Source organism: Vitis vinifera, chromosome 1 (genome assembly GCF_030704535.1).
Source record: "Vitis vinifera cultivar Pinot Noir 40024 chromosome 1, ASM3070453v1".
In the NCBI taxonomy this organism is placed as follows: Eukaryota; Viridiplantae; Streptophyta; class Magnoliopsida; order Vitales; family Vitaceae; genus Vitis; species Vitis vinifera.
The window spans coordinates 3091878-3210216 of NC_081805.1; the positions used below are offsets into that span (position 1 = coordinate 3091878).

The 118339-nt window shown below is 34.2% G+C and overlaps 13 protein-coding genes and 1 non-coding gene across 22 annotated transcripts; 6 read left to right on the plus strand and 8 right to left on the minus strand.

The window, feature by feature from the left end:
* The first annotated feature begins 8218 nt into the window (after window positions 1-8218).
* On the plus strand, window positions 8219-10502 carry LOC100256010 (ethylene-responsive transcription factor ERF118). 6 transcript variants are annotated; one of them, XM_010649396.3, is made up of 4 exons: window positions 8219-8365; window positions 8436-8533; window positions 8684-8903; window positions 9000-10502. In XM_010649396.3, exon 4 carries the CDS (start codon window positions 9201-9203, stop codon window positions 10161-10163), a length of 963 nt encoding a protein of 320 aa, XP_010647698.1. In that variant the 5' UTR covers window positions 8219-8365; window positions 8436-8533; window positions 8684-8903; window positions 9000-9200; the 3' UTR covers window positions 10164-10502. The 6 variants fall into 6 exon arrangements, with proteins under 6 accessions (XP_010647698.1, XP_010647706.1, XP_059594064.1 ...); XM_059738081.1 differs by having other exon boundaries at window positions 8239-8365; window positions 8634-8903; XM_010649399.3 differs by having other exon boundaries at window positions 8239-8365; window positions 8688-8903.
* Window positions 10503-13507: 3005 nt separating this feature from the next.
* On the minus strand, window positions 13508-15639 carry LOC100257863 (tetraketide alpha-pyrone reductase 2). Of its 2 annotated transcripts, none has more exons than XM_002282461.4 (6): window positions 15254-15639; window positions 14945-15117; window positions 14692-14880; window positions 14428-14590; window positions 13959-14148; window positions 13508-13840 (listed from the first exon to the last, which is right to left on the minus strand). In XM_002282461.4, exons 1-6 carry the CDS (start codon window positions 15357-15359, stop codon window positions 13699-13701), a joined length of 963 nt encoding a protein of 320 aa, XP_002282497.1. In that variant the 5' UTR covers window positions 15360-15639; the 3' UTR covers window positions 13508-13698. The 2 variants fall into 2 exon arrangements, with proteins under 2 accessions (XP_002282497.1, XP_059594039.1); XM_059738056.1 differs by having other exon boundaries at window positions 13963-14148; window positions 15254-15564.
* An 18040-nt stretch (window positions 15640-33679) lies between these two features.
* On the plus strand, window positions 33680-35543 carry LOC100252441 (3-ketoacyl-CoA synthase 6). The gene has a single exon (XM_002282490.5). It carries the CDS (start codon window positions 33744-33746, stop codon window positions 35232-35234), a length of 1491 nt encoding a protein of 496 aa, XP_002282526.1. The 5' UTR covers window positions 33680-33743; the 3' UTR covers window positions 35235-35543.
* A 6020-nt stretch (window positions 35544-41563) lies between these two features.
* On the plus strand, window positions 41564-45213 carry LOC100247323 (homocysteine S-methyltransferase 1). The gene is made up of 7 exons (XM_002282513.4): window positions 41564-41861; window positions 41980-42036; window positions 42860-43065; window positions 43228-43357; window positions 44414-44617; window positions 44761-44832; window positions 44925-45213. Exons 1-7 carry the CDS (start codon window positions 41697-41699, stop codon window positions 45066-45068), a joined length of 978 nt encoding a protein of 325 aa, XP_002282549.1. The 5' UTR covers window positions 41564-41696; the 3' UTR covers window positions 45069-45213.
* Window positions 45214-46241: 1028 nt separating this feature from the next.
* On the minus strand, window positions 46242-52179 carry LOC100242187 (uncharacterized). Of its 2 annotated transcripts, XM_019218816.2 has the most exons (5): window positions 51895-52047; window positions 47682-47737; window positions 47162-47642; window positions 46841-46986; window positions 46242-46602 (listed from the first exon to the last, which is right to left on the minus strand). In XM_019218816.2, exons 2-5 carry the CDS (start codon window positions 47725-47727, stop codon window positions 46478-46480), a joined length of 798 nt encoding a protein of 265 aa, XP_019074361.1. In that variant the 5' UTR covers window positions 47728-47737; window positions 51895-52047; the 3' UTR covers window positions 46242-46477. The 2 variants fall into 2 exon arrangements, with proteins under 2 accessions (XP_019074361.1, XP_010647673.1); XM_010649371.3 differs by having other exon boundaries at window positions 47162-47737; window positions 51895-52179.
* Window positions 52180-56647: 4468 nt separating this feature from the next.
* Window positions 56648-59051, plus strand: LOC100264474 (zinc finger protein CONSTANS-LIKE 16). The gene is made up of 2 exons (XM_002282542.5): window positions 56648-58108; window positions 58608-59051. The coding sequence occupies exons 1-2, from the start codon at window positions 57068-57070 to the stop codon at window positions 58863-58865; spliced, it is 1299 nt and encodes a 432-aa protein (XP_002282578.1). The 5' UTR covers window positions 56648-57067; the 3' UTR covers window positions 58866-59051.
* Window positions 59052-61080: 2029 nt separating this feature from the next.
* Window positions 61081-61171, plus strand: TRNAY-GUA (transfer RNA tyrosine (anticodon GUA)). The gene is given in 2 exon segments: window positions 61081-61117; window positions 61136-61171. It is a non-coding gene; the product is annotated as a tRNA-Tyr (tRNA).
* Window positions 61172-70779: 9608 nt separating this feature from the next.
* Window positions 70780-71931, plus strand: LOC100259299 (LOB domain-containing protein 42). Its single transcript, XM_002282550.5, has 2 exons — window positions 70780-71104; window positions 71183-71931. The coding sequence occupies exons 1-2, from the start codon at window positions 70915-70917 to the stop codon at window positions 71716-71718; spliced, it is 726 nt and encodes a 241-aa protein (XP_002282586.1). The 5' UTR covers window positions 70780-70914; the 3' UTR covers window positions 71719-71931.
* Window positions 71932-76523: 4592 nt separating this feature from the next.
* Window positions 76524-77770, minus strand: LOC100254184 (LOB domain-containing protein 40). The gene is made up of 2 exons (XM_002282566.4): window positions 77450-77770; window positions 76524-77342 (listed from the first exon to the last, which is right to left on the minus strand). The coding sequence occupies exons 1-2, from the start codon at window positions 77637-77639 to the stop codon at window positions 76771-76773; spliced, it is 762 nt and encodes a 253-aa protein (XP_002282602.1). The 5' UTR covers window positions 77640-77770; the 3' UTR covers window positions 76524-76770.
* Window positions 77771-83428: 5658 nt separating this feature from the next.
* LOC100249076 (CLAVATA3/ESR (CLE)-related protein 27) lies at window positions 83429-84549 on the minus strand. The gene is made up of 2 exons (XM_002282595.4): window positions 84051-84549; window positions 83429-83924 (listed from the first exon to the last, which is right to left on the minus strand). Exons 1-2 carry the CDS (start codon window positions 84341-84343, stop codon window positions 83894-83896), a joined length of 324 nt encoding a protein of 107 aa, XP_002282631.1. The 5' UTR covers window positions 84344-84549; the 3' UTR covers window positions 83429-83893.
* A 4939-nt stretch (window positions 84550-89488) lies between these two features.
* Window positions 89489-94063, minus strand: LOC100243921 (uncharacterized). Its single transcript, XM_002282606.5, has 3 exons — window positions 93825-94063; window positions 90442-90644; window positions 89489-89912 (listed from the first exon to the last, which is right to left on the minus strand). The coding sequence occupies exons 1-3, from the start codon at window positions 93924-93926 to the stop codon at window positions 89645-89647; spliced, it is 573 nt and encodes a 190-aa protein (XP_002282642.1). The 5' UTR covers window positions 93927-94063; the 3' UTR covers window positions 89489-89644.
* A 4492-nt stretch (window positions 94064-98555) lies between these two features.
* On the minus strand, window positions 98556-99143 carry LOC104878581 (uncharacterized). Its single transcript, XM_010649164.3, has one exon. It carries the CDS (start codon window positions 99032-99034, stop codon window positions 98669-98671), a length of 366 nt encoding a protein of 121 aa, XP_010647466.1. The 5' UTR covers window positions 99035-99143; the 3' UTR covers window positions 98556-98668.
* Window positions 99144-101629: 2486 nt separating this feature from the next.
* LOC100266248 (uncharacterized) lies at window positions 101630-104174 on the minus strand. 2 transcript variants are annotated; one of them, XM_002282626.5, is made up of 4 exons: window positions 103802-104174; window positions 102880-103066; window positions 102711-102774; window positions 101630-102391 (listed from the first exon to the last, which is right to left on the minus strand). In XM_002282626.5, the coding sequence occupies exons 2-4, from the start codon at window positions 103035-103037 to the stop codon at window positions 102089-102091; spliced, it is 525 nt and encodes a 174-aa protein (XP_002282662.1). In that variant the 5' UTR covers window positions 103038-103066; window positions 103802-104174; the 3' UTR covers window positions 101630-102088. The 2 variants fall into 2 exon arrangements, with proteins under 2 accessions (XP_002282662.1, XP_019074380.1); XM_019218835.2 differs by having other exon boundaries at window positions 102880-103084; window positions 103802-104078.
* Window positions 104175-113161: 8987 nt separating this feature from the next.
* LOC100268043 (large ribosomal subunit protein uL15c) lies at window positions 113162-116039 on the minus strand. Its single transcript, XM_002279275.5, has 4 exons — window positions 115821-116039; window positions 115401-115743; window positions 114422-114573; window positions 113162-113549 (listed from the first exon to the last, which is right to left on the minus strand). Exons 1-4 carry the CDS (start codon window positions 115899-115901, stop codon window positions 113337-113339), a joined length of 789 nt encoding a protein of 262 aa, XP_002279311.2. The 5' UTR covers window positions 115902-116039; the 3' UTR covers window positions 113162-113336.
* Between the last annotated feature and the right edge of the window lie 2300 nt (window positions 116040-118339).

Consider the following 118339-nt stretch of genomic DNA (forward strand, 5'->3'; position numbering starts at 1 on the left):
AGTGCTACTTTGCTGAGCTGGCGAATTGCCAACCGTTGGTTCTACATGTCTTCGAGTCAAGCAAACATGATCACGTGCAGGGTCTGCTCTTCATAAAACTTCTCCCACTTTAGAACTTTAAGCAATTAATTTAAGCCGATGCCCTCCAAACTTCCTTTCCTCTCGTGCGACCAAATTATTACTTATTACTGCCATATGATATAAAGATTGATTCAGCATCTTTTTCAAAACATATGAAAATTGCTCTACTTTTTTTTATCCCCAAATTGTTCACAGTTTTAAAATATTCTATGTGAGATACCCAAAACGAAAACTCATAGATATGTCCATCGATGATTACGGATATACCAAACATATTAGAGATATATATGAGACATATCGAATATATGGGATCCCGAATCTGGGATATATAGGTGAATATTTTGAAAAAATATATCGAATAATCTAAAATTGATCAAAATTTATAAAAATATAAGAAAATTTTTATAAAAATGTAATTAAAAGTATAATAGATATTTTAAACTTATTTTATTGAAGAATTTGATATGTATATGATATGATTTATCATATTTGATAATAATATTATATACATCGATAAAAATGGTCTTTTATAAGTGTATATTTATTATTAAATATATCAAATATTATTTCATAATAATATTGTGATACTTTATTATAATATATTTAATATTAAAATTATAATATATTTAATTTAATTATATTAAGTGACATAAAGTAAATGATGATATATGTATAATTTTATAATATTTAATTAATCTATTAATAATATTAAAAACACTATCAAGAAAATTATGATAATAATTTTTATATTTTTTTGTAATTAATTAAATAAAATAATTTCCATTTAATCATATATTGGTGAAATATAATTACAAAGGAGTAAACTTTCTCAGGTTATAAAAATCGAAGGTAGACATTTTTGAGCTTGATTGGAGTAGATGTTGTTTTTGGGGAGCTTTGATTGGATTAGGGGGGTGCCCATTTTTTTTTGTTGGAGAGCTTTGATTGGAGTGGTTGGAACGGGTGCTGTTTTTGAGAGGTTTGACTGGAGCAGGGAGCGTCAATTTTTTTTTTTTGGAAAAATTGACAAAAAAAACTTCGAAAAATCGACAATAAATTGCTATCTCAATTGATTTTCCAAATAAATGGTTGTCACTGAAATTTTGACGATTTTTGGTCGGAATTTAGCGATTTTTTTTCGTCTCTTTGACATATCAACCTCCATTTTGCTTCATCGATTGTTGAAACCCAAAATTTCATAAAAAAGATGAAATTTCATCCCTACTCCTTTTGTACACATCTTTTTACTCTTTTCGAGTATATAGTAAAGTATTTACTAATATCAAGAACTTAAGATGTGTTGAGGCCAATAGATAATGGATTTACCTTACTTTAGCTTGTTACTCATCTATTCATCTTGTTTTAAGGTGAGCCGTTGAGTTTAGATAAATGTAACATGGTCGGTCTTGGAAAATTATGCTTCTCTTATTATTGTATATAATTTTGGACCGTGATGTGCCGTGTGTGGGCTTATCATATTACTAATTAAAAATCTAAATGACTCATTAACTAATACATGTGAATACGAATCCACAACCCAAAGGCATTTACCAATCAGGGTTAATCCAACATGGTTGAGTGATTAGTTATAAAAACACTATTAATCCCACCACATGAGCTTTATAGGAACTACTTAAAGATAGAAGGTGAATAGTATTAAGAGAAAGTCTTTGATAGCATAACATGGTATAATGAACTAAAGTTTCATTAATAAATTTATTTATTATGATTATGATTCCATTTTCCATCCTTATGAGCATTAATTATTATTTGAGCATTCAAGTCATTATTACTCGTATTATATGTGATTTTGGTACATTATGAGTTGTATAGAAAATCCAAGTTGTGGGTTATTTGCAAAATAATAAGTAGTTTACAATTGATTAAAAATTTTGAGTAATTTATCGAAAATTGCAGTGTGTATAGTATATTAGTGTGTATAGTTACATATTAGATAGGACTTACAGTGAATCATGACACTAATTATCAAGGAATTGAGATTCACTAAGCTACTATGGTTGCATAGGTTTGAGATAATGTGTCATCTTTAATAATCCTAAGGACACATGATTAGGAAAATTATAGTTGTAATTTTTTAACTGAAATTTGACATATACTCTTGAAGAGATAGATTATGTTAGTTGATTATATAATAGAAAATTTGAAACTTAAATATTGGAAAAGTACTCTTAAGAAGTTTATAGTATATATCTTGATAGATTACAAACATCGATTCATGGGAAGTTTATATGAAATGGATAACAAGTCACAAACTTTAATTTATATCTCGTTCTAGTATCATAGGATACTAAAGCGTAGTTGATTCTGTATTGCGATGTTGAGTCATATTCATAATTGGATTATGAGAGAACTAGTATTTTCTCTTAGGTCTCAATAATCCTTGCTCGAACTCATATTACTTAGTGACACTTTTATTAAAGGACTTTTGGGTTTTTTTTATTCATGTGGGTATAAGAGTGTGTTGGTAAAAGTGCAATATTATACAATCACTTATGAATAGTTTTTTTAGATTAGGTTAATTAATTAAAAACTAATAAGACTAATTAATTAATTATGACCTAAATGAATTATGTTAAATGACTTAAACCTAATATAGACTCAAGTCACTTACACTTACAGGGAAGTCAATATAAACCCCCTTAGAGGTTAGGACTTCCAAGACACTTTGATATTCAGTCTTCTGCTTGGTGGCACTATTTGATTTTCGAGATTTATGATACCTATGATATATGTTCTTTGGATTAGATTTGATATTGGATATCCAGATCACACGTACGACCTTCTCTTCTTTAGATCAAAGTTTTTAAATGGTAATGCTTCCATTGTGCATAGATGTAGAGAAGTCTACGATTCCATAACAATCCAAGGATGGGAATGAATATATTTAGGTATTCCCAACAAATAGATAGTTTAAGCAAATCATTTTGAGTTTTAACTTTATTTAGATTTTACTGATATCAATCATCCTTAATGAATGCAATGAGTAAAATCTAACTATTCCACACAAGAACACCAAATATAACATGGAAAAACTACCTAAATAGTTTATCCGTAACTCTATAGATCTAAAAAATCACAAGTTGAATGATCGCAAATAAATCCATTACATATGAAAATAATATATATCGAATCCCATAGTCTTAGACCGTGTGATAATCAATACAATCTTTCACATCCTTGATTTAGCTCTTCATGCTTCTTAGCTTATTCCTTAATTATATGTTGACACTAGTGGATCAATACCTTATATTTGCCAAAAAAAATAAAAATAAATAAAGATTGTGCTTGAAAGTTTGAGCAATGAAGAACGAAGGTTATAAGGGTGGCTATGTTCTCATGTTTCAAATAAAACTAAATAAAATATTCTATTTATATAAAAAAATATAGGAATTTGGAAAGTAATTTTAAATTTAATTTTACAAAATCACCCTTAAACATATGAAAAATGAGTTTAACATGTGTAAAACAAGCTTAAAAACATAAATAGGAGGGTCAAACATTTGAATGCCCTTCAGGGTAGGTTTGGACACTTCTTTGGTTCATTCAAATGTCTTGGTTCCCTTTTGTGCTCTCAACTTTCTTTCTTTTTTTTTTTTTTTTTCTTTTTCTTGTTTGTGGTTTCTTCACAATGTACACCTGGTAATCATGCCTTTTAGAAAAATGAGTCATGGAATACCTTGAAGTTGAATGATACTGATAAGACCTTTATAGGTAAGACGCATTGGATGTAGTGTGTATTGTCAACCTAGACAAACACATCAACAATTACCTTTTTGATAATTTTGTGAAAAAAATAAAATAATACAATAAGGTTTCCCAATTTCTTATAAAAATTTCATTGATCCTAAATATAAAATTATCTTAATTATCATCTATCATCAATATTTTCTACCTGTAATTTCATTGATATTTGGAAACAAAAAAAAGTAAGAGTGAAGAAATAGATAAAAAATAGTAAAATATATCTATGGACAAAATCACTCCCTTTTTTACCTAATAGGTCAAAATACCTGTGCGGAGAGTTAAGAAAGCAAATAAAGTGAGAATAAAGCAATAAGTATTAGAAATACGTCACTTTCTCCCCTATTTAGTACATCAAAGTATAGAAATCATTAATCTATATTCAATTAAAAATATGTGTGATAATTATTTTAGAAGCTATTTCTATCATCTTTAATATTTAAAAGATAAATTTTTTTAAATATTATAAATATTAGAATCACTTCCTAAAATTATTATAAAACAAATGGACCTAGGTAAGTCTTAATTGAAATACCACTCACAACTTGAATACAATATGTCACACATTCTTAATCTAGATTCTTGTCACTATTGATCCTTAATTAACTTGGGTGAATGGATGCAGTGCTCATAACAATTGTGTCAATTGATCGAATAACATATTATAAGAGATCGTGGATTGAATGATCAACAAAAGAAGGTTGATGTAGAGCTTATAATACAAGTACCGTGAAATTACGATGCAATATCGTAACTTAATTTTCTTTTTTTAGTAATCATTAACATTGCATTTCTTTTATTGTTATAATATTTTTTTGATAGTTATATTGTGAATTAAACTGATTAAAAATTATGAAGTTAATATAATAACAAATATAACATTTTTCTATTTCATTATAAGACTTAGAAAATAATATGTAATATCATTATATTCTATTAATATTTCATAAATGTAACTATTAAAAAGTAAAAAAAAAAAAAAGAGAGATATATTTGATTATTTACCTCTTAGACAAAAAAAAAAAAAAATTGACCCCGAAGCCAGTCATAAGTTTCCTTTTGACCTTTGGATGAAAAATAAGAGGGAAAGGGTAATGATGAATGGAGTTTGACCTACTAACTTGCATTGAGTGTCCCATTTTTCACGCGGGGTCTCTTTCATCCTATTTATTTGAATAATACCTCAAAGTCATTATCATATAATATCAATTAAATATTGTCACGCGGGCTATGCCATTCAGAGATGAAAGAAATACGCTGAAATAAGATGATCAATGAGGAAGTAATATTGTCAAAAAAAGAAAAAGACACTGGTCAACTCCTATGGAACAGAGTTTGAGCTGAAGATTCTACAACCACCCACTTGACAAAAAATATGGATTTATTTTTATTTTTTCATGTTTTTGTTAAAGAGGAGAATAAACTATACGTGGTTGGTGCGGAGGGAAGTCAGCCATTGGAACCTTCAACAAAAGTCGTAGTTCTCTGTTTTATATAATTGCGCTTAGGCACCCACCACCTTGAAATGGAGAGCCCAGATTTGATGTGTGGTTGGATGATATCAGTGCATCACCCCACAGCGCTTATTTATTTAAGCACCGGACCATTCGGTTGGTGAAAGTTGGCACCGGCTCACCTTCTCTTTTTCTTTTCATTAAAGGAAAAATATTGGCACAAAGTATCATACGTTAATTTGTATGCATAGGTGATATGATGTTGTATTAAATGACAATTTAGACATTAGTTCAATTGAGGTGCACGAATTTCGTACATCATAAATTCATGAAATTCAATACTCAGATCACAATGTCTCAAATATTTAAGTCACACCCAAGTAAATACCTTGGAATGGGCTGCCCTCAAAAATGGTTGATGGGTTGTTCGTATTCTGGTGGCGTAATAAAGTTTTTGACTAATGTTCTACTCCAGTGTTATTTCAATTTATGTCCACTCTAGATATTTAGGTAAGATGCGTACCGATTTTAAGTAGCTTTTTTTTTTTTCAAGGAATCTTCACATCACATCAAGTCTAATTGTATTTGTACCACGTGTCTTTTAATTTTTTATTGGATTGAATTATCTTCATAATAAAGATATAATATCTCTCCAATAATTGAAAATCGGATTAGTTAGATTTTTTAATTAATAAAATATTTGAATTAAATTTTAATGGTCAATGGGTAAAGAATAGAAGTATATTAAGAGATGGCTTGTTTAAATATTTACCCAAATAAAATCATAAATTATTTAATTAAAAAAATATTTATAACATATAGTCTATTATTTGGAGGTTAGATTTTTTTAAAGATATTATAAAGTTTAATTTTAAAGATTATTGAAAACATCTTTTATTTGAAAATGTAAAATATGTAGATATTTTATTTTGTAGTTTTTTTTTTAAAAACCCCTTTTAATTAACTTTTGAATTTCAAGTTACCCAAGTCACACGGCAATGCCTTCTATATCTATGAATAAATTGGGAAAAAAAAAATCAAATCAATGAGGTTGATCACATAGCAAGCCACCCTCATAAAGGGAGACATGTCATGCTGTTTTAAATCCTCCAACACCACTTCAACATTTGATGCATTTACATCGATGGTTGGCCATGAACATCGCCAATAATTAAGTTTGGTGGCACCCATGCATCAAAGTTGAGCAAGGGGGAGCGAGATTGGACCTCGACCCGATGTGTATCAGTGTATGGCCCCACCAACCCATACCTTACCCATTTTAATAGTCTTTTGAAGTTAAGTCGAAATTAATACCAATAAAGCTTTGTGAGCCTGTGACACATATTTGGATATTTTTGAACTCGTGTACCACACTCAAACCTCACGTGCAGCACTTAGGCACGATTAAGATAATTTTTTTAATTAAAATTTAAAATTTTAAAAATAATTTTAACTAGACAGCAAAATAAAACCTAATAAGAAATTGTATTTTCTTGATTTTCTATCAAGTTTTTTTATATTATATTTAATATTTTTTAAAATAAATTGGTTAGAAATAAAAACTTTTATTGACGTTAAAAACGAAAAAGTCTTTAACCTTTTTAAAATTCAAATCAACCAGGATAAGGACTCAAATCACTAAGTTTCTATCATTTTAAGCATGTAACGAATCATTTATAAGCGTGCTGGGACACTTGGGTGGGTCTGATTCCGTTACGTCTAAAGTGGAAGTCATTTCAGTGATCCAAATTGGTGGTGAGTGGTGGTGACAGCTGGGCTCGGGTGAGCGAGAGAAAAGGCCATTGGTTAGTACCAGACTACCAGTGGCTGTCCATTTCACGGACTGGTCAATTATTAGAATGAGAACAAATTAATCTTCATAAGTCAGATGTTCTCTTTGACATTAACTTATATACATCTAAACTACTTTTTTACCCATATTTTACAATTAATCCACAATTTGATGTGGTCAAGTCGTTTTGTAGATGGCTCATTACTTTTAAATTGGAACCAATTTTCACTTTATCTTTTGATTTTTCCTCAACCGAAGTTTTATTTATCTACTTATTTTGAAATAATTCCCGATAATATCAAATTAAAGTCATTATCTCATTATTTGAATTATTTTAAGTTTTTAATTACTATGACTAGACCCATTGAATTTTGTATTCAAAATTTTGAAAATAATAATAATAGTGTAATTTATTTTAATTTGGGTATTTTGAAAATAATTGGAAAAAATGGAGCGAATAACGACGGTACCTTTAGAAAATAACAACAAATCATATAGAAAAATCATTCACAAAAGGTAAAAAAATGAATTGTGATGTCCTTTAAAGGAATTAAGAATTGTTTGAGGATGAGCGCGGATTTCCTCCGCACAAACAAAGGGCAAAAAAGATATTCCAGTAAAAAGAAAATCTTTTAAGGATGGTATCTCTCAAAATTTACATTTATGCTGGGAAACTTGGCGAGCAAGAATCATGATGGCACTATCGTAAATACCGACAACTACAGCTCTAATACTGACAAAAATCGCAGCAAACGGTAAAAGAAACTGCTAGACCATACGTTGCCGACTCGCGCCACAACGTTTCCTGCAACGCTGGTAAGCTATCGCACCCTTCTTATAGGGGCGTGGAACTCACGTTTAGGAGAAAAGAAAAGGCCTTGCGCTTCAACTTTTGATTCTCGGACTCCTACGGTTGAAAAGGAGCGTGGACAGCAAGCAAGTTGGTAGGTGATGGGGGGCGAGTTAGCCAATCCTAGTGGCAGGTCATGGCAAGATATGCATGACATGGGATGGGATGGTCATGCACCATAAATGTGAATGTGCCTTAGGCCATGCCAGCTCATCCGCATTTCAGCATATTTATTATTTTATGTTTATGTATTTTGTATTTTCCTTTACAAGATGAGAAAATCAGTATTTATTTTTATTTGCTCTGCTTTTTAATTCATTTTTTTGACCGCTTGGGAAAAGGTGAACGGCGAGGGGGCAGAGATAGAGACGTGAAGGAGAGAGTGCAGCAAATCTCAGTAGAGAGAGAAATTAAAACCAAAACAAGGTATAATATTTTTGTTTTCGATCTTCGATAGATGTTTTGTTTTTTAATTTTCTGCTGTTTTATTGTATAGAGATTTGCGTCGCTCTCTGGTAGCAAGCATTTCTCGCCCACCCTCATTTTTTTTTTCTCTCTCTGTAAACGAGTCTATATCACTGTTCTGCACAACTGGTAATAACTCTTAACAGATCCTTGTCATATTATAGAGAGAGAAAATCGTGGCCATAGATTCGTAATCCTCACTTGTGTTTTGTTGGGCTTTATATCTTAGGCAATCTCATTCGATTTTGCTCTTCTTTTCTTCCTTTCCTCTTGTGGTAGCAAGAACAGTGAGAGGCTGCGTTTGTGGAGGAACAGAGCAAGAGAGGCTGAAGAGGGGATTTATGTCGGCTGAGTTTGTTTTGGTGGTGATTGGGGCTCTATTGCAGCTCTGGCGTATTTGTTTCTCAGTGTTGTACGTTCACTGCATGCTTCTCCTCTGTTTGCAGCAGAGGACCAATCTAGTGTTTCCATCTATTTCGATGCGTTTGAGACCAAGAAGGTAATAAATCGCTTGTAAACCTTCTTTTTTCTGTTCCCTATTTTTATTGGCGAAGGATCTGAAATGGGTTTGTGGGGTTTTGTGTGGGTTTTGCAGGACTTGTTCTGGAGTAAAGTGTTTTGGGGGTTTTCATATAAAGCGGTTCTTCTATCGTTTCCTGTTTTTGAGAGAGGCTCTCACTTGATACTTAGATCTTGAGGCTTTTCCCAGTTTTCTCCTAATTTTTGCTATTTAAAAAAATTTTCCTAAAATTTTCTGGTATCTTTCTGTGATTTTTGGGTGGAAATATTCCATCGGATGCCTGAGCCTCGGAGACAGCCAATGATTCAGGATATGCCTTTCAAGAGAGCTAAAGAAATTTGCTCTGACTTCAAGATGAGAAAAATCCGGGTTATATGCTATGATCCGGAAGCGACTGATTCTTCATCAAGCGAAGATGAAGGAGGAATTTCTAAAAGAGAGAAGCGTGGAAAGCGTATTGTCAGGGAAATCAATCTACCCGTTGCTGGGTCGCCGCAATCCAATGCCATCGAAACGGAGTCTTCCTGTCAAGATAGTAACAATGGTGGCAAAAACCCTAAAAAGAGGTTTTTACGAAAGCCCCCATCTTCGAAATACAGGGGCGTTCGCCAAAGGAAATGGGGCAAATGGGCTGCGGAGATTCGAGACCCCTTTAGAGGTGTTCGCGTCTGGCTGGGCACCTACAATACTCCAGAGGAGGCTGCCAAGGCTTACGAGTCAAAAAGGCTCGAGTTCGAAGCCATGGCAGCATCGGCCAACAAGAGCCAAAATGTTTCTTCCTCGGTAGCTGTCTCCCAGTCTCAATCCCATAACCCTGCTGTTTCCGACGACTCTGATAGCTTGTTATCGCACACTTCGCCTTCTTCCGTACTCGAATTAGAGACCTCGACTTCACACTATAACGGAGGCGGCCACGGCACTGATACAACCAAAGAAGGTGTCGGAACCAATCTTATCCATGCTAATGGGGCTGAGCAGCAAAAACCCATATCTGATTTTGCGGAGGAGCCATTAATGGCGCCTCCAATCGGGCAAGAGCTGAACATGGAAGCAGAGTTCGAATCATTCTTTGACGACAACAATTGGGGCAGGATTCTAGATGACTTTAACTGCTTGGATGATCTTAGAATTTTCGGTTTTGACAATGAAGAGCCCAGCGACCTTCCCGACTTCGATTTCGACCTGGGCAATGACGAGTTTGCCTGGATGGATGAACCCCTCAATATTTCATGCCCATAAGTTTTGCAGCTAGGAATAATCAGTGGTAGTATTATAGTGGTCCTTTTTATCTATAAATGCAACAAAAATACATCTCATGAACGGTAAGCTGAGTTCTTGAGATGGTGAGTGCCTGTGTGAGTGATTTTTATTTATTTGTTTGTCGAGAGACATGGAGAGGAATGAGCTCATTGTACAAGGAGAGGGAGTCCTCTGGGTTTTCCTGTGCTGTTAGAGCAGTCCAAGGGCTTTCCATCCTCAATCCTCCCTGGAGGGTTGCAACAGGGTCACCACAGTTTTGCTCATTTGCTCCTCCTTTTTCCTTCTATAAGTTTTATATCTATATCTATAAGTTTTATATGTTTGGTGTTCAGTTCTTATGAATGATTTGTTAGAGCTAGCTTGTGCTTTATTCTTGAGGTCTTTTCACTGAGATTTTGTAGTTAAAAGGGATTGAAAGATACAAGTTCCTAATGCTTTAATTCCAGGGCAACGTTGTTATCACTGGACTTTGGTTGCCACATGTTATCTACCCAGAGTGGGAGAGAGAGAGAGCGCAGTAAGATTGGACTCGGCGGATATGAGAGGAGGTGAGAGCCATGGGATGTGGGAGCGTGTGAGGTGATATTGGAAGTGGGCCAAAGTTGGTTTTATTTTTGAATTTTTTTCCCCATTTTATCTTTTGACAAACAAGCAGAGCATATCTGCAGCCTGAGGGGCAGGAAAAGGAAAAAGGTTATCCATCTAAGCTAGCTGTATTCCAATTGCACTGCAACACAACTTGGTCCTTTGGCACAACTCTTTCAATGAAACCTTTGAGGGGCCTTTCTTGCCAAGGGGCTGCATGCATGTAGTTTGTCTGATGAATCAGGTTCGCATTCTTGGTGTACGTCTATCATAATTAAACTCAGATTTAGAATTAATTTGTTGGTTACTTTTGATTAAAGAAATGGTGTGGGAAATTTTCTGGAATCTTTTAAATATTTGTAACACGTGCCATTAAGTACAAGGAAAAAGTATTTTTCCTTAATTTTTGGGGAAGGAAGATCGCAACAATAGTGGTTGTTATACTACTCATCATTTTGTCATTCTATTTTTCATGTGTTGTAGCAGATCTACAGAAGGGGGTATAGCATGAAGAATCCTTCAAGCATTGATGTTTTATGGACTGAGACTGCATTGGAATCCCAAATTAAATTGGGACAACAGTTTCGGAAAAGTCAGTCTCATATTTTTATTACTTAATTAATTTATTATTGAATATATGGAGGACTAATTCGGGAAAGTAGGTTAAATTAATTAATTCAGCTTACCAAATTAAAAATGTACGAAATAATTTGCGCAAATACAGCTAAAAAATTGACTACTTGGAGGCGTTCAAATGTTTAACGCCCGAAACTAAAAAAGTGTCTCAAAAAAAAAAAAAAAAAAAAACAGCAGTCCATGCAAGTTTATATCACATTTGCCTTAAATTGAGGGGCAGCGGACTTCCCATCAGGCGCAGTTCCAAGCAGGCGGGTACAAATGAAGTAGCCGTACACCCAATCGATGTTGCAGCCTGCAGGAATGAATGCTCTCACCTCGCCTTTGCAGGTCTTTTAAGACTTCCCAACTTGAACAAGCCATGCCTGTGTAAATATGGCAATCTTTTCCAAGTATCACACCCTACAGGTCAATTGACTTCGTCAGTGTGACAGTGATTTTCACTTTGAAACACACCAAAACATAAATGGGTGACAGAATTAAAGCAGGCACTAGGAACCTTTAGATTTAGCAATATTGCCCTAAAAAATTATTAAGGTAACAGTCAAGGAATGAAGGTCTGATGAACCAAGGGTATTTTATTTGGTGCTAATGCCTGAAAAATGCATCAACTTCTGACTTTTGAATCCGTGCCCAGAACGAATTTAACTCACTTGTTCATAGATCAGAAGCATTAACAAGGGGTAAACAATAACTCAATAAAATGTACAGGCGAAGATCTGAGGCTTCCAACTCCTAAAGGCAGTATCAATCACAAAGTTACAATCAGTCTTTGGTATGAGGAGGGTCTAGGGTTTTGTGATCTTTCTTTATTAGAAGTAGGGTTGCATGTGGCCCGATGGACCTCAAGTTGTCCTAAATCCTAATAGCTAGCTTCAAGTTCTACTGGGTCAAAGTCTCATATACTTAATGATATCTAGGGGTTTTGGGAACTGGTAAGCGGAGTCCTCATTAGCTCGACTTAGCGTAAGCTCAAGTGTGTGTATTTCCAAGGTTGTACCTATTTTTTTTGATATACAACAAGAACGTGTAATAATAAGCAAGGTTGTACCTATTATTTGGTTGGTCATCCTTGATGATTATCTATAAAATACCACTGATTATCAAAAGCGAGCCGTATGGTTTAAGACTTAAGAGGGATTTAATGGTGAGTACCATTCAACTGTTAGCGTCTACTTCCTACATTTCTCTCTAGCCTTTTTTTTTCTTCTTATTAATTTCTTATACACTGCAATTGACTACCTATGACTTATTTATTGCTGAAGTGCTTGGTAGTTGAGATCTGGTCAGTCATGAGAGTTTTCCTTGAAACATGAATGTGAAGGAAGAGCAGTGTAGCACGCTTTATATTAAGTTCCAATTCAAACATGTATAGCTGTAATCCAAATACGACAATGTGATAAGAGACGAAGTTTCCTTTATAATAACTGTATTTCAGACTTTTGGAAGCTATACTGACTTTTTGAGTCTTAATATAATCAATGTAGAGATATTTCTACTGAATGTTGGCTCCATATTTGTACATGGCCATTACTAAATACTCCTCAAAGATTCGGTTCAGTAGACCTTTTTAACAATCATGGAATTCTTAATACCTTTTTGAAATCTTATTTAAAGGTGCTTAACGAAGAAAAAAAACAAGGGGGGGAAATTCGAGCCACAGTAGTTTCATGAAATTGATGTAGTTGTACTTAGAAGTGAAGTGAGACTTTTTATTGTCCTATGGCTAATGGAATACCTTTTACTGTGCTTCTGGCTACATGGACTCCCAAGTACCCTCATGTGATTCAGTGTTCAGAGCATTAGGCCTGGTCCGTAGTGAATGACAGCCCAGCCCAGCCCACTTAAACCTCAACCTTGGGCTCCATTAGGTTGTTGATGAATCTTTCCTTTTCTTTAAGATTTATGTTTATTAATACCTTATTTTCAGTTTTGAATTAGTGATACATGACAGAGTTCCAAGTTCAGGGTGTTGGGATTTCTTATAATTATGCAGAATGATTATAAGCCTAATTCTTGCATAACAACCATAATCCTGGTCTTAGAACTTTATGATTTTCACAAAGTAAATAAATAATCAAGCATGAAATTGATCTTGAAGGTTGGTTTTGAAAAAGAAATTCCTTGCAGAGAAAATAAATTTGAGCATAAAAACTAACAAAGGTGCAAAAACATATGTTAGGGACATCACATGCATGGATCTTTGTTTTCCATTTCAGGAAAGAGTTTCGTTATTCTCAATATCTTCGGATAACACTAGTCCAGAAGAAGTTCGCGGAAGACCGTATGAACCTTACAGAAAACCTTTGTCTTGGAAACTTTTGATGCAGTCATCGAACATTTGAGCAAGCGTTTTGAAGGGAGGGAGCCCCAACTGAATAATTTTGCTGGTGTCCATGCTATGTGGGTGGTTATCTCCTTCGCTGCTGCTACACCTATAATCCCATCACAACTCATTTCAGGCAAGGCAGAAGTAAAAATATATGGGATTGGTCCTGCACGTTGTTTCATCAAAGATTGCAAGAAAAGAGTTTGAGTTGGGGGTTTGCTCACTTGCTTTCAAATGGATAGGCTGGATATTTGGCCCTGAGCATGTCAATGATCTGGGACCAGTGAGCTACTGAGCTTGAGCATACAAGCCTGCCTGATGCTTTGCTTTCTTCCATAGCTAATATGTGTGCAGCAATCACGTCATCTATGTGGACAAACCCCACTGTCGTGTTTGGGTATTCCCCACATAAACCTAATTAAGAAGTTGAGGAAGTTATGACAAATTTGTGTACTTCTAGCACAGGAGCTCAAAGCATAAACACTCCAAAAAGGATTGCATTTCTTCACTACTCACTTAGCTTGAATCATCATACTGAATATCGTATCTCCTCTATAGTCACTATCTGGGGTTAGGCCATTCACATCTGGTGTCCCATTCTTATTGTCTTTTTCATGTTCCCATTATGCAGAATATACCACACTTCGTTTAACAGGGGAAAAACAGAGAAGGGAACTTAGTAATATGTCTGACCTTTAACTACGGACAGTATCATGTGCAGTGTGCTGGTTGGCTGCCAAGCAAGCAAGGGACCAACCACAAAAGATGGGTTCACCGCCACTAGGTCTATTCCATTTTCCTTTGCTAATTTCCATGCCTCTTTCTCTGCTTCTGTTTTTGCATATGCATACCACAGCTGCATCCAAGCAAGTGTTTGACAAAGAATTAATTAGCAACTAACAAAACTAAGATAATTGTACTTGAGCATAGCATCTGTGTTGGGAGGAGTGTAGTTACATTGTAGCGTTTGCAGTATTCAGGATCACTCCAGTGAGACTCATTAAGAGGAGAAACTTGTTGGACATCATCTCGGTATCTTATGGAAGAGCAGGAAGAGGTCAACACAACCCTTTTCAGACTGCTAGATTTTGAGCATGATCTCAGCACATTCAACGTTCCATTTATACAAGGATCAATCAAAGTTGCCTGCGTTACATTATCAACATATAAATACAATTGATGCACATATGGGTTTCGATGTTATCCTTACCTTAATGTTCTCATCATATGGCACAAGAACTGGAGAGGCAGTGTGGAAGACCCCATCAACGCCTTGAACAGCCTCATCGAAACTTTCTTCCACCATCAGATCAGCTTTCATAATCTTCAGTCTCTCCTTGGCTCCACTCAACTCCCAAAGAAAACCAACTTTCTCAACATCCCCTGGTGAAATAAAGAATCCACAGAAATTGTGACCTAATTTTACTGATGGGTCTTGTGGGTGGGTATCCAGTGAGGTTTAGGATTGAAGACTGGAAGAGTTGAAGTAGCAGAAAAGCTTCTTTCAATTGAAACATACCTGGGTCTCGGACTGTGGTTCGTACGAAGTGACCATCTTCCAGCAAACGCTTAACCAGGTAAGCCGCTATGAACCCAGTTCCTCCTGTTACACAAAAATTAGCCATCTCTCTCCCTCCTTTTCTCTAGTGCTCGATGCAGCTGATTAAATAGCGTTGATTTTGATGGTATCGTAGTGTCACACGCAACGCATTTCACCTTCTTTCAAATTTTATACATTCCTGGGTAGAGAAGCATGTGGGCAGATCATTCATTCATCATTCGTGGCTTTCTTTCGTGGGCTTGTTTAGCCGTATATGGTTGAATTCTTTGCTCAGAAGCTCCCGTTCTTGAATCTATTTTATGTACCCTTTTGGCTTATCTTATCGCAGTCTTTCTCCACGGCCTCCATCGGGCGAATGCTTGTCATGATCCTCTTATATAAACCAAAAACCAATGATTTTTCTCTTTTCTTGTATTTGTTTGTTACTGTGGACCTGCGTTCTTCAACAAGTACGTTTCCACTTGACTACATGACTGATTTTTTATTCATTTAGAGAAAATTTGATTTTTTAAAAAAGATTTGAAAATTTTAAAAGAAAAACAAAATAAGAAAGAAAATGTGATTCCTGAAGGAAAAATAGGTCTGTGAAAAATCGAGTTTGAGTTCGGGGGTTAGGTTACCTATTGGGAAGGTATGGTGGTGAACTGTAACACTCCTCTAAGTTTGTATACGTACGAACTCTACTAAACGAATTAAAAGAATTGTGACAATTAATTAATTAATTAATTATGGGTATCAAGAAAAATAATTATGCAAATTAATATGTACAAGTCATAGTGAAAATCAATATACACAAAAATAATGATGAAATCTAATTACAAGAATATATAAAATAAATGACAAGATAATTATGCAAAATGATTTATTGAACTAAAAAAAAATTTCAAAAGAATGGTTTTCAAGAAATTTCAAATAATTTTGTTAAAAACAATTTTCAATTAATGATTTCAATTTATTTATTTACAAAAAAGAGTCAATTTATTTTATCAATTTCATTTGTATTTAATTTTTAAAAAAGTTATTTACATTTATTGTATCAAAAGAATTTATTACAAAATTTCAATTTGGCAATAAAAATTATTTTACTTGTTTTTACAAAAAATGAATGAATTTTTACAATTTTATTTACAAAAATATTTCAATTTGTTTTCATTAAAAAAAAATAATTTATACAAATTATTAAAAAAAATATAACTTTATTTGCAAAAGAATTTTTAATTAAAAAATAATTTTTGGGACAATTTTATTTACAAAACAATTTTTGGACAACTTTTATTAAACAAAGAAATTTTTGGACAATTATTATTAAAAACAAATTTTCAAATTCTATTAAAAACATTTTTTTGGATTTTTCTAAAAGCATTTTTTTTTGAATTTTTATTAATAAAAAAACTTTCTTTTATTAAGAAGAATATTTTGAAATCATTATTTTTATTAAAATATATTTACTGAATTCTTCCTTTTATTTAAACAAAATATCTAGTTTGTTTGATGTTCAATTCTGTACACACTCAATAAATACATACAAACGAATATTTATAAGAACTAATAAAAATAAAAACCAAAATAAAAGTGAGAAATAAAATATGTACCCAAATAAACTTACAAGAAGCTCAATATCTTCCTATGACTTTTTAAGTCTCATTTTCTTTCATGAAATTTCGTGTTCCACGTGTTATAAATTCGTACTCAACCGACAGAATTGCAAAATGGGCTTATGAAAAAACAAAAATAGTCCAAATGTAAATATAAAAAAATGTAAAAAATCCAAAACAAATATTCGAACCCAAATCCTAACTTCAAATTAGTCCGATAAATTTCACCAATTAAAAATGGGACCAAATTAACAAATATAACCCAACAAAAATATTTCACATGTCATAGGCTCTAATCCAAAGTTTTCAAATTAATAGGTAAAATATAAGCTCAATTAACCAAACTCAAAACATGATAAATTAAAAAAAATCTCATTAAGCCTAAATTTAATATTTCATAATCCAAGTCCAATTTAATATGTAAACCTAAGTTTACAACCAAAATCAAACCAATTTAATATGCAAACCCACATCCAAAATATACTACAATATTACATCATATCCAAATTAAATAATTCAAATGAGTACAACCATATAAATTATCAACTGATTTAGCCCAAATTAACAAATTCCAAATTAATTCACCAACAACAAATTAGCCCAAATTTCACAAACAACAATTACTATTAAAATAAAGGAAATTAATAACAATAACAACAACAACAACAATAATAATAATAATAGAAAATGAGTAGGATGAGAAAGTGAGGGAATGAGAGAAAATGGGAAGGGGTTGTCGCCCGGCAGGGGGTCGCCAACGGTGACTGGCCGGTGATCTACCAACAGTGAGGGTTGATGAGTTTTTGGGAAACAAAAATGAAATAAAAATAATAAATAAATAAAAAAGATGATAAATAAATAAAAAAATGGAATGAAGAAAAATGGAGAAAATGAGGATGGAAGGGCGTCGGAAATGGCGCCGGTGTCACGCCACTGACAGTGATGATGGAGTCGGGTGGGGATGTGGGTGTTGGGACGAGCTGTAGGAGAAAATAAAATGGAAAAGAAATGGGGGTCGGTCGTCCATATGTGTTGTGGAGGAGGAAAAAAAAAATGAAAAAATGAAGTGGGGAAATGGGGGAGCACGGTTGGGAATCAGAGTTGGGGGTGGTCAGGGAGAAGAAATCTATAAATGGGGAGAATGGAGGTCCGGGTGAGGTCGTTCAGTTGCCAACCCTAAAAGAGGGAGAAAAAAATGGAGGGGCAAAATGGGAAGCCTGGAAAGTGGGTAAGAAGAAGAGAAATAAAATAAAAAAATGAAAATGATGGAAGAAAGGTGAGATGGGCATGTCTCCATGACGTGGAAAGGATGGGGGGTAGGTGCGAGTAGGTAGATGAGAGAAAAAGGAAGAGAGAGAAAAGAGGAGAGAGGAGAAAGAAAAGAAAATAAATAAAAAAATAAAAAATATAAATATAAAAATATAATATAATATAATATAATAATAATAAAAAATAAAAATAAAAGTAAAACAATTTACAAAATAATAAAAATTAAGAATTACAGGGTGAGCAGGTAAAAAATATCACATATAATCGGGATTTAAAATCTAATGATAAAATTGGACTCAAAATCAACATAAAAATAAAAAATGGAACAAATTTTGGGGTCTACAAATATGCCCCTCTTCGATAGAGTTTACGAGTAAAGTGAGTGTATACACAAACGAAACGAAGTGGACTCTGCCGAAGAAAAAGAAAGACTACAAAATTTGTCCCAGTATGACCCGGGGTCTCTTAAACCAAAATAAGAACAAAGAGGCTCTAAAACCCTATAAAAATGAAATGACAAGAATGGAAACTCCTAAGGTGCCCTTAAAGTTACACTATGAATCCAGACTCCCTCTAAAAAGACCTTTTAAAAAGTGGCTCAAAAATCGATGTTGAAGTTGAGTAGCAAACGAACCACCAAATAATATAAGAATGAGTACAAAGGAAAAAACCATACGTGTACCATACGAGGACACAAGACATAAAGGGTACCAACAATACAATCAAGACACATACTACGAGCTCATAGAGCTACATCATGTACAAATGATGAGAAGAAACTCTAAAATATCATAATGAAGTAAGAAACACATATGCAACAATGAGAAGTAAGATGGAATGTGAAACTGTGAGAACAAAACATGTAATGCTAGTGATCATGAATATCAGGAACTATGACTCTGAATGACAAGACTAACTCTAAACGCTAAACTGAGAAAAAAATGACCTGGAAACCAAACCAAAAAAGCTAACTCTAAACACTAAAGTAGAAAGCCCATAGGTGAAGACCTATAGTGGTGATACAATAGAAATGCCCATAGATGCCAATCTATGGTGGTTAAACTTCTAAAGGCCCACAGATAAAAATCTATGGTGGTGATACAAGTAAAATACCCATAGATGTCCAATATATGGTGGTGAGATAACTGAAACAAATGCTCATAGATGAAAATTTATGATGGTGAATCTGAAATGGCCAGAGATGTCTGATCTATGGTGGTGATAACTGATCAAAGCCCATATATGAAAATCTATGGTGGTGAAATAACTAATATGCCCATAGATGAAAATCTATGGTGGTGAAACTGAAATGCACATGAATGTTTGATCTATGGTGGCAAAATAACTGAAATGCCCATAGATGTTTGATCTATGGTGGTGAAAACTTATTGAAGCCTATAGATGAAAATCTATGGTGGTGAAAACTGATTAAGGCCCATAGATGATAATATATGGTGGTGAAACTGAAATGCTCATAGATGTCTGATCTATGGTGGTGAAAACTGATCAAGGCCCATAGATGAAAATCTATGGTGGCGAAATAATTGAAATGCCCATAGATGAAAATCTATGGTAGTGAAACTGAAATGCCTATAGATGTCTGATCTATGGTAGTAAAAACTGATCAAGGCCCATAGATGAAAATCTATTGTAGTGAAACTGAAATGCCCATAGATGTCTGATCTATGGTGGTGAAAATTGATCAAGGCCCATAGATGAAAATCTATGGTGGTGAATCTGAAATGTCCATTGATGTCTGATCTATGGTGGTGAAAACTGATCAAGACCCATAGATGATAATCTATGGTGGTGAAACTGAAATGCCCATAGATGTTTGATCTATGGTGGTGAAAACTTATCAAAACCCATAGATGAAAATCTATGGTGGTGAAATTGAAATGCCCATAGATATCTGATTTACGGTGGTGAGAATCACTAAAAGAAGAGGGATGCCCTAAACAAACTAACGGTAGGAGGATGCCCTAAACAAACTGATGAAAAAGAGGAGTACCCTAAACAAACTGGAGGAAGAAGGATGCCCTAAACAAACCAATAGTAGGGAGATGCCCCTAAACAAGCTAAAGGAAAGAGGGATACCCTAAACAAACTAACAATAAGGGAAAATGACTTAAACAATTTAGAAGAAAGGGGGATGCCCCAAACAAATTGACGGTAGATGGATGCCTTAAACAAGCTGACGGTAGGGGAATGCCCTAAACAAACTGACAGCAGGGAGATCTCCTAAACAAATTGAAGAAAATGAGGAGTGCTTTAAACAAACCGACGGTAGGGGAATGCCCTAGACAAACTAATAGTAGGGAGATGCCTTAAACAAACTAATAAAAGAGGGATGCCTTAAACAAAGTGACAGTAGGGGGATGCCCCTAAACAAACTAAAGGAAAGGGGGTTGCCCTAAACAAACTAAAAAAATGTGTGCCCTAAACAAGCTAAAGGAAGAGGGATGCCCTAAACAAGCTAACAATAGGGAGATGTCTTAGGTGATAACTCGTAAAGATCGACAAATGGGTTTAACAATCATGAAATCAACACGAGATGTGGTAAACCCAAAGAGGAGGTATGTCCCAATAGAAGAGTGCTAAAGGGGGTATAGCCCAACATGACGACTCGCAAAGATTAAGAAATAGATCGAGTAATGAGAAAAACTGCAAAAGATTTGATGAACTCAAGGATGGGGGTATGCCCCAATAGAAGAGCGTTAAAGAGGGCATGCCCCAATATGACAACTTGTAAAGACCAAGAAATAGATTGAGTAATGAGAAATCTGCAAAAGATCTAATGAACTCAAGGATAGGGGTATGCCCTAGTATGACGACTTGTAAAGATCAAGAAATAGATCAAGTAATTAGAAAATTTGCAAAAGATTTGATGAACTCAAGGATGAGGGTATGCCCCAGTAGAAGAGTGCTAGAGAGGGTATGCCCCAGTATGACGACTTGCAAAGATCAAGAAAAAGATCGAGTGGTGAGAAAATCTACAAAAGATCTGATGAACTCAAGGATGGGGGTATGCCCCAATCTAAGATAGTAACCAACATAAGACACAAAATGTCACCATACAAGGCACTCTAAGATATGCTCAATGACAATGTAATGAAAAAGTCTAACATCAAAGAATAAATGCTTAAATGAAACCAATACAACACTGAAACTATGTTGACAAAGCAAAACTAAAACAAAGGACCAAACAAAAGTTGACCAAGACTCTAAATCTAAAAGTTAAGCGGGTCAAGACACAACATGTCAACTATCAACATGAAAACATCATCACAAATATATCAACAATCTAACAGACCCTACCATCATGGAAGATGTTGAACCTAATGTCCAAAGGCATGTGAAAACTCAACTAGAAAGCTTAAGACTAGTTTGTATCCTCCTCTGATCAAGAGAAGATGATAAGGTCATGTAAGATGATGAAATATGTGGGCTCAAAAATATGTAAGGCTCTGATAAGATGGATACAGGTATAATGGTGTCAAATATAGGATGTATGACTGTGTAACAAAGAAAAGTGGGTATCCAAGTCGAACTAAGTATGTTGAGAAGACTGAACCCAAGGTGTCAATAACTCTATGATTCATCAAAACCAACACTCACAAACAGGAGGTTGAGTCTCAATGTCAAATCAGCAAGATGGCTATGCTCTAGTATGAATGCATCCTCTCAAAATGGGTAAACCCTCAGTACAAGATAATCTTTAGAAAGTATGTGTTTGGCATAAACTGTCATCTCACAAAATCTATCACCAATGAGTGGGTTATACCCTAGTGTAAGCATCTCCAAAGCAAACATCGATCAGAGGAGTATAACTAATCATACATCATCTGATCAAAATGAATCTCCGCTCCTCAAAGTCATCGCGGTAATGTGAATAGCGTATCTAACCTCATCTAAAGAAATATCATGTCCCAATGTGAAAAAGATCAAGCAAAGTGGTATGCCTCAACAAAAATGCACTCTGATATGATCATGCCCAAATGTAAGCTAGTATCTCTAAGATCAATCGCCAATGAAAGAGTTATGCCTCGGTATAGGGCAATCTCTGAAATGACTAAACTCTGCTGCATACCCTCACAAGTGTCTATGTCTTGATCCAATCATCTCAAAAATCTGTCAACAATGAGGAAAAGGCTATGTCCTATAAACACATCCAATAAAATCACCCAGTCATATCTCATACTCCAATGTGAAAGGAATCTAATCACATCCAAGGAACAATTATGCCTCAAAAACCATCATCGACTGAGAAATATGCCCCTATGTAAAGTACACCAGATGAAATATATCAATCATGTCTCATGCTCCAATATGAAAAATGACGTCTGATATCCTCCGAATGATGGCCATGACTCAAAAATCCATCATCGGCTAAGAGGAGTATGCCCCAGCATAATGGTCATCTAAAAAATCATACCCCGACCAAGAAAGGTGTGCCCCAATGCGATGTATCAAGCAGAATGGCTGCATACCCGATAAAAAAAACTCTCTAAGGTGGTTATGCCCTAGTATAGGATCATACCATGACTCTTGGTCCATCACAATCAGAATGTTCTTGAACCAATCCTAAGTATCGCTCACATAAGAACTATCAAACACAATGTGTGATGTCATGACCTTAGGGTGGTCTTAAGACTCAAGACGTAATGTAGGCTAAGGTAATAAGGTGAAAAAAATGAATGGAAACTAAGCTCAATAATCCTAATGTGAAACCTCATACCCTAGTGTATAAAATGCAGTGTGTGTAGAAAGTCTCAGAAACCATGGATCTGAGGACGTCTAATATGAATATATCAGGAAGAAAGAATCCAAGATGAATGTATCAATGATGAAATAGAAGAAATGAAGAATATCAAATTATTGATAGGATGTATAAGAATGATGTGTGGAAAATATCGAACACGGAATGTAAATGGATATGAACAAAGAACAACGTAGGCAAGGCGAATGAAATATTATGAGAGGAACAAATAGATCAAAGGAAAATGAATTAGCACTAATCTACTCAAATCAAGCCATGGAGAATAGTCAATTCACCAATGTATGTAAAGATAGAAAGGACAATGATCTGGAATCCCTAGGAAAATGTCACTTGTCTCTTACACATAAAATACATAACAAGATAGACACAAGAAGATGATAGTTTCCTGAAAGTTCACATACGAACATCAACAAATGAACTCCATTGAAAATCCATAATGAAATGGATATACTTTTAAACAAGGATGTACATGAACTCTCTCTGACAAAATGACCTTCTCAACTAAGGATCTCTAAACCAATGTCCATGAGATAGGAGTGGAAAAGGACATGACTGTCTTCCATGCACTGAAATGTGAAAGATCATCACTCATGGCATGAAAAAAAATGTGATGACAAAGACAAATGATAGAACAAAGGATATAAACAATGATGTATGATCATAAATGATGGTAAGACAACAAAAAAATAATGAAGAAGATGAGTCAATAAGTCCATGGCTCATGAGACTCCCGAATAAAGCATATATACACCAGAGGACCCCTATCTCGATGTAAAAAGTGAGCAAGGCTATAAAAAAGAAAAGACTATGATGCTCATGCGAGGCTCAAAGGGCTAGCAATGGTCTAGATGTCAATAAAGGTAATAGGGTGTGAGCTAACCGAAATGAAGGCCACCCATCATGCGACCATAGTCTCAAATATCGTGCTCTCAAACCCTCAAATGATCAATACTAAAGATCGATGTCCATCTGATATAACCACATCAACCCTCTGGAATTGTGCGCCAAACTGCACTCCAAATGCTCCATAATAATATCAAAGATGATCCTGTCAAAATGAAATAAACGATGATCTCATCAAACACAAGTGCTCATCACAAGCCAACTCTCATCATACAAGATCAATCTCTATACTCATGGTAGAATAAGCAATAGTCTCATCAAGCAATCGACCAATTCTCACATCGTAAGCCGCCCAAAGATCATAAGCCATCCCTCGCCATGTAAGATCAACCCTAGGCTTAAACTCCTCACACTCTACCTGGTCGGATCAAAGAAAATATATGCAAAGCTAGAACAATTGATGACGAAAAGATCATGTAATGGTGTCAAGGGTGGTGCTATGTAAAACTCATAATGGATGGATATAGGTCAAAACAAAGTCAAGGTGTGAGAGTGGGTAAGACACTGCTCTAATCATAAGAAGATGGGTCACAATCTCAAACTCCCTAGGTCAAATCTCCGATCCTAGGCTAATAGGCTCAATATTCTCAATGATAGGTCAGGCCTCAAGACTACCATGTGCAAGTGAAGAGATGCCTCAAATCAAAAGTACAACACAACACATGATATATGGTCCTATGATAGCAATCTAAAATTGGATAAATGACAGAAACTCTAAGGCCATAAAGGTTTCCATGTGAGATGACTACAAATGTGACTAAAGAATTTTTATCAATAATCCAGAAAATGAATGAGGTGTGAAAAAACAATACTATCATGAGATCGATACTCTATCTATAACAAAATATCCTTGATTCACTTTCAAACCAAGCTCAATAAAGAAAAATGATAAGGTGATAAAGACGAACCTCTAAAAAAGGGTGCAAATGTGAAAACATTTCTTTCACCTTCCTATAATAAAAATATCGGGTTGAAAACAATATTAGGCAAATCGACCAAAAAACTGAAGTATCAAGCCCAGGACAGGTGGAGAATGTAAAAAAGTGAGCATGATTAATGAGCATATCCCAAAACGTCAAGAAAAGTGACAACAAACCAAAAGAATGTGTCAAATCAAGAAAAGAAGATTATCTAAAGCCCGATGGAAAGTATGCTAGACTCAACGAGCTACAAGAAGAAACCAAAACCATATAGGAAAGGGTGGTCCGAATGATACTCAAACTCGCACGAATCTCTAAGCACTCATAATTGAAGACCAAAAAATAAATGGAGGATTGGATCCGAACTGTAACTAAGGAGGCTCTAAAGGCCCTCAGATGCACCCACGTGTAGGGAATGAGGTCCTAATTGAAGGATTCAAGGCTCAACCTACAAGGTCAAAGTGGCTCTAAAAAGAAAAATGGTGGACTTTAAAGGATCCCTAGTAGAAGTGATTGTACCCTCATAGTGTACACAACCCTCTGCACGCCTTCGAAGAGACGGGACACTTCCATGCAAGGTGGTCATCATCTCCATACATGCACTACCTTGACATCCTAGGGGGTTTCCTATGGTGAAAGCTCTTACAACTCTTAGCACTCAATAGTCGACTAAAATGCACAGTGAGTGGTGTAGGTGCATTCAAAAATCCTATGAAGCTAAAGCAGAAAAAAGAAACACATTGATCACACAAATATCCATAAAATCTAGATCTAGGCTATACAAATCTTCAAAGATCGGACTCCAATCAGCATCAATGTGTCGGCCACCTTCAAAATGCTTCCAAACATATATATGACCCATCGTTAGACCTTAATTCTAATCACTAGCTCGGTCGAAGAGTAAACAAAACAACAAGTCTCATATCAAATACGAGATCAAGGAAAACAAGCTCGACCGAGATTAGAGACTTGGAGATAAGGAGATAGGTGTGTGTCCCACATAGACAAACAACTCATGTAATCACACAGAATGAGAGAAGTCATGCAACAAACAGTCATGCAAAACATATGTATATCACTCATATCTACACACAAGCTAGGCAAGAATATGATAATTGAGATGAACATCTAGCAAGGATGGCATGCTCCATGATAATCAAGATAATATACAACCAAGAGAATCAATCATGTCAAGATGAATGTGATAAGCAACAAGAAGAATGTACATGTCAAGGTGAGCAGAATAATCATGGCAAGAGCAGAATCGATCAATATCATCAGCATGCCAATGTCACAAATGGATATAACAATCAAGCATAGAAAATCACCACGTGCTATGATCACTCAAGCATAGAGAAACACATAGGGAAGGTATCCATCAACCGACTAATTAAATGTCACATTTGCCTCAACTCGAGTTCAAGTTTGACCATTTACTTATCTCTAGTGGAGTCGCCATTTTGTGGACTCGCGTTCTTCACATGTGTTCCCACTTGACGGCGTGACTCGCTTTTCATTCATTTAGTGACAATTTGATTTTTAGAAAAAGACTTGAAGTTGCCACTTATTTTTGTCTTATTTTTTAAGGGAAAAACAAAATAAGAAAGAAAAACCCTAAGTGTGACTCTTGAAAGAAAAACAGGTTTGTGAAAAACCGAGTTTGGGTTCGGGGGTCAGGTTACCTATTGGAAAGGTACTGTGGTGAGCCGTAGCACCCCTCTAAGTTCGTATACGTACGACCTCTACTAAACGAATTAAAGGAATTGTGACAATTAATTAATTAATTATGAATACCAAGAAAAATAATCATGCAAATGAGTATGTACAAGTCATGGTGAAAATCAATATACACAAAAATAATTATGAAATCTAATTACAAGAATACACAAAATAAATGACAAGATAATTATGCAAAATGATTTATTGAATTAAAAAAAATATTTCAAATAAATCAGTTTTCAAGAAATTTCAAAGAATTTTGTTATAAACAATTTTCAATTTATTTAGTTTAAAAAAAGTGTCAATTTATTTTATCAATTTCATTTGTATTCAATTTTTAAAAAAAATTATTTACATTTATTGTATCAAAAGAATTTATTACAAAATTTCAAATTGGCAATAAAAATTATTTTACTTGCTTTTACAAAAATATTTCAATTTGTTTTCATTTTAGAAAAGTGATTTATACAAATTATTAAAAAAAAAATATAACTTTATTTGAAAAATATTTTTTAATTAAAAAAATAATTTTTGGGACAATTTTATTTACAAAACAATTTTTGGGCAATTTTTATTAAACAAAGAAATTTTTGGACAATTATTATTAAAAACAATTTTTCAAATTCTATTAAAAACAATTTTTTTTTATTTATTTTTCAAATAGCATTTTTTTTTAATTTTTATTAATAAAACTTTCTTTTATTAAGAAGAATATTTTGAAATTATTATTTTATTAAAATATATTTACTGAATTCTTCCTCTTATTTAAACAAAATTTCTAGTTTGTTCGATTTTCAATTCCGTACACACTCAATAAATACATACAAACGAATATTTACAAGAACTAATAAAAATAAAAACCAAAATAAAAGTGAGAAATAAAATATGTATTCAAATAAACTTACAACAAGCTCAATGTCTTCCTACGACTTTTCAAGTTTCACTTTCTTCCATGAAATTTCGTGTTCTACGTGTTATAAATTCGTAATCAGCCAACAGAATTGCAGAATGGGCCCATGCAAAAACAAAAATAGTCCAAATGTAAATATCCAAAAAATGTACAAAGTCCAAAACAAATATTTGAACCCAAATCCTAACTTCAAATTAGTCCGATAAATTTCACCAATTAAAAATGAACTCAAATTAACAAATATAACCCAACAAAAATATTTCACATGTCATAGGCCCTAATCCAAAGTTTCCAAATTAATAGCTAAAATATAAGCTTAATTAACCAAACTCAAAACATGATAAATTAAAATAAATCTCATTAGACCTAAATTTAATGTTTCATAATCCAAACCCAATTTAATATGTAAACCTAAATCCACAACCAAAATCAAACCAATTTAATATGTAAACCCACATCCAAAATATACTACAATATTACATCACATCCAAATTAAATAATTCAAATAAGTACAACCATGTAAATTATCAACTAATTTAGCTAAAATGAATAAATTTCAAATTAATTCACCAACAATAAATTAGCCCAAATTTCATATTTAATAATAATAATAATAATAATAGAAAATGAGTGGGATGGGAAAGTAAGGGAATGAGAGAAAATAGGAGGGGGTCGTCGACAGCGATTGGTCGGTGATCTACCGACAGTGAGGGTTGATGGGTTTTTAGGAAACAAAAATGAAATAAAAATAATAAATAAATAAAAAAGAAGGTAAATAAATAAAAAAAAATGGGAAGAAGAAAAATGGAGAAAATGAGGATGGAGGGGCGCCGAAAATGGCGCCGATGTCATGCCACCGACAATGATGATGGAATCGGGTGGGGATGTGGGTGTTGGGACGAGCTGTAGAAGAAAATAAAATGGAAAAGAAATGAGGGCCGGTTGTCCATGTGTGCTGTGAGGAAGAAAAAAAATGAAGTGGGGAAATGGAGGAGCACGGCTGGGAATCTGAGTTGGGGGGTGGTCAGGGAGAAGAAATCTAGAAATTGGGAGAATGGAGGTCTGGGTGAGGTCGTCCAGTTGTCAGCCCTAAAAGAGAGAAGAAATGGAGGGGCCAAAATGGGAAGCTTGTAAAGTGGGTAGGAAGAAGAGAAATAAAATAAAAAAAGGAAAATAATGGAAGAAATATGAGGGGGGCATGTCTCTATGATGTGGGAAGGATGAAGGGTAGATGAGAGAGTAGGTAGAAGAGAAAAAGAGAAAGATAGAGAAAAGAGAAGAGAGAAGAAAGAAAATAAAATAAATAAATAAATAAAATATAAATAAAAATATAAAAATATAATATAATGTAATATAATAATAACAAATAAAAATAAAAGTAAAATAATTTACAAAATAATAAAAATTAAGAATTAAATGGTGAGTGGGTAAAAAATATAACATATAATAAGGATTTAAAATCTAATGACAAAATTGGACTCAAAATCAATGTAAAAATAAAAAATGAGACAAATTTTGGGGTCTACAGTTATATGTGAGATTTGAAAAAATAAAAGACGAAGAAAGAGTCTCGTATTGAAATTGATGATTGTTAAGATAAAACCTTTAAAAACATAATATGATAAAACATTTACGAATTTATTATTTATTTATCCATTTTATGCATTATATTTGATGAGTATTTTGGTGTGATATCTTTTTCATTGTACATTGACTTAAAGTGCATTAAGAGTTGAAGAAAAACATCCTAGTTATGAGTTTCTTATAAGTAGATGATTTGTTTATAGTTGTAAACTTAAACAATTTATTTGAGACTATAGTATATTATCTTCTAATTGAAGAGATGATTAGTTTTGGTCATTGAAATGAATTTCTCATGGTGAGTATACTAGTGTATTCGGTTACACATTGGACAAAACCTATGATAAGGCATGATATCTGGTTATCGAATAGTCATGACCTCACTAAGTTGCTATACTGCATGAACTAAACTTATGTTAAAGACTGCAGTGACTTTGAGTTATGGGTGAAACCTGTAGGTGGTCGTATCTTTCCTAAGGATTAGATCACCATTGATAGAAGTTGATATGTTTAGGAAATCTATAACCATAATAGTTCTTTAATTGAAACTCAACATATGTTCTTTGTTACTTATTAAAGCATACCCTTTTGTCTTTATATCCAATAATTTATTAAGATGTAATTCATTGAAATATTGAATATCAATGATGATTGAAGCAAAAAATCTCCACTAAAAGCTGAATTGTAGGAAAAATAGAAGAAAATTTTTTTTTCAACATTTTCATGAGTTTTGATTCATTTTTGTCTCATCAATTATTTTTTTTTTGTCAAAATATATATCCATTGATATTTCTTGATATATTTATGATTACCGATATTTTTATCTTTATTCATATGCCATAATTTACTTGTAGAATAAGAAAAAGAAAAGTTAGGGAATATCTCTTTAAATATCCTAAGCTATAAAGGAAAAGGTTGTTAGATAGATATGGGCTTGTGAATGACTATGCATGAGATATACAAATGAAAAAAAGAATGAGAGACACACACTAGAACTAAAGGACTTGTAGTTTAGCTAGGGTGTTGGTACAAGGAATGAGGAAACATGAATTTATTTAGGGTTAAATAATTGCATTTGGTTTAGTTTTCACATGCATAACAAGTGGTATAAAAGTTTCTATTCTCATAACAACAAAATGATATAGAGTCCAAATCAAGAATTTTAGAAAAATTAAGGAAAACATAACACACATCTGATTAAAGATGGAATCAATTGTTCTCTCATAAGAATATGATACAAAAAATGTGCATCATAAAGAAATGAAAGATTGGATTGATTAATTTTATCAAATGTGGAGATAGTTGGAAATTGTCTCAAATTTTTAATTGTTATATATATATATATATATATATATAAATAATATTGTATCTTCTATTGATATGTTAGTCCCATACTAGATTTCCTCGTAAAATAAGTAATAATATTTGTATAAATATTCTAGATTAAGAGGAAAAAGTTATGAGATGAAGATAAACTTATAAAGACTAGGTGATAGACAAAGACTTGAGAAAGAATGAGAGATAGGTACTTAGTAAAGCGATAGAACTTATGGTTCATGGTTAGGGTGTAGATATAAATTAAGAGTGGAGAAATATGAAATATTTTGAAATATAATAACTGTAACAAATTTTTATCCTTTATAATATTATTTATGGTATGGTGAAATGATTTTCTCTCATTCATAGATGTAAGTACGATTGGTTAAACTATATTAAAATATTATATATGTACCTTTATGCGTGGATTGTTCTATATTTGTACTTTACACTAATATGTTAGCATTAAAGCTTTTGCAAGCATAACATATGCAACATTTGAATTTGGGTGTCATTTATTTAGGTTTGGATGATTTTAGTAAAGATATCGTCTAATATGACTCCTTATTGGTTTGATGCTTTAAAGGGAACGTTGGTTTTAGCATTCATAAGTAACTTTATTATATATGGGCATTGTTCATGATTTTGGTATTTATAATCATATATAATTTTTTGGTATTGAAGTTCGATGAAGACTAGTCACATAGAAGAGAAATAATTTTTTTTTTTTTTTAAGTTTGTGAGAACTATATAGGGCACATTCAGATGACTATTATTTTGAAATTAAGCATAGTTATGAATGTTGTTTTAATTTCTCCTTAGATAAATTTTGGTTAGGCTCTTAGCACAAATTGTAAGGACTTTTTTTTTCCTTAGCAGTTACTTCCTTTCCTTTAAGGTTCTGGAAAAGGTGTTTTTGAAAAAGTTGTGAAATTTTGTAATGTATATATTGATGAGTTCATCTCTTGGCTAAGCACTTTTTTTTTTTTTTTTTTTTTAATAGGTCATATGACTCATATCTAAAGTGCCTTGATTTAACATATTCATTTCATTTTTGCATGGCTCCAAAGATTGTTCACCCATTTTCTTTTTTGGTTTTTTAGGGTCCCAAAAAGCTCCAATTTTTTTGTCATAAGTAAAGTGATCATCTTATTTAGAGTATAAGTTAGGATAATATAAAGATTTGATATATATTTTTTTCTTTTATTTATTTATTTATGACTATGATGTTTTTTTGTTAGTATTTATTATGAATATGGATGACAATCAAGATTGGGTTTGATTTTGGAACCTGAGTGCTTGAAACATGTCATGGTTGGAGGGATAGTAATTTTTGGAATTCTAACAAAATTTTCTTTAATTATTTTAAATTTCACCTATTAAATTAATTTGACAATTTATAATTTTAAAATTGCAGAGAATTTAAACACTAATCTTTATACCAAAGAGTTCAAAGAAGATTAACTCTTAAACAGAAAGTGATAATCAAACTTCAAATAGTCAATACATGTAAAATTATATTCAAGTGTACCCGAGAAAAATTTAATGTCTAAGTCATGAGTTAAACTTGGCCATATTATGAACTATTTTATAATTCTCTTCTTTTATTTTATGTTCTTAATGATTGTAGTGGAATTTCATACTAGCGGTGTTCTAGTTTAAATTATCAAATTAATTGTTGAATTAAGTTATAATAAAAAAGCAAATTTAATGGATTGACTTAGACGATAAATTATTATTAGGAAAAAAAGAAAAGCATTTGTATTATATCTTTAATATACATGATAATAGGTCACATATGTGTCATTTTCACGGGTTATTCGTATTAAACAAGTTTATAAATTCAACTTTAAGCAAAAGTTGAAGAGAGTGACAAGACAGTATACATGTACATAAATGGTCCATGTAAATCAAAGAGTGGCAAGAAATTTGCCTCTTCAGCGCCATATTTAATCTCCATTAAATTAGTTATAGCTATTTCATGCATTGACTTTACCAACGGGTCTTGAACTAATATAGTTTGTTACTCACAAGAGCTAACTATTTTGAGGCTGATGTTTTGAATTGAAAACATGAGCTTGAGTTTGGCTTTGTGAGGACTTTAGTCACTTGATCCAAGGACAATACGTAGTGCACTCGATCAATTTTCTCTTGTGAATCATAGTTGGGAAGCCAATCGTTAACAACCCCGTACAAGGAGGGCCAATTTGCCACCGCACTACCACTTGGAGCGTGGCCAATTTGCCACGATTTAATGTTTAATTGTGACCTCCGCCACCGCTTCACTCCAATTCGCTCAATAGATCGTAGCCCACTCTCACCTTGAAAAAAAAGGAGCCGTGGCCCATTTTGTAACATCAGACATCAATTTGACCTAGTACCATCACAAGCTAGAACAGCTGTCCATATAAACCCTACCTCAAGTTTATTTGGGTTGCTTTAATCAAATACAGCCAATCTTTAAAGTAACTTTCAAAACATCATCTTTTTTAAATAATTTCAAATGTACGATAATTTATGCTATTTGAAGAAAAATATACAATAATTTTTTATTAATCATTAAAATATACATTTGTGTCCTTGTCCTCCTTTATATATGGTCAAAATAAATAGTACTGTCTTTATTAATCTAGCTCACTGCTCACCCATCTCCCAACAGTCAGAATGTTGACAGCCAACATACTGAAGACAAATACACTTGTTCGGAGTCCGGACAAAGCTTGAGTTGTCGACCACGTCAGTTGGATATGCCGGGTTAGATATTGGGTACATAATATATATTTCATGTAAAAGAAGGCCAAGGAAAAATGGGGAAATGGACAGGAAACTTAAGAGGAAAAAAAGAGAGCGTTTGACTGGCTCGATTCGAGCCATCACGACTTACATTGTTAGGAAAAAAAGATGGTCATTGCTCAGGCCATCAGTCGAACTTTTTCAGGTCAGGATCTGCACAGTGTCAATAGTTATACTTAGCCTTTTGTATCCTCCGTGAAGAAACAGCAGTATATAGTATATAGAGACTAATTTGATATGAGTCCGTTTTCTTTTTATAAAAAAAAATATTATAGCAAGGGTTTGTGCCCTCTTAAGTCAACAATTTGAGAAGCTAAATCTCAGTTGATCAGTAGGAGAAGCACCCATTTTGGTGGGGAACAAATAATAAATGGTACATATAAACGAAATGGGTGTAGGCTGTAGAGGAGGCCAAGTAGCAAAAAGGGAATGGTGTTGGATTTAGCTAAAAGCTTTATGAAATTAAATACCCAACTAAGCGACCGTTGAGTGACGTCAGAGTTTCATTAAATCTGCTCATCTGCACCATTCATTGCTATGGTCCCGTGAGCCTTTATATCCACACCACCCTTTCCAACTAAGCCCTTCACTCATTCCATCGAGGTGAAGGCAGTGCTCCTCTCTTGGGTCTCACTGGCTCACTCACTCACTCACTGCCAAGATGCCTCAAGCCTCGCCTGAGCTTTCCAGCTCCGTCAAGCTCAAGTATGTCAAGCTTGGCTACCAGTATCTTGTCAACCACATTCTCACCCTATTGCTCATACCTATCATGGTTGGTGTTCTCATTGAAGTTCTCCGTTTGGGTCCAGACGAGATTCTCAACCTTTGGAACTCTCTTCATTTTGATCTTGTCCAAATCCTTTGCTCTTCTTTTCTCATCATCTTCGCTACCACTGTCTACTTCATGTCCAAGCCACGATCCATTTATCTGGTAGACTACGCATGTTACAAGCCTCCGGTGATGCTCCGGGTTCCATTTGCGACCTTCATGGAGCATGCTAGGCTCGTCTTGAGCTCGCAGCCTAAAAGTGTTGAATTCCAAACGAGAATTCTGGAACGATCCGGGCTTGGAGAGGAGACTTGTTTGCCTCTCACGGTCCATTATATACCCCCTAGGCCGACGATGGAGGCAGCGAGAGACGAAGCGCAGCTTGTTATATTTTCTGCCATGGATTCTTTGTTGAATAAAACTGGGCTTAAGCCTAAAGATATCGATATTCTTATCGTGAATTGTAGTATCTTCTCACCAACGCCGTCTTTATCGGCTATGGTGATCAATAAGTACAAGATGAGAAGCAACATAAAGAGCTTCAATCTCTCTGGGATGGGGTGCAGTGCAGGGCTGATCTCCATTGATTTGGCTCGCGATCTTCTCCAAGTTCATCCCAATTCCAATGCTGTTGTTGTTAGCACAGAGATCATAACACCGAATTGTTACCAAGGGAATCAGAGAGCAATGCTTGTTCCCAACTGTCTATTCCGAATGGGTGGAGCTGCTATTCTTCTAACCAACCGTAGATGGGAACACAGGCGGGCAAAGTACCGTCTTGTTCACGTGGTTAGAACCCACAAAGGAGCCGACGATAAAGCTTACCGCTGCGTGATGGAAGAGGAAGACCCAGAAGGCAAAGTAGGGATATCGCTCTCCAAAGATCTCATGGTCATAGCTGGAGAGGCTCTCAAGACCAACATCACCACCACTGGCCCTCTCGTCCTTCCTGCATCAGAGCAACTTCTGTTTCTTCTCACACTCATTGGCCGCAAAATCTTCAAACAAAACTGGAAGCCTTATATCCCAGACTTCAAGCTAGCTTTCGAGCACTTCTGCATCCACGCTGGCGGGCGTGCAGTGATCGATGAACTACAGCAGAACCTGCAGCTCTCGGCCGAGCACGTGGAGGCATCACGGATGGCGTTGCACCGTTTTGGGAACACATCTTCATCATCACTATGGTATGAGCTGAGCTACATTGAAGCAAAGGGGAGGATGAAGAAGGGTGATAGAATTTGGCAGATAGCGTTCGGGAGTGGGTTCAAGTGTAACAGCGCTATTTGGAAATGCAACCGCAGCATCGAGCCACCGAGGGATGGGCCTTGGCTTGATTGTATTCACAGGTACCCAGTTCACATTCCTGAAGTGGTCAAGCTCTAGCCTGGATTTATTTGTCTCTGATTTAAGGGTCCACGGAACAAGTAATTGCATTTACTTCTATCATGAAGTCCTCACCTTCATCTACTTTCTCTGCCACCCCCTTATTTTTACTTGGTTTTGCTGTTGTATTTCATATATTGACTTGATAAGCCCTTTAATATATGTTGTTGTGTTCTCGGGAAAAAGACGTCATAAACTATGTATTCTTGTTGCCCTTGAAGCAAGAATATAATTACAAGCATGAAACAATCAAGTATAGCTGCGCCGTTTATTAAATGGACGTTGTTATGCTTGTTTTGACCCTTTCCTTCCTTTTTTTTCCGTCTCGTTTCTTTCTAGCATCGTTTTGTTTTATTAGAGGTCATTGAAGACTATCATTAAATAAGAGTTGTGCAGAATTTTGAGAAGATTGTATAAAAAAAACCCATCAAAAATGAACTTCAATATCATTAAAAAGTTAAATCAGAGAATGAGCTCACAGGATTCATAAGCAGGCCAAATTCCTTTCCCCTGTTGCATGGGGGGATGAAGACTGAGGAGCGCACCTCTTCATGATGGACATTAAATGAGATGAGAAATAACTCAAAAATGGCCTGAGGAACAAGTAGAAACTATAGAGTCCTATCAAGTTTCGTAATGGAGCTACCTTGAGTGAGTTGGTAGCTACATGTTTGCTGTAATTGATCTGATATTCTTACTCCATTTAGCTTCCACCAGTCAAGACAATATCCTTATCCAGGTGGATGACAAGTTGAACGAGACGCTAGAAGAATTAATATGAACTACATATAGCATTATATGAATTAGATGAAGCACAACTTGATCCAAAAAATAAAATAAAATAGAAAGCTAACGGTGGTTTCTGCTTGCATAGCAGAGATGCATAAATAGACTTGGCTGCTGCTACCAAACTGATTTTTGCTGTTTGTGAATATAATGTTCTGATCAACCATTAAGGCGACCCCAAACTGACATGTTAAAATTGATATCTGAACTAACAGTTGACCACTTAATATGAAGCTAGATGAACTCTTAGAATCTAGTTACATTCAAATATTTTGTGACTCATTCAGTACAAGCCTCAAACCCACTTCAATTGCCATGGGAATGGGTCAATTAGACACATTAGGCCTACTTTGTTGTCAAAAGAATAATGTGCCTTTTGGAGCGTGAGGAAAATTCCCTCATTTCTTTTGTGATTTTAGATAAAATTCACTCTATTAATGAAGTTTGTTTGCCAACAAGATAAAAAAGGGAACGAAACTAATGATAAAGATGGTTGGGTCAACTTGACGGATGTTTCAGGTAATGGGAATAATATTGGTGTGCAGATAGGAAGTAATCAGAATTAATACATCGCTTGTATGGTTTACAGTGACAATTCAGAAGCAAACATTTTAGTTCTGTGATGTTGCTACAGTGGGGGCAGCTTGCACCAACTTTTTATAAATGATGATTGTGTGGAAGACAGCCACGTAGCACTCCTTCAGTCTCTCAGAATGCAGCTTTTTCGGATTGAAATCTCAGTAAGCGGGCTAGTCATATTGGGAGGCTGGTCACATCTCTCCCTTCAGATTATTAGTTCAGTACATAAATATACAAACACTAACTCCTTCGGTATCAAAAAGCTAGGAAAGGGGGGATTGTGTTATTCATTTTTCTTTTAGGCGAAGGGAATGATGCAATTACTTTCATATAACTGTCACTGCAATTAGAAAAGCCCTATTCTGATTTAACTCTTGATTTTTGTACTCTCTCTAGAAGTTCACAGAATTGGAGGATAAATGAGTTGAAGACATCAGCTTTTGTTATCTGACAGTTGGGCATCTGGCAGTTGAAGGAAATTTTAGAACTCTAATTATTTTTAAAATGGAATAAAAATATTTTATTGATTTGGTAAATCAACAATATTCACTTAATATGTAATTAGTCTTAAATATTTTCATCCATTAGATTGGGAGTATGAACTTTAATGAGAATTATCTATTATGTTCACAACATTCTATGACATTGTCCATTTATAAGAACAAGATTTTTCTATGATTGGAAAACTCCACCTACTTCTCTCAAAGCTAGAAAAAATTTTGATTTTGTTATTTTTTTCACTATTTTCTTAAGTAACTAAGATTTCACTAGTTCAATCCATCAATTCAACAAGATAATGTTGAGAGTTATTGAGGTTATGTCTCATGGGGATTATCAATAATTGGTACCCGCACATAGGGGATGAAAGTAATTTTAGAACAATGTGTCTATATGTGCCTCTCCAAAATAGGTTAGTTTTTGTTTTTCTTCATTTATTTTATTTTTTTCATGACTCATTGGTACTATATCAATATTACTCACTTTGGTTTACAACCATAACAATCACATTTATGACTTTAAAACATATTTTTAAAAGTACTTTCCCTTATAATAAGAAAGAGCTTCTCCTCGAGTGATGTGCAATGTCATAACTCATCCTCCCATGTAGTCCGTATCTTCATAAGCTCATAGCCCATGAAGTGTAATTGACTTCATATGTTTTTTTTGGTTAAATACCAATTGTCATGACTCATTAATGTTGCGTGAATATTATTTGCTTTCAACCCATAACCATTTATCTTTATATAGTTCAAAGGTGTCAATCTTTATATATAACCATCATGAACTTCTATTATTAGATGACATGTGATATCACAACTCACCCTTTCATGAAAGCCCGATATCCTTGTTGGCCTATGACTTACAAAGTATAGATGACTTTGTATGCTTTCTAACAAAGAGTGGATTTGATATCATCCATTATGAACTATTTACATTGTGAATATTATCCATTTTATGCTTACAATGATTACGACTGTGATAATGACTTTAAAACACATTTACATAGATATTACAATTCACCATCTCATACGAGTTTAATGTTCTTGTTGACCCACGACTCACGAGGTGTAATTGATTTTGTATACCTTTTAACCAAGGATTAGTTTTGATAACATCTATCATGATTCAATGATTGAGCATTGTTTGCTTGGGACCTACAATCATTATGATTTTAAAACATATTTATACGGTTCAAAGGTACTATCTCTTATAATAACTAGAAACTTTTCTTTCCCAAGTGATGTGAGATGTCACGTATTTATTGTAGTCTTAGTTTATAATTTGATTTATATGGTGTTAAAATTGATGTGTTTTCTTTCCGTTGGAAAATTTTCATAACAATTAAAGCTACTATCTTTCCTAAGTGAAAAAGAAAATATAATTTACTTTCATTTTTTAATACTGAATATGAATCATTTAAACAAAAAATGAAAAATTATATTAAATTCAATTCGAAAATTTGCAATTTTGATAAATTTAGATTTAGATGTGGTGTTTTGATAAAATTATGAACAAAAACTAATATGGTTTTGTTTATGTTATGATTCTAATAGGTATATGTGGAATTATTTTGGTTATGTTTGAGTGTTAGAAAACATAGAATATATGAGTTGTAGTTTAGTAATTGATGCTTACCTAAGTTCTGGGGAGAAAAAAAAATGTTATGGGTCATGTATCTAATTTGATTACTTTGGCATTACATTTTCTTTAGGTTGTGTTTGGTTTTTAAAAAGTACTTTAAAAAAAAAACACTAAAAAAAATAATTTTCATAGAAAAAAAATAATTTAATATTTATAACAAAGAGTTTAAATAATTTAAATGAATTTGAAGTCATGTATAAAAATAATTTATTTATTTAATTTAATATTTTTATTTTTCATCTTCTTTTCTTTATTTTTACTTTTTCTCTTTATATTTTCTCTAAAATTTTCTAGGAACTAAACATAGCCTACCATGGTTTTTCTACTTTCTAATACTTATCCATTTATTTTATTACATGATTTTTTGTTTTCTTCATTCATTTAGTCAAAACATTTTGGATGTGAAAAAGCATATTGTAATAAAATTCATAAAATTACCCCTCAAGTAGTAAGTAATCATATATATAATTCTTTTATCGTAATATTTTACATAACAACCTCATAAAGGAGGAATATTAAAAAACATTATTATTTATAATTTATGGTATTTAGTCTTATATTAACTTATTGTTGTTACGATAATTATAAATTTTAAAGTCAATTTAACAGTAATTTTATAAGACATTTATAATTTTTTAGGATTTGAAAATGACTCTTTTAATAAAAATTTAAAAATATTAAAAATATTTATTAAAAGTGGACTTTATTTTCCATTCAACTCTACCATGCAAATGATTTTGGCTCTCTTTTGTGTTGCTTTAAGAAGGTCCAAAAACTTCTAGTGGTCGTCCTCATTTTATAGATTCTTGAATTTGCTTTACTGGGTATATAACAATGCGGTATAACCTTGGGCTCAATTGAAATTTCATATTGTCCATTGTTAGGAACTTTCTTCCTAGAAAGTTCTATTCTAGGACATTGTAAGTTTCAACCTTTGAGAATTATGAATTTGGCCGTCTATTTCATTTGGGAGAAATTTTTTCATTTATTAATTTAAGATACTGGCATGTTTCGTCATCAATTAGTTTAATATTTGGTGGCTAAAACGCAAAAGAACCAAGTTTACAATATTATAGTCTCATTGGATGCACCTTTTACTTTTTATTTTTTAAATAAAAAATAGTAATAATTTTCATTTAAAAAGCAAAAAATTTTATGTAAAAAATGTAAATTTATCTTATATTTTTTAAAATATAAGATTATTAAATTTTTCTTGATGCCTCAAATAGTTTTTAAAAGTTACTACAATTAATTTAAGCTTATAAAAGCTTTTGCATTTTATACAATGTTATTATTTTTCATTTTTAAAAATAATAATATTTCAAATCCCACCTACTCCTCTCAAAGTTAGAAAAAATTAAATTCAATTTTTGGACAATGAGATTGGGAAATTTCTATCAATATTTTTCAATATATCTATAAAATTAAAGAATTAATATATTTATAAAAATCGATATTTTTATACTTTGTGTGTACCATTATCCAATTATAAAAACAAAATCTTTATTAATGACTTGAAAATTGGAAAGGAAAATTCCACCTACTCCTCTCCAAGCCAAAACACAAATGATTCAATTATTTTCTATTCACTATTTTTTTGATAACAAGATTTAAAAGGTTAACTCAATATTTTAGTGAATATATGTTCATAGGGAAGACGCTACTGAAAGCCATTAAAATTACACTTTAGTGACTATAATTAATGAGGTAATGTGAACCTATACTTACCCTACTAGTATCTTTTTAAAACATGTCAACTTTTCTTACCTCCATTTATTTTACTTATCTAACTCTCATCACTTGATTTATTTGATACGTTTGGATAGTTCCCTTAAATAAGAAGTATGTGGGTTGTTGTTCCCAGTTGGATGGGGAACCAATTAATGCTTTTGGCTGGATTTTAAGGCTTTTGCTACTTAAAAATGAAGAGCATAAATCGGCCGAACTTTGATTTTTTTTTTTTCCCTCTAATTAAATTACAACATTCTCATGTCCAAGTCATCTAGCTCTAAGATTTATAGATGTAGATTTTGAACATTATTAAAACTAGCCATGGGTAATGATGGCCATGTCTACATGTATTTTTGAAACTTTTTTAGATAGGATGTAGAGATATCCTTTTCAATTAGGCACTGCGATGGCTTTCAAACTTATTCGAAGGTAAAACCCGTAACTAGGGTTTGGTTTAGACAGATTCAAAGTCAAGGGATCTCAACTGCCACCAACCTCCATTTCACCATCAAACCATGTCTGCACCTTACAATTATTTATTTTCGTTCAAAGCATTTACTTGTACAAGAAAGAAAATATCTCTTCTCCTTTGGGATTGTGCCTTAAATAATGCAAACCTAAACTGGGTAATAGAACCGGCCTACAAGTTAGCACGTAATGAACTCCCAACAGCCGTAAATCCTAAATAATGATCAAAGTTCATGTTCCAAAGTCATGAAACATCCGGTTTCAATGGATTGAATACATTGAGGAAGGTGGGTCAGACACATGGGGGGCTTGGCAGCCAGTGTGTTTGTGTCTACCTTTGTCTACTTGGGACAAGCTAATACCTTATGCCTGCAATCAAGCAGCCTTTACACCGGGAAAGCCGACAGTCAAAAGCATCCAGAAAAAGAAGCATGGGCGTTGAACTGCTAGCACACTGATTCCGCAGGACTAGTCCTTATTAAGACAGGCGTCTAATAATAAAAGCTTGGAGGTAGGTAATCTGACCAAAGGCTTGTGAATCAAGCCCATAAAATGGGACAAGTGAGATCTAAGGGAAGAACCAAAACCGTAAAACGTCCGCGTTCTCGTTTCTCTTAAAACGCGACATCTCACGCGGCACCAACCCCCCTTTACCACGGACCCTACCGCGCGCTTTAAAAGCAGCCAGAAGGTGCATGCGCGGCTCTGTCTTCATTCTTTCGATTATCTGAAGAGGAGAGATATACAGAAAGGGGCATGGGGAAGACCAGTTCGTTGTTGGAGGATCTGATAGAGAAGGCTGGTGGGTGCGCCGTGGTCGATGGAGGGTTCGCAACCCAGTTGGAGATTCATGGTGCAACCATTAACGACCCTCTGTGGAGCGCTCTTTGTTTGATCAAAGACCCTGACCTCATCAAACGGGTATTTCTTTATCTCTCTCTCTCTCTCTCTCTCTCTCTCTGCGTGTGTTCATATAATGTGAATAATGTTGTGATGTTTGGTTTGAGATTTTACGAAAACGGGATTGTTGGTTTTGTAGGTTCACTTGGAATATTTGGAGGCTGGTGCCGATATATTGGTGACTTCATCTTACCAGGTTTGTCCATTTGCGCGATATGACCCTTTTTCTTAATTTATTTGGATTTTCTTCTGTACAGCGAAAAAGGAACTGAAATCATGGATTGCAAAGTTTTTTTTTTATCAAAATTTGGGAAATCTAATATTGATAGTATGGTATGTATGATTCTCACATCTTACAGTTCTTCTCTTATTTTGACTCTGTTAATTTGTTTATGTGGAAAAGGATTTCTGAAGGGAAAAAAAGTGTTTGGTCTGTTTTCTTTTCCCTCTTTCTTCGGTGACAAAAATGAAACCGAAAGGTTCTCTTCATCTTCATGGATGAAAATTTCACCCTCCATGCCTCAAAATTGTCATTTTCTCAGTAATTTTGTCCGATTCCATCATGTTTAGGGGATAGTTAGGTTTCATGTTGAGGGGATAGCCCAGTGTAATCATTCCCACTTTCCCATCACAACTTGGTTAGTTTTTGTAACAGGGTGCAGGGCTGGAGATAAATACTTTACAACATTAGAAATAAGTGACAATTTAACATATGAATAGAAGTAAAAGACCATATAAAGAGTAAGTGGGTATTTTTAACCATGGCTTTACATTTCTCACAAATTGGTAGAGAAGATAACTTGATGAACTGTTCTTGAATCCTTCTCTCGTTCTAATTATGAAACTTTTTTCACTCGTCTTTTAGAAGAAATGGTAGCCCATGTTTGGAATTTTGCTTACACATAAATATTTTTCATGAATTCAGACTTGTGATTTCGCTTACTCATAAGTGAATTCAATTGTCATGCTATGCTTTCTTGTAGTATAGATGTCACAATTGCTTCATTCTTTGTTTGCAGGCCACAATTCCTGGATTTCTGTCTAAGGGACTTTCCATTGAAGAAGGGGAGTTGTTACTTGAAAGGAGTGTCAGATTGGCTGTTGAAGCACGTGATAAATTTTGGGATGTCACGAAAAGGGTTCCTGGACATGGCTATAATCGAGCTTTAGTCGCAGCTTCCATAGGAAGCTATGGAGCATATCTTGCTGATGGTTCAGAATACAGGTGCCAGTCATCAGCCAACTCTTTTCTTAGAAACAGTTGGATCATATACAGATTTAATCGTTACTGATATCCAATATCTTAGTTACATAAACAACAATGTTCTTGTTAAATGAACAACTTGTATTGTAATCTTACTTGTAATTCATTTATCTTTTTCTCCAGTGGGTGTTATGGGCCAGATATGAATCTAGATAAGCTGAAGGATTTTCACCGGCGCAGATTACAAGTTCTTGTGAGATCATGTCCAGATCTGTTGGCCTTTGAGACCATTCCTAATAAACTTGAAGCTCAGGTTTGCTCCTCTACAAAGTCCATTATACACAGTATTTTAAACTTTGAAATGTGTAGATTATCAGATTACATTATTGAACGGGATTAATGCCCTTGAGAATTATTTATTATGTGGATGTTCGGAGTCTTCTGACTTCCAGCCAAAAACAGAAAAGAAAAATGGCAGTCTGACTAAACTTTTCTCTAGTGAATGGTAAGTGCTTTCCATGACATGTCTGGTGCCAGAAATTCTACGCGTTTCCGTCAACATATCTGGGGCCAAGACTATTTTACCTTTCATGGTTTTATTCATTGATTGCATGCGCTTTCTTTTATGGTTCTTTTTACTAACAGTAGAAGATAAAATTCCTTCTTCAGTGTATTGTCATTTTCCTTTTTCTTAATCCTTTGTTGCTCATATGAAAATTCTGTAATTGACATCATATGTGAAAGGAAGTCCATTTTCGGACGCTAATTTACTCTGTAGAAAGGACACCAGACTTCTGCTAAATGACCGCCTGAGAGTAAAGAAAGTTGTGTAATATCAAACTCTGAAAGGATCTATACAATTAATGGCTATGAATGTGATTCAATTTTGGTCAATGATGTGGAGCATTTAGCCTAGTTGATGATTTTCTTTTTCCTTGAAAATCACCGACATGGGTATCCTAGTATGACACAGGTCACACAGCTATCTAACAGGCACCAAGATCCCACAAAACTGGCTAAAGAATTTCTTGATAAGCCAACCTAGTTTAATTACACCACATGGGCTGTCAAGTGGGTCTCCTGGTATGATCAAACCTGCAATTGACAGTCGGTACCCTTTTATGGTCAGCAGTGTGGTTATCATTGAACCATATTTAAACTTATCCGCATTATCATCTTGTTTCTAGCAGTTCATAACTCATATTTGTATATTATAAGATAATAAAAGATTTGCACCCTTGAGATAAGCTAATGAATTTCAAACTTTTGCGTCTAGATTGGATCACAATATTTAATGGTAGCATCTTGGTTTCTGAGATTTTCAATTTTTTTTTTAATTTTTTTTTTTTTGCGGGGCCTCTTATTGCAGGCTTGTGTTGAGTTGCTTGAAGAGGAAAATGTGCAAATTCCATCTTGGATCTGCTTCAGCTCAGTAGATGGTGAGAATGCACCATCAGGAGAGAGTTTTAAGGAGTGCCTAGATATCATAAATAAGAGTAAAAAAGTAAATGCAGTTGGAATCAATTGTGCACCACCCCATTTCCTTGAGAGCCTCATCTGCAAATTCAAGGAGGTAACTTTCAAATTTACTACTGAATAAATATTATAAAATTGATAAACATAATTAGACAAAAAAGTAAAGCACCAGGATTTTCCTTCTCTGTTTATAAATTCCATAATCTTATGAATTGAACTTCTAGTTGTTTCCATGTTCAGTTGACTGAGAAGCCAATAGTTGTTTATCCCAATAGTGGTGAGGTATGGGACGGTAGAGCCAAGAGATGGCTGGTGAGTCCCACACTAAATTTCTCATCCGTTATGTTGTGAATTTTTTATAATTTCATATGCTAAACCAATTTCTCTATGGTTTTGATTGGCAGCCATCAAAGTGTTTCGGTGATGACAAATTTGAGTTGTATGCAACAAAATGGCGTGATTTGGGTGCTAAACTCATTGGAGGGTGTTGCCGGACCACACCTTCCACCATTCGAGCCATTTCAAAGGTTCTAAAAGAGATGTCCTGAGCTCTCTTTTTTCATTCGAGAGAGAATCTACTCAGTAGTTGGCCATTTAAGTTAGGTTGTTCGCCGGGTCATAATTTATTTTAAGTTACATGTATTCATTGGAATAATATATTTAAAATCATTCATATTCCTTTTTTCTGGTCAATTAACTCATACAGACAATAAATGACATTCTTGCAATTGTATGTAGAACAGACGGACTGCAGTGACCAAACATCTTCTAGCTCATAGAATCAATTTTGGCCTGCTGAATACGACTCAAAATTTTAAATGCCAGTCGTAGTCACAGGTTAGATGATTCCTTCCATTAAATTAATGAACTTTGTGAAAGCTTGGGCAGCTGAACGTGAAAACCACAAAAGCCTCCACGTCCTGAGCTGAATGTTTTACGAACATTTGATGTGAATTGATTTAAAAGCATTACACCAATCCCCATGAGTCAAACTAGCTATGGCGTCCAAGTGCGACGTGCGGGGCTCCAGTTGGAAGGCCTTCCAATCCCAATTTCAGTGGTTGAAACTTCAAAGTTTTGACACTAAACCCATGGCTACTATTTTTTTATTTTCCTTTTAGAAAACAAAAGGCGTCACCAAAAAGAGGTATATAGTAAGAAGGAATGGTGGGGCTGTCTTTCCCTTGACTTGGCCGTCGGTGGTTGACATTGATTTGGCACATCCAGGGTCCTTTTCATGCTTTACGGGACTCGGTTGTTTGATAAAAGGGCCATTGATATAGGAGTGGTTGATTTCAGAGTTAGCCACAACCGTTGCAGCCAGAATAATTACTTTAGCAATATTCCCAAACGGCGCCAATGATAATAGGGTCCATTTGAAGACCGCTATGTGTTTTGTTTCCTTGAGCCCTTGAGCTATAAGGACAAATCTGGAATGAATAGAATTAGACTCTTACGCAACCTTCATAACGCCAAGCTTTCTCCCAAGGCATATTCACTCAAATCACTGAGTTGTTACCTGAAAGCCTCTCCACACATAAGAGGCAGTCCAACACCCTAAGACGTACTTTCTATCTTCTAATTCTACGAAGGGAAGCATGCATATGCCCCAAACTATGAGGGATTGGTAAACTAGTAATTTTGACAGGTCATGGTATAAGCAATAATAAACACAGCTAGATGTTTCTCTACTTCGTTAACTCCCATTTTTCAGCCGGTTATTTTTCTAAACACATATATAATAATGATAATAATGAAAATGAAGGTAATGCCTCAGCTCATTTCTAGTTTAGTATGAATGTTGTTTAAAACAGAAGGCCGAAAACAAAGTCTAGACTAGCAAGGAACAAAGACAAGCTACCCCGCAGTTTAACAATTTCCTGTTTCTCACTCCAGTCACCAAAAACGCTGATGCAAATCCAACCACCAGAGCAACTCCACAGGCCTTCATAACAGATCATCGTCGGGGTGGACCACGCTTATCATATGGTCCCCAGACTCCACCATAACCATCACCAAATGCACCACCTGGATATCTCATCTCAGGACTTCCATTCAGCAGTCCATAACCACCACCACCACCTACAGAAAGACGATGAAGCTTAAAAAATGAAAAAAAAAAAAAAAAAAAGAACACGCTTTCCAGTGGTTAAGAGCATTAGAAGGCTTCGAAGGTATGGGGCACATATCAAAAACAAATAATGATGATAATAATGAGAACAAAAACAACAACAATAATAAAGCAAATAATATCACCATCACAAAAATGATAATCATCATCATAAAAACAACAAAAGCACCAGCAGCAGAAGATAGTTACCTAGTCCCCTTGCTCTCCTATCTGTGTTCAATTGATCAGCTCGTAGTTTCTCTATTTCGCGAGCCATCGAAATGAGGTTTTTTTCCATTGCTTGCTTTTGTTCTAATTGCTCCTCGTTTGCTTTCTTCTCATATTCAAAAGCTCTCCTACAAATGGTATAGCCAATCCAGTTAATACAGAGAAAGCACTGTCTTTTTTTTATCCCACTAGTTGTTACCCAGCCTCTCAACAAGGGTAAAGATATGAAAAGGAAAAGAATGCAAACAATAAGGACTTCACCTAGAATGGATTAATTAAATAAAAAGAAGTCTAACTATGAACCTGGCCTCTGCTAGTTCCTTGCGCATCCTATCAATATCAGCCCTCATGGCAATAAGTTGTTGATTCTCAGCTTGCAATCGAGCAACATCCTGCGTGAGACCCTGAACTTGTGCAGACAAATCTTGACGCGAAGCGTTTAATTTCTGGGCTTCAGCTCTTAATTGAATAACCTCAGTCCTCAGAGGCTCAACAGCACGGAGATCAGCTTCTAGCTTCAATCCTCTGTCAATCAACTCCCTTGCCTGTACCTCCCTGTCAGCACGGAGTTTCGGAATGATCTGACCCAATCTGTGAATGTCATCTTTTGCAGCAGCCAACTCACTCTGAAGCATTGTATTATCATCAATCACATGCCGATTCTCCGCAACAATCCTCTGGAGTTCTCTATGTTGAAGTTCAAGTTCCTCCTCCATAGCTACAGGGTGAAGAGGAAGTGGTCCTGGTCCACGGTTCAAAACAGGCGGAGGGCCATCACGAAAACCTCGGAATCCATCAGGATTAGGAGGGCCATCACGAAAACCTCGGAAACCATTAGGATTACGAGGCATACGGTTTCTACCTGCCATGCTCAAGATCCTGCAGAAATGGCATCACAGTCACCTAAGACAGTACAAGTTTGACATTTTCAAGCTAGACCGTAGAGAACAACGATATAACAAATTATCTTCAACCGCAAAGATGAAGCAACTCAAATACATATATTTACGAAGGTACAAAAACATCCTTGATTTTAATTAATTTCTGCACTTCTTTCATGGTGCTAATAATGGAATTGAAGAGCAATGCATTATAGAAATGGATGTCTATTTTCACAAACCATCACAAACCACCATAATCATAGCTCCGCATCAAAGAAGGGCACACAACCCAGCAAATCCTAATCAATAACTAAAATGTCTGGTGTCACATCTTGGCTACCCAGGGAGTAGCTTAGATGTTAAAATCACATCTTTTGGTCCATTTAAATCACTAAGGGCAACAGATCTGACAAATGAAGATTGATTATTTTCCCCAGTTAATCTTCCATCCAACCACCATGTTAATCATTCATCAATATGAGAAGTAAAATTTCCAGTTTACCATCTCAAAAAAAAAGAAGTTCATTACTTCCAAATAATCCTACAGAAAAATAATTCTCAATAGTTCAAAGTGGTTGTGGTTCATATTTAGGAGTCGAGCAGCAAAACAGTCTCTGGTAATCAGTTTAATCTCACTCAATATCTCTCTTTTCCCCTTTTGCAATGAAAGGATCCCATGAGGAGAAATGAACTAGTCTCCACATCTGTAAGTGAAATGATAAATTTCAATGAAGAAATGGTTTAAGTACAATTCACGTAAAACTTCTTACAGTAAAAGCTTCCCTCTTCTTCAACTTTAAGGTTATGTTCGGTTCTCAGAAAGGTTGAAGGAAAATGCAAGGGAAAGAAAATAGAGAGAAAAGGTAGAAAGAAAAAAAAAGTAAAGGAAAACAAGAAATAGGTTTAAAGTTAATAAATTATTTTTATATACTACTTCAAACTTTTTTTCACTTATTTGACTCTTCTATTTAAAGATTCAATAATTTAAAAATATACTGATTTCTTAATAATTTTAATTATCTTTGACTTTCTTTTGCATTTTCTATTGTAAAACCAAACATGAGAAAATTATTTTCCTAAACATTTTATTTTGTTTTCTAATACTTTCCAAAAACCAAACATAGCCTAAGAGGGGGGAAAAAGAGATAGAAAGAAAAGAAAGATCAAAACAAATGACACCCATCTCCATAGGCTAAAAAATAACGTCAAAAAAGCCAAGTTTCAAAAAGCAATAAAAGGCTTCTTCACAAATAATTTCTTGTTATTTCTTGAAGATATGGGTAAAAGACACATGTGAACTATGCAAATAAGGGCACCCACCTTTTATGGCAAAAAATCAAAAGATGACAACAACAAAATCAAATTCCCAAAAAAAAAAAAAAAGAAAGAAAGAAAAGCAATAAAAGAATTCTTACAAAATAAATTCCAGTTGTTTCTTGATAATTTAATTAAAAAAAAAAAACCCCACACAAGATAAATGACCCTAAACAAAACGAAATAATTGCCACGCTAGTAAAATAGGGCATATGGAATGAATTTAATTTGACAAAACTGAAGTTATATACCAAAGTCCTCATCAAGAGAGTGCTCATTGAGTAGGAGAAAAAAATTAGAAGTCACCCTCAAAGGGCTGAGAATTATGGAATAAAGGGTGAGAAGGAGATGGCTAATGTGTCAATAACCCTTATAGGGGGTCTCGCAAGTGAAGGATTCTTGGTAAATTCAAAGAATTGAACTTCCAAACCAGGAGTGTTCAATTGATTGCAAAAAAATTAAAAAAATTAAAACAGAAGAAGAGAAAAGAAAGAAAGAAAAACAAAGATCATTCTCTAGGCCTACTTATGGGGTTTCTTGAAGAGAACCAACTAGGCACCTACTTATGGGGTTTCTTGAAGAGAGCCAACCAGGTTACAAACCTATGGGCCAATGAGAAGATGCTACATGGGTAGCCAACTAGCCTTTTTGGTGAGAAATGTCATATCCGCCTCAAACCTTTCCGAGTAGAGTCCGATACCTAATACTAGCTTCAACATAGACTCAGCCAAGAATCGGTTAAACTCGGTTGACTCAATCGAGATTCTGAGTCGACTCACTCAAAATTCTAAGTTGAATGGTCTAAGTTATTGAAATATTCTCTTATTAAACCTCAAAATATTTTCTTTCTTTTCCAAATCACAACAAAGAGTAACCAAAATTGAGAAATCTCTAAAAAATCAATAATTCTCTTCAAAATGAAAATTTTTTCAAGACCCATTATTCTACCTATGATGATGATGAAGAAGAAGAAGAAAAAAACATCCTTCATGCCAATGATGTCATTGTGGTGACTACCTCATTGGTGGGAAACATCATATTCTTCCATTGAAGGTGATTTTTGCTTGTTGGTGTTGCCTCTCCTTGCTCCATCTCCATAGTGTCTATGGTGGTGTGGGTGTGCGGCAGAGGAGGCTCTCTACCTCTGCAAACCGGGAACCCTCTCTCTCTCTCTCTCATGGCGTGGGTGAGCGTTAATCGTGTTTGGGATTAATTGGGAATTAGTTACAAGCAAAATGTATTGTTTTACCCTATATGCATGCTAAGGTGTTTAGAATTAGGAATTTGAAAATTATTATTTTATATGTCAAGATGGTATGTAATGTATTATTTTATATGGTAATGGCACTATACATGGTGAATTATTTTATATGCTAATTTATGAAACCATTCTATTTATTATTACGTTAATATATTATTAAGTTTATTAGTTTTGTTAACTCATTTAATTATATTATTTTTTAAAATAACTTTTATAATTTTTTTAACTTTTTAACCATCTTATTTTGTGTATCGCCCAATACCGAGCCGAGACACCGAGATTGATGTGCGTTGGAACCCTTCAAGTCAATGACTGATACCACGATTTTGAACCTAACACATTCTACAAATGGCTCCACAACTATTTAAATCCAACCAAAATAGGCCTCTAGTGTTGGGCTAGTCTTGCCTCAACAATCCTCCAACATTAATGCTCAAATCATCTCCCATACCAAAGTTCAGGCCAGTGAGCCTTCTAGAAGCCCATGTCACGCTCCTCGAACCTTGTTCTAGAGTTAGGCAAGTGTCAGGCATCAGGGCATTGCGCACAAAAGTCAGAAGATATTCTAGTGTCACAATAATGCCTTCAGACATCCACATTCTTGGAGGCACTCCCTTAGTAGGGAGAGAATAGATCAAGTGAAGTTAATGATTAAAGGTGGGGAAGTAACATCTCAACATAGCAAGTGAAGGTTAGCCCCCACCTTATCATGTTGAGGGTGATATCCATTTCACCATTTGGATTTAACTTCTCTTGCCAACCAACACAAGCAATCATCAATATATCATAGGCATTGGAAAATTCAGGAACTCACCTGAAGGCCAGTGATCATTACCCATTTTTTTAAACCCTAAGGAGTTCCAAGACCACCTTCCCTAAGCCAAACAGAACAAATGGCCCTTAACTCATCCTTCAATTATGGTTGAAAAAATGTGACTATATTCAGGTTTGATAGGTTCTTGGTTGGCAAGACACCAAACAACTCATACTACATTGGTCCTGGCCACAACTGGAATTGTAACAAGTAATCTATTGAAACAATGAGCTCCTCAATTTACTCGCCTCAAAGCTAGCTCACTACAGAATGAGCCAGATCTAATTTTGTGCTCTAAATAAATAAATGATAAGAATGCTGTTCAATAATTACCAAAAATTAACACTATGGCACCAGGAAATCAAGCGCAAAATGGAATTCCAAACTGGACAGAACACATAGAATAACAAAGCGCAAAAAATTCATCCGGCTTTCTAAACTATAGATAATTTCCAACAAAAAAAGCAACAATAATACATCATTACTTTGATCTGAAACAATATATTAGAAGCCCGTTCCCCTTCAAAACATCACTACATTTCTTGGAGGCCACGATCAAACAGATGGATAACAGTGATATCATAAATGAATCTTTAAACAACAAAAGAAAAGGTTAAATGAAAATATTAATATTTTAGCCGTTTGCCCTAGACGGAGAAAAATTCCTAGAAAAAGTATTCCGGCGAAAAAAATACTTGAGGCCTCAAAGGAATAATTCTCCATCAAGCCAAACGAAGACGGAGCAGAAAGAGGAGAAAAAACTTACAATCACGAAGTGTTCGAAACTCGAGAGAATCAAGGGGAACGCTTGCGAAAATTTCCCGGTATTCGATCAGTCCATCTCTGGGATTTAGCTAGAGACCACTCTAGAGCAAAAGCAACCCTACTTCTTAATTACCAAATTGACCTCATCGGCGGTCCTTTAGAAAATTGAAAATTCATTATTAAACTTTCATGGGCCGGAGTAAAACTTTATGGGTCCGGTCCCGCTGCGTTGGTCTTTACTTTTGGGCCCGTGCTTGAATTGAGAACAGAAGAAACTCCAACAACTTTCTTCTTCTTATTATAAATTCACATTGGATTTTGTAATTGGTGATAACTACACAATTAGCCAATTATATTTAAGTTTACAATGAAGAACTAATTGTGAAAATTTATGGAAAGCTTATATGAATCAATGGGGTACATTTTGAAGAAATATGACCAATATGCAAATCATGCGAAAAGATATGGAGCTCCAATATCTTGAGGAAGAAATATGGAGAATAGTCACCCTTACTTGTCTTCTCTCTACAGTTATTTTTTAAATTAATGTTAATTATTTTGGTTTTCTAATTATTATCTTTTTAATATAAATGTTATTTACATTATCTCATAGAATAAATGTTATTTATATTAAGTTATGTAGACAATTTCTATTTATATTATTGTTTTTATTCCAAAAGTTCTCTTTGGAAGGTTTTTGACCTTTTATAGTTTACCAAAGAAGACGCATATCCTTTATTGATGAGTGTGCCTCCTAATAGAAAATATTCTTTCGTTTATATTGTAGTTGAATAAGAATGTCCGTGTTCTCAAGAATGCGGGAGACTCATTTCACAATAACACAAAAAGACTAAATCATTTTACCAAGCACATGGATAATTGTGCTCAAAACCTATATCCATTACAATTAATCATCATTAGAAATTATGCAGATAATTTCTAATTTTTTATGGAATATTAAATCATTTAAGATATTAAATTTTTATTGAATATTATATTTATTAATTTGATAAAATATCGTCAAATCATTTTGTTCATTTTACCCCCACGAATTTCCATTCAAGCAAAATTTTGTTGAAAGTTTATTTCAAAAAATTTTAATATGTTTTTTATTAAATTATTTAATATATAGTTTACACATAGAGTTGAATTTTGCAAAGCTTAAATTTATTGTCTTGGCATAGGAAACATAGCATCCCTACATTACCACACTCATAACCCTTTGTCATCACATTAACAAAGAATGAAAAAGTGTCTCATGGTCAAAGGCCTTTTCATCATTTAGAATTATTTGAGGGAATGACATGATAACCAAAAAATGATAATATTTCTTATAACACATTATAATTAGAAGCACTTGAAATCCTAATACTTTTAAATATGTTAGTGACTACAACTTGCATTATCCAAAATGAGCTTCAAATTGAAGCTAAGTAGAGAAAAAGTTTCTAAAAAGGATATGCTTGAAAAGATAGCCACTATTTGTCATGTCTTGAATATACAAATATCAAGAGTATTGATTGATTAAATATTTTGAATTAATTTCATATCTTCTCGTAGATGAAGAAAATAATGATCTTTTGTTGAAAAATCGTATTCACCTCATCTTACTAGGTCTATTTTATTGCATGAAATAAATTTCATATTCTTATATCATCATTGACATGACCGAGATCGTGGAAACAATCATGATTATAGTAGACATAATTCTTGATTCATAACTTAGAGTCATTATCTAAAAATTAAATGAACAGATCTATAAAGCAATGAAGAATTTTGTAAATGACCCAATAATTATGTCGGGTGATTTTTAGATTTATGATGGAGAATTAATTGTACAAGAAACAAAAGCTTACAAACAGGGCACTTTTTAATTCTAAAAAAATTCATTTGAATTATCTTCTTTCACCAACCTTTTAAAAATTCACTCATTTAAATTCATTCAGTGTTATAAGACTTACAACCTTTTTCTTTTAATTTTCCTCACTTTTATGGTTTCCAAACTTAGAAATTTACTTTAATTTCTAGTTTTCCTATTATTAATTTTTATCATAATGTTGATTTATCTCTTCTTGGACATCTAAATTAAACATAAGTTATTAATTATTTTAGGATTTATTTTCTAGTTCAATTTTAAAATTTTCAATAATGAATTCATTATCAAATGATGTCATTAACAAGTACTTGATTTGTCAGCCAAGAATCTGAATTTACAAGAGAGAGATCGAGAGTGTGTAACGATTCACTCCCAACCGTGTAAATATTGTCCGCTTTGAACTCAAAAGAGTCCTCACGATTTTAAAACGCATCTACATGGTTCAGAGGAGTCCATACTTATATAGCGTCAGAAACATTTCCTCATATCCGATGTGGGATGTTACAAACACCCCCCATGTAGACATAACATCCTCATCGTGTCCCACGGGATTGCAGAGCCAAACAGACGAATACCCCTAAGGGGCCAAACAAATCCCCACATCAAGGTCAAAGATCAACTCTTATACTATTTGTAACGATCTGCTCTCAATTGTGTAGATATGATCCACTTTAGACTCAAAAAGGTCCTCACGACTTTAAAATGCATTTACAGGATTATGAGAAGTTTATACTTATATAGCACCAGGAAGAAAGAGAGAGAGAGAGAGATGGACGGAGGTATCTTTGTCAAGTCCATGAGTTTATGAAGCTTTTCCATGTAAAAGTCCAAACTCCGCAAAGATTTTCTTGTGTGGGTTTGATATGTAGAGATAAGATAAGTATCAACATCATTTCTGTCAATTACTGATCATGATACTAAAAAAACATAGGCAAATACTAATCAATGAGCCTGAAAAAAGATCCCATTGTTAAATAAGGTGGAGATTGATCAAGCCCAACAGCATAGCTGTCCTTACATAATACTTCATTTCATTTACAAAAATGGAAGACTTTCAATCACATTTGTCATAAAATTATAAAATTGTAAATGTAAAGATATCCAATTCACTTTCCGCATGCTTAATTCTTCATTGACGAATCCAGTAAGGTGTCCCCGTTGAAAAAGAACTATCGTGTGGCTATGAATGGGAAAAAAACAACGAGACAGAAGAAGATTTACTCGACGGTGTAAAACGCCATGTGGTGGTGTACTCGTTCTGCAGCACAGACGTCCTGATGCCCAGAAAAGCTTATGCCTGTTACTGTAGAATATTTCAACTTTTGTTGGGAAGTGCTTTTGGCAATAATGGATATGAGTTCTAATTGATTGATTTCTTTTGAATTCAAGTGAAAAGCGCTAACTAAGGCAATCCAACTTTCCCTGACATGGTTGCACTCCATGTTTGGAAAGGGTGAGGTGCACATACACTGAGTAGTCTCCTGAAGGAGAGGGCTGTCTTAACCCTAATGACATGGCATGGTGTGTTTATCTGAAGAGATATAAGTCAAAATCTTATCCTAATTTTATCATTATCAGAATCCAATATCCATCTCTTCAATTTCATTTCCCATATTTGCAAAGACATTTGGACCACTAATTAAAGCGAAGTGGAAGTAAAATTAAAAAGAAACACGCACCCACTAGTTACAACTTACAACTCAAAGATTGACCCCGAAGCATTCAACAACAGCCCAGTGATTCCTAGAATCAATTGTGAGCAGCCTTACCTGTCTTGGATTTCGAAGTTTCATTTCATTTCCATCTAAAACAAACGGTCAAGTATCAGTTAGTCTAATCACTCCTCCATTTCCTAATAATAATAAGTTTGCCCAAAATTTAAAATGAATTATTTTTTCCAAAAGATTGAAGGACTCCATGAATTTATAAATATCAAAAGGTTGAAGGAATCCATGACTTCATAAATATCTCAAGAAGTCCTAGTATAAATATCCTTTGAAGATAAATATCTTCTCCCCATGAAAATAAGGGTAAATAACATATGTATATACCAAATATATCGTCTTCAACATATTTGGAGAAAAGACTTGCTGCTGAGATATATTTGTGACTATTAAAGTCACTCTCCGTTTAAACAAAACCCGGGCACTGTGGACGAGGTTACTTTGTTGCACACCACTTTGGCACGTTGCCTGAAGATATGTTAGCTAGATAGCCGAACAATGACATTCAGTTCTGCGTGTAACCATCAATCTACAAGACGGGGAACATAGACAATAATTTTATAGGTAATTTCTTAGACCTAATGGTTTCTTTCTATCGAAGTAACAAGAAATGATTATACTCCTCAGTGATGCTGATACCGATAAATGTCTTTAAGAAAAATTGGCTTCTTTTTTAGATGATTTTGAGGAAAATTAATGAAGCTGTCTTTCCTATTAAAAAAAAAAAAAAAATATATATATATATATATATATATATATATATAGCAGAAGCTCAAAGAAAAATGGATATTTGGACTTGTAGAAAAACAATAAAACGTTTACAAAGAGGGTAATTTCCTTTTGTCATTGTCCCCTCCTCAGCTAATTTTAGCTTATGGGCTTCATAGATAGAATTAGGATCTGGAATTTTGAAGCGTATATCAAAATTCAAATGAGATAGAGTAGAGTTGCTTAAAAGTTCAATCAATCAATCCAAACGGTGAAACTTTACTGGAAAGTTGACAATTAAATGTGGAAATTCACTTAGTGGCAGGTGGCTAAAATGGATTGGGCATGGAAAGATTGAGAGGGGGACCGCAGGGAGGAGTCCGACCTCAACGGAAAGCAGGGGTATACTCGAAGAAGAAGGCAAAGCAACAAAAGGGTCTCGTTCAAATTTTAGCCAGGAAAGGATGGATGGTATCAATGACTCATTCTCATCCTCAGCCAAGGGTCCCCACCAGAAATCCATTGATGAGAGAGGTAGCCAATGGGAAGGCGCAGATTAGGATGAACTTTATAGGTTGAGCCAATGGGAGAAGAGATAAGGCCTTGTTGTGGGTCCAAAAGCGAAATTCTCCTCTGCTGGAAACTCCCAAAAGTGCATCGAAGGCAAGGGCTGGACTGTTAAATAGCCTGTAAAAGCGCGGTGTGTGGGTCACACCGACTCTCCATGTACCCAATAATTGTACCATTTTGTAGGTCTCTAAACCGAGAAAGTTCACTCCCAACGTTTCCTATTAAGATTTAGTTTGATCTTCTTGTGTTTGTGTTGTTGAGGTTCCAGGTTTGATTTTGGATCAGCTTTTTGTCTGATGATTTCTGAAAAAAATGTGGCGAACGCCGTCGGTGGCAAGACGGCCAGGGCCTGTGATAGCTGCATACGGAAGCGTGCTCGATTTTACTGTGCTGCCGATGATGCCTTCTTGTGCCAGGCGTGCGACATGTCGGTGCACTCGGCCAACCCTCTGGCTCGTAGGCATGAAAGGGTTCGCCTTAAAACAGCCTCTCTCAAACTCCCGGGGGCGGATTCACTGGAGAACTCTATGCCCTCATGGCACCAGGGTTTCACTCGAAAGGCTCGGACACCGAGACATGGAAAGCCTGCAGCACATCCAGCTTTTAAATCAGATGAACTCACGCGAAACCCCCTTCCGTTCGTACCGGAGATCGGAGCCGATGAAACGTCGTACGATGACAACGAAGAGCAGCTTCTTTATAGGGTTCCGATATTTGATCCATTTGTTGCGGAGCTCTGCGCGTCAACAAATTCGAATGAAGCTGTAACAACAGTTGCTAACGATACAGAAACTGCAGATGTCACTGGAAGCGAAACGAAAGCCTTGGTAGCTGGCCGTGGTCATGATGTGGATTCTTTACATGGATTTCTTCCATCAGACATGGATCTTGCAGAATTTGCAGCTGATGTAGAAAGTTTATTGGGTAAGGGCCTTGACAATGAATCTTTTGGCATGGAAGGTTTGGGGCTAATAGATTGTAAAGAGAAGGAGTCGGTGGAGTATTCTTTACACAGTGGAAGAGTGAAGCTTGAAGAGGAAGAAGACATAGGAGGTGTAATGGCCTGCCAAGCCGATGCAGAGATCGACATGACAAGAGAGCCCTTTGAGTTGAACTTCGACTACGGGTCTCCAGCAACATGCGAAGAGGAAGAGGAGAAAGTGGCAGTGGGAGCAATGGACATGAATAATAAAGTAGATGATCCAAAGAAGAAAAATAAGATATTATTGAGGCTTGATTATGAGGCAATCATTACAGCCTGGGCCAGCCAAGGGTCTCCATGGACCAACGGCCATCGCCCAGAACTCGACCCCGATGACTGCTGGCCTGACTGCTTGGTATGTATGCTTTTCTCCATGCTCTATCAATTTTAAGCGCATGTACCCACTTCATTTTTTTATTAATTCATATATGGTCTGGAGCAGAAAATCTAAGATCTGAAAGTTTTTACTCTATCTCACAACACTTAGCCCAACTAAGCAGATGCTCAATAAGCCAAACTCAGTGGGGAATCGTTGGATTCCAATGCACATAATACTGCGTCTTCTTCCCATCCTACTGCAGCAATGGGAGAGTCACGACAAACCAACTGTAACCCTCAAATGTGGGGAGTACGATTAGCCTTCAGTTCCTGATACCACCAATAAAACCCAAAACTTCCAATACGTAATCCTTTACCAAATTAATTCAGACTGATAGAAACAAATCGAGCAGGAAGAGAGAAGTACAGTTGTAATGATAATTGCTCTTTCCTTATGCCTCTCTCCGGTAAAATCATCGATTCATCATTCGCCCGTTATTGACATGAACTGACGTGTTTGTTTGTGAATTTTTCAGGGCACTTGTGGAATACAAGTCCATCATCCATATGGAGAGTTTGGTGGAATGGGAGAACAACAGGCAGCAATGGGAGATGGAGGTAGAGAGGCAAGAGTGTCCAGATACAGAGAAAAACGGCGAACAAGGCTCTTCTCCAAGAAAATAAGATATGAGGTTCGGAAACTGAACGCAGAGAAGAGACCCAGAATGAAGGGTAGGTTCGTGAAGAGGGCGTCCTTTGGAGGACCCGCAGCTTTTCCTTTGCTCAACAAATAACTGTCAACCGCCTAGTTTGCTTTGTTTATTTACCAGTAAACTTGGGTGTGTTAGTTAGGCCTTCAACGGCACCGTCTTCAATCCAACAGTTGATGAGTATAAGCTGAAAAGCTTTTGTCACATATTGTTAAATTATATATATATTCCCCATAATCAAACCTTAGCTTAAAGGCTTTGTTTAAGGAATCCTCGGATGATCCCATGAGTTTGCCAGCGAATTTGACCGTGCAGAAGAAGAAGAAGCCATAGATGCCATGCTTCTATGGCAGGAAATGACGTTGGGGCATGGAAAGGAACTACAAGCCAAGTGGAGCAGAATATTTTGCGGTAGAGTCCAGGGACCAATCTCAATTTTCCATAATCCAGTGGGTTCCACTGACCATACGGGAATCTAATCTCTATCAATGATCATGGCAATTTTGACATTTTAGCAAATTATTAGAATTGAAACTTATTCGATGGGAACATAAAGTTTGAAAAGTGGATGACGTATGGCAATTGGCACCCTGTATGCTATTTACCATTTCCTGTTTCTATATATGTGGCAGCATATGATTTTTCCTAAGCAAAGATGCGATTTAATGATTTATGGCCAGGCCCCAGAATATTTTTGGAAATAATAAAGGGGAAGTTGCTTTTCATTTCGATAATAATGGGAAATTTTGTGACTTGATGGTTTAGTCAATAGAGTCTTGCTGGCATCGGCTGTTTCTTCTCCTTTTATTTGTGAAGAAAAGTACTTAGTTCATCATATTTATTTTTATTTATTAGTGTGTTATAATTTATAAATAAGAAAAATTATAGTTTTGAATATGTTAAAAAAAATTAATTTTAAAATGCTTCTAATTGAAAACACTACCAAAGCTTTGTTAAAATAGTGTTTGTTTTTTTTGACTTAATTCTAAATAGAATTTATATTTAACTTAATATTAAATAATATTTAATATTATTAAGTATTAAATTATTTATTTTTTTAATATTTTTTTTATTAAGCATTAATCTGTTTATTTTTTTATATACTAAAAATCAATATCTAAATATTTTAATGTATTAAAAAATATAATTTAACGTTTTTCTAAAAAATTCAAAATAATAAAATTGTTATAATAAATAATTTTTTATTATCATTCTTACAAAAAATAATTAATATATTTATTTTTTATATAATTAAAATAAAATATTTATATTTAATAATCCAAAAATATAAAACCTAAATCAAATTATTTTTAAATGCTTTTTAATTTTTAAATGCTTTTTTATATTAAGCATTATTCTAGTAATTTCACTCCCACTTTCCTCCTCTTTATCCTCTTTCTGGCCTTTCGTCGAAGAGTAGATTAGGGTTTCGATTAACTGTAATCCTTCATTTCAAAATTAAGGTTTTGTTTTCTCTCTTCTCCTTGGGATTGGGGTCTGGGATTTCTTCGTCGTCAATGGTGGGGGTGGAGGAGGCATCTGGGGTTTGCATCAACGAAGCGCTGACGGACAACGAGGCGTTGACGGACGACGAGCTTCGAGCGGTTCTGGCGAAATTGCATAGCAACAAGGACAAGGAGGTCTTCGAGTTAGTTTGCAAGAGATGGCTACATTTGCAGAGCACCGAGCAGAAAAAGCTGTGCGCCAGGGCGGGGCCTCTCATGTTTCGCAAGATGGCTGCAGGGTTCTCGCAGTTGGTTGAGCTGGACTTGTCGCAGTCTATTTCCCGATCCTTTTACCCCGGCGTTACAGACTCAGATCTGAAGGTTATTGCAAATTGGTTCGGTTGTTTGTGCTTGCTTGGCTTGCAACATTGCAGAGAATGGGCTAGGTTGGGCGTCGGGTTGATCCGGAACCTTTAAAAAACTTGCTTTCTCTATTTAGTCAAAAAAAATTTAAAAAATAGTAATAATTCATCAAAAATTTTAAAAATAAATAACCTAACTTCTAAAAATAAATTACTTTAAATAAAAAAACAAAAAAAAATAAAACCACGCCATTTTTCATTACCAAAATAACATGTGCTCATCCTTTTTAGGGAAGTTTTTTGTTTGAATCTAATTGTAATCTTAACCACCCTGTATAAGTTGAAAATTAAAATTAGAGTAAGTATTTCAAATGTTGTAATGAGTGCTGTCTTTTGTATGAAAGCAAATCTCACGGAATGCATAAGCTTTTATGCACAGGAAACATACCGTTTTTTAATTGGTTAATTACAATTGTAGGCTCTATACCCAAACCGACCTTAGCTCAGTTGGTAGAGCGGAGGACTGTAGTGGGTCAACCTGTTAGTCATCCTTAGGTCACTGGTTCGAATCCGGTAGGTCGGATTGAAATTTTTGGTTGCTTTTTAAACCATAGTTTTTTTTCACTATCTTCCAGTTGAGTATATCCTAGAGCAAGGATGGGTAAAACCCCTTAAAATTTGGACTTCTCAAAATGATCTTCTCTAGACTCTAGCTGTCCACATACTTATTTTTTCATTGGATTTGTAAGTTTAAATAGGTATTCATAATGGAAAGCAGAAGGTTTCCATTAAATGTTTGTTATGTTTGGTTCTCGGAAAATTTGAGGGAAAATGCCAATGAAAAAAAAAAAAAAAGAGGAAAAATAAAAAGAAAGAAAAAGTGAAGGAAAATAAAATATAGAGTTAAAGATGATAAATTATTTTTATTTATTACTTTAAATTCATTTTATTTATTTTAACTCATCACTATAAAGATTAAATAATTTTAAAATGCATAAGTATCTAACTAATTTTAATTATATTTAATTTTCTTTAAAATATTTTATAGGACAACCAAACATGAAACAAAACATTTTCCTTGATATTTTTTTTCTTTTCTTTGTACTTTTCATAACCAAACATAACCTTAGGGTTTTAAGGTAAATTGGTAAATGGTTGTGGTGAGTTCAAGTCTTGGTTAAGGGAATTATTTAGAGGGGCCCAAACAAGTTATTCTTAAATTATAAATTTTATCCAATTTCAATAAGTTTAATATCATTGATTTTAATTAAGAATAAAAGTCAATCATTTCTACATGCATTGGTTATACATTGGATATAACGTAAATAATAATAATTTTATTCCATTTTTGCATAATAAAGATTAACAAAACCTCCAAATATCCAACTTTTAGATTGATATTTTACTTTTATGAATGCTTTAGAGTGTATTTGGGAGTGATTCTAAAAAACGTTTCTAATATTTTTAATACTTAAATGATATAAAAAAGTTAAGTATTAAAAATATTAAAAGCATTTTCTAAAATCATTATCAAACGGACTCTTAGTTAGAATGGTAATTCAAATCAAAACCTTCAAATGTGTTCCCAACTTGAATCTTTCAAATCTTTTCTCAATTGTTTGCATAATAAAAAAGGTATTGAAAGCGTGTAGAGGTTAAAGTATTTAGTTGAGGTAATGAATGGAGAAAATAAAATCAACCATGTTTTTCAAAATTAATAGAAATCTTTTAAATAAGCTTTGGGAGACTTGGATAATTGTTTTTTTTTTTATAAAAAAAAAAGTATTTTTTGTGTCATGTTTCAAGATCGATCCCAATTTATATAAAATCGATCTATCTTCAACTTAATCTTTTTTCAACTATTGGATTAAGGATTCTTCTTCTTATTTAAACCCAAAATTTTCATTCTAGGGCTAGAGAAAAAAAGTAGTCGTCACTCTTAATTTTCTCAAGTTCTCTCTTCAATCCATAATGGTTATGTTTGGTTGTCAAGAAAATTCTTCTTAGTTTTTATCTACAAATTAGTTTTTTCATAAGATTTTCTAAAAAGGAAAAGAGTTGATTCATTTGGATTCTTCCATCCATTTCTTTTATTCTCATTTGATCTGTGTTTGCATTAAAATTCAATTTCTTCTTATACAGACTCAAGAAAAGGTTGAGGTTAAACTTGATGTGGACTACAAATGTGCTTTGAAAGAAGGTGTGTAGTCGAAGTTGAAAGTGTTAGTCAAATAGTCTGGGATAGATTGATAGGATTAAGCTGATAAAACCTTGTACTCAATTGATTTTTCTTCATGGTGGATGCTCTTAGTCGCTTGTAAACCCATGGTTTTTTATTTCTCAAATATTTTTCACGTTAAATCTTAGTATCATTATACTTATAATCTTAATATCTTCTTTACTTAATTTCTTTGCGCTTATCTTAGATTAAGAAAGTTATGTTGTTCGAATAAATATATTATAAGAGAATTTGAGTTAAAATTTTGCTTAATAATCCTTGCAATAGTTTGAAATAATCTCTAAAGTGGTTTAGAAAGTAAATAATATTTGAATTTGTGATTTGTGTAGTTGAAAGTTTATATAATTTTTTATTAGAGAATGTTTGCATTTGTATGTAAATTGCATTGATATACTCGTTAGGAGAGTGACCATATATTCATTTTGCATGTGTTTTGACTTGTTTATAGGAAAGAATTGAAAGATAAAAAAATTTAAATAGTGAAAAATATTAAAGAGGGAGAATCATTATTAAGAGAAAATTTTAAATCGTTAAAAAAACACTTATTTCCTTCACGGATGTAATACACTTTATAAATAATTCTCCAAAAATATTTATTTTTTTTTAAATTACAAAAGCAGTTTGAAGAAAAATACTACCAAATGAGCTTATGAAGAGCTACTTTGTCTTTTTTTTTTTTCAAATTTATTTATTTATTTTTGTTTGGGTTATTTAGATTTTAGACGATCCATTGAAGAGGGCCCTAAGTTGTATGAATATAAAAAGAACACATAATCTCATGCGCATTCCAATCATATTTTTTGATCAATGAAATTAATAAACAAAAAAGAAAAAAAGAAAAAAGAAAAATGGAAAAGAAATATCATCCATGAAAGGAAGGAAGATAATATAGAATCTCTAAGAAATTTTTTGTGAAGGCCACAGACTTTCATTCCATAATGCACAGTCGTCTTTCATTTCCAGGTTGGGTTAGAAAAGACAAACCCAAAAGATGGAATTTGATGTTGAGAGTGGCCCCTTGGAATTAAATTTCAACCTTGGCCTTTCCCCACCAAATAACATGCCTCTATGCTCGGTCCCTACTTGAAAACTCAAGCTTTTTGGATTTTGAAGATAACCCAAAATCACACTAACCATCAAATTAATGTACCCTTCTCCGGTTTTCTTTTTTTATTTGCAAGTGAAAGCAACCCATCAACTGCTTCAGAAAAAAAATAAAATAAAAGGAAATTCTATGTGTGGTATGTTATTTTCAAGGTCATTCCCTTCTCATATCAGCCTGGGGTATGGGGTCTGGGTCTGGGTCTGGGTCTGGGTTACAGTACATCCATGTGGGTGGTAGATTTTGATTAAAAAATCCCAAATTAAAAAAAAAAAAACAAAAAAAAATATTTTTTTTAAAAAAATATTTTTTTAAAAAATATATATATATATATTTAAAAAAAAAATTCAGAGTTCCCTTTAGGAAAAAAAAAATATTTTTTATTTTAAAAAATCCCAAATTAAAAAAAAGAAAAAAAAAAAACACAATTCCAAAGGGAACTCGTCTCTTGAAGAGACGAGTTCCCATGTAAAAAAAATATATTTTTTTTTAAATATATATATTAAAAAAAAATTTCAGAGTTCCCTTTAGGAAAAAAAAGAATTTTTTTTTAAAATATATTTTTTATTTTAAAAAATCCCAAATTAAAAAAAAAAAAAAAAACACACAATTCCAAAGGGAACTCGTCTCTCGAGACGAGTTCCCATGTAAAAAAATATATATATTTTTTTAAATATATATATATTAAAAAAAATATATTTTTTTAAAAAATATATATATTTAAAAAATTAAAAATTCAGAATTCCCTTTAGGAAAAAAAATTATTTTTTTAAAAAATTTAAAAAATCCCAAATTAAAAAAAAAAAAAAAACACAATTCCAAAGGAACTCGTCTCTTAAAAATATTTTTTATTTTAATATATATTTTAAAATAAAATAAAAAAACAATTCCTCAAGGGAACTCGTCTCTTTAAGATGAGTTCCCATGTAAAAACAAATTTTTTTTAAAAAAATATATTTAAAAAAAAAAAAAAAAAAACAATTCATCAAGGGAACTCGTCTATTGAAGAGACGAGTTCCTATGGAAAAAAAAAAAAAAGAGACGAGTTCCCTTTGGAATTGTGTTTTTTTTTTTTTTTTTTTTTTTTTAATTTGGGATTTTTTAAAATAAAAAATATATTTTTTTAAAAAATTATTATTTTTCCTAAGGGAACTCTGAATTTTTATTTTTTTAAATATATATATTTTTTTTAATTTTTTTTTTTACATGGGAACTCGTCTCTTGAAGAGACGAGTTCCTTTAGGAATTTTGAGGAATTGTTTTTTTTTTTTTTTTTTTTTTTTTTTTTTTTTAATATATATATATATTTAAAAATAATAATTTTTTTTTACAAGGGAACTCGTCTCTTGAAGAGACGAGTTCCCTTTGGAATTGTGTTTTTTTTTTTTTTTTTTTTTATTTGGGATTTTTTAAAATAAAAAATATATTTTTTAAAAAAATTATTTTTTTTCCTAAAGGGAACTCTGAATTTTTATTTTTTTAAATATTTATTTTTTTAAAAAAAATTTTTTTTTTTACATGGGAACTCGTCTCTTGAAGAGACGAGTTCCTTTAGGAATTTTGAGGAATTGTTTTTTTTTTTTTTTTTTTTACAAAGGGAACTCGTCTCTTGAAGAGACGAGTTCCCTTTGGAATTGTGTTTTTTTTTTTTTTTAATTTGGGATTTTTTAAAATAAAAAATATATTTAAAAAAAAAAATATATTTTTAAAAAATATATATATATTTTTTAAAAAAATTATTTTTTTTTCCTAAAGGGAACTCTGAATTTTTATTTTTTTAAATATATATTTTTTTTAAATTTTTTTTTTTTTTTTACATGGGAACTCGTCTCTTGAAGAGACGAGTTCCTTTAGGAATTTTGAGGAATTGTTTTTTTTTTTTTTTTTTTTAATATATATATTTAAAAAAATAATTTTTTTTTTACAAGGGAACTCGTCTCTTTCAAGAGACGAGTTCCCTTTGGAATTGTTTTTTTTTTTATTTTTTTATTTTTTATTTTTTTATTTGGGATTTTTTAAAATAAAAATATATTTTTTTTAGAAATTATTTTTTTTCCTAAAGGGAACTCTTAATTTTTTTTTTTAAATATATATATTTTTTTTTAAAAAAATTTTTTTTTTACAAGAGACGAGTTCCTTTAGGAATTTTGAGGAATTGTTTTTTTTTTTTAATATATATATTTAAAAAAAATATTTTTTTTACATGGGAACTCGTCTCTTGAAGAGACGAGTTCCCTTTGGAATTGTGTTTTTTTTTTTTTTTTAATTTGGGATTTTTTAAAATAAAAAATATATTTTAAAAAAAAAATATTTTTTTTCCTAAAGTAACTCTGAATTTTTTTTTTTTAAATATATATATTTTTAAAAAAAATATTTTTTTTTACATAGGAACTTGTCTCTTGAAGAGACGAGTTCCCATAGGAATTTTGAGGAATTGTTTTTTTTTTTTTTTTTTTTTTTAATATATATATTTTAAAAAAAATATTTTTTTTTACATGGGAACTCGTCTCTTGAAGAGACGAGTTCCCTTTGGAATTGTTTTTTTTTTTTTTTTTTTTTTTATTTGGGATTTTTTAAAATAAAAAATATATTTTAAAAACAAAATATTTTTTTTCCTAAAGGGAACTCGTCTCTTGAAGAGACGAGTTCCCTTTAGGAATTTTTTTTTTTTAAATATATATATTTTTAAAGAGACGAGTTCCTTTTGGAATTGCGTTTTTTTTTTTTAATTTGGGATTTTAAAATAAAAAAATATATTTTTAAAAAAAAAGAGACGAGTTCCTTTTAGAAATTTTATTTTTTATTTTTTTTGGGATTTTTTTAAATGAAAAATATATTTTAAATAAATAATATATATTTTTCCCATGGGAACTCGTGTCAAGCCTTTAGTTCCAATTTTTTTTTTTTTTAATTTGAGAATTTTTTAAAAATTATATATATATTTTTTTTCATGGAACTCGTCTCTTCAAGAAACGAGTTCCCTTTTTTAATGAAGAGACGAGTTCCCTTTTTTAAAAAATTTTACCCGTTCACCCTCTCTCCTCTCTCCTCTCTCCTATCTCCTCTTTCCTCTCTCCTCTCTCTCACCCTCTCTCCTCTCTCCTCTCTCCTATCTTGCAAAAACTACTCTATATTTGTAATAACTTCTTCCACTACAGTAATTGAAGAATAACTTTTTTAAATTACTCTACTATTGAGAAAAGTCCGGCATGCATAGGCGTGACTGCCTGCTGTCTGAATGCAGTTTTTCTTACCCTTGTTGCCCCTGTTTTCAATCTACTCGGGGGTTGCAGGGTGACCCAAAAATATACTCTTGATTGGTAATATTTTTAAAACTAGCATTATATGGGTGCTCATTGTAATTTAAACTGCTATGCCACTCTATCTGCACGTGATTGTTCACCAAAACCATCTCTACCTACCACCAATGTGGCTGGGAAGCAATCGATATTCGGATGCTATGCATTTTGTACTTTTCGTTTTTTTTTTCTTTTATTTATGTGAGAGAATCTCATAGTATAATTACCAACTTACCATCATCACTAGAAATTTACCATGTGTTGATAGGAGCACTCTTGACATGGTCTAGAATGACAATTTTTTTTTGGTATTTTGTGTTATTTTGATTTAGAACTCATTTGACAGAGCTTATTTTCTAATATATGAAAGTACTTTTCTTTTTTCTTAAAAAAATGGAAAGTAAAAATAGAAAAAAAGAAAAAGTAAAAAAAAAAAAATTTATAATCAGTAAATCACTTAATCTAACTCATCTATAAAAATATTAACTAATTTAAGAATACACAAGTATTTAATTAATTTTAATTATATTTTTAAAAAATTCATAATATAACCAAGTATAAGAAAATTATTACTTTTATTATTATTATTTTTTTGTTTTTCATACTACTTTTCCAAAACCAAATATAACCTTAAGGTTTTCTGTTGGCCTAAGCACCCAGTACCAAAGCCCATGCTAAAACCAGCTACGGCCCAAACATAAAGTTATTGCGTTCATAAAGATGGAAATTGATAGGCCTGAAGCCGAGCTTTAGCCCACCCAAAATTTTTGGCGAAAGCCTAGTCCACGTTTGGGATGATATGGCGGGCCTGAGCCCGGCCCAAGCAATGACGCCCAATAAAATCCTAAAATAGCATGCCTTAACACATAATCTCATTTATTAAATTGTTAGGTTTAGAACCGGCCCTGGACTCACATTTAAATTTCTAGCAAGAGACCTGAACAAAGAGGCTAAGGCCCGGTCCAGCCCTGTCCATTCACATGCCTTTGACGATTTGAAAATTTAGAATTTTGGTTAAAACGTTTTTATAAAAAAAGTTCTTTGAAAATTCATCGAATACCTAATTTATATATATATATAAATACTTTTAAATATTCCCAAACACATTCTTACTGTAACCAAAATAATTGAGCTGTTTTAGCATGACAGCATTGGGATACTGAAGTAGTGTTCCCAAGTCTGACTTCTTCTTTCCAAATTAAAAAGTCAGTTCGTCGGCGGCTTCAAGTTTTTCATGTACTTTACCCAGTCGCATTCATTGTAAGTGTAATAAAAAAATGAACTCACGATCAAGTGGAAATTGAGAAAGATGAATGGGCTTTATTATAATCCCAGTGGATTCATGCACCAGTTTGTTCCTAGTTCATGTCAAAGGAATCCTTGTACTTAAAAATGCAAAATTCGACATCAACCACCGCCTTATTCCTACTTCTTTACAGTCTTCCCCTAGGGCCTAGGTCAAAGTTCAAACCATTGAAGCCGCTTCTCCAGAAGCCTTCTCCCAGGTATTTACAATACAACTATTAAAATAAGACATGTGCAAAATTCCCAATATCTTACGACTTTTCCTTTATCATGCTTAATGAACGAGATTAATTTTTCCCAATTGTTATGATGTGTTAATTTATAGAGATCTATGCAAAAGAGTACCAACTCTTTCCAACTTGGGAATAGTTTAATTGTGGGACAAAATCCACGGTTTTGCCTAAAACCAGATTTGCTATACGTAGAGAATCTTTTTTGGGGTTTCTCCTAAGCTAACGAGTCTTCAATTCCTAATGTATGTAGTGGCCCTTTAGTTTTTCCTAAGGGCCTTTGGACTTGATGGGTTCTACAATATAAAAATGGGGGCATTTCAATTGGGTTCGACCAATAATTGAACCCATCTAATCATCAACTGGTTAACAATTGGGACTTATGTTTTTCTTACTAATTTAGGGATTGACGCATGCTTAAGACATAACAGAAAGACTAGTAGCGGTCCTTGCTACGTGTAGTAATTAAATGAATCATTGGTTAAAAAAACTAATATGATGACTTCAACCGAACTTATTTCCCTTTTTTTAATGATAAGGGATGAATTCAATTCATCACCCACCGACCCCTAATACACGTTTTCCTAACATGGTAAATAATACTCCAATAACATTTTTTTTTTTTTGATAGATGATTTTGGGGTAAGAAGGGATTGCATTATCGTTTTTTAGTCTATAGTGGTGGGAGGGAAATGAAGATGAAAGTGTGAAATAAAGATCAAATAATTATTCATGATTTCTTTTATCTTTTCCCGACTAATATTTTAACTATTTTTAGGAATATTTGTAATTTAAATAATTTTTAGTAATGTAATGAGATTAACAAATAAAGAAGCAAACATGTAAAATACATAATCTCGTGTAAATTGTGAGAAGATAGTTTAAATCAATAATAATGTAAATTACGAGAAAACGATTTGAATATATGACCTTTTTTCAAATCAAGTTTTGATATCATGTTTAAATATTGATTTTTTTTTAAAATTTAATATAAAAAATAATTATAAATTAAACTTAAACGAGTAATATGAATATTTTCTTCCTCCTCTCCTCGAACTTGGATAAATAACTTAAAATATATATACATATACATATATAATAAGGGTCCTCTACTATTTATGGAAACTTGGGCAAGCAATTTAAAATTTGAAAAAACAATATGAAAACCTAATGATTTTGACAAAGTTGAAAATGCTCATCAATTCCCACATCGATTTATTTTAAAATGAAAGGATAGATGGTCCACCACGATAAACACATGAATTCTAAAACGTAATTCATGACTTTTCTTATTGTTTTCCGGCCCAAGTTTGTGGCTAATTAATACATACCATATTTCAAGGGAGACGTAATCAACACTCGTGTGGTTGCCTACCACATTATTTTACATTTTCTAAATCAATATTGACCAGACTGTCCCACAAAATTTGGGTGTGACATCGTTCCTGACTAATCAATTGATAAAGCCAAGGCTTATTAGGGAAGAGTGAGCTACTTTGAATAGAAAAAACGAAGATGAGAGGAATGGTATTAGTTGAGATAAGCTCGAATCTAATGTCAGAAAGATAGTATTATCACCCATTGTTCCGAAGCATATGGGATCTAATATTCCGTGCAGAAAATTTTGACCCGTTTCTGCTTTTGAATTTTAATTCCACTTTTCTCAACAGTTTTTATACCGTCATTAATAATCTTCTTAATTTTCTATGAAATAAAACTCTCTCATGAAAGTGAGTAATATGCCAATTTTGTCAAAATAAATAAATAATAATAATAATAATAATAATAATTTTACTTATTTGTCCTTTAACTTAAAGTTCAAGATTTATTTACTTATTAGATTAATTCAGTAATAAGAAATTTGTATTATCAAATTCACTTAAAAGGTCGTAGTGGATGGTTCCCATTTTGGGTTTTACCAAACAAACTTTGACTTGGGGCTTACGTCCGCCATTGATAGTCATGATTTGACAAAAAAATAATCGACGAGTACCAAACCAGGGCTGGAATTTTACTGTGAAGGGCGACTGACTGATGAACTAGACCCAGGGCAATGCACCTTCTGTTCTTGATAATTAATTAAGCATAAATACTCACTCTTACCCCCTTATTTTCTTATCTCTCATCACTTTTGGTGCGAAGAATTGGACCATGAGAACAAGCTGCAATGGGTGTAGGGTTCTTCGCAAGGCATGCAGCCAAGACTGCATCATCAAACCTTGCCTTGAGTGGATCAAAAATCCTGATTTCCAAGCCAATGCTACTCTCTTCCTTGCCAAATTCTATGGCCGTGCAGGTCTCATAAACCTCATCAATGCCGGACCCCAACAACTTCGCCCCGGTACTTACTCTTTTGACTCAGCGTCTTCCTTTATCAAGAGTTTGTATTTATTTTATTTATGTTTTTAATTGATTACAGCCATATTCAGATCGCTGCTTTGGGAAGCTTGTGGACGGGTAGTGAATCCAATATATGGGTCCGTCGGATTGCTCTGGTCCGGTGACTGGAACCGCTGCCTCGATGCCGTGGATGCAGTGCTCAGAGGTGTTCCCATCGCCAGAAAACCATCTGAAGCTACCTCAAGCAGCCCGAGCGACCATCCTGTAAAGGCCTATGACATACGTCATGTCTCTAAGGATTTCAAATTCCCTACTACTGAAAACCTCAATAGAGTCACAGCCCCAGCCCCAAAACCATTCAAGCGTTCTTCTAAGTCCAAGCCAAAACCTCAAGCCAGCTTGGTTTTCGACTTTGCAACCAAACCAGCCGCAGATCAGTCTGATAAGTTTTGTGACGTTAGATTGCCGTGGCCTAGCTCACACGAGTTCAATCAAACGCCGAGTCACGAACCGTCGTTAGGTTATCACTTAGAATGGCTTACAAAATTAGATACGGAAAGTGATAAGAGCAAAGTAAAGTTGGAACTGACTCTTGGTTCTGGGACCAACTTTTAGCACCCATTGGCTGCTCCTTTCAAGGGCTGGGCAGAGATGGATAGTTGTGGTGCTGAATCGCCGGAACAGATGTCCATTTGTTTGTTATTTTTATGATATGGGAATCAATACATTATTAGCATTTCGCAAAATTAACCAAAGTTAGAGAGCAAAGAAAAGGAAGCAACATTACACTTATAAAATTGATAAACACTTGGGATGATGAACTGTTAATATTTATTTGTTAATTTTATTGCAGTATCACTCATTTTAACTGGAATGGATGATCGACCCGCATGCATATATGGCGGCTCATTGACTAGATCCTGTCAACAATCATCATTTCAAAACACAGATTCCATCATTTTTTGTGTTTATGTTTCATCCATCGAAGGGCATGGCTGCAAGCTTCCCGTGCTCTACAATGAAATGAAACTCCCTAGGGTTCTAATTCATTCATGTTGTAGATCGTAAAGCAGCTGCATGACTTCCGTGTGGTCTAGTTAATTTCATCATGCATGTCGCATTCAGTACATTTCATTCCAAACATCCCAGATGCTCCGCCGAAAAATATGCACACAATTTTCTCAAACTTCCACGTTTGGTCAGCCCACATCATATTCCATTAACAACCGACTACGCGGCTTCGATCCAAGTCTCAGCAATTGGACACGGTTATAATTTCTTCATTTTTGCTCCGGCGGGGTCGTGGGTGTTGTGGGTGTTGCAGTCACTTTCATTGACCTGCAAAACTGTTTTGAAGCTTGATCACATCTTAATACATAGCAGAAAAAGAACCAAAATTTTAACTTAATTGCTTATTTCTCAACTACATTTTATTATCCTTTTATAAAACTGAAAGCATTCAGATACTGAATTTATCAAAAATATTTCATGGATTATTCTTGTAATCAACATAATTCAATGTGATGGAAAAGCTATTTACTTAATTATTGATATGAGGTGCTGCATCCAAAAAATCTTAATTGCGGGGTGAATTTAAAGATTGTTAATCCACCTTGCCCTTGAGTGCAGGGCACATCCCACTAAATTAACATTATATCACTTGTAAAAAGCAGTTCGTGTTCGTCCCGAGTACAGATTTATGTTCAACATCCGTACGTTGGAATAATAGTACTTGTTGAAGTTGGCAGATTTTCATTTCTATGTTTATGTAATCGGTAATACAAACCCAATAACATGGTCTACCGGGGCATCATTGCATAGGTGCTGTACGATCGGGCGAAACTGAAAAATATTGCCACCTTCCACATGAATTTCACGTGTGATAATGATTGTACCAGCAGCAGAAGAGGCCAGTTTCAACGAACTAGGAAGATGCGTTTCATATTTGTATCCCAAGTATTCCAAAGGGTCCACAATGAGCGTGCGCTAGATGATATCTTAAAAAATTTGAGCGTCTCTTTTTTCTCATTCGGAACATTTCCCTTCTTCGACACACAGTTTCAATCATTATTTTAGAGAATCCGTTTTCTATTTACTTGCTGAATCCAAGAGAAGTTGATTTTTCTAAGGAATCATTATACTAAGAAACACCATGGATGAGTATAATTGTGATGCAAATTTGCTATCATCCTGTTGAGAATATGACAATGCAAATGCAATTCGTTACAGACGCTCCATTGGAGTTGTTGGCACTGTGACATGTGAAACTGCATTATTCTATATCTGCCCATTTTTTTAATCAAATTTTTAATCTTTGAAGTCTTGTCATTTTTATAATTAAAGATTTAATCTTTACATTACTTTGGACGTAAATCGCGAGATTTCATCCATAAATATATCAGCAAATTAAACCATCATGACTCATGAGTATTGATGCACAGAGGATACTAAGTTCTCGAATATGATTTTCAAAAAGTAAGGTCTAAATATTGATGCTCTAACAATTTGTTTTCAAAAATAACTTTTTTGTTTTTAAAAATAAAAAAAGTGAGAAAACATATTTGATAACTAAAAAATAAAAAAATAAGATGTTTTTGTCAACTTATTTTAATTATGTTCAATAATTTTTACTTACTTTTTAGGATTTTTTTTTAATAAAAAACTATATAAATTGAGTGAATGATTGAAAATAAAATATTATAAATAAAAATTATTTTTTAAAATATAAAAACTAAACATTTTTTAATAAATTTTTGTTCTAAAAAATATATTATTTTCAAAAATTATTTTTCATAAATATTTTTTAAAACACTTTTCAAATAAAACTGTCTTTTATTTTTAAAATTTTTTTAACTTACGTAATACATTTACTATAGAAAACAAAGAACATGATTGGAGTTTGAAATCCTTTTATGGAGGGACTTTTTGGCCAATGAAATTCAATATTTTAAAATCAAATTTTATTCAAGATTGTAGGACTATAGATTATTGAAGAAAATCAATCAAATTGTCTTAAAATTTTGAAGGCAAATCCACATCGCCTTTGTGATGATCGATTGGTCTCCAAGAGGGATCAAATAGTGTGAAAACGTTTTGATCCACATTTAGGTGGTGTTTATTTTTTTACTTAATTCTAAATAGAACCTTAATACTTAATAGTATTAAATATTAAGTTGTTTGTTTTTGTAGTATTTTATTTCTATTAAGTATTAAAAAGTAAAAAAAACCAATATGTTATTTTTTCTATTTAGAAAAAGCTACATATTTTGGTTTTTTCTATTTAGTAAAAAGTTTATAATAAGTCATGAAAAAGTAGAAAAATAAACCACCTAAATTCTAAAACTAAATTGTTTTCAACAAAAAGCCAAAAAAACAAACACCACCTTAGTCACCACCTAAGGAGAAATCTATTCTGCCTAGAGAATGATTGATTTTCTCTCAAGCTGCTCTATTTTCCGTGATTTTCTCTCTGAATTAACTTCATCATTTTCCAGCCTCACATTATGTCATCTCTCTCATAGAAAAATCTTGAAACACCTGAAAATTCTAGTTAGGAATGAAATTATCAATTACACAAAACACAAACCTAGAATCATGGCTATAATGCCATATGTAGGTATTTAACTAATTCTAATTACCATTTTTATTTTATATTATCCAATTATGTAATAATTTAACTTAATTTTGGAAATAATAAATGAAAATGATAAATAGTATCTTTAATCTCTTTTTTTTTTTTTCTATTATTATTAATATCTTATTGATATTTAACTGTGGGAGATAAAATTTTCAATTTAGCTTTGGTGAAATCAACAGAATTTGAAAACATTGGATTGAACAAAAAAGAAAGAACAAATGAGAATTAACGTAAAGGTGCACAAAAGGCAGGGAAAGCAGCAAAAAGTTTGAAGATGTTCCCTCAAACTTAGTGCGGAAGGCGTGGAACCCTTGGTTAGGGGAGGTTTAGGTAGAAAAATTGAAGCTCAGTTCTGCAAGTTTGACCTAACCCAAGCTCCTAAACGTATTGATTTAGGGGTATCGGGAAAATCAGTTCATTCCACGATCTCAATATTCGTTCCGTGTTAAATCGAACCATTCCATCTTTGTCAACATTAACACAGGAGCCGGATGCTTTTTCTCCTGGTCATACTCCACTAACGTTCCATTAATTGTCAAATTTTCTGTTCCTCCCAGTAATGCTTCCCATATGTTTATTATTCCACCATTTATAGTAGCTGTTTAGATCGATTATGGATCCATTCATCACCATGTTGGACCCCCTTTTTTAACAATCTTTTTGCAACGGGCAATGCTTTATAAAATGGAATATTTATTGAGATTCGAAGCCATAATGGCGTATACTTGTTCTTTTGAAAGTAGCTCTCAAATTTAATGGAAGAGTCCCTGATTAATTTTCGAAGAGCTCTCTCTCTCTCCCCACACCATTTCCAAAGAGAATTGCGTATCAAATTCAACCAAGTGCAATATTTTTTCCTTTTATGGTTAGATAGAATTGCTTCTACTTGATAGACACCTTCCCCACTTTTATTTGTTCATAAATTTCTCTTTCAATCGTAATGAGAGGTGCAGGGAGAGTTGATAAGTAGATCCAAAAATCTGGACGTGTATAACTAGTCTCATCTATTTAGTGTCAATTTTTTCGGAGTAAAGATTTCTTTTTTTAAAAAAAAAATATAAACTTAAAACAATTTCGTTGTGCGATATTGAAAATTAAAATAAACATTGCATAAATTCAATCAGAATAACAGTTTTAACTACTTAATTAACCTTAAAACTCAAGAGGAACAAGAGCCACCATGATAACCATGCAAGAAATTAAGGAAGTGGGCAAGAGGTAGAGAGCAAATAACCCAAAGCTCAATAAATAAAGCAAACTAAAGACCATGAAGCAAATTCGAACGAGAAGGTAATTCATTCACTCACAGATGAACTGAGCGGTCCCGTTTTTAAGAAAAATTGGAACTTGAAATCTCCAAAGAGCGAGGGCGATGCATGAAGAGCAGGTGTCTGAAAATACGTGCATGTTCGCCACGATACGTATACGTGGAAACACTTCACCACGACTCACTCACACCTTTGATTTCTGAACATAAGACAAAGTCATTCTATATTCAGCACTGTCACCCCTCAAGTCTTCATCATTACCACGCCAGCAAAAAAGCATACTTGATGACAAACCACATTTTTGAATGCAACAGTGCTTCGTTCATATCTCCCATCAAGACAGACTGGTTCAATGCTGCTGTACTTATCCAATTCGTTTGCAGCAGCACATCACGAGAGAGTAACTGATGGAATGCCAATTTTGGCGATGGTCTGAGATTGAAAATTGAAATGCTTTGGACAACATGTTTATATTTCTTGTATATGGAATTTCCAGATTTGGTGATGGTCATAGATTGAGATTCAAATGATTTTGATAACATGTGTATATATTTCTGTGTATCCATCTTTTCTGTTTCGATTATGCACCCAAACACCAGAGATATAGAACTTTTAAAAGAAGGAGAAAGAAAAAGAAAATGTGAAAGGATGAAACTAAAACAGCAGGAACTAAAAGATCTCAACTATTGCCCTATCCTAACCCCAGGAGAAGATCAAGGGGAACGAGTTGAACCCCGACTAAGCTGCCAAACTTGCCGTGCATCAAGGCCCCAGCTCCAGCTTACACGCGTGGGGGCGTGAGATTGGATAGAAGCCAAGAGTGAGTTCCAACCCAGCCTCGGTTTTATCGGTTTGGCCATCGGATTTCAGAAGTTGGTTTGGTTTTGGGGGAGTCGCCAGCGAAGCCTCCACGGTTTCCACAGAGAACATGCTGTCAGTCTCCTGCTGAATCAGAGAGGAGTCGTGACTGGGCGTTCGGTTGTAGTCGACCGGGGAAAACTGGTTCCATCCAGGGTTACAAAACTCAGCCGAATCCAAATGGGGTTTGGATCGAGCACCACACCGCTTGAACCGGCTTCGAGTTTTAGCCTTGTGAAGGTCATGAGGAGAGTTTGCGTCCTTGGATAGGTGGCGTATGTCATACGCCTTGAGCGGAAGGATAGGGCGGATCGCAGCGGTATCGCAAGGGACTTCCATGATCTGCGATCCTCCAAGCACTGCATCAACCGCGTTTTGGCAGTGGTTCCAGTTCCCGGACCATAGCAACCCCACCGATCCATATATAGGATTGACGATTCGTCCACAGGCCTCGTAAAGCAGTGATCTGAATATGGCTGTGATCAACCAAAACGGGTAAAAAAAAATACAGATCATTTCTCAAAAAGAAAACGTAGAAAAGAAGAAAAGTTTTAGAGAGAGAGGGTGGTGGGGTTTTCTTTACCGGGACGGAGGTGCTCAGGCCCCGCATTGAGGAGGTTCATGAGACCGGCACGGCCATAGAACTTGGCTAGGAAGACGGTGGCATTGGCTTGGGATTCAGGAGTTTTGATCCATTCAAGACAGGGTCTGAGACTGCAGTCATCACTACAACCTTTGCGAAGAACCCTACAGCCATTGCAGCTCATCCTCATGGCTGTAGGGCGTTGCTGCCGTTGTTGCAGAGAGATTTATAGTACGGAATTGAAAAGGGTGTGAGGGATGTGTATTTAAGTGGAAAGGTTTGAGGTGGTGTCTCAGAGGCTGTGGGGGTGTTTGTGGGCGGTGACTACAGCTGTTTGTCTAAAGCGCTAGGGTTTAACTTCACGCTACCTGTCTTTTTTTTTTTTTTTTTACTTCCCATCCAGTAAAGTTTGAGATGCCATGCCTTCTTTGGAAATAACCCCTACTTTTGGACTTTTCTAGGTTTAAGGTTTACCTTGCTACACTACCTTTAACATCATAATACAAATTCATTACGTCCTCTAATTACGCTTGAAATTGATACTTAATGTATGATAATTAATAATTCACCCTGAATATTCTTTTCTTGTATAAGGGTGCACACGACAGAACATTTATTATAATAATGCAAAAGCTGTACCAAATAGAATTATATGATGTGAGTAATGTGGATGATTTATAAATGAAATGCATGGGATTTTAATCATTTGATTATTCAAAGGATTGATTTTCATTGTCACAAAATGTTTCATTCACTCGCCGGGGTGTGGCATTTCGTTTTCCCCTTATTCCAAGAGGGACCTCCTGACTCCTGAGTAAGACCTCAGCACTTCTAATTAAACCATCCAGGGGCAACAATGCAATTAGGACGGAAGAAGGAGGGCAAAGAAATTCGAGAAAGAAGAGGAAGTGATCAATCAAAAGAAGAGGGAGGGCACACGAGATGTGCGAGCGATGGGCAGGGGAGACTGGGGCAGCTTGTGGCGCGTGTCAGCCACGAGTTTGGGTCTCAAACAGCGTGCGCCTTGCCACATAACATGGAAAACGGGCCCTCCGAAGCTCCCTGTTTTCGGGAGTTCGTACAAATGGCCCGTTTTCTTATTGTGGTTTCCCTCTTTCCTCCCAGAGCCACTGTGGGCTGCATATGGGTTTCACCTCTGGTTTTGGTGTTTAATGCATTATTCTGTGTGTGTCGGCCCCAGGTAATTTTCACTCCTTCTAGAAAGGACTTTCCACGAACTTTCCCACACGAGTAATGCTACAGAATTCATTAAATATGCTATACTCAGAGGATAATTTTTTTTTTTTTTTTTTTTTATGTCACGAAAAATTATATTTATACCTTTAAGTATATCAATTTACGACAAAATTATCAGATTTTTTACAGAGCGTTTCCCTCTTGAGATTCATCCAATCCCATATTTTTCCAAGAAAATTTAATGAGACTAAATTTATTTTCTTCATTTTACAAAACGGCTGGGTATATAAACATAATAATTCTTAGTAGGCCAGTACCAATTTTCCAATACATGAAGGTAAAAATAATTAACTGCACTTTCAGATGTTGTTGAGAGCTTCACGTGAGGCACGGAGGCATGGAGGCATGGCCCCATGGTTTGAATCCCGCGCATTTGGGATTGTTGGAGTTGAAGAAACGTAAAGCTGTTTCTGAACCTCTAGTCCAATCAACCACCTTCATCCCATGTCTCATTCTCACCAAAGTTGGCTCACAGGGGCCCTTGGATCAACTCCCTTTAGTTTAGTCAGACACAGCAAATTTGCAGGAAGGCATACTCGCAATCATTAGAAAAGCAAAATGAACAAGTAAATAAATAAATTTTCTTAATGATTAGGGAGCAGATTGGGAAGTGGTACGGGAGAAAAAAAATTATGCAATTTGAAGTTATCCGATGCAAGTGGGAGCACATGGACCTCTACAAATAATGAACTATTTCTCAATTCTCACCGTCTCTCTCGTCCTCTTCCTTCTTGGTGTGGTAAAAACGTTATTACTTTTTCTTTGCTTCAACAAATGATTAAGTATGGTTAATTAATCATCCCTGTTTAAGATGGGGACCGGTTGTTTAAATTTGAGTTATTTTATTTGGCCGCAACCAAAGTCGCAATAATATTGCCTTGGTGTTGGTGAGGTCGATTGTCTTTACCAATGTAAGGTTGTACATTTCTTTTTATTAAATACTAACTTACATTTGACACAGGAGGAGACATACGATATGAAGGGGCGGAGGGTGTATATTCCTCCACAACACAGCAACCAGCAACGTGGATGTTTCGTTTGCTAACCCTTTCTATAGTATCAACCAAAACAATAGTATTTGGTTCTAACCTTGTTCCTTTTAAAACAAAATTCAGTGCTTTACTATGTTTTATTATTAAGGTTGGTGGGGGGGCATAAAATACTGGTAAAACTTAATTATATAACTAGACATTGCCTGATCAAGTCAGATCAACTTATCAACACTAAACATGGATTGGGCTGTTTCAATTAAACTTGACTCCAATACTGAGAAGGGCTACAGGCCGCGGGCCCAATGCTAACGAAGGTCCATTCACGAAGTATGGGCTGGTGACATTCATATTGTGCGTAAGGTGGGCAATAGTTTTGGCAGTTATGCCTGTTTATTGGGGAAAAAAGCTTAGCAGAGGACCTGAAACATACTAAAAAAAAATATGATTAGAGAAACCAGGCCCGTGCCCCGTGCCAAGTCTAAATTAAATTTCAACAGCAGCCCGAATCTAAAATCAGGCCCGTGGATATAATAATAAAAAAATTGCACCCCTTTTAAGCATCCTGCTCCAGGGTCTGGAGTAGTCTTGAATCTTGATGCATGCGGGATCAACTTGCATTGTAATGGGTATGTTATGGCGGATTACTGATTTTCTCCCCTTTTATAGTTAACACGGGAGGACTACGCCTATGTTTTTTAGAACACGGGAATATGTCTGTACATATTTAGCCATTTCAATGAACAACTTGGTTTTCAATTTCCACCTATGTTTTAGGCTTAATTGCATTGAGACCATGAGTATAGCCCAAATTCCTCCTCAATTAGTTAAAATTTGTTATTTGATTTAAAATCAAATTAAGAACATGAAAAACATTGAGAATTGCTACTTATTTAGGTTTTTTTATGTTAATTAGGAGTTTGATTTAATTATGAATTAGAGTAAGATTGTAAATATGATTAATTTATTATTATGTTGATGGAGAGTTGAATGAAATAAAATATCTTTTGTTTGTATCTTGTAGATGTATAGGCGCTCAATGTGCAATCTTGTAACTAATAGCGAGTTAATATGTTAATTGTATGGATGATATCACTTTTGGTGCCTTAAATTTCATTTTGCAACAAGTGTTTTAATTGTTAATGCTTACCAAATATTAAAATTGCATAGGTTTTGATTGCTAATATTTAATATGCAATTGTATATATTTTAATTATTAGAAATTTGTATTAGGTTTTAAAAGTTTCTAAGTATAATTTCACACTAGGTTCCGTTTGACAATAGCTTCATGATGTTATCTAAAAATTCAACTAAAATTAAAATAAAATTCATATTTATGGGTAAAATGTTCGGATAATATAAACACAATTACCAATGATTTAAGCAACATTAACATAATAGGGTCAACAAGATATTAAACTTAATTTTATATAATAGGAATTTAACTTAATTTGAAAAGGGATCAACCTTGATAGATGTGAAAACTACCCTTGACAGATGAGACGTTTGAGGTGACCATAATGAGATATCCCCTATTTTGATACTGTGATCGTCATTATCGAAAACCATCACTCATTTAAAAAGATGTTCCTAATAATCATGTTATCAACTATACAAACCATTTGTCTAGGCAAAATATTATAAATGTCGTGTTCACACTAACACAACCATACAAGCCCAAGTGGCATCTTTTTTGTTATGAGCAACTGTCGTCCAATCCATTCAAATGACAATATATGGAAACTTAAAAAACATAAATACTAGAAAATATTTACAACGAAATTCAATTAGAAATTCATTGTACTTACAACATCAATTGTCACATAACTAAAAATCGACCTTGACACAAGAGGGATTAACACTAGTGAAATGCAAGTATATAAAGAATCATGACAAATATAGGTTTTTCTTCAAAAAGTTGCACTTTTAGCAAAAAAATTTATAGTTCTAATAGACTAGAAATTAAGTCAATCACAAGCATTTAATAGTTCATTTTAATATAAAATCACCTACTCTCATTGTGGCCAAAGTTTTTTAGTCTCTTTTTTTAGGTTTATTAATCAATGCATATACACATCTGTTCAAAGCTATGATACGTAACATCCAATGATTAGAGACCTTTAGGTTCATCTTCTCGTCAACATGATCCTTAAACTTATTTTTTCCATACTATATATCTGCATGGATCGTGTTCTCAAGAATAACTCGAGGTTCATCTTTGACTCCTTCACTTGCCCTTTTTTTTTTTTGGTCTTCTAAGATTTCTTTTAAACCATAAAGATGAAAAAACCACCAATTTAGCGTTTATGTTTTTTGAATAGATAATCTTCTAGCCCGTGTCGTTAGTGATACTGGCCATTTACATCGATCCTTCTTGTAATGCTAAGAACTCGGACTTTCATCCCTCTCTGTCTCTTTCTTTCCTTTCCCTTACAACTCATGAGACAGATATTGAGGTCACCCTCAATACAGAAGTGAAGGAATACAAATTTATCCATACGTTAATTGTTTCCCCTATTATGGACCACCAGTCAATGCTTTCATGCTTATTGCGTGCATCTACATGATCGGTGCTCATCAATGACAACAACAAGGGCTCACCCCCTTTTTATAGCTTCACACCAAACACCATCCTTCTACTTATGACATTTATTCCACATTCATTTCTGCAATATACATTATGAACGCTGTGTTGTAATTTGTTCCCATAATAACTACTATCATCAAGTATATATCCTTGCTCTGAATCTTGGGCTGGGCCCTGGTAGTGATTAACTTAAAGCCTTGTTAACAAATCGAAGGTCCAAGGTCCAACATCTGAATTATTGTTGGACTGGGAGTTGGCCCAGTTAGCCCCCCATGCATGTGCAGCCTTTAATATCTAAAAGGAGAGGGGTAGGTGGAACCGTGGAAGGGGAATGTTGCTGTCCACCACAGGACTACATTCCTCATACATGTTAACCTACTCTGCAATTTGTGTGTAATTGGGAGGACCACCTTGCAGCATTAAATAAGACCCCCGTTGCCAGTATCGTAAATCATGATGACGACCTTAAAATTATACCCTGATAGAGAAATACTGAGAAGAGAGTTAATTGGATTCCAAATCCAAACCACTAGCCGACGAAACACGCGGCTACCATATCACTCACCCCCTTCCTAACTTCTTCCGCCGCACAATACGTGGCGCTTTTCCACATCGGTTTCCCTGCTTTTCATCTTTCCTGTTAAACGCCCACACACTCAGACTGCTACACCTTTTTCCACCATATCCAAACACCCAAACACTATGATATATATGGTGGGAGAATATCGAAAATACCCTTCAATAAATTGACTGCTGTATCTGTATCACAGGCTCGATCACCTCTCTCTCTCTCCACTCTAATGTATTTTGTCTCTCTGTACTTTTATCATATGACAAGACAAACATACACTGGGATATAAGCAGTGGAAAATGTGAAAATTTGAATTGCCCAGAATCCATTTAAAAATCAGACTCCAGCACTCCTTTAGTAACTGTATTATGGAATCTCAACTTCAAGTTCTCATGAATTATTGATTTGATGAAGACATGAATCAACTGTTTCATTGGCAGGGGGTGAACCAAAATATTATATAGTCTATGGATCAGACGGCTATGATCATCTGACTGAAGTTAGTTGTGGAAGAGTAGCACATTCGGGTTGAAGATAAGAGAAAAAAATTAAAAAATAAATAAGGAAAAGACAGGTGAACAATCAGATTTTACTTGTTATGGGAAAATGAGGTACAGCACTGCAATAATGGAAAGCAAAATTAAACAAAGAAAAACACTACATGGATTACCACAATTGCAAGCTGGGGATTGAATTGTCAATAAAGTCGATACTGATTAATACTGCTTTGAAACAAATTAACAAGCTTCTCTGCATTCTTCATCACCTCTAAAAATTGGGTCCTGCTATGTATTGATGCAGTACTGTAGAGACATGAATCTCTCTTTCTCTCGCTCTAATTACATTGCTGCCACTCCTTTCTTTTTTCTTCTTCTCCATGTTTAAAACTAGAAAGGTTTATGAAGAGATAACACAGAGATTGAAGCAATACAAAGTCACCAATATTGATCAGTACTGTAGAGCCAAAATCTCAGCTTCTATACACATCATGATCGTCCTTTTTTTTTTTTTCTTTTGGATCCTCCATTCATGGAAAGCACTTAAGATACCAAAATACCCCCGGTTTTCTGCCTAAAATTACGTAAATCCATCAATATACTATCAAAAATAATAAGAAAAACGCGGGTATTTTGGATATAAGCTGAAAAAAACAAAACAAAAAAATCAAAAAAAGAAATTTGAGAGAAATAATTCTACTTGTTATGAAGAGGATCTGGGCAACTGGGTACTCTTCTTTTGCTCTCGTCAAATCCTTTTGCAGTTCGGTTAAAAGCAAAAGCTCTTCCATTGAAGAACTTGCGGAACAAATCCTCATTGCTCTTCCTAGCTTTCATTTGGTGTCTCCCTTTCTCCTCTCCGACGCCGTTTCCGGGAAAAATCCGCATCGCCCCAGCTTGGCAGTCGCAGCAGAGCCAAATATGGAGCAGCGAGATGATCAACAGAACCACCAGAGAAGAGAACATGATTCTCCTGCCGCTTGCAAACGACATCGCCGGAAAACCAACATAAAGTTTGACAATCACTCTCTGTTGAAACAGTAGAAAAATTTAGGGGTGAGATTGTTGTCTTCTCAGGACAATGGCCTCCCCCTCTTTTTCTGTGTGTTTGTGTGTCGCAGAAGAGGCTATTTTGGGCGAGAGCGAATGATAGAGAGAGTGAGCAGGAGAGGGAGCCTCATGGGTCATGCAGTATTTCATGGGCCCACGTGATGAGAAGAACAGTGGTATTCTACTTCTAGCCTTAGTCTTTTACCATTTCGGCCTTCCTTCACTGTCAAATTTACTCAACTACCACTTACCACCAATCACAGCATCGCGTTCAGCTTTGCATGTCGGTGATAAAATTAAGGAGCCAAAAAAAAAACAGACCCACGCGCCTCATGTTACTTGGTCTCTGGAAATACAAAAATAGAAAGGAAAAAAATTCTCGCTTTTTGAGTGGTGAATGAAATGATTTTGTGACGGAAGGGGTAAGAAACAAGCAACATTACATAGATGCTGAGATGTATGTTTGGAGGGTAAGACACGCGCCATAAAAAATCTGTCCATAATATGTTAGAAAGGATTAAATTAAGGTGAGGGTGGCCGAGAATCTCGCCACGGTGTTGGAGACTTTGTTTGTCGACGTACGTAACAAGGAAATGTGACCCAATTGGCCTCGTACTATCTAGGTATCAATTTTGATGCCACTCCTGTGACCACTTCAAAACCCTAATCTCTCTCAATCCCCCTTCTGTTTTTCTTGTTTCTACAACCCCAAAAAGGTTTTTTTATTTTTTTATTTTTTTATTTTTGAAAAAAAAGCTCTTGGCCCCAAGTTGCGAAAGACTCAGAGTCAATAGCCTCAAACTCGAAGACAAGGCATTCAGTACCACATCAGTAGACTGAGATATAGGCCTATCCTAATGGATGATAATGATAATAATAGAAGTAATACATCAGCTAGCCTTCGGTTGCCAGGCTGCCAATAGCCCACGATCCACTAGCTTACATAAACTTAGAGCATGATTAGTAATGAGGACCCCTGCATTTGGCCAAGGTACCCACCACTGGTCCACTGCTTAAGTCAAATTAATCGGTTCAGACCATGTGTCATGAGCATGCAATTGGTCATAATTTTGAATTTTCTATATATTAAAATCAGAATACAAGACAGCGTGGTCGACATAATAACAAAATTACAAGGAGGTACGGCCAGTGTTCAATGAAGAGTCATTTCCTTGTTCGCTCACCACAAACCCAGCGACCCTAAAGAAAAGGGGACTCGAATTTCTCTCGGACGAGTTGTTGGTCATTTTAGATGAAGCCTAGGGGGCTTTTAATTTTGTAGGCATGGGGTTGATATGCTATTTGATACAGCGTGGACTACACGGACTATTGTATGGGAAAATCGCCTTTTTATCAGAGTTTGAACCATGGGAGCAGTGTTTCGTGACTTTCGCCCTCGTCCCACAATGGGCAAAAATAAAAAGAGGGGCAAAAATAAATAAAAAATAAAAAATTAGAAGGAAAAAAAAAAAGTGGGTTTTGTTTCGGTCTGTCCCTGAAAAGGAAAATGGCACCAAACCCCAGTCTAAAAAAGCCTATCTGATCCTCTGCTTGCAATAAAGTTCAAATCTTTTAGCTTCTACTTGGACTTTGTACTCTATTTTCATCTTTTTCTCCTTGTATCTTTTCATCATCTTGGGTGTCCTGTGCTGCTTCATTTGCCCTTTTCTCTTCGCCTTTACTCCTCATTTTGCCTCTTTCCCCTTGCCCTACTCTACTTCACTTCTCTCCATTTAAATGCTCCCTCTGTCTCCTGCATTTTCCCTTTCTCCTTTGCCTTCCTCTCTCTTGCCTTTTCTGCATCCTCTGCCACTTTTGATCTTCCTGTCTCTCACTGCTACATCTTGCAAAAATTTCGAATTCTTTATGTGTAGTACAAGAAGTCAGTTTAAATGTTTTGCCAGTGTCTTGAAAAATAACAAGAAAAAAAGAGTTGTTCATATGGGCACGTAAGATAATCAAATGGGTTGCTTTGTATGTTCACTTTCTAATTTATCCTTGTCAAATTGCTGTGAAAGGGAAATTGGGCTGCTTCAATTTTCTGGAGTCAGCAGGGGACATTGGGAAGCTTGACAGTTAGTTGCATCGCAGAATCAATAGACTGATTTAATTGTTAAAAGTCTGCCTCACTCTTTAATTGGCAAATAATTAGTAATAAAAGCAGTCACATGCCATCAGAAGTAGTTGGTATTTAAGGTTTTTTTTGGTTGAGTTGAGCTTTGACGGGCCCAATGGTAAAAATATGAAAAACAATTCAACTCCAAGGGAGTGGTGAATGCTTGATATTGTCCAGAGGGATTCTACAGTGGTCATTTGAAACATTTGGTTAAAAATCCTCACATGAAAGAACAGTGAAAACAACCAAAATCTAGAACTGGGGCAATTCTCTCTCTCTCTCTCTTTCATTCTTTTTTTTAGATGGCTTCATCTTATACTATGGATTTTTCAGGTTTCAAGTATGATTAGAGCCACTAGTTTTTCATGGAAGGTCTCAAAGCACTTGCATGAAAGAAAGCCCGCTCTTCTTCTTCTTCTTCTTCTTTACTCTGCCATTTGTATAACACTGATTACCGTACTGACGCAACCCTAAAGAGCTACTTTAGTATCTATCATATATATTTTGGCCCATTTTGATTTTTTGCGCAGTCTATCTATGCATACTTTAAACAAATTGGATTTCTGTTGATCGACTATTTTTTTGGGGACTGACTTCTTTTGCATCTGGGTTAGGCGTCCCAGCGAGACAGCCAAATTAGATGCCAGCATAGGCTTGTAGAATTGATATGGAATCAGGGATGTCTGCCCATGTTTCGGCTGACATTTCACGCCTGACAATGTCCTAAATTTTTTACCTTTTCAGACTGATTCTGGCTCAAAAGAAATTTTTAAGAGCTAGACTTTACGAGGACTCCTGGAACTTTTCCTATACACCCCATGGGCTGGTGGATTGTTTCCTCTTTCAAAAGTTTGTCTACTCTTGCTTCCCATTTGATACCGTACAAGTCTTCTCGGCTTCTTCTATAGCGTGGACGTGCATAGATATAAAGGCTATAGACCTTGAAAAGTAACAATCACAATCCCTGAAATCGCCGGCATGGATTCTTGTTGCCCTTGCCAAAACTACCAAAATTCGAAAGGACTGGAAAACTCTAGATATACAGCATGTCCAGAAGAAAGATGAACTTGGAATTTTCATTTCATTTTAATTTTACCTTTTTTCATTTGGATCAAGGAAAAAAAAAAGTGAAAGAAAAAACAGTTTGTGAGTGTTTACCTTGGTTAGTAATTTCGAACAAAATTCTTAAGTATTTCCTAACTAGGTTTTTCCAAATCCTTCTTCAGACTACTTGCCTAATAAAGATCAAAACATTGAATGTTCTAAGAAACCAAGGTATGTAGTTGGATGGTATTGAATCAACCACATTATTTAAATATTGTTTTACTTAAAATATTTTTTAAGGAATTAGGAAGGTTTAGGAAGCATTTTTTTACTAAGTGTTCAAAATACCATGTTCGAGGATTGATTTAGCTTCAAGTTGGATTGATTGAGGTTGCACTTTCTTGATGAAATCTCATTCGTTGGATTAAGGGTTTTCTTCATTTAAAAACCTAAAATTGTTTCATGTGTTGTAGAGAGAATACCAAAGAGATATAACAGCAGTCATCCCCTTTGGTTTTTTCTTCTTTTCTAATTTGGTGTGTTTGGTTGTTAAGAAAATCTAACTTTCCTATCGTGTTCTAAACTGTTTTTAATGAATTTTCTTGAGAAAAAAAATGGATCGATTCTTCATTCATTCGTATTAATTTCTAATTTATTTGGATTTGAGTACAAACTTATTTTTTTCTTATGTGGAATCAAGAATATGGTGAGATTGACCTTTGTGTGGACTCCAAGTGTGTTCTAGAAGAAGAAGGTGAGAAGTTGAAAGTAAAATGTATTAGTTAAGTGGTCTATGAAGAATTGGTAGGTTTGAGCTAAGTAAAACCTTGTATTCAATTTTTGTTCTTCATAGTAAACGTTTTTTTATTGATTGTAAACCTATGGTTTTTTATCTTTCTGAAGTTTTTTACATTAAAATTTGGTGTCATTGTCTTTTTCTCTTATTCTAATTTTTGATTTATTTTCAATTTTTGATATCATTGGTTACTTGGACATATATATATATATTGAATGAGAGAAAAAATGAATTGAAACATGTGTGATCATCCATTTGGTGTCTTGAAGAATTTTTCTATTCATTTTAGTTAACGATATCTTGTGGTAATTGGAAATGAGTTAAGGAGATTTTTTTTTTTTAGGAATTAATCTTGGAGAATGTCAAAGCATTTGCATATAACTTACATTTGAAATTTATCGGGGGAGTGTTATTATATATATATATATATATTATTTATTTATTTATTTTTTTAATAACCGTGGATGTCCGAGTCAACTTACGGGCACTGATGGCCCTGAGGGACCCTGAAGTTATATGCAAACCCCGAGTCAACTTATCTCGACTAATCCTATGAGACCCTTAAGTTAACGACCAAGTAAACCTCTAATGGCCCTGAGGGGACTCGAACTGATGACCATTGGGGAGCAAACCCAAAGTCGGACAGGGAGTGTTATTATATTCATACTTGCTTGTGAATTTTATGCTTAATTGAAAAATTGGAAGAAAAGTTCATAGATATTGAAAAATTCTAAGGTTAGATATATGTTAGGAGACTTTTTTTTAAATTATTCAACAACATCTATTCACCCTCCTTCAAGTGTAGTTCATCATTGAGATTCACATTTCACAACTAAAAAAGGTAAATGTAGTTTGGACTTGAGTTAATTTTCCCATTTATGGTTCCTTAATTTTTACTCCCATTTTATAAAGTAACTTAAAACTAGTTCTAAGTAATCTATTATCTTTTCTTTTCCTTTGAAGTTCGTTTAACTAATTAAACAAGAGAATTCAAGCCATTTCTTTTCTTTTACTTTTCATTTTTTTTCTCTTTTTCCTTTTTTTTCTTCTCATACTTTTTGAGGTACAACCTAAGCACCAAGGAAAAGGGAACAGTGCCCTAGCTTTCCATAACAGAATTTACTCCTGCATCTTGCCTTCAACAAATATTTGTATTCACAACACCTTATATCACTAAATAACCAAAATCTGCCAGTACACAATTGCACTATACTATCATAGAGGCAACACAGACTCGTAACATCAAGAGACAAAACCCAAAAGCTACCCAGTCCTTAATTAGTCAAAACTATGCATACCCAGTCATTCCAACAGTCGAGCTTGCACGATTTGCTTTGCGGACTGCTTGAGTATCAGTAGCTTTTGAAAAGTACATGTAGTAATAGACATTGAGAATCATTGTCGCAACCACAAACACTGCTCCAGCAATAAAAACACCCTTCCGCAATGTTTCACAGGAGAAGTTCTGGGCATAAATCATTCCTCGATACTTTGTGTGATAGGCATTCTTGGTTGCACCTGCAATTAGACATGCTTCTGCAACCAGAAAAGTCATCCTGCAGATGCACAAACAGTAAGAAGTTCTTAGATTTCAGTATCATTGAAGCTGGCAAGAACAATAAACTATATAATCTATCCAGATGCCAAATTAAACAGAAACCTTCACATTTGGTTGACCAAAAAACTATCCCAACAGTTACCCTTCCAATGATCATATCCCCTTACATAAAAATCAGATTTTATTACCTATTACAAACAATTTGTAAAAAGGGGATAATTGCAAAAAAAATATGCATAGAAGCCTCTAGTGCAACAAGAAGAGTATAAATACTCCTTCCAGTTTGAATAACTCACAAAAAAAATGTGAATATCAGGCACAGATCAGATTACTCGAATAGTACTGCATCAAATTACATTGGATTCACTATTAAATTAATTTTATTTGAATAAAAGACCTGCCCAATCTTAGAGATCAAGAGGTTAATATTGATGAGTGATAAATAAAAGGGCAAAGTCCCAGATAATGTCCAATATTATCATCACAGAAGGATGGAAGGATGATGCACAATATGTCAGATTTCTCACCACGATGAGACAAAATAGATGATGGACCAAGCCCGATTTCCACCAGGAGCTAAAGGTCTCCCAAAACACATGCATTTTGTCACACCCATGAGTAGTGATTCACTTGTCAGAAGGAACAAGAATCCGCCCACCCCATAGCCAGTGGCAACATCAGAGTTGTAAACACAGTAGGTAGCATTTCGATCATCTGTAACTATTGTACCCTGTCATGCACAAAAATAGCTATCTTAATACTACAAATCAACTCAATAAGTAGCAAGACCCTGCAGATTATTGGCAATAAATACCAAACCAAACTCAAAGTGTGCTCACACCCTACCGGCAGCAAGGAAGAAATTGGAGTTGTGGGATGTAGTATACTACAAATTTGAATTATGCCTTTACAGTACAAGAGTGATGTGGGACCACATACATTACCAAAAGGCTAAGTTAATGTGGGTAGAGGTAGCCCCACATATAAGTTCTACCATCACTGGAAATCAGTCCTATGTTAGACACTCCCACTCAATTGTTGACACCCACATCAGTGAGCACAGAGTGAGTCAAGCCAAACCTCGCTCTGATACCAAATGATGCAGAACCGCATACACTTCCAAAAGTCTAAGTTAATGAGGGGTAGAAGCAAGTTCACACATAAAGTACAACCGATGTTACCAATCAACTGATGTGGGACATTGGAGTTCCGTCAATCCTATGTCAAATAGTGTGTAGAACAAAATTCTAGTTTATCATTGACCTGGACAAGATCTGATGATGCAGGAGCAGTACTGTCCTCCACCGATAATCTTCAATAAAGCAAAACTGATTTTAATTTCAGGGATCTTGGAGACTGATGAATGTATTCTTCCTTCCTTTTCTTTCTTTTTCTTCTTTTTCTTTTCTTTTTTAATCATTTTGTTCCATTTTTATCCAGACACTAATTATTTTGGAAATCTTTATGCACACCACAACTAATTAATTGGAGTGCAGCAACATATTGAAATTTCTTCATAAACCATAGCCTCACCATTAGTGTGCCCAAGGTTTTGCCTTCCCTTGCTAGACCATCAACCCGCCTAAGTTAGAACCCAAGCAAAAGATGATAACTAGGCCCTGGCATGGAAAAAAAATGGAGTTCCAATTGTCACCTGAAAGTTGTTTACTAAAACATTTCATAGATGCTGGGGCAAGAAAACAATTACTGGCAGGAGAACTTAGACAACCAAATGATCCCTAGGGATTTTTTCTGCCAAAGAACAGCACATTGAATGATCTTAAACCTCCTCTGTGTGAGTAGCTTCATGATAGCCAATAGTGTCGGTGCACAAACTCCTGGAGCCAGGTTCACTACTGATCTGGTCCAAAAGGACTGAATAGTGACTAGTGGATCCACCTGCGGCCGTTTAGTGTCAGCACCAAGCTGTAGCCAACTATGTCCTCCTACGTTCAAGTTTGAATCAGGTCGAACAGGACAGACCAGAAAATGATTGGCCTAAGGCTCAGAAGAGGAGGAGAGGATGGAAGAGATGAGAAGAGAACCAAGTGTGTAGGTGTGGATCAGTGAGGGGTTGAGCTTCAGGGAACAGACTTTGCCTTTCTTGAATGTTGAGACTCATTTATATAGTTTTCCTTCGTTGTGCTATGATTGGCTAGGTAGGTGAAAGGTCAAAGTCAACTCTTGCCTCATGAAGGGGTTGCTAGTTGGGCAGGTATCCCTACCACAGCAGGGAACATCTGGGATATCAGGCTAAGTTAGTTATTGGCTGCTCAGGCATGTATCAAGCATTGACCTTACTGTACCAAGTCATGGAGGGTTTTGCAGTTACTGGGTGTTCCTGCCTGGCTTTCCTGGCCTAGCAGGTGAGATACCAGTACCATATGCTTTTGCTCAGCTATCTGGAGACATTTTGCACACAGCGGGTCAGCTCTAGGTATCGCCTAGGTAAAGGGACCAGTCACCTGGATGCATGGCCAAACCCGGGTACATGACTCTCACATAGGTTTTCAATAGTTTTCATAGCAAGGGAGCATTCCTGGTCAAACAATGCCTGTTGGTTATAGAAAATCATGAGTGTATGGCCAATCCCAGGTGACAGTGTTTGAGCATGCTGTGATGCATGTATTTTTCAGGGATACACTGACTGGATGCTTGCACTTGGTCATACAGTTCAGATAGATCTTACCAGGGTGGGGGAGGGGGATATTCACCTATACAAGCTTATCTTACCACAATTGTTATAAATAATAGAAGGTTGGAAGCCAATAATTTATACGCCCTACATGAGCAGTTTACTTGGTGAAAAGATGGGGATAATTGCAAATGGAAAAGCATCTTTTGTCACATCAAACATTTAAGTTATTTAGAATTAGTTTTTAGCATGTAGAACAACTTAATCTACTATGAGTAGAACAGCCACTGGTGAAAGAAAGAAGCAGAATATAGAAGGGAGAGAATCACACAGATTTGACATGGTTCCCTATACTTCATGTATGCCCACAGGCCACATCAATTCCACTAAGCACTGATGCGGAAAGAAAATCAAGTAATTTGCAATAGCCCTGTGACACTTATCAAATACTTGGTCCTTGCATGCATCCGAATGATTCCAAATAACACAGCCCCAAACCTGGTTATAAAAGTCTCAACCATGTCTCATTAGGAGTTAGCATGGAGGACAAACCAGGTTTAAAATCTTGCACTGGAAAAAAACTTGGGTGCAATTACAGAAATTCCAGAATCACCCTAGAATGAAATGGGCAGGGCAGAGCAGGTTTCCCAGTTTAACATGTTCTATTGCCACCTCTATTTTAGACAAAGTCCCCATATCAAAGGGCAAAGAATCCAAAACCCTTAAATTGTTGGCCTATTGTTGCCAGTTATTTTCTCACTTATCAAAGCCAAGAAAGATACACAATCATCAAATATCTAAAAAAAATTATCCATCACCATAAAGTGGGCGGCATTAGACCAAACTTATCCAACTAAAAAAGACAAACAAACTTTTTTTCTTATATTAGAACTGAAAGACTCTTGCAACTTTGTGCCCAATACTCCCTCAGAAGCTATATAATATTGCTGAAAATTTGCCAGTGCCAATATAAATAGTACACGCACTCCTCCACATTTCATAGAAAAACTAAGAGCCGAAACTCATCATCAACACATTTTCCCTCCATAAAATCATTTTCAAAGCACAGATCTCTAGTAATCAGATCTCAAAAACCCTAATGCTCCAATAAACAAACACAATCAAGCATTTGTAACAGCACAGATAGATTCAAACAGAGAACGCGGTTCACACTGAAACAGAAACCAAAGTACAAAATGCAAGAGCGAAATGCGCATAACAAAACCCTGACTTGGATCACAGTTGAAAGAGTAATAAAGACAAAGAAGGGCTTACGACGCTTCTGCGGCGCTCAGCAGCAACGGCAAAGCCAAAGGCGACGAGACTCAGAACCACCACAACTAGATGGACTAGAGTGGAACCCTTTCCTTCTCCCATCTCTTGGTCTAGAGAGAGAAAGAGAGGGTTTCAGAGAGAAAGAGAAGGCGAAAATAGAGAGAGAGGTGAGAACAAGAAAAAGCAGTGTGAGACTGTGAAGAGCGCTTTAGTTAAAAGAGTGAGCAGTGTGAAGTGGAAAGCCGTGGACACCGTTTGGGAAAAAGGAAAATGGTAGACCCACTCCAAGGAAAAAAGAGCGTCCACGACACGCGACTTTCGAACAGCTTTCTCATTCACGATTCAATTCCTTCATCCAATTAAAAAAAACTTGGTTGCCACCCGGCGAAAAACGTTTGGTAAAATATTACTCCTACCGAAACCATCCTCTCATCCTATTAGATCTTCCCAAATGCATGCTTGATCTGGGGCCCAGCGCAGCTCAGCGTATGTCGGGAAGCGACAAGTATTATTATATATGTGTGTATACACTGGCGGAGCCAACTGCCAAGGCTCGGGCGGGGGGTTGTTGGGGCACGCCATGTTGCCCCGTCAATTTTCCAAAAATAAAAAGAAATTCCCTTATATGTTAAAATTTTTTTGGAAAATAAAAATCAAAATGAAAATTTTGGCCCCTTTAAAAAATATAAATTTAATTTTAAAATTTTTAAAAATTAAAAATAATGACAATTGAATATTATTGCCCAAAAAATAATATTTACTATTAATTACTAATAAAATATTAAGATTAAACTAAAATTAAAAAAATAAATAAAATCTCATTTAAAATTGATACTTATTTTTTCTTGTTCATTCAATCTTCTTTTAATATATTTATTTTTTTATAATTTTGTTTTATTGGGATTAATTAAATCATAAAAAATAATACTTTTAAGTTACTATTGTTTTAGCGATGATTTATTTTTAACTATCTTATATTTAGTTATTTAAAAAATTAATAAAAAATAAGATATTTATTTGACATTTATGAAAATCTTAATTTACATTTTTGAAAGTACATACAAAAATTAGCCTTTTACATAAGTAAATAAATAAAATCAAGTTATAAGATAATGAAGCCTTTAGGGTATATCTCATCCATTTGAAAAATATAAAAATTTATAATAAAAATGATTGAATGCTTTAAAATAATTTTAAAGGTTTTTTTTTATAAAATAATTAAAATTATTGAAAAAATTTAATGGTTTTTTTTTCATTTTTTATTTCTTTTGAAATTTTTAATATTTAAACTTATTTAGTTTTTTAATAATAATACTTACCATTAATTACTTTAACTATTATATAATACTTTTTTGGGAGAATTATGTTTTGGGGATAGATGGGCCCCCAAATTAACAAAAGATCCATATAACTCTTCAAATTGAATTGAAGAATATGAAATAGTAATGGACAAATATACCATTTAAGAACACATATAAAATATTTTATAAAATTAAGTTAAATAATAATTTCTTTTTTCAAAAATACTAAATTAAATAAAAGTAGTTTTCAAAAATATTAAATTAAATAAATTTTTTTTCAAAAATATTAAATTAAATTTTTTTCAAAAATATTAAATTAATTTTTTTTTCAAAAATATTAAATTAAATTGAAGTATTTAAAAAAATATTAAATTAAATATTTTTTAAAATATTAAATTAAATAAATTTATTTTTAAAAAATATTAAATTAAATAAAAGTATTTTTAAAAAATATTAAATTACATAAAAGCAATTTTTAAAAAATATTAAATTACATAAAAGCATTTTAAAAAAATATTAAATTAAATAAAAGTATTTTTCAAAAATATTAATTTTTTTCTCAAAATCAACAAATGACATTTTTGGAAATACTGAAGGATGATATCCTTCAACTCAATTTCCATATTTTCATCGGGTCTTATACTCAATTTGAAGAGTTACATGAACCTTTTGTTAATTTGAGGGTCCATCTACCCCCAAAACATAATTCTCCCAACTTTTTTCATTGACTATACGTTTCATATAAATTGTTTATGTGAAGCTATTCATTGACTTTTAGGTGCTACCAGAATGTTAGAATTCTAACTTTAAAGCGGTATCTCATTAATAACCCCTCTAAGGGAGGTTTTTTTCGCCTTCCACCTAAGTTATATGGGGAATGCTCAAAGTTGATTCCAATGAACAACGAACTTTCATAAAATCTTTCTGCCCATGTGTAGGTAGTCCGCATGTTAACAGACATGTCTATTTCATCGAATCTCTCTCCAAGACTGTGCAAGTCCCTAGCTCCACCATTATATATATATATTAGAAATATATGATATTAAAATTGATGCCTAACTTGAAATGCCGTTGAAGAAGTGGGATTTTTAAACTTTAATAAATGGAAATTATTGATTCGGATACAAGTCAAGTAAAATATTAAAAGGACAATTGTGTTTTGGACTCGGTTGGACTCAAAAATTAAGTTTTGATCCATATAAGTTATATAATTGATGAAGATAATATAAAATATAAAGAGACCAATATACCCTTCAAAACTATTTTATATTATAATGTTTGACAAATTTTTTTATTTAAAAATTTTATTTAATAATTATTGTGAAAATTTATTATTTTTAGAAAACCATTTTAAAAAAAATATATATTCAAAAAATGTATTATTTTAAAAAAATAAATTTGACATATTTTTAGTTATTTTTTATATACACAATTTTAAATATATATATATATATATATATATATATATATTTCAAGATGTTTGATTTTTAAATAATAATAATAATAATAATAATAATAATAATAATTTATTTTTATTTTTTTTGGAAAATTGTGTATTTTTTCCAAATCACTAAAATATATTAAATTTTATTGAGGTTTACAAAAAGAATAAAATTTAAATTAATATTTTTTTTTTTTTTCATAGTGAGCAAGAGTCATTTCTAAAAAGATAAAAAATTTATATCATTCTTCTCAATTTTCACACTTCTTGTGAGTTTTGGGTTTAAATAGTAAATTTATATAAACCAAAACTTAATTTTTGGTTCACCTAGATTCTAAACATAATTGTCCCGATATTAAATATGAGCCACAGAGGGGGAGAGAAAATTTTATATAAGCCACGTGCATGTTGAAGGTGCTTGGACACAGACGAATAATACATGAATCTTGAATATAAGGATTAATTTTTTAGAATTTTTAAGCCGATAATTTTTTCCAGAGGCGATTTTGTGTTTGAACAAAAACTTTATTTTTCTTCTCCGACCGAATTATTTACATTGCCTCATAAGTGAAGTGCTTACCACAATTTAGTATCACACTTCAAACGTTAAGAAATATCTTGTCTTTCCCGGTTTTCAAAACTGGTTTCAGTACAAAAAAATCTGCAATTCGTTGTTATAATTATTTAACGTAGCTCGAAAATAGCATCTTTAGCTACAAATTTTTACGCGACCGGTCGAGATTCAAATAACTGGTGGACATCTAAGTTGGGCCTTCTGTTCACAAATCTCTTGAACGTCTAATTGGGGCAGCCCAAACTCATTTGCTCGAATCCAAGGCCTGGCCTTGGGAGAACCTCATTAAAATTTAAGAGTTAAAGCCGCTGGGTGTTTTAGCCTGATCTGGGTTACATTTGGCCCATCTCAGCTTCTAGGACCCAACAACACTACATGGCTTTTGCATCCTGGGCCCACTATTTCTTTTATCTTTTCCCTCACTATTATTAGAAAGTATGCAGGAAATTCTCCTCGTAATGTGAATTTCTTTTATCTATTGCAACATTTGTAATATTATAAATGATTCATATTCATTCGTTGCTATCGTGTGCATTGATTTTTTTTTCTTTATTATTTTGATGGACATTTAGTCCATTAGTTCACTTAATATACAATTTAAATGTAAATGAATACATACCGGGATATGACTATGAGTTCCTTATAAACTAATACTATTATTTACAATAATTCATTAACCGAGGTAGTTCATGATGTTGTGGTCTACTATCTCTTATGTGGGTGAGATAACTTGTTCTAGTTATCGAAATGAGTTTTTGAAGTGGTATACTAGAACTTTAATTGTATAAAAAAAATGTAAGAAAAAAAAATACTAAAAGGCACACATTGGTGCCTAAGAATCACAAATTTCAAGCAAAAAGAATTTACTTAATGAAATGAAAAAAAAAAAAGGTTGGATTTCATTTCTTTTTCTATTATTGCTTGATATATATATATATATATATATATTAGTACAGTCAAAATATTAAAATAACATTTTACCCATCAATTTCCAATAATAATGAAAGACACCGTTGCTCATCCAAAACAAACAGAATTCTTCGTAAAGTCGAATCTTTTGATATCATTTCAAATCGAGGATTGTTACTTTCATTTGGATTTTTTTTATAAACCTCCCTTCAAATCAATTAATATCTATTTTCACGCCGTAGGGCAGCGAGAATAAGGGAAAAGATGTAATGGTCAAGCCTAAAAGCGGGTTGTTCAACGTCTGTCGGCAAATCGCACGCAGCCTGACTAACGTGGGCCCAAAAACCCATACGAAAACTTTTGTCGGTTTTTACAGGGTTGACAGCAGAAATTCAGGCGCAGCTGTGGAGTTGAGCCCAATGCAAAATAGATCCTAATCCTATGATACTTGATTCCACTTGAGATGTTCTGAAAATAGGAGTGAACTAAAATCACAAAACTTGGTGTTGAATTGGTACTTGCTTTATTAGAAATTTTGGAAAAATCAGGAGAAGGAAACTAGGGTGCTACTGCTACTGCTACAGTAAGAAAACACCAAAACAAAGTCTCTACCTCTCTCTCATGGATTTGGGATTTCTGTTATGCTCTTCAAGTTCCAAACATCGTCTTCCCAAACAACATCACTATAAAGTTGATTATAAGCATCACCCATGAACTCCATGTCCCAGCAAGGGAACCACAACAACCCCCATGACATCTGCTCATCCACCACCCCACTCAACATCCATGGCTCCTCCTCCCATGCCACTGCACTCTCCAGCGCCACCGCAATGGATTCTCTGTCATCCCTCTTCTCGTCTTCCACCTTCCCCACCTCCTCCTTCACTCTCTTCTTCGTCTTCCCCACCCCATACTTGTGCACTTTAACGTGATTCTCTCCATCTCTCGACTTGGGAACTTTCACCATATTTCGTTGTCTCTTCATCACTGTGGAGTCGTGATTGAAACACTAAGGAGAGTGAAAAATGAGAAAGGAAGTGATATATATTTATAAAGAGGGGAAGGGGAAGGGTGAAGAGGAGGGGTGTTTTGGAAATTGGAGTGGTGCAGTACATGGTTTACAAGTTTCCATGATCGCCATTTCACATGCAACTTGCTTTGTCCTCGTCTACATATCAGCAGCCAGCCCACTGCACCCTCCCACGCTAAGCTGTTGACACCAAGGTATATTTGTCATTTGGACCACTGTTCTACCTGCGACCCCATACAATGAATGTTTGGTGATCAAGGGACAGCCCTGTTACGGAATGATTACCCATATCCAATAGGAACTTCCAGGGTGGAAACAAAGATGGGCTTTGATTGCTCAGACTGTTACTCAAAGTTAAGAACATATGTATTTCTACAATTTCCTCCGGTTGACCCTAGTGTCACCATTAGGCCAAACTTTGGCTCCATTGATCATTGAAAAGGTGGGGACCATGGGACTGGCTCTGTTTGAGGTGCACTGACGCTGCGACCTGTCACGGGCTTCGCCCAGGCTGGTGGGCCAATGGGCTTGAGCCTAGATAGTTGGGCCAACAGCTCAAACTTAAAGGAATATTTGGTTAAAATGACTCCACGTCAGCAAGAAAGCAGCAGCTCTTCATTTGTTTTTCCCTTTTTAATATTCTTTTTTCCATTATTTCCTTCTTTTTTTTCCTTAGTTAAGAATTTTTTTTTTTTTTTTTTAAGAATCAAATATCCCTAAAAGCCTTCTTTCGACTCTTGTTAAAAAAAAAAAGAAAAAAAAAAGACAAGACCTTCAAATAACATACTTGAGACTCGAAAATTAATGATAAAATATCTTTGCACAAAAACTTTTGATAACCATGATAAAATTAAAATATTATTAAGTACACTTCTTTTTTTAATTGGAGCTTGAGTAAAAGGTATCAGTGCATCAATCCAACTCATGGTGACCAATACAGACCTTTTTAACCTTTCCTAATTATTAGGTCATGAAATTAACTAATTCAAATATGCAGTGGATGTGAAGATTATTTAATTAATATTTTCATTTCTTTTTAATAATTTATGTTTTTCCTTCAAGTTTAACATGGGTGGGGGTAAGCATAGTCAATAGTAGGAATCATGATTTGACAGAAGCCGTTGCCGTAATCCCTTTATGTAATTATGATAATACGATGGCGTTTTGAATAAAGGAAAAGGCATGGGATGAAAAAAAGCTAACAACTTTGTCTACTACCACACCAGTATCGCGCACCGCAATGAATAGTACTCCACAAAAAAAGTTGAAGGGAATGATTCAATTCTAGCATAATTTCCTATCACACTGGGGTCCGGAATGTGGATAGGTGTGAAATTTCATTTGGATTTGGATGAGAAGGCATAAATAGTTTACAAATCCCGGAAAAGCTGTGATTCCAAGAAATTTCTTAGCTAAAATCATATGAACATCAAAATATAGTAATTAAGCCATTGAAAAACATAAATTTCCACATTTATCTGATGATCCAATTCTTATTCTAGGACGAACATAACAGGGAGTAGACCGTAGATCCCTGGAACATGGATACCTTAATTGTTGTCTATATCTCAAAAGTTCATGCACCACCCCACCCCCCACCAACCTTGAAAGTCGATAGGCTATAATCAGACCACCTCGCGTTGGCTCGTGGGAGAGTGTCATGTGGGGACTTGGAGGCTAGCCCACACATTAGGCTTTTCTAAACATGTATGTGTGATTGGCTTGGTAGGAGTATGGACGTTGCAGAAGGGGTCTGGATTCAGAGTTTGAGCTGATCATTGCCATTCCCCTTCCCCGATTCCATAATATATCACTGGACCATAGGGATTCATGTCGGTACCCTTGACCCTCCTGTTGGTGGAACTAATAATAGGGAGCAATTGGTGCCTCATGTGGGCGAATCCCTTTGAGACATAAATATGAAAACAAAAATGCTATTTGGAAAGAGCAAGAACTGGGTTGCATTGTAGAATTTCTCTATATTATTTTATAGAAGCAAAAACCTCCTTTATGTTCTGCCAGAGGGTTATCATAACATTGGCAGTGATTAAACCCATAGGTAATTTATGACGAAGTTTTGCGCATAATAATCCTTGTTGTATAATACCCTGAAGTAGGAAGGCATCAGCCTTTCTTTTGATTTCATCTTCTAACAGAGTTGAACAAAATTTTGGCTCCCCCACATTGTTTTTCAATTTAAGCTTTGGTACGTGGGGAAATCAAATGAGGGGGCAGTGAAAATGACTGCTGGAATCAAAGTAAAGAAGAATTTTGGTGAGCTGGATCCACCCAAAGGGAGGATGAATGTGGACCTCCTCGAGATTTTTCATACATGCCGAGGTGTGATGCTGACGTTACTGAGCCTTGCGCCAACCCAGAAACAAATAAAAATAGAAGAAAAGGCCAAACAGATTTGGGTATCTGTTGGCAGGATGAGATGTCACCCAAAAATTACCCTTCGGCCTTCACCCTTTCAGACCCAGAGAGGCCATACTCGCGTGATTCATAAGCAACATCAACACACATCATAAAAAGAGAGAATGCCCAATGGAATCCAAAGGGGAACAGTTATATTTACAGTGTAAATGGCCCGCTTAGACGATTCCATACCAACTTCATTTTTACAGATTATCTTCATAAGCCGCCCATTAACTTAGGAAAAAAGAGACCCAAAAGATAAATTAAATGAAAATTTCCCCTCCTCACAGACTGTTACTTACAATACAAGGAGGACATGACAGCGACACATTATCAGGCCAAACCAAACCTCCCAAACAACCTAAGCGACTGGCTCCATTATTTGGTCAACATCTCCATTTACTTACAGACACATGATTACATACAAAGACACCGCTAAACTTTATATACACTACCACTACTAGTAAAAGGATCTCAGCTCTCACACTCCGGAGAATCTCAAAATTCCTCTGCTGCTATCAACGTTTGTGTTTGTCTGTTGTAGTTGTTTTTGGCGTGTTTGTTCTATGTACTTGGTGGTTGAAATGGGTTCTAAGCAAGAGCAGGGATGCTGCAGTTTCGCCTATCCCTGTCCAGGCAATCGAACCCCTCGATTCTCACTGCCGGGTTGTTCCCAAAATTCGCCCTAATGCATCCTCCTTTCCTTGCAGACGAAGATGGAGAGGATGACAGGCCAGAGGGGACCGACACCAAAGGCGGCGAGATGGGGTTGAGTTTCTCATCCCCGAATCGAGCGTCTTGAATTAATGGGTTAGCAACTCTGCTCGGCGGTGACCCGCTGAAAAATGGGGGCGACGAGGCTACTTGTGTGCAAGATTCTGCACCATAACCACCCTGTAAAAGAGAATAAAAAAATGATCACTCCTCAATTTCATATCCACCACTCGACTATGAGATGACACAACCCACAAATTATCAAAATATCATACCAACAAGGATTTTCTTTTTCCTTTTATTTTTGTCCACACAATGGCAAGAAAAGTGCTTCGATTTTGCTAGAAATACGGGAAGTGATAATGGGACTTTACTTGAGATTTTTCCCCATTTAAATTATTTTTTCAGGCGATTCATGTGCAGAATCACGAGCCTATTTAACAAGAAAGAAATAAAAAGCTTGTACAAAAAACAAACATATGAAGGAAAAAGATTGCACCTTTGCTAGGATGATGTCCAGAAGATCAGTCCCTGATTTTGAATCGGAAAGCTCCGTTTGATTCCTGTAAGTCAAAAACAAAAACCAGTTAAAAATGGGTTCTTCCCAATTAAATAACAAAGAGAAATATTTTTTTTTAAAAAAAAGAAAAAAAGAAAAAGAAAATTACGAGAGATGCCATCGAATGGGCCTGAGGGGGTCGACAATGGTGGCATTCAAGAGACCGAGACGGCGAGGCTTGGGGCAAACCACCGGAGCTCTCCTCTCTGATGCAGGCACAGAGCGCCTCATTTCTTCACAAGCTGCCAATGCGCAGTATTGATTCATTTTTGGATATCTTCTCTTACTAATAACGCCTGTTCAGAAACCAACACCTTCTCATTTAAGACACAATTAAAGATCCGTTAATATATTTTATTTTTTTTATTTTTTCTAGAACAGATCCGAAACCAAATGAAGCTCAAGATCCAGTCAACCCAAAATCCCAAAATAATACTAACAATAAATAAACAAAATATAAACTTAAAAAAAAAAAAAAAGCAAAATTATCTGTTTCCTTGAAACATTGAAATCAACCAAAACTTTTTGTATGTATACGAAATTCAAAACCTCGCGAACGAAGATTTTTTGAACAAAGTTGAATTCTTTATATTGAGATGTGGGATAGAGCACCCATATATGTCTGAAATGAGCAGATCAGGTAAGATCTGCCAAAACAAGTATGCAAAAAAGGGAAAAGGGATTTTATTGCTAACGATAATTGTTTTATTTGTTAAGAAAAACTTGAAATGATTTGAGATTTCTCCAGATCAGAGGGGAAAAAGGAAAAAAAAAAAAAAAAACAATTCCGTACGAAAAATAAGCTCAAAAAGGAAAAATCAACACAAATGAAGCTTTTATTAAATCCATCCATTACCACGAATTTTGGGAAGCTCTGCGCAAGATCCATGAAAGGGAAACAAAATTACAGAGGGTCTTGATCTCAAATCCACAAACCATGAAAGACCCAAAAAATATATATACATCCCCAGGTGTAGACTAACAAGATGCAAAATTCAAAAGACAATAAAAGGAGAGATGGGTAGCTTTACCTCAGCTGTACAGCTCTCTTCCTGAGGAGGGACTCCAACCAAAAAACAAATGAGGACAAAGGGGGTTGGGAGCGGAGGAAAGAAGGAAGACAAAGGAGGGGTTGGGAGAGATTTATAGATGGAAGAAGCAAAGAGAATCAACAAAAGGCAAAAAGAAAGGAAAAAAAAAATAGAGAGAGAAATAGAGGGAATTGGGCAACAGAGGGAGAAGAAAAAGCAGAGGACGGAAGGAAGGGTGAGGCAAAACCTGCAAAGCTGCAAAACAACCTTACCATTTATTTAACCAACCTCCTCCCTTTTTATTTCTTTTCTTTATTTATTTTTAATTATTTTTTTTACTCCCTCACACAGGCGGTGCGTCCCGCGAGAAGTCTCATCGGTTTTGGCACCAACTCCTTAACAAAGTATTAATAAAATAAAATAAATAAAAATCTGATAAATATCGCATCACACGTAACACCCCCCGTCAATCGCTGCCTGCCTCCCACTCCCTTTATGTGTCCTTATTATAAAATTCGAATTTAAATTTATTCCTTGTTTTATTTTATTTTATGGGGATGGGAAAGTGCTAAAGGCTAAGTAAGGTCGGTGAATCGATGAACATTAATTAGAAAAAACTTCAAAAGTAAACGGGTTAGTATAAAATAAAAATCAAGGTGCTACTTTTCTGTCAAATTTTTAGTATGGGAAATGAAAATTGCCTCCTTATTAGAAAATAAATTAATATAGGAATTTGAGAGGTAAAATTATTTATTTTAATCGTATTGTCAATACACAATCAATAATATCTTTTTTGATAAACTTATTTCAAACCAACTGTCAGTATACCTATATTCAAATAATTTGTCAAAGCAAGTTTCTTTAAATCGATTTTTGAAAGATACGAATAATAGTTTTTTTGAAGAGTTTTTTTCATACTTGAAATTTGATATCGAGTGATCTTTTATTCCTATAGAATTGTATTGCTTTACATATCTTTTAATATTTTAAATGTCTATAATTGATTTTATGAATAATGATTTTTGGGCTTTAAGTCAAACTTTTTTTATCCATGATTATTCCTAACATAATGATTTGATACATTTATTACTTGCGTAATGAATATGATCGTTACCCAAATAATTTTTTGCATGTTTTATACCTAGACAGAAGAAAGACTTATATTTAGACAAATATAGAGATCCACACAATTCATAAAAATATTTTAAATAGGTCAAAGGGGTTATATTCATAAGGTTAATATGCTGATTATAATAAAGATTAATTTTAATAAACCATTTTGAGCTAAAAACGATTATAAAGACGATCTAATGATTCGTAGTTAATTTGATATTGATTAAAAAAAAATGATATTTATGAAGATATGAGTAGGATTCTCATGTTTTTATAATAAAATAAGATAACTGTGTTAAATTAACTCAATTCTAATATAAGAAAATATAAAATACAATATATATTATCGAATCAAATAAATTTATAATTTCAAACATTTTGCTTTTAGGTTTCAAAATAATTTCTTATTCTATATTTTCTTTTGACTTTTCCTTTATTTAAGATGATTAAGTTATTTAAGTTAATGACTTTATTGATATTTTTATAGCATTTGTACTTATAAAATTAAATGAATCATTTATTATAAACCTCTCCTCACCCCACATGTGATTTTAGATGCAATTTCATGAACATTCTTCCTTTAACAACACATTTGACCACAACATTCAACACCCTTTAAGCAATGTAGTTTAACAAGATAGATTTAACATTAATCATGTTTTATCATGGGATTAGTAACTTTTTAGTGAGTTAATTAAACACTGATACTAAAAAAATGATTGGGAATAAGATATGCTCATGAATGAGACTAGTGTGGAAAGCACTAGCCGCCAACTCCCAAAACTTAAATTTTCTTATTCCTCTTGTTCTAATTTAGCATGTCGAAGGGTGTTTTTAAAATTTTTTGCTATTGTTGTATTGGTCCAAATTTGAAATCTAGCTTCTTTGGTATGCATAATAATGGGTACAACATTTTCATATTCCCTTTGCAAGGAACCACCATGTATATTTTTAAAGCTAGGTACTATTAGTGACGTTACATCTATTGGTCATTTAGTCAAACAACTCTCACTGAAAACTTTTTTAAAAAATTTTTCCACACCATAAAAGAAATCAACTTCAATTGCTTTTTATGGGACATTTTTCTTTTGAAACAAAATTCAAATTTGGGAATGACGAGGAACAAAACATAAAAGGAGAGAAAATAAGTGAATTTAAATGGCATCCCCGTAATTTTAACTTGTAAGTATAGTTTGTGCAAAAAAAAAAAATAAAAATTAGATGTATGATTTATCTTTTCAAGTACATATAAGATTTAGTGTTTGGTAAAACATAATACTGATTATTTAATGATTTTAAATTAAATTATTGATTTAAAATTATTATTCAATTTTTACTTTAAGTATTAAGATAATTTGATAAATTTAATTTAAAATTAATTTTAAATTATTGAATTGATATTTATTTTAATAAATTATAATTAGGATAAAAAAGATCAAATAACAATAGAGATCGTGAAATAATAAAAAGAGATTGTAGAGGTAATTAAGATAAATGAAGTTAAAGGGATAAAATGAAAATATGAATTTAAGAATAATTTTTTACTTATTACTTAAAATTATTTTTAATTTTAAGTCATATTTTTTATTTTATCAGACATAGTTTATTTAATAACTTAAAATTTTAAGGTTATTAAGTTGATTTACTAAACACCTATTAAATCCATTATTTTTATATTTTAAAATATATATTAGACATAAATGCTTATTTATTTACTATTGAAATATGATTTAAACTAATTAACTGAAATATAATTATATAACTTTAAGGAGATGCATTTTTCATGTGTTAAACAAACTCAATCAATAAACACTTCCTTCCAAAATATTTTCTTCCTCCGATTGCATTTTTACTAAAAACTTCTTAACTCCTTGTTTTGTACTTTAAAGTGCTTTAATGTGTATTGGTGATCTAAACTAGTTATTTGGATTGAAAATTTAATTTAAATATTCTTAAATTTGACTTTATATATTTTCAGGGTTTTAATAAACTTTGAAATCACATTAATGAGTTCATTATTAGAGTTGATAAGGTAAATATAGTCGGGTTACTACTTAAAGGTATATTATGGGTTAAGATTTATTATATGTTTGAAACAAAATTAGAAAAATGAAAACGAAGGACAAGCTTTTGAGTATGCTTACAAGGTACGTTTGAATGTGCTTAAGTGTTTGGGCTATTTTTTGTGCAATTCCTTCTTTCAACCGATTGCATTATAAAGTAGTTAACTAGTTTGGTTTAAGGTTTGAAACTTCAAACGACTTGTGTTAACCTTTTTGAAAAGCTTGGAAATAAACTAGACCAGGGTTTTAATTTGAAGTAAAAAAACCATCAAATTATTTGATAATAATGATCTTTTTAAATTCAAGAAATAATGAATTTAAAATTTAAGTCATAAAAATAATTTAGATTCAAGTATGTTAACAAATAACATCTTACACAAGGTTTCAGGTTACTTTAGGTCGGTAACCTTCTCAAATCTTCAAAATATTGATATTCTTTTATGGTTATTTGAGTTTTCATTGAATCTTTCCTAGTAAACCTGAAATGCTTAACTTGATTCGAACCACTAATAACTATAATTTTATTTTATAATCATTAAAACTCAATTAAGATAACCTATGAGATAACATTTGAACTATATACATGTATCACATGTAATTGTCCATCGTAGAATTATTCTTTGTTTTATTAAGTAAATTCAAATATTAATTAAAAAAATAAAAAAACCTTAAAAAATAGTTAAAATTTTGAATTTTGGATTATAATAGGTGGTTTCGAGAAAAAAAAAATCTGCACTTTCCATATATAATTCAGTATTTTATAAAATATCTTTGCATAATTAAAAATATATATTTAATACTATGGAAAAGCTTTTTTTTTTCTTACCTTATTCATCAAATATTTCCAACCTCCAACTTCAAACCTAACAACGTCCAATAGAAGAAAGGCAACTATCAATGCCCAAAGAAAATCTCTCTTTCAATTTTCAGGTACATAAAAGATCCTTACCTGCAAGCCATACAGACCTACCATACCCAACCAAGCAAAGGTACCGTGGCAGTATAGAGGCCAATCGTGAACCGTCAATTCCTCACATAATATTGAATTTTAAACCATAATTTATTTTTTAATTTTTTAAATAAAGTTAAACTTTATAACATTCTCTAAAAAGTTTAAATTCAAAATCAATTCGAAAACTAATACATCATTAAAAATATTCTCCCTTTTTCAGCCACAAATATATTTGACTTATCAACCGGAAACACTTTCCTAATGTGACATACAGGGTAGTCAAAATCAGAATCTCAAATATTTGCCTTTTGAAAGGATTATTACACGCTACGTGTTTCAAAATAATATCTATTTCTGTTAGAAAAATGGAAATGAAGGCGGTGCGGACCTTCTGTTCCGTTGTGGGATATTTTCAACCCTTCATTGATTTCAATTTTATCCGCAGTGTTTCTTGTTTTTCAAATTTTGTATTCTTCTTTTCTTTAATGACGGAGGAGGAGCTTTCAAGGAAACAGAAAACCACATGTTAGCGGCCGTTGCTGTTTTATACTGAGAATAAGATGACGTATTTTAGCCATGTGGCATCCATTAATGCATGGAAGTGTAACGTTCTGGAAAAGTCGGAGCGGATCTCATCGTCTAATTGCTGACTTGTCCCTTTCGATTTTTGCCTTTCTGGTGTTAGGTTTTAACTTTTGAGACGGTCGATATATCACAAGGCCGGTGCCCAGCTATCAAAATTTGACTCTGCATATTTAAAGAGAAAATAAAATTATCCTGTGGGGTCTGGAGAATCTGGACTATGATCTCAATCTGACTGCTTGTGATTTTCCCTTGTACCAAGTGTCTTAAAATAGAAAAAAAAAATATTTTGGAAGTTCTGGGCATAGAATGGGCATGGTTTTGATATTTTGGTGTGGCATATGGTCAGATTTTAGAGGGGTTTGAATTCATCTTATGGATTTTCAAAGATTCCACACAGCCTTTCAAAGGAGCTGAGAATTGTGACCGATTGAGTTTGTCAATGGCCATGCCCATGCTATTATTTTGTTGTCAGTGCTGTTTGCTTGTATATAAAGGGATGGATAATGCCTCTTTTGTGTTTCTCTTTTTATATACATATATATGAACCCTATGTTTGAATAAATCCTTTCCTCGAGTTTTCATATTGACTTATAAGCTTAGTTTTAGTGAAAAAAAAATAAAATACAACCATTATCCTTTCTAATAATCTAGTTTGAAAAAAGAAAAAGAAAAAATGTTCCTAACCCCATTTTGGTCTCATCGAAATCAAGTTTAAATTAACAATCAAGAGAAATATGATAAAATCATCATTTTAACATAAGTAGAATCATACCTAGGGTGACAATGATTAAAAACATGGCGTTTATAACAAAAATTGATTTATTACCATGAGACCATATTTATATAGGTTCGAAAAAATAACTTGAGTGACGAGCATTATGATTCTTTAAAGCTAGTTAATTAAACTAATAATAGAACATTGTCGATGTTTTTCATTAAGTTGATAACTTTATTTCATCCAATACAATTTGTTTTCTTAAGTTTTAATGGCTATTATCTAATTCATGTTACTCAAGCATCAAACATTGAATATGTGTTTGGAGATGTAAGACAAAGTAAGAATGATTCAAAATAAAAAACGGAGAAAAACCTAAAATTTGGAAATGTGATAGGAAAAACAATAACATGACTTCCGCAATATTTGAATATTTTCCATGAAATGTTCAAATGTCATCCTAGCGCTTGAATACTTTTAAGGTATGGTTTGAATGTTTTACCATAAGTCAAACATCCCTCGCAAGCATTCAAATTAGAAATATTGATACTATTTTTTTAAATATTTGAAATTTTTATTTTCAATGAAACCTTCTTTTTCAAAGTAGCTTCAATTAGATTTACTATGATGCACTATAAATACCTAGATTTAAGGCTTAGAATAAGAGGATGCATGGCAAAGATAACAAATATTCTATATGATCATCAAGCTCTCAAAACCTTTGAAAATCGTCTTGGTTAAAAGGTTAGGTGGAACACCGACTTATTAGCTTCAACATAAAGGTGAGGTGATATACTAAGGAATAAGAGGTGTTTCGGACATGAAAGAAGAACATATACTTTAATTGATATAAGACCTTTCAAAATAGTTGAGTTCAAATAATGTAAAACTATGTACTTTCTTTTCATAATTAGTGAATTTGATTCAACGATGGTTGTTTCGTGGTTATTTATATTTACAATCAAACTTTATGTAATTTAATGTAAAATAATTAGAATTAATTATTATTATTATTATTTTTTAATAATGAACTTTAAGATATTTGTTGTGAACATATATTTATAAGCATTAACTTGGTTGAGTGATAGCCTGCTTAATTTAAAAATCGGAAAAAATGCTAATAAATACTCGAAAAATGGATAAAAATAATGATAAATGTGGTGATAGCGAAAAATTATTGAAAAACCGATTATCGATATGGAATACTCCAAAGCGATTATCGTCGTCAAAATTTCATGACATTTTAAAATGTGACTATAACCAACACTTTTGGAAATATTCCATGTGAGCTATGGCCCTCATATTGAATTTTCTCTAATTATAGAAAATTTGAAAAAATACTTTAGTATTTAGAAATTCTTTAGTATTTGGAAATTCTTCTAAGTATTATAGCATTGCAGAGAATCCATCAAAGTACTAACATCCGACACTTGTTGTTTCAAGTATATGTGAGTGTGTCACCACGCCTTGCCATTCTCACACAACATGCCCCCGAGTCATATAACATGTGTTACTAACATTATGTGCGCTTGCAAAACTGTCCATTGTCCATTATGCAAATCTTCGTTGCACTTGTGCTACTTAGCCTGCTCTAATCTCTTAAGGTCACCTTAGTCAATTTCCCATCTATGTGTGTTCTTGGAAGACATGATAAGTTTTCCAAGTTACAACACCTTGCTTGAGTTTAAACATGTCATCACTAACATGTATTGAGTCGTGTGTGGGCAAGGTGTTGTCATGCATATCCATTTCATACTTTCCAAGGGATTAGGTGCTAACACTAATGATATAAAATGTAGAATGTTATTTGCTATATTAAAATTAATAAATATATTTTTTATTATTTCGATCACGAGAACTTGTGAATATGCTTGAGAAAAATTTGTGGTTTGGGTTTGATATAAATCTTAAAATTTAAACTCATTATTGATAAATAATTAATCATACCTATAAGATTATTGTCATTGAAGCATTCCATTAACGGAAGACATTTATGAACTAAATTAAAACTTATTACTTATTACTTAATATTTATTACGGAATAATTTAAATTAAGTTATCCTTAAGTTATTAATTTAAAATTTATTACTTATTTTTTACTTTAATTATTAAAGTTATTTAGTAAAACTAATTTAAATTTTATTCTAAATTATTAAATTGACATATTTATCTTTATTAATTTTAATTAATATTTATTTTCATTGATTTTAGCTCATTTATTTTTTATTAATTTTAAACAATAAATTTATTTATAAAACATTCATATTTAATGTATGGTAGATGTATAAGATAATAATAAAATATTTATTATAAAAAATGAGTGATGAATATTGAATTATAATTCTAAAATATAATTTTATTAATACGGGCGTTAAACAAAAAAGATTGGAGATTAATAATAAGTTAACTAATTTGACTTAATACTTAAAATTAAAAATCACTATAAGTTGTAATATTAAGTTATTTTATCATATATATTTAATCTATTTAATAATTTAAATTAAGTTATTAAATCATATTAAGTTGATTTAGCAAACATCCTTACCTAAGTTTAACCTCCAATTTATTAAATGTTAATCCCATGAATATATGAACAAGGAGTAAATAAAGATTGAAGCATTGAATTTTGGGCCTATGATACTCTCAAAAGCAATATTTTTGAATTTTAAAATATTGAAATATTTTTTCGTATTTTAAAAAATAACCTTAACAGTTTCAAAAATAAAAAAAGCAATATATTGATTATTTTATAATTAATATAAAAATATTTGCAAAGAAACCATTTTCATTTTTATTACCAAGAGACCAACCCATTCCGCACGGCCAGATTAGGTTGGTTTAGGTTGGCATTAGCTTCAGAAATATATTGCTTTGGATTCCATTTCGGACCGTCATCCAAAACCAAACCCAACAGAAAGACCACCAAATATGCCGGAATTTGTTGGCCAAATGTTAGCCTAAGAAATAAATTGAAATGGCGCAGTAAAAGCTTAGCTTAGTAACATAAAACTGGAAATAAAAGGCAGTCATTTTCCTAGAATCCTCTTCCCTTGGAGGAGTCAACTTCCGTAGCTCTGTCGCTCTCAAAACTTGGCTTTTCTCCAGTCTTATACAAGGCTGATGGCATTAGATTTGCAAATAAAAGTCCAGCTTTATCGATATGATTGGCGGAAAGCATGAGAAATGACACGGAGAAAAGTCCAATGTATCAAATGGTTGAGGTTGGCTCCGGCCTTGGCCATTCTATTTAATAATCGACCTAACCCAGAAGCAGAGTACCGACCCGTGTCTTCCACAATCACCTCCTCACCTTGAATAATTGTAGTTATTGAAAGAGAGAGAGAAGGCTGCATCGTCTTTAACGTTTTCCCCTCTTAGGTTTATTGTCACACCCAACAAGTTAGCTGAGGCTAATATCTTGGTAGGCAGGACCAACCATGTTCCCACGTATTTTCTCTTAAACCAAACACATATCTATAGCCACACACTTGGCATCTTTTTCCCAAAGCGCGTGATATACACGCGTATCAATTCATCCTTTGTCAAAAGAAGAACAGATTCAAATCCGGAGATTTAATTGAAGAAAATCTTGCTTGCCCCATTACGTACCAATTTTATTAAAATACTAGTAAAAACTGCACGTGCAATGTAACGGAAAAGGACGGATACAAACACTAGAGTAGGGCGAGCAAGTCTGATGTGATATGATTTGAATTGACTATTTTTATGCATAGCTTGATTCTTATGTGAGATTTGTGGTTTCAAATTAAATAACGACCATGTAGATCATAACTTTCAACAACCCCCTCCCTGTCCGTTTAAATATCATCACAAAAGGACATTGTAACTTTAGCTTAATGTAACCTTGGGGCAAGAAAAGAACCAACATGAGTTAGTTTCAAGTAACTTTTAGGAGGGTAACGGCAACACTCTAGGCCAAATGGAAGACGCCAACTCAAATTTGAATCCAAAAACAGTGAGAAAAGGGAAAAAGAATAGAAGGGTTAAAACCCTCGAATGTCTTGTATGGCACTTTACATATCTCAGATATTAAGAAGAAAAAGCGGGGGGGAAAAGGGACAGAGCAGTGTGGCTGACAGGGGTTGCTCAAGAAGAAGCTTGTTCTGCTGCAGCTCTTTTCTTGGCAAAATATTCTTCAGCACGTGCAAGATTCTTAATAACTGATGGCTTTAGCCACTTCTTCCGGCCTGGTAGTACTGTGATAGAACAACCAGCAGCCTCGAGCTTCTCCTTTGCTGACGATGAGAAGGCACGGGCCTTTATATTTAGCTTCACACTTAGGTCCCCAGCACCTAGAATCTGAAATCAAGAAAGAAATTAACATCTTTCCCCAAGCAACATGAAAATATTCATCTGATGTTTGTTCTACTTTCTGGAATTTACAATGCTTTCTACTCACTTCCATCTTGTAAGGTACAACTTATTAATTATGATTTCGATCATGTTTCAGCTGTCGCAGATAGGATATGGATAGATGAACTAAGTTTGTGGGTCTCTCTGGTGGAAACCATGTTTCTAATGTGTTCAATTTGGAGTTATATAATTTTATTATCAGATGCTCAAAGAGCAATTTTATGTAAAAAGATAAAATGTGTCAAAACCAGGCCTTGCATGGAAATTGGAAAAAATCTTGAGGATGCACTTTGCAGAAAAACCTGAAGACTGGGGATTGGTGTATTATTCTTTTATATCCTGTAGACACGAGGGCTGAAAAATTTGAAGGTGCATTTGTACACAGCATGCACTCATGCAGTATAGAAAGTATATAATATTCCATCTTTCTTCTCTTTTTCCTGAGTTGGTTTCATTTGCAGTGTTTAAATTCAGGTCGATTTCATTTACGATGTAAAGAATGAGCTTCAATTTCAAGTGTAAGTTTCGGTCATCCTTTTCATGTCCTATTTAATTAATATTGATACCCATTTTTACAAATTTTATTGCAACGATCTGCAAACCATATTAGGAAATGTTGTCACATCAAGTTTTGTAGGGATCATGATACCTGAGAATTTTTCTGTGTGTGTGTGTTTAATATTGAATCAAGTTTGTTACCACATGAAAAAGATCAGGAAAAATAATTCAATTGGTAGGTTACTAGGTTTCAAATTTTAAAAAATTCCATTGATCTCAACCGCCAAGATCTGTTGTAAAATGTTTAGCTCAATATGTACCTTCAAAGGGAGTCTCCTTTCTCTTCCTGATGGGTTGATCAAACCCTTCTTCTTCAAAGAATCCAGTGATACCTCTTCACCTTCTTGAAATCCAGCTGCTTCTATGTCTTTTAAGTTCACAGGGACATATTTAGGTAAACCCGCATGCATACCTTGTAAAATGAAAAAACAAGTATGGATAAGTAATCTGAATTTATAACAAGTTATGCTTGCTCTGAACTTGAGCTGAAATGAGTCAATCCAAATTTAAAATAAATGTGCTTCGAAATATATCATGAGTAAAATTGACCTGAGCAAACATTTGTACAATTTGTCACTCCACTTTTTTTTGGTTGTATTGTTTTAAAATATATGTAATCTTGATAGGTCAGGATTTGAAAGCATTCAAGCTCAAGAAGAAAACAAGTACCCATAAAATTCAACCAGCTAAGCTATTTGGCTGGCAATTGGGGCGTAAAAACTCATGCTTCTCACAACTTTGATTACAAAAGTTGACTGACTTCTCATTCCAATAATCATAATTGTTGGTTCTAATGTTTCTACACAAGCCTAAAGATCTAGGGGAAGGAGGGAAGCATTCTAATTTCCACACACTGGTTTGGTGCCCAAGAATCAAAGATTGACAGAATGTGAATGATCAACTATGACAGTCAAACTGTATAGTAATAAACAATTGAATTTTGGAAATTTTTGGTTTTTGGCCAATGACAAAGAGAATGAAAGAGGCGTCAATGCTGTATTAAACTACCCCAAGTGCTAACATTTAGGGCTGCATCAAGTGAAGCATTTTCTCAAACACATGCTCCGCATGTAATTCTACTCAAACGAGTGCCCCATTGTCTTAGACAAAGCAATGAGTTAAAAATTTCAAAGGACAGGACTGTGCTCTCCTCATTGAAGTTAGAATGTATGAAAAGAACCCAACACACAACACAGCACAATAAGAAGCAATCATGGAACCACTGCAACCATTCATTACCTCCCGCAATTCCTCGCAATTTGGGGATTCGCCGGTAAAGGGGCATCTGGCCGCCCTCGAAGCCCTTCATTACCCCAGGACCAGACCTCGATTTCTGACCCCTCATCCCAAACCCACAACTGTTCCCTTGTCCCGCTGATATACCCCTTCCCTTTCTCTTGGCTTTCTTCCTCGACCCTGGTTGTGGCCCCAAATTATCCAGCCGAAACCGAACATTATCAACAACCGAAGACGGAGAACCTTGGCTCGCAACAACCACTCCAGATTTTCTCACTTTTTCCTTTACCTCGAGCTTGATAGTCAGAAATTGACATGGGTTTGCCTTGAGATTTCTCACATTTCCCTGCACGTAGGAATAAACAAGTCAGAAGAACATGATGCTGACGATTATATTGCGAAAGTGATAGAGAACATGAGAACCTTGAATGGAGAAGAAGGGTGATGCAGAAAGAGAGGTGTTCTGGACGAAGGAGCAGAGGAGACGGAGAGTAGAGCTGCCATGGGTGAGGAGTTGAAGTGATGTGAGGCTGTCTTCACTCGCACCAACACCTGGATAGGGGAGTTAACGGATCCAATCCCCTACGATTCATTTCACTGCAGTCTTCGCAATTATGCTTTGACACGTCACCATACCCCATGGAGATGAACTCTAAGCAAATATGGGCCGCCAGCTTGAGCCTGGACTCCTCCACCCATTCTTCCTCTAAATTAATGTCTAGGCCCATATAGTTGGGCCTGGACTTGGGTTCAAATTTGAAACGCAAGAAAGCCTCAAGCGCAGTTTGGAACAGAAAGATTACCAGGCAGACCTTCAGTAAGTGTCCGCAGCCCCCGTACTCAACCATGCAACGCACCATTTTTATTCAAACCATGAGAGAGGTATTTTCCAATATTTATTTATCTCTATTGCCCTAAAAAACAAAATGGAAAAGAAAACAGTTCTTTAATTACAAGGATAAAGGTATCAAACTTTACTGTAATGTACTCATGGATTAGAACATGATTGCATAAAAGCAGACTCCGTTTTGAGAACATCCAACCTTGCTTGGATCTTAATGATCTCATATGGCCCTGGTAATATAGTTTAATATGTTGGTGAAGAAGAGTCCTTTGGCATTCTTTTTTTTATTTTTTTTTGTTCCCTTTTTCTTCCTTTTCTTTATTCTTTGAGTCATCTCTTTTAGAGTGCTGCTCAATGTAGGGACCCCTCCCCCTGATAACACGTGGCACACATCTCTTGATGACACGTGACACACATCTTCTGATGACGCGTGGCACACATTCTCATCCGGATTAACCTCATCCGGATTTTCCTAAAAATACACGTGGCACGCTTTTCCTATTCGGACTACCTCAAGGAGAAGCACACGACACTCATAAGCATGACATCCGAACGACTTCCACAAATGCATCCGGACGACCAACATAGGCCATCCGGATACGTTTGCCCAGATCATTGATTGAAGTAAGCAAGTCTTGCACGTTTTCACAACAGCTTGCCATGACCCACGTTTCGCCACCTGCAGAGTGAAAGGATAAGATGAAGCGACAACAAGTCACTTCCCACGATCACTTCATACGATCGCCTATCACGATCTCTATCAGCCACACGTAGGGTGATGATGGCCCTGCCACCACCTAGTGTTATCATGACAACACAAAATATCTCCCCACCATTAAAGAGGGGAACAAAGCTGCTGATACTATATATACGAACCTTCACACAAAGAGAAAGGTAAGTTTTGCTATACCTAATAAAAGGTTAACTGATTTATCTCTCTCTAATCATGACTGACAAAACCATCGGAGGGTGCGTCTGGACACCCCGTCCAAACGCCTTTTGCAGGTGGAACGACTGAATCAAGAATCTATATTGGTTGAGTCGTGCGTCCATTCATTTGGCAACTATGTGAATCACTAGGGACACGAGGTCTCAACACTCGAGACTAAAACAATGATGATATCATTAGATTTGTTCACTAGATTCCTAACATCTTGTGACCCTTCATTCTGATTCTTAAGGGAAAAAAAATGCAAAAAAAATTCGTAACTTTTTGCCCAATAATAGCTAGAGAATGACTTGGGTTTCTCAATTGGTGATTGCACATCTTTTCCTCTTTTGTGATGCAATGTCATGTCCTGATTCACACATAACTCCTGACTTCTATGTCTTTGTTGGTGTTGGGACATTGGTCAGCAGGGTTTAAGTAAAATTTTGGATTAGCTAGCTTCTTCTGTGGAGCTCAAGATTTATTGACTTGTGATCATAACTCATAAGCAGGTAAGATGTTTGAGAGGAGGAAGATGAAGTTCTTTGCCTTTTAATAAATTCTGAACTTTCATCCCACTAAACCTACAATCACAAGAGAGAGAGAGAGGAAAAAAAATCCACATTCTCTGAACTCCTTACAATACGAATCTGTTACACTGGTTCTCTGGTTATTTAACATATCTACTAAAGCATTAAAGAGACTGCATTTTCTTGCCTTCAGGGAGGTGCCCATAAATATATGGCTATTACCTTATTTTGCCAAGAAAGGCCTGTTCTTCTTCTATCTAATTGGAGATTATTGTACCATTAGTCATTTCAGTTACCTTCACACACGTTATATAGGCTTCACCAAATGTTAGCAGATGCAAATATATGAAGCGCAGGCCTTGACAGAACTCACTGTCTGCCCAAGCTCATCCACCATTCTTCATCCATGAATCTTGTGGTGGTCAAGAAGTTTAGGGGTGTAGAATCTACATGATAAACTCCACTAATTCTAGACAATTAAAAGAAAACTAGCGGGGGTTTTAATTTTTGACATTGATTGAAAATGACTACAATCAATCAACGTACTAGTTCCAACGGATAAAACAAAAGTTGAGTGGGGTTGATGCAATCCGAGTTGGATCATTAAAACCCCTGATAAAGTATTAGATAGTGATGGTAA

Coding starts and splice junctions, on each gene's coding strand:
- LOC100257863 (XM_059738056.1), bottom strand. CDS start 15,359: ATGGCTAATTTTTGTGTAACAGGAGGAACTGGGTTCATAGCGGCTTAC. Junction 15,118..15,253: donor AACCACAGTCCGAGACCCAG/GTATGTTTCAAT, acceptor TTATTTCACCAG/GGGATGTTGAGAAAGTTGGT. Junction 13,841..13,962: donor TCCAGCCTATCCATTTGAAA/GCAAGTGAGCAA, acceptor ATGGGATTATAG/GTGTAGCAGCAGCGAAGGAG.
- LOC104878581 (XM_010649164.3), bottom strand. CDS start 99,034: ATGAAGAGACAACGAAATATGGTGAAAGTTCCCAAGTCGAGAGATGGA.
- LOC100256010 (XM_010649396.3), top strand. CDS start 9,201: ATGCCTGAGCCTCGGAGACAGCCAATGATTCAGGATATGCCTTTCAAG.
- LOC100259299 (XM_002282550.5), top strand. CDS start 70,915: ATGAGAACAAGCTGCAATGGGTGTAGGGTTCTTCGCAAGGCATGCAGC. Junction 71,105..71,182: donor ACCCCAACAACTTCGCCCCG/GTACTTACTCTT, acceptor AATTGATTACAG/CCATATTCAGATCGCTGCTT.
- LOC100254184 (XM_002282566.4), bottom strand. CDS start 77,639: ATGAGGATGAGCTGCAATGGCTGTAGGGTTCTTCGCAAAGGTTGTAGT. Junction 77,343..77,449: donor GCCTGAGCACCTCCGTCCCG/GTAAAGAAAACC, acceptor GGTTGATCACAG/CCATATTCAGATCACTGCTT.
- LOC100266248 (XM_002282626.5), bottom strand. CDS start 103,037: ATGAATCAATACTGCGCATTGGCAGCTTGTGAAGAAATGAGGCGCTCT. Junction 102,775..102,879: donor CCCATTCGATGGCATCTCTC/GTAATTTTCTTT, acceptor TTTGACTTACAG/GAATCAAACGGAGCTTTCCG. Junction 102,392..102,710: donor TGGACATCATCCTAGCAAAG/GTGCAATCTTTT, acceptor TCTCTTTTACAG/GGTGGTTATGGTGCAGAATC.
- LOC100249076 (XM_002282595.4), bottom strand. CDS start 84,343: ATGTCGTTTGCAAGCGGCAGGAGAATCATGTTCTCTTCTCTGGTGGTT. Junction 83,925..84,050: donor CCAGATCCTCTTCATAACAA/GTAGAATTATTT, acceptor ACGTAATTTTAG/GCAGAAAACCGGGGGTATTT.
- LOC100243921 (XM_002282606.5), bottom strand. CDS start 93,926: ATGGGAGAAGGAAAGGGTTCCACTCTAGTCCATCTAGTTGTGGTGGTT. Junction 90,645..93,824: donor CTGAGCGCCGCAGAAGCGTC/GTAAGCCCTTCT, acceptor TGTGCATGACAG/GGTACAATAGTTACAGATGA. Junction 89,913..90,441: donor ATCTATTTTGTCTCATCGTG/GTGAGAAATCTG, acceptor GTGCATCTGCAG/GATGACTTTTCTGGTTGCAG.
- LOC100264474 (XM_002282542.5), top strand. CDS start 57,068: ATGATTTCTGAAAAAAATGTGGCGAACGCCGTCGGTGGCAAGACGGCC. Junction 58,109..58,607: donor ACTGCTGGCCTGACTGCTTG/GTATGTATGCTT, acceptor TGAATTTTTCAG/GGCACTTGTGGAATACAAGT.
- LOC100242187 (XM_010649371.3), bottom strand. CDS start 47,727: ATGGCAGGTAGAAACCGTATGCCTCGTAATCCTAATGGTTTCCGAGGT. Junction 46,987..47,161: donor AAGGAACTAGCAGAGGCCAG/GTTCATAGTTAG, acceptor TACCATTTGTAG/GAGAGCTTTTGAATATGAGA. Junction 46,603..46,840: donor TAGGAGAGCAAGGGGACTAG/GTAACTATCTTC, acceptor GTCTTTCTGTAG/GTGGTGGTGGTGGTTATGGA.
- LOC100252441 (XM_002282490.5), top strand. CDS start 33,744: ATGCCTCAAGCCTCGCCTGAGCTTTCCAGCTCCGTCAAGCTCAAGTAT.
- LOC100268043 (XM_002279275.5), bottom strand. CDS start 115,901: ATGGCAGCTCTACTCTCCGTCTCCTCTGCTCCTTCGTCCAGAACACCT. Junction 114,574..115,400: donor ATTGCGAGGAATTGCGGGAG/GTAATGAATGGT, acceptor TCATTTTACAAG/GTATGCATGCGGGTTTACCT. Junction 113,550..114,421: donor AAAGGAGACTCCCTTTGAAG/GTACATATTGAG, acceptor TCTTGATTTCAG/ATTCTAGGTGCTGGGGACCT.
- LOC100247323 (XM_002282513.4), top strand. CDS start 41,697: ATGGGGAAGACCAGTTCGTTGTTGGAGGATCTGATAGAGAAGGCTGGT. Junction 41,862..41,979: donor ACCCTGACCTCATCAAACGG/GTATTTCTTTAT, acceptor TTGGTTTTGTAG/GTTCACTTGGAATATTTGGA. Junction 44,618..44,760: donor TCATCTGCAAATTCAAGGAG/GTAACTTTCAAA, acceptor TTCCATGTTCAG/TTGACTGAGAAGCCAATAGT.